Raw genomic sequence first — 106,672 nt, forward strand, 5'->3', positions numbered from 1 at the left:
CTGAGTATCACAGCCCAATCCCAGCCCTACATGAAAACTTCTGTATTTCCCCCTGGCTTGACATGAAGCTTTAAGATGTATAGACAGACACGCACTGGGATGTAAAGGCCTGGCTGGATTACTCAGGCTTTGAGCACCATCTCCTGTCCTGTTGGCTCAGCTCCATCCAGGTACCAGAGAAAACTGCCCACGGCTGAGAAGCAACACACTGTGCTGCAGCAGATACACTGGGGCTGTGGCTGCTGGCCTTGTTCCACAAACCTCCAAGCACAAACACGTCTTTCATGGGGTGGTATCATCATTTCCAGGTCTGGATAAATAGCCCTCTGGATTTCTTAGCGCCAATTTCTGAGCCTCTTAACACAGTGGTTATGTGAGACCAGGGAGGGTGCGGAGGCAGACTTAACTCCAGCATTTACAATGTATTGAGAGCCAGTTCACTTCTCCCAGCTTTGAAGTTTTATCTTGTCTTTACTTTAAAGGAGGTCTGTGCTGTTTTCCTTTGAGGACTTTGTAATTATTCAGTCTCCCAGGAGCTCCGGCATTTATCGCATTAGTAACAGCTTCAGCACGGAGGCATTTTCCCAAAGCTAAATGCTACTTGACTGTAACGGGACACTCGGCTTTGACGGGGGTCAGATTTGACGTCAATGACCCACGTTGGCTTCTATCCTGGGTGATATCGATGCACAAGCACTCTCCGGTCTTTGCTTTCCCCCTCATCCTCTGATCTCCAGGAAGGAGGAGGAACCTCCATTCAGGACCACGTGCCAGCTGCCACCACTGTGGATCATGCTTATTCTCCTCAGAGACAGCCAGTCCACCAGCTGGTGACTATGCCCAAGTTCACATCCCTTCCCTACTCCATACCAGTAGCAGCAGTTGCCCTGGACCTGTCTCCAAGGGGCTGTAGGTACTAACGAAAGTGTCCCGAGTGGCTCAGCTTCTGCCACTCTGACCAAACCCACACAGGGCTTGGAGACTCTTCCTCCCCCAACAAAAGCCCAACAAAAGCCCAAGCAGACTCTGTCCCTCTAGGTCCACCTCAATGCATCGCAGCAACCACAGCACTGGAACCACAAAGCTGCTGATCCCAACCAAAATGGGAGAGAGGACAGCTCTGGTGCAGCTGTAGCCCCCCTACCCCGTAAGAGACAGCAAGGCCCACCTGCATCACGTCAGCCCTTGTTTGGCGTGTTCCTCACATAAACATGTGCGTGCATGTGTATGGAAGCTCAGCACAGCCACCACTCACACCAGCAAACATGACGCCATCCAACGGGGCCTGCAAAGCTCATTCCTCCTTGGGGCCAGGATGAGAGAGCAGCTGTTGATGTTGGTATTTGGAGTTGGAAGGACACTTGGGAAGTGCTTGGGAACCCTGTCAGCTGGAGGAGAGTGGAGAAGCCAAAGTGACAAGCTGCTGGACCACAGGAGGAGGCCATGGTGTCTCAGATTGGACACACACTTGGTGAGCTGCTGAGCTCCTGGCTTGCAGAGGCACTGGTGCTATGGCCAGCTGCTGGGAGCTATGGTCCTGCAGAGCACGAGGGGCAGAGACCCAGAAAGCATCCCAAAAGCATCAACTGAAATTAAGATAACCCTGGGAGCTTTCTCAATTTTCTTTTAGGCATCTCCAAAACACCCACAAATTGTTCTCTGGCCAGCTCTCACTGTATAGGACTCATAGTGGGAATTTTTTATTTTCCATCATTCTCTGCAGCCAAGTGGGGAAAAGCAGTTAAAAGCCTGATTTGGGAGAAGGGCTGGAGCTGAAGCGGAGCATGGGCAGCGTGCTGTGATGCCCCTGCTTCCCACGGGGCGTCAGGGTGCCCCTGGGCAGCCCTGCAGGCAGGCATGGCTGCAGCCCAGCCCCGGCACCGAGCCCAGCCAGGCCACAGAGCCCACGCTGCTGAACGGGCATCTAAAGGGAAATGAAACAGTGGAGCTGGCAGCTGGTAGACAGGGCCACACACACACTCCCGGGCCATGTTTTACTCCTTTTTTAGGAGGACAGCTACTAATCTGGGTTCCAGCACTAGGAAGAACACTGAAATTGGCTGCAGTGTTCTGCATGGGGCTCCTGGCGCTTATACCCAAAGCTTGCTCCTGTCTCTGGGTCCCCAGAGTCCCGGAGGCACCGGAGTTCCCAGGAGGTGTTTCCCTTTACCTTGTGTCACATCTCCAGTCGAGTGTAAAGCCAAGTGACCCCCGCACACTTGTACCCACAGAATCCTGATGCAGCAAACTCCAGCTTGGCATAAATCAAAGCATGGCAGCTCATGGCAGCGCTTGCATGATCTTGCACCCCTTCTACCCTGAGAAGGTAGAGAAATAGGTGCTGCTTTGCAGAAAAGCAGGGTTGCGGCCTCCCACCCCGCAGGTGACACCTCATGTGATATTAAAGGGACAGAAGTGACCCAGCAAGTCCTCCTCTTCTGCCAGCACTGCCTGGATGGGCTCACTGCAGAGCTGATGAGAGCAGAGGCAGAGGGGAGCCTGTGCTGCACGGAAAAAGGCTGAATGTTAAAAACTGCAGAAAGAGAAATAGCACCAAAAAAGGTCTCACAGACTTCTTCTGTTAAAGAAACATGTGTTGCGAGCTGTCCAGATCCAGACTGTCTGTAGGTTAGAGGATTTGCAGAGAATAGCAGCTCTGCCAGTAAAAAAGACTTATTTAATCAAGTGCATTGCCTGAACAGTGCATTGCCTGAACTGGCAAGGAGAGGAAGAGATTAACCCAGATGGAGGGTTTGCTCTCCGAACATTGTAGGATGCCACATACTGTCACTTGTGCTGTTTTCATTTTATGCCTTTGCTAAGGGTGGGTGGATTGCACAAGCATGGGGTGAAGGTGGGAATCATTTGTACACTAATAGCGGCAAATTGTAGATTACGGCCAGAATCAGAGGAAGGGGACAAAAAGAGATCTGCAAGAAATAAATAACATCATAAAAAACAGAACTGGAAGAGACTGCAAGAGGCCAGCTAGGCTTTTCCCCTGCTCCAAGGCAGGTTCAGCTTTTCCTGAAAGAGTCCCAAGGGACTCTTGCTGCTCAGGCTCCCCAGTCACCCCTCCCAGCTCTTCACAGCCTTCCCCCAGAGCACCAGCATCCAAACAAAGCCACCCCCTTGTGAGCACAGAAGCACAATTAAAAATGCTGGATACAAGGCTGGCCCAGGATTGCTCCTCAGAGGGGGAGGCACAGAGGGGATAAAGGCATGAGGATGGCAAAGGGCCTCACCTGAAGCTCCTGATGGGCTTCGCTGCCTCACTCAAAGGGGGAAATGGGGTTTGCAGGGTGTCTTGCTCTTTTGTGTTCATTAGCCTTCATTTTGCTTCTCTCTGGGAAGTGCTGAGAGTGATCTCATTGGTCAGAGTATTTGGGACCTGCCAATCCTGGGACAAAAAGATTAATAATTTGTAACATTTCCTTTATTAATACTGAACACTTCAGTGCTTCCAGTGCATCTCTGATACTCTCATTCCCTCAGATAGAAAAAACTTGTCCCGTGGTGCTTTTACATGACCACAACTTACTAAGACAATGAAGTTACTTTGCTTCTGGTGATCTGTTTTCAACCCCCCCAGATTGGTAATAATGTTGTAATTGTGCCTACAGTTATAAATGGTCTTGTCCTCCTTTCCTATAAATACTTCTCCACCTCATACAAGAGTATGAAAGCTGGCACAGTTTGGTGATTTTCTTCAGGGAACACAGGCTGAAACACATGGATAGGAGTGATGTGTGTTGGGAAACATACAGTCCCTGGAGAAGCCCACTCTAATCCTAGGGCTTACCACTTAGCAGTCCTATAAATGAAGCCAAATTTGTTATTGTTTTTGATTAAGAAAACCAATTCACATAGCAAATGATTTAGAGTGGTAATGATTGCATAATCTGGTCCAAAATTTTATATTCTAAAGAGAAATGTGTAGGGTAATGCTGATCATTACTGGAAAAAATAGCAGCGCATGCTTGCGGAGCTAAAGCAAGGAAAAACACAGAGCCCCCCAAAATAGCATCTATGAACCAGGTTATATTTTTAGCTTTCTGCGAGTCAGAGTGGGGGGACAGGAGCCAGAGACACGCAGGATCTGCACTTGAGCAAGTCTGTGCTGCAGACCCTCGCTCACAACAGCACAAGACGAGCCCTTGAATGGCAGCAGAAGTTGTCCATACCACAGACGCTGAGCCAGCAAAAGCTCCCTCTTGTCAGTGTATCTCCGTTTACCGCCCGGCTTTACAGGCACAGCAAGCCAAGCCGGCTGGGTCAGCAGGACGGGACAAAGGACACCTGGCCTAAGACAGAGAAAAAAGGCAAGAAATATGATCCAGTGATTTTTCACCCCCTCTTGATTTGGAAACCCCACGTGATTCTTAGTGTTCTATATAATCACAAAGTGTTTCACTCAGAACATGAAACATCTTACAAAAGAAGCAATGATCTTGGCTAAGGTTTCCAGAATCCCTACGGCACAGTAATAATATGTATGCAGGGACGTAGGAGCCTGGCATGTAACTGCTGAATCTGGATGCCAAAGTGCAGATATCTTGATTGCCTTAGGGCAGGCAGGCAATGCCTGCGGTTTTGGTGTATGAGCAACCCTATAAAAACAAAGCAGCAGCAGTGTTGCCCTGAAAGCCAGACAATGTCAACACCAATGTAGAGAATGATCTTTAAAACTCTGTCAGTTCTAGTCAGAAGGTAGGACCTGCCCACACAAGTCTCCTGGGTGCCACAGATAAAAACATATCTATTGATCGCTGGAGGCACAAAGAAATACGGGGACCATTCTTGTTATCATTCTGCTTTAAAGGCAGCGAAAAGGCATTGCAGATCTGTAGCGCTGTGGAGCTGAGGCTAAGCGATTTAAAATACATCCATGAAATCTAACAACACTGCAAGGGAGGAACAGCATTAGAAACTCAGCTGTGCTGTTGGCAGACATTGGCGGAAATAAGTTTCAGTACATTTGGCATCACTGGCCACATAAACCCAGACCTTTACAATTGTGCCTGGTTTCTGGGATGGCTTGTTTGCTTCCGAAGCGTGTCAGCTCTGCCTCTTCAGTGCTGCCAGTGCTGTAGCCTCTCTCACACTGCCCTCTGTGTGCAGCACGGGTGGAGGGACCTTGTGCATCCCTTGTTTCTGGTTCCAGAGACTGCTCAAGGCAGCTCATCCACAGAATAAATATGGCCCTGAACTTATGGGTTTTCCCAAGCAGTTCATTTTGTGCAACGAATTAAGGATCAGGCTTTTTAGTTTGACTCACTAGTATCCATCTGTTTGATTAATTCAGAGAGGTGAACCTGCTCAGTGATGGACAAAGCCTGCATCCTAACAGACACCTTAAGGTGTTCTCAAGGTCCAAAATGTGTCTTAGCACACCTGTTCTGTAAAAGTCTTTTGCTTACTTAAAATTTTAGTCCACAGCTTGATTTCTGGAGCTCTGGATGAACTGAATGAACCAGAGCTGGACCACAAAATTGGGTGTACAGTGTATCCCAGCCTCCAAGCCTGAACTTGGACATCCCCCAGTCATGTTTGCTTCAGAGGCAGTCCTAAAAGCCAAACTCAGGTAAACCTTGACCAAAATGACCCATACTCTCCCAAGTCCCCAGTCACTTCCAGGGGGTTTCCAGAACTCTGCCAGCATCCACAACCTGCCTGTTTGTAGCTTTGCATCCTCTGACAACACTTTGTTCTTATTCACCTACTCAGAGTGAAGCATTTTCAGCTTGGGGATAGATGTGTCAGGTTGCTGATGACTAATGGAGTTTTACTCCCATTAAGCTGGCACGTTAATCTGCCGAGGGTCACCAGAGAGAGCAGGGACTCGCTTGCCTTCATAAGCTAAGTGCCTGCTAGCAGATGTCCCACTACCCGAGGCGTGCACACAGGCAATTGCCTCCAAGAAAGCCTCCAGCATGCAGGAAGACAGATGGCTCTGATAAGAAGTGGAGGGATGGATAAGCATGACGTAGTTGGTCAAAGAAGGCATCTCCTGGAGTGGGACTGCTGTTGGCATGAAGGACGGGCAGGGAAAGTGGCTGTCAGCAAAGACCAAGGTGCAAAAAGCCAGAAGCACCTCAGCTTGCCCTGCCTTTGTGTCATTGGGGCTGAGTCTCCCTGCACGGGGCACCAAGGAGCATGCCTGGGAGACCAGCCTTGCTGGAGGACTGGAATCGCTGATGTCTAATAAGACACGAGCTCCTACCAGCAACTCCACTGGTGGAGACTTTCCTACATCTCATGCCCATGCCCATCCTCCAAGACCTCAGAAACATTGTGCTGATGCTGCAACCTCTTCCTTAGAGAGGATATTGATAGATTTGCTTTCTGCTGCTCAGACATAATTTTTCACAACATTTTTTTGAATTTCATTCTTTTTGGCACCTGTGTCCCTCTGTTAAGTTTGGTGGAATTTAACCAACAAGTTCAAAGTTATTAGGGGGATGAGGAGAGACAGCAAAAAGCCAGGTAAGCCTTGTTCCCTTAAAACACCAGACAAGAAAAGCCCTTACTGTGTTGTTTATCCCCCAATCTGAAATTACTGGGTATAATTATTACAGCTGCATTCAGCTGACCATTACAAATAGCCCAAGGCCATGCTGAGTGTCACTCTGGCCCCTCCGAGCTGGGTCCTGAACCTCTCCTGGGTACCCAGAAAGGTGATGCCAGGCCCTTTCCAGGCACTCGCCTGACTGGTGAGATGTACCTGGCCACACACTCTCTCCTCTTGGCCATAAAATAAAAGTCTGACTATCTCCATGTGCGTCCTTCCTGGAAGGAAGCAAACTGCTCTCAGAGGAGGGCATTCAGACCAAAGCAGGACTGATGCCAGCACTAACCCTGGCAATGAAACAAGGAGTCCGTCCTGTGATGGATGGAAAAGCAGGAAGATCAATGTGCAACGAAAGAGTTTTCCAGTCCCTGGTCCTGGTGGCAAATGTCCAGCCCTGGTACACTGGGTGGTTTGTTCAATGCCCGGCGTGGAAAGCGGGAGTGTGAATAGCCACACAGTCAACCAGGAGCCTGGTTCCCAGGCTGCTTAGCATGGGTATTTGGGATATGAGAGTAAGAAACCCTGCCTGCCCACTGCCTGGCAAGACCTGGCCCTGCAGGAGGCAGGATTTGTTGTGATAATTGGATAATCACTGTGGCACAATAGGCTCTGCCCCAGCATCCATCACCGAGATAGCAGCTGGAGTAATGTCCCCTAATGAAAGGCCCTTGCTTAGACTCAGAGGTCAGCTCTGGATCACTCGCAAGTTGAATCCCTGTCTCATTTCACATTCAGGTGCTGTAATGAATTCATAACAGTAGTACATTAAATGCCATGCTCTTTTCTGTGGGTCCAGCCTGGCTTGCCCTCACCCTGCTTCTTACATTGACTGCAACATCTGGCATACAGCTCCAAACCCTGAAAGACAAAATACAGCCACAGTTAAGGTCTGTCTGTCCCATGCCCAGTGCTTGGTTAATGTGCTCGGCCCCAACAACAATTTTCCAAGCTCCTGTGCCTGTGATGCTCTTGGCTTCTTGTCCAATCCAAGAACACCATGTGGTCACCAAAAGGTAAGGGAGATGGCAAACAACTGGGTATTGCAGCACCCTTCAAATCCTGTGTCGTCATCCACTGAATTACAGACTATCATCTTCCATGTTTTCTGATAGGAGAGTGTCTGTCCCAGTTCTGCCTTTCCACTCTGCAGCACCTGATGAGGGCAGCTATCTCAGCAGCACTTGCTTAACAAGATTTATTTACCCCAGAGATACTTGTGTTGAAAGCACTTCACAAGCCTTTCTCTGTTACTGTTGATGGAGCTAATGGACAAAAAAAAAAGGCAACAAACAATTTGCCGAGGGTCCATACTTGGCTATCAGAATTGCACCAAGAAATCGGGCTTTCCTAGCTCTTAATCTGCGTTTATATTTCAATACCTCTGCCCACTGCTGTCAGTGTCAGAAAGACAGGAGAAAACAGTAGTTGATTGCACAGCTCTTAAAACACCTCAGCCCTGCCCACATCTTGTCTGTTCCAGCTGGCGTGTGGCTGGACATAACTCCAGCCCTGGGGGCAGAGGGAATCCATCCGCTTGCAGGCAACACACTCCAGTGTAGATAGCCGGTGTGCAGGCTGGGTTGCTGCCTTTGCCTTTTCTGCTTTGGAGCTGCCTGCCTGCTTAATGTCTCACCAAACATGAGCTTTGTATTTTTCAGCTGCTGAATGCTGCAGTCCCTTGGTTACAACAGCTTTGGGCAAAGTGGCGTGGGGCAATAAAGGATGCACGGAAATAGGATACTAATCCCAGGGCTGGCTTACGTATAGATGGAGGAGAGCATGGAGAAAGCCTTGCTGCGTCCCTGCTAACTGATCCTGCTCCATTGTGTTGCCTGCCCAGGGCATACCCTTCCCTGAAGGCAGTAAAACATTTCATGAGCTAGAAAAATGAGGAAAGTTTATGAAGAGCTGCTGGTGCTATATTCAGAAGCACACAGAGGGACCAGAGCAATTTTTATTTTCCACTATGCTTAGATTATTGTTATAAAGCTCCCTGAGATGCCTGACACGGGGGGATACAGCAGCAGGAAGGCTGGCTGGAGAATATCGTTACAGGGCAAGCAGCATCTTGTGAGGTCCGTGATAAATGGCTCGGGCAAGCAATTGGGAGCAATTCCCTGTGGAACAGGCTGGGTGAAAGGACACATTTTTTTCTCTGTACCAAAACTTTTGGAAGATTGTTGGGCCTCCTTCACTCAGCATTTGCATTTACCATAGCTGCACACTCAGGCTTGGAGTGGCACCACATCTTACCTCCCTGCCTCGCCTGGGGTGGTAGCTTTTCTTCTGAGGGGAAAAAGCTATTTTCCCCTTCACCCTCTGAAAAAGCTATTTTCCCCATTCACAGACTGCTTTGCCAAAGTGCAATCACCAGCCCTTTGCTCCGTGGCAAAAGGGTACTGATGGGTAAAGCAAAAGTCTCCATTTCCTATATGCTGCGCTGAAGAGCACATCTTTAGGATATGAAATCTAATGTCACAATACATGTTTCAAACATTATTGGAGAGACAAAATGCTTGGTCCAACCCAGAGCCTGCACTGCTTGTTCTAAATTAACAAACTTTGAAGTCAGATCCCTTATCTAGTTATTCCAGTAAACATTGGACGGAGTCCCAGCTGCCATACTGGGAGGGGAGCGTGGCCGGGCAGGACCTGGAGGGACTCCAACCCGCCGCGATGCTGCTGGTGTCCGACCTCCAGCTCTCTCCCGGGCAGCGCCTCGGGGCAGCACAAAGCATTGTGCCCCAGGCTGGGGCTTGAAGCAGAGACCTCCCAGTCCCTGAGCCTGCTAAAGAGCCACCCAGCACATCCCAGTGGCCCAGCTTGCTGGAAGAACATTTAAAAAATGATGAAGCTGTCCTATTTGATGTAGAGAAGGAGAGGGAGAACTGTGATGGTAAATCCTGCTTACCTGTGTTTGCCCGCACACCACGGTTTTTCACTATTACTGCCTGTCCTGCTGCTCTGGCCTCCCTACCAGCACAGGCTGCAACTGGGGAATTGAATCAGGAGCCAAAGCTGCAAACCTGGTGATTCCTTTCCCCTGCTGACATCCCTCAAGCCACCCGCCTGCTGTCTCCTCCAGTGGGCTGAACGGATTTGGCAGTACCTGGCTGAAAAGGGGGGTGTCATGGGTAGAGTGGTTTGCAGGGCAATGCTGAAGAACGTTTGGACCAGGGGATCTGCACCAGGTGCCCCCCGGTGAGCTCTGACACGGTGTTTCAGACACGGGAGCCCCAGGCTGCTTCTCCTGCAGCACCACGGGAGGCTTCCACCCGTGTCACGCGCCCTGCAGAACAGACCCCTTGCCGAGGCTTCCCCCAGCTCCGAGCCCGGCATCCCACCCAAAGTCACTGAAAGGTGTTGGATTGTGAAACGAAGCACCCAAGGTCCAGGCAAATCCTCTGTCTCTCTGCTGCGGCGCTCGCCCACGCACGGTGGGAAGGTAGCAGCGAGCTGCAGGAGGCAGCCACGTCTGCAGCACTAATGCAATGGCTCCACAAATGCACGTTTGTGCCCCCCCTCCTCCATCTGCCTAACGCTGCACAGCCAGCGAAACCCTGGGAGAGCAAGCAGGGCCAGCCTGCCCCGCGACACCACCGGCTAAACCCAGACCCTGGGACACATCTCATTGGGGTGGTCATTAAGAGGCAGGAATGAGCTATAAGGTTCCACATCCCGAGGCTGAGTCTGGGGTAAGAGTAAATAGGAAAATCAGCTTTTAATTTGTAGTTGGAGAAAAAGATTATCTGGCATTGCTTAGAGAATGAACAAAAAGCCCTGCAGTGTTAATTTATACAGTAACCCTCCTCCCCTCCTGGTGAGCTGTGATGATAGGAGCTTAATGATCCTTTTTTAAACCGTAGGAATTTATTTTACACAGTCCATGTAGCCTCCAGAGCAGAGGAATATGCACCATGGGGTCTCAAAGGGACTTTGAGACTAACTGGGTACGAGCAGCCCTTCCAATTTGTTGTTTCAAATGCTTTAAAAGAGACAGCTCTTGGTAATGTAGGATCTCCTCAGCCAAAATCAAGTCCAAACTGTCTGCATGCACAGTGGCTTTAAATGAGCAATCCTGCAACTGCAAATAATATATGGTGAGAAACAGCTGGTCGATTAGCAATCCTCCTCCTACCCATGTCCCGGAGGAAGCATGTGCAGGACAGAACGTTCATTTATTGGCACAACCACGCTGTTTTCCTTTCATTTCATCTCACTTTCATAAACAGTCCCGTTTGTGGGTCACTGAGGACTGAGGGTGCCATACGGCCTCCAGGTTGCCCCAACATGCCATCACACTTCATTAAAAAATGACTGGAAGGATAAGGAGCCAGTCTGCCAATTCCCTTGGTGTCACTGGGGTGAGAGGTCTCTCATTGTCACAGAAGCCAGTCTCTGCACCGAGTGAAAATTAAATATTGGGCTCTTGGGATCATTTATTTTGTAGCTTTGGCAATTGCCAGTTAAGTCTCCTGCTCCTGCTTTCTACAGGGCAGGTCATGTTCAGAGACTGATGAAGGGCTAAGGAGTCTGCTTTGATCCCTCTCTGTCTGTTCAAGGTATGTTTAAGGCACCATAAGACTCTCTGTGGAGATTACATTCTCCCTCTTACTGCCTTTGCCTCTGATATCCATTGAGAATATAGCTGGGTTCCAAAATTAAATACAAGTAGAGAAATAAAACTTAATTTTATAAAAGTAGATGCAGATAGGAAAATACTGAACTGTGCTATGCTGTGGTTAGATTCAGGCACTGCACGTCAAGACTCTTAAGTTTTAAGCTTAGCTCTATTACTAATTTGACACTAATATGCAGGCTTGCCCAGGTTTCCTGACTGCTCTCTATCCATTTTTCCATCAGTAACAGTAAAATAACAGCGTGGAACACTAAGGAGTTGGTTTTTAGTATTTGTAGACCATTTTGAGATCCATTTTAATTCCTTTTTATGGACTTAGAAGAGCTCCAGCAGTGATTTCAGAGCACACTGTGGATTTGAGGTGCCTCCTAAGAAATGGATTTGTCCTCTGTTCCTTTGTTCTGCTCTCTTGGTCAGCTCCTCTGTGCCAAGGAGAGCAGCAGTAGAAACAAAGGATGGAGGGTTTCATTCCTGGTGCATTTCCCAGTTCATAGGAAAGGACACAACCCCCAAGATGAGAGAACATAATTTCAGCTGATTAACTCGTATCTAGGCTCAATATACAAGCTGGGTGTGCAGTGAGCACTAGCTGCCTCTGGGATAAGGATGGAAAGGCAGTCAAAGGCAAACCTGCTAGATACCTCCAGGCTAGAAGAAGAGAAGACAAGGAGCATTGGAGTCAGCAGTAGCTCCATGTCAAGTCTGTCTTGGAGTGTGAAGTGCTGCAGACATGAAGATGTGAAGGGAGGGATTCCTCTCAGCTAGCGTTAGTTGTCTGGAAGTCAGGCATCAAGTTCCCTCCACCATCAGTGGAGGGTCGGGGGCATCTCCCAGAAGGCAGCTCAGCTCTGTCTCCAGGCTCCTCTCTTGGGAGAGGAAGGGTCTGGCTCTCAGGGATTCAGCAGGGAAAGGAGGGAACCCTGCTCTCAGAAATAGTAAAATGTCCCAAGCATCGTTATTTTGTTACCTGATGCCTTCAGATCAGGGCCATGAGAGCTAGAACAGCTGCCACATCTGTATTTTAGCTTAAGCATTCATCTGAAAAGCAGAAATGCTCACCAACACAGGCCCCAGAGCTCAGCCTTGAGAGAAGGAGCTTTGGGAGTTGCCCCTCTGCTTCGCTGTTGTGTTCAGATCACCCCAACCTGAGCAGGGTCTTTGGCATCTGAAGCATCAGCAGTGACCTTTAGACACGCTCGTTCTGCTGCCAGTTGCTTTCCCATCCATACACATCCTGCATACAGATGGCCAAACTAAGCATCCTGACTTTCTCCCCCACCAGTTCAGGTGATGAAAATAATTGTAGCAGGAAAGCTGTGATGAAAACTAACATTTGCACAGATGAAAGGAGAGGATCTGAGCAGGAAAAATGCGGTCTTGTACTCTGCATAGAGGTGGAGCCCATCGATACATTTACTTTGCAGATGTGTGATGGTGACGGTGTTAATGTGCACCTCCCGGAAGAAAGCAGTGCTTCGCAGCTGACAGCAGCAAGGCCAGTGAGGAATGATCTATTACAAAACAGCCTGTGTAGTTCACCATGTAATTGGGCTCTGCTGCTGAGCTCCATTCTGTGGAAGGGTGTTTCTAAAGCATTTCTTATCACAATTAATAGGAGTCTGCCAAAGCATGCCTCCCCTCCCTGTCCTGCAAACCACTCTGACAGGAGAGTTACCATTTTTGCCAGCCGATGCCGTTTGTAACCACCCCTGTGCTAACAAAAGTGTATTCATCCCATAAATTCCCTATAAAATAAATACAGCTGAGGGCAGAAATTGAAAGTCTTCTTACTGAACAGAGAGGGGTTTTTTTTTTACAGAAAAAGCTTTCTGCAAATGAAACCTGACATGATGCAGCCTCAAGAAGAGAAAGCAAATATTTATCACCAGTGGAGAACATGAAGAGAGGGAGGCAACTGGTAGTAACTCAGCCTGGGCTGTGCAGGGAGTCATTCATGTCACTAGAATCAACACAACCTGGCAAAGAGGGTTTTTCTCTTGTCCTCTTTCCTTGTGAGTCCCATTTCTTCAGGAGGATCCTTATGGCCTTTGAAATACTTTAAAAGGTCAAACTACACAGTGGGAAGAACCGCAGAGAGAGAGGGGGGAAAGCAGCAGAGAGAAAAGCCATCAGTGGAAACCCACTGAGAGGAGAAGATTGCCTAGATAAATAATATCATATGAAGCAGAATTCAAGAGCCAGACCTGCCATGCTCTGCTAACAGAGAGTGAATGATTATGGGAGGGGTTAGGAGGTGAAAGCCTCTCTCCTGTAGGGGATGAGGAGAGGATAAGCTTAGCACACTAATAAAGGCAGCCAAGGAAATCTGACCCCTTATCACACAGTTATCTGTAGAGCAGTAGATGAGATTAGGCCCATAATGGGATTGGTGCCACATGAAGCTTTGCATTTCTGACGTTGCAAGGAGGTTACTGACACCAATCCCTGCTAATTTATTGAATTGCTGCAATAAAAATGCCTTCCCTACTGAAAATAGCAGAGAGTAACTGAATAAACTTCTTGAGTAAAAGGGGATTCATTGCCTGAAGAGGCTTTGCAGGGCACCGCAGTTATTGAGTTAGCAGATTCAGAGGCAGCCAGCTGCCCTTGGGAGGGCTTGAACTGAACCATGATGCTTTCCCCGGCCATCCCGCTTCTCATCCTCAGCCCCGCAGGGAGCTGGGCTCAGACTCCCCATTTCAGAAGGAAGGGAAGCAACTTGTTCAACGTCACGCAGCAAGCGGAGGTTGAGGGATTGCCTTCATCTTTGTGCCAAGCTAGCGCAGGATTCAGGATAGGAGCAGGTCCCTGTGCTCCCCCGCTGTCTCCTGGGACCGGGGTGCCTGTAAGGCTAACCACGATGGCTGGGATTACCTTAACTTTTCCTTCTTCCTCCCCGTCTGCTCCTGGTGGAGCTGCCCCATGGCCCCTGCACCTTGGAGGGACCGTGGGCAGCGGAGGGTCCTCAAGGCTGGGAAGCAGGTTCTCTGACGGTGTGAAGGACCAACAGCAGCGTGGACTGCCCCTACTTCTTTGGTGACACTTCACCTCCTCTGACCTTTGAATCTTCTTTTCGGGGCCTTTTTTTCCCTTGGAAGGAACTTTTGGATGGTTGATTTTTCTCCAAACACTTTGTGAGCTTCTCATCATCTGCGTGGCCCAAACGCATTAGTATCCTGGGAACTCATGACAGCTATTGACAGAAAATACTGTTTAAGCCGTGGCTACTGATAAAGCACAGATGGAAATGGGTAGAAGTTGGCTGTAAACAATTATTGTGTGAAAACCATGTGATTACAGTAACATTTGAGAGTGAGTCAGCTAAGACTAGCTGAAGATTAAGAAACTTGGGGATAATGCTGTGGGAATTGTTTCTCAGGGAATGGGAGATTTTACAACCCTCTCCCCCAAAAAAGACTGAGTTCTTTGAATACTTCCAGACACAAAAGTTGAGGTGGAAGAAAAAAGCATTTTGGTGAAGTCAAAACACATTGTTGCAACATTTTAAAAATCAGATGGTCTGTTTAGGGGCCAAAACCACAGTGGTCAGATTTTAATTTTGAAATGTCCTTTGTTTTCAAAGTTGACCTGTTCTTTGAAAAATGTAAAGCACAATCAGAGGTTTGAAACTGTTAAACTACCCAAAAATGAAACAAAATGAAAGGTTTTGAGTTGAGCCAGAATAATATTTTTCTTCTTTTTTTCATTTCAGAAGGAAAAGAAAATGTTTTGATTCAGTGTGGGCTAACATTTTTATTAGATTTTTCTATTCAAGCATCAATCAGAAAAAGCCCTCTTTTTTCCTCTGTGCTAATTAAGTGCATTTTTGGTGGGAGGGAGAGCAGAGAGTGCTGCAGTGCAGCCCCAAGAACCAGCTTTTCATTTGTGCTTCATCATTTCATACCAAGAATAATCTTTCCACTTAACCAAACCGTAACTTGGCATGTTTAGCACATTCCTCCCAGAGGAAACTGGGATGGTGCAGGAGGGCCAAGAAAGAAGCTCTTTGACAGAGCGGTGTGGGCAAGCAAGGACCAGGACAGCGGAGCTGAGACATGCTGGTGAGGACACAGGGAATGCTGCATGCAGAGATCTCCTGCCCTGTACAGAGGCGAGCAGCAAATAGGGCTGTTTTCCCCTCTCTTATACTGCATTCGTTTTAACTCATTGGCATTTCTGTACTGATGTGGGGATATGTTTTCGGGGTACTTTCTATTAGGGTTCCCTTCAGCTCCATAATCCTCCAGCTAGGAAAAAGCCAGCAAGCATTGCAAACAAAGCCTTCCAGATGATAAATAGAGGTGGGCTCGTTCCTTGCAAAGGATTTTCTTGTTCACATTGCTGGGAAGATGAATGGACAAATGGATAAATGAAGCAGCCATTCCCACAGGGGTGATGCTGCAGGCACACAGACTTCAGCTCTTGGCTCCCATGGGAGCCTTCAGGTTAAATCTTTCTGTCTGTAGCATGAAACTTGTTTTAAGTGCCCCAAATATGATGCTGACACAGAATAATTTAAACATGGCAGTGTGAGCTGGAGTGAGGGAGGAGTACAAACACAGAGGGAGTGAGGACCTGAGTCATGTTACTCAGCCAAATGGCAAATCTGGAAAGCAGAAGGTGAAGTGTGTAGTACAGAATGAATCCTGCAGGACACAGACACTCTTTTTTTCTTGGAAACACTGGATATTTTACACTGATGATATCTCAGAAGAGTACTTGACCCCCACTGTCAGCTCATTAAAGAAGCAGTCTTCCCTGACACCAGTAACCATCGGCATGAACTGTTATGAAACTCTTATCCTTGCTCTTCTTAGTAACAGGATTTTCCAAAACAACCTCAAACACAAACATCTAGTCCGCAAAATAATCCTGCAACCAAGTGTAAACTTAACTCTCAGTCCAAAGCACCAGGTAGCCCTCCAACACCACAGGTTTAATAGCATATTCTCTCCTGCAAGAGGTAAGACCAAGGAGCAGGACTAGACTGAAGACGTGGCTTCCAAGGTGAAACCAGCCAGGCTGCCATCTCCTTGCTCCCAGAGTCAGCATCTCACTTGTTTGGAACGAGAGTGAAAGGTTACCATTTTGATGTACTTGCTTCTTGCAGTCATTTTCCACAGGTATAAAAGACGACACACAAGGAAAAAAGCAATGAGGAAGGCAGCCCTCCCTTCCCCCCTACCCTCCTCTTATGTAGTCCCCTCCATTTCTTTCTAGTCATTTAATTGGAAAGCATATTTGCTTGTGACGCACTCCAGATATCATGTTCCCTCCTGATTGTTTCCACTTTGTTTGCTTATATATTAATTCTTACAGCTCACTGCCCGTCTCTACAAAGAAGGTCTCTGCCCAAGAAGACAACCCCTCCGCCAGCCACCCATGTCACGTACCGTGTGAGGCCACCCGGCTTTCTCACCACACGGTGAAAGAACACCTTGTTTGGGGTGGCGGGTTGGGTTTCCATGCCAGGGTGGAGGCAGTCACAGGGCTTCACAGGAGGGATGACGGACATGTCCGTAACAGGAAAATAGGATGTCTGTTATTCCTGGTGGTAATAGATCCCTGCAGCCCCAGAAAGAAGGCTCCCAGTACCAGGACATCTTGTCCCTCTTCCTGGGCAGGCAGGTGACCTCCTTCATGGTGTGTCCGGTAAATGGGCTGGGGAACTCCTCAGCCCTGGAAAAATAGGGAGCGAACAGTAGCAGGGTTTCATCCTTCCTCTGCAGCAGGAGGGAGGGACCCAGGGTGCGGGGGAGGCAAATGGAGAGAGTGCCCCGTCCCTGCACTTGGGTAGCTCCTTCCCAGTCTGGGGAATTCTCCTTTAAGCATCAATACCCCCTGACCTGCTATAAACATGCTCTCAAAGCCCAGAGCTGGCTCTTGCAGTGACCGACAACCTTATCTGGATGAAGCATCGCTCAGAGATTCATCTCTTTGCTTTATTTAGAGTTTACTCTGCTCTGGCCCATCACTGCCTGTGTTTTCCTTTCATCCTATTCATCAGCCTTCCTGTGTTAGGCACACCCCGATGTTTCGCTTCCTTAGCCTCCTTGCTACACTGCGGGTTTCCAGGGCTGCTGCGCTGCTCCGTTCCCGGCAGCCCAGTGCCATGACACAGTGCAGGAGACATCTGACCGTTCCCTGACATCTCGCCCTTCCTCACGTGGGTTTTGGACAGGCCTCAATGTACCGGTGTTGTTCCTTTCACAGGACCCACCTCCAAAACAGGTGGCATCCTGTGTTAGCAGTTTTGTTTGGCTTCCTGGAAGGAAAAAGAGATTTTCCCGCCCCCACTAGTCTCCTCTCATGTTTTGAAAGGTTTCCTCTAGAGGGGATGCGCAATCCTGCCCTGCTTTGCAGGGCCAGCCCCACGGGGACTTTTGGCAGCGCCCATTCTTTGTTCCTCGGTGCGTGCCAGCAGCAGCCTCCATCCCTCACCAGGTCCGGAGGGCCTCGCACGGTGGTGGGACCGTCACAAGATCTTCCAGCTGTGCCTGCAAAGTCTGTTTCTTATTTAGGTGGCAAATTGCACAAAGTGAGGCTTGTCCCTCCCTGTGCTCTACAGACTTCTGGCACTCCGTTACTGTAGCACAAATATACTTCCTATCAGCTCTGCGAGCAGTAATAAAGCCTTGTAGCATAAAAGGCAGTCTGGTTTAGCAGTTTATCAGTCTAGGTGAGCAAGGGGAAGGAAGTGCAGGGAAAAATGCAGGAAGAGTTTAAGGCTAGAACCCATTTCCATTTATTTAGCTTCCCACTGCAGCCCAGCAATGCCAGTGCAAAGCAGTGCAAGCACTTAGGTCTGATAACATGACGCCGTGACGATAATTTCATGGAGCCCTTTTGGGGTATTACTTTTTCTCTATTGCTTTACCTACCTAAATTTTCATAAATTAAAACTGTGAGTTTGCTGAGGAAAACCAGGCAATAGCAAGATAGCAGAGCTATTTCCCAGATGAAAAGTTTGCCTGGGAGAGAATCACAGAATCGTTTAGGTTGGAAAAGACCTTTAAGATCATCAAGTCCAACTGTAAACCTAACACTGCCAAGTCCACCACTAAACCGTGTCCCTAAGTGCCACATCTACAGAGATGGTGACTCAACCACTTCCTTGGGGAGCCTGTTCCAATGCTTGACAACCCTTTTGGTGAAGAAATTTTTCCTAATCTCCAATCTAAACCTCCCCTGGCACAACTTGAGGCTGTTTCCTCTCGTCCTATCACTTGTTACTGGGGAGAAGAGACTGATACCCCCCTCGCTACAACCTCCTTTCAGGTAGTTGTAAAGAGTGATAAGGTCTCCCCTGAGAGCGGGGAGGGAAGGCACCATTCCTCCTCAGATTTAATTTCCTGCACCCCACCAAAATCTGAGAGAGAGAGTGAGCAAATGAGCCTTCAGCCTTTTACCAAGGTACTTGGTCAGCTCACGCCTGCGTGCGCACAGAGGCACTAACACGCCCACACATGGACACAGTCGTGGTGGTCCCACGCTGCCCTGGGCTCTGGGGTCCCAGGCTGCAATCCCGGCCATGCTTCGCCACACACCATCACTGGGGGGGTTTGACCAGCGCTCCTCCGCGATCCTTTGCAAGCTCGGCCAAAGGACACCAAACATGTGAGCCAGCACGTACAGAAGATGGACCGTTGCCCTGCAGCCTTCAGGGTCCTGCACACTGCTGCACACACGCAGAGCGCCGTCTGCATCTTCGGGCTGGCTTCCTTGTCTTGAAGGAGCTACTGGCCCTCTGCTCGACTCCAGCAGACTGCCTGGGCTGGAGTCATTCTGCAGCTCTCCAAAGGCTGGACAGAGAGCGGAGCTGAGTTATTCCCTCCTCATTTGCAGTGTCCAAAACCTGAAAAGCTAATACACATGTGGTGCGCTCTGCAGTTCCCTCCCTGCTCTCTCAGAAGGACCTCTGAGCTGCAGTGCCTGTGGATGGTGCAGTAGAAAGCCCACTCACTGCCCTGTGACTCTTGCACACATCATCCGAAGCAAACCCAAACTTTCCCACTGCTGCTACCCGAAGGATGCAGTGGTGCAGCGCTATCTGGAATAGCATGTGCATTTATACAGCAGCACCCTGCATGTCCATCTGTCCATCACAGAGCCTGGCGCTCCGGGAAAGCAGGGACAGCTCCAGACTGCTTGATTTCAGTGGGTGGTGGCCAGGTGCAGATTTGAGAGCTCAGCAGAGGAGGCTGTGGGCTCCCCACCAGCAGTGCCTGGCAGCCGGCGGGTACCAGGAGAGCACCCACGCAGCTGCACATCCCCATGATCACCTCCCAGCTGCGTCCGCCCTGGCTTTGCTGGAAAATGGGGAACATAGCATGTCAGAGAGGCAAGAAGGATGCGAATGCCAGACACGCACACCGTGTCCTTCTCCACTGGAAGGACCAGAGTGAACAGAAACACGGAGCATTTTGGAGCCAGAAAAAGATATCTCCTTTACTTTTTCTGGCTTTGGACTGGGGGGAAATTATTATTTTGCAGCTGGTGAGAGAAAAAACTTTTCCTGCCAACCCCCCACTGGGTGAACAGATGTGTGATGTGCAGCAGCGTAAGCGGTGCAAGGCTTTAGCCCTCCACTGAGGAGGTTTTTGTTCTGCTCGTTTCGGGCTGTTCGTACCAGGCCCTGAACAATTACAGAGATAGAGCACTTTGTCCAGGCATCATCTCAATGAGTTTGGGAGCACTTGAGAAACTCCTCCATGGCTTCTGGGAAAGGAACAGAATGAGCTGATTGACTATCAGATGTTTCTGCATTCAGAGAAAAGAAAGAGTGCATTGTTTTTAAATGCTTGAAATTACCACTCTGCTCTGCAAGGCTGCAGTTTCCACCCAGCTGGGGAGGGGGAATGACGGCCACCTGCTTTGTGGGAAGAAAAGAAGAGGAAAATTGCTGTGTGGAGGACTCTCTACTGCACTTGATCGCCCTTGCCATGTGGTTGGGGTCTGCGCTGTCCTGTCAGCTCATCCCTGATGGCCACGGGGGCGGCGGAGACTTTCGCAGCTCTCCCCATTTGTCTCTCTCGTGCAGCTCCCCGTCGTTGCAGGCTGGTCCTTCACCCCAGCATGTCCCTTTGCGTGTACATCAGGCTGCTCCTGCATCCCAGCCTGCTCTCACTGAGTAACACTGGCCCTTTTCTCAAGGGAGGGGATGGGGTGATACCTCACCCTGTGGTGTGAACAGAATAATTCACATCAATCAGCTTTGGGCTGCCATGAGAGTCATCTGACGTACCTGTGATCCAAGACAAATTTAGTGGTGTTTTCTCTTCCGAGGCAAAAAGCAGTGGATGAGGTCAACATTTCAAACCCACCTTCCCATGGGCAGCCCAGCAGTGCCCTTCGCTGCAAATTAGTGCAGTCACCCCTCCTGCAGCACGCAGGGCTTTGCTGACAGCCATAATCAGGCCAGTACAGTGATTTCCTCCTTCCCAGTACATCCCACCTCTTTCTGCAAGCTTTCATAAGGACAGTTTCTGGGTTGCTAGACCAAAACCACTCAGTGCTTCTCCAGGCTGTTCCAATACATAGATGTATACCCAAGTGGGTGCACAGATGCACACACAAATATAAAAATATACCTATGTATATCACTGGCCTTTAGACATGTGAGTTAAAACTCTCTTAGCTGCACAGGGTTATGGCTTGTATTTGGGCAGTTTCAGCTATACCAGGGAGAAGGTATGTGCTGCATGTACCCAGTGGTCATGGTGCTGCTCACAAATACACATTCAGACAAATCTAGCCATACAAATGCAAAAATGCACAGACACCTCCTTCCTTTATCTTTGGGTTCTTCCTGACTGTTTCTGTATACACTGCAGGAGCTTTTGGCCCAAATATCTCTCAAAGAGGGAAGACAATGAAGAGGATCCCATAGGATACTATTGCAGCTAGTCCAGGCCTCACGTTCATTAAGCCCTGAAAATGTTCTTCCCTTTTGTGTCTTTAATGCTGCGTTTAAAACATGTGCTGTTTAACACTATGATACCCAACAAAACATTTTTGCCTGAAGGAGTTAGTGGAACACAGAAGCAGTGCCCCGGAATGGGAACAGCCTGCCCAGCCACTGGGATTAGGAGGGCTTCTCTCTTCTGGATATTTCAGAGTTTACAATGGAAGCTACAAAGTTCGTAAACATTCCCACTTGGCAGCCTTTTCATGTTTGCTTAGACTGATTTATAAAGTGAATTGCAAACTCCCTTTCCAGGATGGCCTCTTTGCTGTATCGATAAGTATGCACATGGGGATCAGCTGTGGATACAGGGCTCTTAGCATAATTCTCCCAAGTGCAAGCTGCAGGGCTCTGTGTCATCTCATACCCTGTTTTGTATCAATTATCCCATGCATTTTCCCTCAGCCCACGTTATTAGGTAGACCTAGCCCCGGCGGGCTGCGGAGGTTTCTCAACACGGATTTCACTCCAGAACTACTTGGCAAACTCCCGCCAGCCTGCAGCACCAGCCCCGCTGTGCAGCGATGTCTCATGCTGGGTCCAGCTGGAATTGCTTGGATATTTCTCACTGGACACCCAGCAGTAGGTGGCTTGTCACCTGGTTTTTGAGGACCAGCAGCAGTCTGCCCACTAGAATTAAAACCGCCCAAGAGTCAGTCTTGGTCCTCATATCACTCGAAATAGCCTTTCTGTGGCCCAAGTGACTGCTTGTGACAATTCAGACCATGTGGGTATTTTGCGACACAGACACACCTGGACTGGAGTGGGCTCCTGTGAGCAATAGGTGGAGTTTACTCAGTGGGGTACACAAGTTGGGCTGCCTCGAGAGATGGGCTCACCACGGCCAGCGGACACAAGCCATGAGGATCACCATCTCGAGTACAGAGAAGCCCTCAGACAGGACTGTGATGGGGCCCACCTCGGGACCTGAATGCACATCTTTCCCCATCCCCCCCAACCAAAGCCAATGTATTCCTGCCCCAAGGGCAGGAATCTGCTCTTCTGGGGTTTTGGGGGTGCAGGGGGGGTGTTGCAATTGTTTTCACTGGCCAGGAAACAAGGCAAGGGAAATGCTCTGCATCCAGGGTTTTCCTCATGCAGCAGACAGAGAGACAAAGTCACTCCCTCCTGCTTTTAAACAGAATGTCTCCAGCTAATAAACAGGAAGAAATCTCTTCTGGTCCGCAGAGCCCTTCCCCAGTGAATGTCTGCCCTGGACCTGCTCTGTTAAGGCGTTGGGAGCTTGGAAACGCTTCAGGTGTAAAAATAGTGCCTGCAAAGTCAGCAGCCAAGCCCTGCTCCTGGACAAGTTGTATGGCTGGGGTTTTTTGGTATGCTTTATTTATTTTCCCAAACCTGTTCCAAACTCTACTGAAGGAAGCAGGGACTCTCCCTGGCATCTCAGCGTATGAAACACTGAACAATATTCCACCTGAGCCTGACCTCCCGCTGCAGGGAGGAAACCGCAAAAATAGATTTCCTGGTGAATTGAGCTCCGATCTGCATTGCCAAAATGCCTCTAACAGCAGAGGTGCTGAGGAAGCACCGAGTCCTCAGAAAAGCTCCTGCCCTCAAAGCCAGCCCCAGGATCTCCCCAAAAGCCCCCTCCCATCCCTGCTCTGCCTGGGGGGCTCCTTGGCGACCCCATTTTCTGTGCTGTTTTCAAGTCAAAGCCAGGTGGCCGTTCTCAGAAGTAGAGTGGGAGGGAGTTTTTTCCATTATGGAAAACAGTTCCAGGTTTCCCAGCGGTCCTTTTTGCTCGGTGTCAGGGCACTGCGGGAAAGGAGGAGGCTGGTGGGCAGCAGGGCACTCACCGGGGAAGGCTAAAATCCATGAGTGCCTATCTGGGTTGGATGTAATCAGCAAATCCCTTAGAGGATCCTCTCTCAACATTCCCAGCTCAAAACCTGAGGTTTAGCAATGCTTCTAGTATCCCCTTCAGAACCTTTCCCACAAAAAGTTCCCATTTGAGTAAATTGGCATTTTCTGGCCAAAAAAGCTATTTCTGAAGAAGAATTTCAGAAAATTCTCCGTTGTCTCAGCCGCTAATAGCCTGTACAAGTTGAAAGCCCTGAGGACATCTTACTGTGTTATGTTCCTGGCATCACTCGCAAATTGTTTGCCCAGCTCTGCCTCGAACAGATCAGGGGCAATTTTGGCTACTGCAGCGGAGAAAAACAATAGCGGAGTGTGTCCTCTTCTGCTACTTCAGAGTTGTTCAACCAGAAAATAATGAAGAGACAATTGTTTTTCTTTGGCTATGCAGTGTAAGTTATTGGTGAATAAATAAGCCCAAAGGCCAAAGGATGAAGTATTTATTGATTTTTGCAGTGTTTATTTCTAAGTTAATTTGCAACCCACATAAAGAGAGAAAGAAATCACTGAAAATACAACATATGTTTTATATTGTATGTATTATGAAAAGGGTTTCAGTAAAAAGATTATTGCGTCTTTCCATGGGGCGTTCACTGGGTTTGGTTGTTCTAAATTCTGACAATATGATTTGATCAAATCTTAGCAGTTGCAAGGCAGACCCACATGAATTTTATAATTTGCTTTAAAGCACACAGATGCCATTTTGCAGAATTGAAATTAAGGAGATGCAGAGATGTAACAAATGCATTATCTCAACTCCCTGAGACCACCTAATAGTCCCTTGTATCCATGTATAGATGTCTGGATGGGTTTTCTGTATGTACAACAAACTCACAATGCCATCTCCTTCTCAAATTTTCAGTAATGCAAAGATGACAAGACTTAATACAGGAGACTGCTGTGCTCTGACAACTCCATCTGACTGCACCGTCTGCCAGAGGTCCCCAGCTAATTAACTATTGATCTAAACGTTTGGGGTTTTTATTAGAATCTCGTAGGTGTCGCATTATTGTTAATAGGGCTTTAGCATATAGCGGAGAGAGAACTGGCTCTGCAGATGAAATGTTGAAGATGAAATGTCAAAAATGATCATTTCTCAAGAAGCATGACCGTGTTTGCAAGGCAGGCTGTGAGTGCAGGTGTGCTATTTCAGAGTGTGTTTGCAGTAAGCACCGACTGGTTCTGTGGCTTCACAGGATCCCCAAGACAGTGCAGGACCCTGCTTCCTGGGTTTTTGGACCCAATATGTTTTAAGACCTTTTATCGCCTCTAAGCTCTTCAGCAGCTCGCTGGATGGATCCCATGAGTACAAGCATCGGAGAGCAGCGGAGAGGAGTGGGGGGGAGCCCCAGGCTGGGTTTCCTGGAGCATACACAGAGGTTCAGCAGAAGATCTCAGCAAGCACCTACCCTGCTGAGGCTGCATGTGCCAGTCCCCCGTTCTTCTCTGGCACAGAGCAGGAATACAAATGGGGAAGAGAGACACCAAACACCAAGGGGAACAGACTGGCCTCAGCACAAGGCATTTTGAGCAGCTCCTTCAGCCTGTTTCCCAGCCTGAATAATTAAAGCTCCTTGCTGGTTTAAAAGAAGGAACATGCCGTATGGTGAGCTACCGTTCCCATGTCAACAGCCCAAAAGCATCAGAAAGGACACTTCCTCTCCTGTCCAGGTCACGCTTCTTAACACTTCTATGCTAAGCGCTCTTGTTGGGGGTGAAGACACGGGGTTGTGCGCTCCTGCTGAACAGAAATCAGCCAGCACTTCTGAAGCAGATTCCAAGTGAGAGATGCTGGAATCTATTAAATAAATACAGAAAGACAGGTTTAAACAAGCACAGCTGAAGTGGCACAGTCCATCTAGCTTCCTGTCAGGGCCTTATCTAAGTTAGCCTTCTATTTTTGTTTCTTTGCTGTAGCATATTTTCTCTACTTGTATTGTACTTTTTGGCAGTAGTTCTCTAGCTTCGACTCCAGCTCCCTTCCTGAAGGTGTTCTAACAGACCGAGAGATGACACCCCTCATCGCTGCAGCCTGAGCAGTTTGGATCTTCTTTAGATCCAAAAATAACATGCTGTGAGGATGAAATTCAAAGTCCTGTGCCCGGGACACTCACCCGCAGAAGGGGAGACAGTGGGGAGTTTTAATGCCTTAGTTCTTCTCTGACACAAGGGCTGGCACAGGCAGCACCGTGATGTGCCTCAGAGAATTAGACATGGTCTGTCCTTACAGGAGCTTTCCAAAGTGCCCCGCGAAGCTTTTTGTGCACTAAGCACTGCCATGCTGCGGTTTTGGGTCCAAGGCTGCTGGAGAGCTTCCTGATCTTTCTGCAACAAAAAAAGCCCATTATATGAAGAGCTGTGGGCCAGAGTGGAGGGAAATATATTTAATCCCTGCCATTATCTGCTGCTTCTCTCTTGGTTGTGCTCTGCCCTGGCTCCCTGCACTTAGGCTGGCAGCAGCACCAGGTTCACCTTGCGTCGGCACAGTGCCCTCCCGGAGGAGTCCCGGTCTCACGAGGGCTTCTTGGCAGTGTAATAACAACAACAACAATAATAGCTGGTTTTGTTACCCTGATATCTTAGTGTGCACAACGTGCTTCAAAAGTTCATAGTCCAGCAATGCCATTAAAACCCCAACCAGTCTAATCGTAGTATTAATTCTGAGCTGAAATAGAACACCATCTACATCACAGGGAAAGTATGCAGAAAAACGCTGCCTGTCTCTTGGACTCCTGGGGTGCTCTGGATATACAGAGGCCATTTATATTCAGGTAGGCAGAAGGCTGGTTTGTGAAATGTTATGCCTCCTTTTTACCTGGGCATGACAGCTGAGCCCCAGCATGTATCACTGTCTTGAATACCACAATGTGAACAGAGAGAATAGTAAATAAGAAGGTGCTAGCAGAGACTCAGTACTTAAAAGGGTCTTAATGATGAGCCTCTTGAGCCAGAAAGGTTGGAGGAACAGATTTACTTCAGAGGTTTAAACTGTGATATTTAAAGTCTTGGAGATGGAGACAACCATGTGTCCTCTCAGATCACTTCATGGTCTGAGCACAGGGTGAGTGTACAGTAACACGAATCTTCAAATCCCACCCCTGCACAGCTCGGCCCAGCCCCACTGCATGGGCTGCGAGGAAGGGAGGTGGGTGTTTAATTAGTCAGTTGAACTCAGAAAACCTAAATCAGTGTGGAGGTTGGGGAAGGACATGGAGTACCGCATCAGATGAGAGCCCCAGCCTCCTCCCAGCCCGGTGGCTCTGACCTGGAGCATCACTTGTGAAGTATTGCAAAACAAATGAAATGTGCAGGGCCCTCTCCCAGTGGGGAGTGGGGCTTGCCAGAGCAGAGCTCTTCAGTGGCCTTTCTCCAGGAGCTACACGAAGAGCCGCCATGGAATGTCGATGGTCAGCTCATGGCTTTCTCGCTCTCCACATCTGGGGAAGAAGAATCACGCTCTGATCAAAATCCACCTTCCCACCCTCACAGAAGGGTGATGGGTCAGAGGGCTGCAGGAAGCCGAGGTGGCTTTCTCCCTTTTCTGTGTTGGCCTTGTTGAGTCGGTTGCACTCATCGTTTATTTGCTGCATGTGGCTGGAAGGATGCTGTTGGCCTTGGCGAACTTATAGCGTGTTGCACTTTGATGGTGCTTTATGCTTGTTTTGCTACTCTGCAGCAGGAAAACGGTGGAAACTCATTCTGGCTTATTGCTCATATTGCAGCAAACGCAGCAGAATCCTTTGTCCAGACTGTCCCAGAAAAATCCCCTTCTACTTTAGCCCTATTCTTTAGGCCAAAAAAGAGTATGGTGTGGGTGGTTTTAACAGTGGTAAACACTGGGGTTGTCTTCATTATCTGCAAGGAGCATCTCCAAGGCCATGCTCACGTCCAGCCATGCTGCTATGGCTGGAGACGTCCTTCTCCAGCAGCAGAGGAGAAGCAGTGGAAATGGCAGGGGCATGACAGAGATCACACCACTCTTCAGGCCACTCAGCAAACCTCACTTTCAAAGTGGGATGAATGCAATTTGTGGGCTAAAGCAGTATTTTGCTGGGAGTGAACCACTGAAGCGACTGCATGGCTGAAGCCACATCCAGAGCGGCATTGCCACTTTCTCAGGACCATCCCCTTCACTAGTGAGATGGGTTTCGAGAGCTAACATATATACAGACATGAGGAGTGGATCTCTCCAGTCTGTGTTCATTATTCCTGTTTAAATCAACGTGTTTTATCATAGCAACTACCAAAGAAGGAATCAAGAGCTTTTGTGCAAACAAACACTTGTTAAAGCACCCTTCTGAAATATTTATGCTTTGTTCCCAAAAGCCCACTAAGTGCATTGACAGAGCGGTGCAGCACGGCTCTGCGTGGCACCAGGAGCATCAGGAGAGCCTTTTCTCCGCTGCCTGGCAAAGTGGAAAAAACATTCTTCAGCAGTCTGTTTATCAGCCTGGGAGTTTAACCATCTCTGCACAATGTGACTGAGAAACTGGGAGATGGAAGCGACTCCATCAGAGAGCAGGACAGCCTCAGTCCTTCCTTCAGTCTCAGGCCAGCCTTGAAAAGTGGCTCCAAATTATACATTGTCTGTTTCTTCAAACTCCCTGAAGAATTCACTCCAAAGTCTAATGAAACAGTTTTTGTCAAAATTATTTCTATGCTGATGTTTATAATGAATGGAAGGAGATGATAAGAAATGCAAGAGGAGTTTGTGGGGTGGGAACTGGAAGGTGTTCAAGAAAGGAAACACAGACTTACACAGAAAAATAGGAAAAAGTGACCTAAGGAGATCAAGGATGTCATTACCTAACGACTCCCTTCAGCAGTGAATGCAGGTATGGATATGCTTGTCCACCTCTCCTCTTGGTCCACTTTGCTGTCATGTCAGTGCTGCAGATGCAACATGGAGGCTGTTCCGAGAACACTGAAAGCATCTGAGATGGGGAGCACCCTGCTGCAAACAGGACGAAGGAATGGGAGTGTGGAGCATGGAGGGAAGGAAAGGCCTCTTAAATGGATTTTACTGCTGTGTAACAGCAATCTGAGAGAAGTGCACTACAGAGGGCAATTCGTATCTCTCACCTTTCATAATTCATCATTCAGGACCTGCAGAATGGCCCTGTGGCCTCTTGTTGTCCAAGAAAGCCAAACACTGATGATTTTATAGGTGTCTGCTGTTCTGGTGTGTGTTTCCCTCCCTCAGGAAGCAAATCAGATGGCTTGCTCTTGAAAATAGGCTCTCCAAAAGCTCAGTTACAAGCATGTGCTGGTATTTAATATGTCCCATGTTTATCATCTTGCGCCAAGTGTCGCTTCCTTGACAATGATGGAGCTGTTCAAAGCCACAGCCATAAAACAGAATGAAATGGCTCTGCTAAAGAAAAGTTGTTTATGATCATGCTTTCCTGGAGTTGTCAGCCAGTTCTTATGAGTAAATACTGTTTTGCAAGTGAAAAACTTGCATTGGCCTGCCATTATTGCTGTCTTTTTCCTGGGGTGAGTTTTCTGCATAAATCAAGTTAGCAAGAAAATTGTGTACAGTTACACTGACAGGAAGGTTTAAAACACTTGAGGTATTTAAACTGAACGGTGGGTCTTGTCAAAACTGCCAAAAACTATAACAAGAATAAAGTTGTACCAGGTGCCCTCCACTGAGGTTTATCCATTTGCAGCTTCCAGAACCACCACATGTGTGAAGCTGGACTTGGAGCTGGCCATGCAAGAAGATCAGTGCACATTTTTACTTTATCTCATTTGGTAGTTGGTGGATCTGTGGAGAGCTGGGTATGGAGGAAAAAGTCTCCATTTCCCCCACTATTTTCCTCTGAAAAGAAGTGACACAATTAAACAGTTAAGAAGCATGTGCCAGAGCATTCCAGCAGGAGGGGGCCGCTGAAAGCAGTGGTGGGCATTGTGCACAAACACAGTGACGGAGTGAGTACGAGCAAATATCTCAGAGGACGTCAGCCTCGCCGGTGGGATCTGCGTCAGTCCGGGCAGGCACTCTGGAAAGATACAGAGAAGGTGACTGTTCCCCCTGCGCAAAAATGATGTACATACGCATGGTCAAAATACTTCAAACATCCTCTACCATGGGAAGCAAGGGAATAGGAAGCAATATAAACAGAGGAATCAAAACCAGTCCATACTTTGATATACATTTAAATTGGCACTGCCATCAAAGTCCAGTGTCCCTCTTCCCAGATTCCCTCACTTGCAGGCACACCCCGGTGATGCCTCCTGTACTCTGCAGGCACAAATATCCATGTACCCACGGAAAGAATTGCAATGAGGTCTCCCTAAGCAGAGGTTTCCAGTCAATCGATCCAGCTGGCTGTTTGCCTTTCCTTCATGCTGGGTTACCTGGTCCTGTTCACGGACACAGAGCAGAGGGGGTGGCACGCTGGCTGTAGAGAATGTCCGGGCTGTGGGGAGGCAGTGACTGCTTTCCAAGCACCAGTGCCAGCTTAAATGCAAAACCAATCTGAAGAGCTCCTTTTGCTCCTAGGGCATATCTCCCTGCCGCCACACCGCAGCTCATTTGCTGTGCGTAGATACGTGAGCAAGATATATCTTCTCAGCAGGATGTCATGGGATATAGGAGTTAACTGTGGCCATATAAGTGTAGCTACATAGCCTCTTGGACAAGCAAATTTATTTAGAATGAGTTTGCTCTGAAGACACATGCAACACAGATGGAAAATGTGGCTATGAGGCAGGATTCCCTTAAGATTTATTTCAATGTGGTAGAGGGTCTCAGTCCTTTCACAACCCCCACTGTCACAAAATAGCAGAAAAGGGGTTGGAATCCCAACTCCTAAAATTGCTTGAAATTTCTCATTTTGCAAACCTGAAAGCTCCACTATTCAGCTATGAATTGGATGCTTACAGCGCAAGAGATGAGTCAAGCGGAGAAAATGTGCTGCAGCACACGGTCCACCAAGTACCTGCCGAAACCACAGGCTTCCAGTATTATTTCTCACCATAATGGGAGCCTGCACGGAAAGGAGTCTCCAAGCTCTGTTTGACTACAGCAAAGCAGAGATTTTTGAATCAAGCTTCCGGAAAGAAAGGCAATCATGGAACCAGTTCAGCCACCCGGGGTCTACACAAAAAAAACATTAACAAGGACATGCCACTGCCAGGGGAGATCTCCCAGAGGTGGACTACTGTCCCACAGTATCCATGGGCTCAACCTGCTCTGAGATAATAGGCCACATTTTTTGCAGTTTGTTCAGGGCAGTAAAACCCCCTAAAGGGCTATTCAGTGACTGACATCAATGAATGCGGGGGATAAATAATAGCAAACTGCAGCTTTGTTTTCTGGTGTTGGAAGAACATGAAGAGGGAGAATTATGTGACCGTTTAACCTAAATGATGCACAGCTGACTGTGCTAGCCTGTGGAGCCCTGTTTGTTTATCCAGCGATGCTACACACAAGTATTTGGCAGGCTTTTTTCAAACTACTTCAAGAAGTTTTTTCCTTAAATAAGAGAGCCCCACCATCCTTTGCAATGTTCTCTATTGCAAGCATTCGTAGATTTTCTCCAATGAAGGTTATTACAAATCACCTAGAGTTCCACCCAGCATGGAAAAATGAGGCACTGTTTTACTTCATATATTTTTTTTGCTTCGTATTTTTTGCTGCCACCTTTTCCCATGAAATCAGGCAGGCAGACATGTAAGGAGAGGTAGCTGTCTTTCAAAAGCACAAAGCCCCCAGCACTCATTGCCACAGTAAGTCGCGCACCCGTGCTGGGTCACAAAACAGGGGACAGCCCCCCGGGAGCACATGCTCACACCACGGACATATGTATCACATCACACAACGTAGGGGCCAGGAGGTGGCCAAGGGGGAGAACGTCTCTCATTTATACACACATACAGCCCACAAGGCTCTTTCCAGCAGCTCTGAAAGGTGTAGGGAGGACCCGTGGCCCTGCAGAGCAGCCGGGAATGCAGAGGTAGATGTGCACCACCCACCCTTTCTCTCCACTTGTCCTGCTAATTAAGTTAAACTTAGAGCCACTGATCTCAACCTGTATATAGCATTGTTTGCTCTTTCTTTTCCAGACTTCCACTGCGCATCCAAGAGTTCATCTCTTTCTCATGCCTTTCTTTCCCCATGATATCAATGTAATAAAAGTTATTATTTTTCTCTGCCAACTTTGTCTCACTTGTACCGTTAGATCATCAATGTTACTTATACAGACTTTACTACTAAGCATTCATGCCTTGACTTTTTTTAGCAAGACCAAGTTTCTCCATTTCTTTCCTGAACTTGATTTAGCACAGTTTATCCTGCCAGTGGACAAGACTGATTCTTTATTAGGGGACTGCCAGCCATGTGCTCATACTGGCCAAAAGACAGGCTATATACGTTCTGGCTCAGTGTCAACTCCACGCCATAACGTGAGTCCCAAATTGGAGCTGGCTTACAGCTGGGTGGCTCAGATCGCAGGCAAAGCAGATTCTTCAGACCACCCACAAAAACATGCCCTTACACAGGGCAGTTGACTCAAAATCTAAACTGAAATGTTCTTCATTTGCTCTTTACATTAACCCCTCTAGCACAGCGCTTCATATCTACCCCAGACTGAAGTGACACTTCAGTGGGTAGAATTTTTGCCCTTGCACAAGTTAGGCACATTAACTTTGCTTAGTTAAGAGCTGTGTTAAAACCTTTTAAAAGATTTTTTTTTTTTTTCTGGCACAGTTGCAGATGAGATTAGAGAGATCCCTGCACACGTAATGAAATTTAGCACCTTGAGAGCCCCAGGACAAGAAATGGGGGATGTTGGACAGCCAACGTGCCTTCTGCACAAAGAGGGCAGAATTTCCAACGCACTTGCAGGAACCATTTCAAGTGTTCGTCACAGATGGGGCCAGACTTTCAAGGGCGGCATGCTGCCCCTTGGCCCGTAAGGCAAGAGGAAAGGTGAAGTACCTTAGTCCTGAGATGATGGGCATGGGTTCTAATCACACATTTTGATTTATTTGTTGTGAATCTCATGATCTGATATGTCATTTCCATTTCACGCTACACAACAGTTGGCATTGGCTATAGTCTGGCTCACCCTAGTGGTCTGAAGCTTAATGAGATGTATGTAATGCTCTGTAATAGCTTTGGGTGATTTAAGTGTTAATGAAAAGTCATCCAGTCACTTTTGAGCAGTTAAATTAAAAGCAAACTGGATTTTGCTAACTATGGTGTGTTTCCAGGTGATAAATGCTTTTTAACAAATCTCATAAAACCTCCTCTTTCTGCTGCACTGAATGTAATTTGGATTTTTATGGTTCTTTTTAATAGTTCCTCACATAATTTCATCAGCATAAAGTCTCCTCCTGGATGGAAATTTAATAAAAAGCTGAATCGTTGTGAAAGGTATGAGCATGATCTAATCTTGCCCACTTTTATTCCCAGACCTTGTAAATGTATTCCTACCAATCTGAGAGTTAATAATTAATAAATGAAATAAACTACTTGGAAATTTCAAGCTTACACCGTGCTTTCCCCACCTGCCTGGCCAATGGTAATTAACACTTTCGTGTTTAAGTCAGATGCCCCGATGTCTCCATGGTCCAATGTAACCAGCTGCACCACCCAAATAAAGATGTGGAGTGCCCCATGCATTCATATCACGGTCACTGTGCCTGTGCCTTTGGCACCAGTGGGGTCTCTTGTATTTGTAAAGCTGCACTAGTGTGAGTTTGCTGGGTTCAGACCTGGGCAAAAATGCACCCAAATAAAGATGCAGAACATGCCTGTTCCTTCTTGCAGGTCATAACATGGCAAAACAACAGCCCAAGGACACGGGCTGTTATCTGGTCCATGACTGAATCAGCAAAAGTACCAAAGTCTCCAGTGCAGCAGATGGTCTGTGCTCTGATACTCCAATTCCTTTTCAAAGTTAGAGTTGCAAGTTCAAAACTGCCAGAAACCCTTGAATGCGTCTGCATCCTTCTCTGAGTCACAGATGTCCTCACAGACCAGTTTGGGTGTATAACCAACATTTTAGAGAGTTTCACGATCTGTCTTATAATTCAGTAGCCTTACAATAGTGTTCTGCAGCTCAGATGAGCAAACACATGATCAGGAAATAATCCCTGTTCGGTAGCATGAGTTTTAAAGATAATTGCTGCAAAACCACCGTCTTATTTTTTCTGCAGATCCGTGTGAGAGGCACCATTTATTGAAAGGAGCAGGTGTGGGTAAAGCAGCTCAGAGGTTCATTACAATCGGCCAGACCATGTCTGTGCTGTGGGGACCAGGACCTCCCAGTTCCCTGCCTGGGCACTGGCCTGTCTGCATCTGGACTCCGTTTCGGAGAGATGCTGCTTTGCTCCATCATTATGTCCTCCCTCACACAAAGCATCACCTGGTGCCTGGGCTAGAAAGGAGCTGCATATGCAGGCTAGAATAAGGGAAGAGCACGTGTGGAAATGTGTGGATGTCCTGAAGTCAGCAAAGCTAATGGAATTCATCCCGGAGCACTTGGGAACCAGCCAAGGAAATTTCTAAAGCATTAGCGATTATCTCTGAGAAGTGGTGGTGGCAGGCCCCAAGGGACAGGAGAAACGAACAGTGTCCTAGCTTTAAAGAGGAGAAGAGGCCCCAGGAGTTATCCACTAACCTGCCTAACTCTATTTCTTGGAAAGATACTGGAACAAATTGTTAAATAATCAATACAAACACCTAGAAGATAATAAAATGACAAGAAAAAGCCAGCATGGATTTCTCAAGAACAAATCACATCAAATCAATCTAATTTCCTCCTCCGACAGAACAACAGGCCTGGTGGACAAGGGAGAAGCTGATGTGATATATCCTGACTGTAAAAAGACTGTGTACTCAGTATTACATGACGGTCTCATGAGCAAAGTAGGGGCATATGAGCAAAATAAGAATATAAACAAAATCACCATAATTTGGGTGCATAAGCAGGAGAAAAAACCACTTCCCAAACAGGCCATTTCAAGTGGGGACAGAGGAGCCTGGTTTGTTCATCATGCCCATTAATAACTGATTTGTATGATAGCAAAGATAATACAATTTTATAACCTGGTAGGCCTTGTAAACAATACAGAGGACAGGATCTGAATTCAAATTGATCTAGATAATGGGACGAAATCTGTAAGCTGAAACTCAAGGAGGACAAATGCAAAATACCGTGCTTAGGCAGGAAAAATCGAATGTACAAATACAAAATGAGAAATAACTAACAAAGCATTGCTGAAAGGATGATGATACCAATTACTTTATCACTTCTGTCTGTGTGCAGAGTATTTATTTTCTGATTACAATGGTTAACCTAGAATTTACTGCTATGTACAGATAGTGTTGACGTTGACAGAGCTGGTGGAAGTTCACACTTTTTTATTTTTAGCAAAGAAAATTTCTCTTTCCAAGGTTTATTCATTAAAAAGTAACTTTTTGGAGGGGAGCTTAAGTGGAGAAAGAAGCTAGTGTTGCACAATAGAAGTGATCCCCTTCTCATTTAAGGCAGAGTTTTACTCTCAGCATAGCAGTACTGTGTGCAGTGTGCCGTTGTGTGCCCATGAGCCCTCCGAGCCCTGGACTGTCCATCCCTGAAGGACAGAGCTCACTGTACTCATCCAGTCCAGCCCCTGTACCTACCACTGCTTGCTGGTTAAGCCAAGAGACAGAGGAAACCTCAGAAACGGTCACTTAACAGTTACCATTCCCCAAAAGGTGTTTCTTTTTAGATCCGGCAGCAAGGGTCCTGAAGCACAAGTTTAAGAGGTCTTTCATGTTTCCATACCCAGTAATAAGATGCTCCCATTTACTAATACAAATATTTAAACCATTTTCCCATCTCTTCAGGTTTTTCCTATCGTGACTATCTTTGGTCAGCAGATTGTTGGTGTGACATGAGTTGACATGAATCCAGGCTGCAGTATTAGCCATAACACAATGGAGGAGGTTTCCTGGTAAAAATACTGGAGATCACTCCTTAGCACCACTTCTGCTGAACTGGCTTCCTTTGAGGTTTCCAACCCTGCCAGAGTCGCTCTAATCCCTGCATCCCTTCAGTTTAAATTGCTGGAAATGGTTCGCAGAAGAATGCAGAGTGCTGAAGTGAAAATTAAAGCAACACTTATCTGAACCCATGGTTTTTTAAACTTCGCTCTGTGTGGCCCTCACTGGGTTCCTCACATGCACTGGAGGCCACGTCTCCACCGGGACAGGCCAAGGAAGGTCACTTATACCGTGCTCTGTCTCACACAGACGTGTTATTTTCCTCGATTCATACAAAGCCTATCTAATGAGGCAGGAGAAGAAACTGCCTCTTTGTTTATTGGAGAGATAACAATAGGATCCTATTCTAAATCCTGAGGCAGTATACAGCATAGGGGACAAACAACAGTTGTCGTGAGCCAAGATCTCTTGTTGTCATTATTGGGTTTTTTTAATATCATCATCAAAAGTTCAAAACAGATTTTCAGCCAAGTTTATCACCCCTGATACAATTCCACCAACTCAATAGAGTTAAAGTCTATATGAAATAAACTTCTCCTAAGAGACAATAGTGATAAGAAGAGACAAGCTTTCGACATACATCCAGGCAAAGTCATCCCACAATTCAGTGTGAATATATCCTGCCATGCTGGGGATCATGTTCAGTTGGTTTTGGTTTTTTTCCCCTTTCCATGCAAAGCTCAGTCATACAAAAGAGAACAAAATATTTCACCTCTGAATCCTGCATGTCACTATTAGGAACTAAATGCTGGCAAGAATCTGTGGGAATGGAGAAGTTGTATATCATTCCTCCTCTTCTTGGCCAGTGGCCAAGTGATAGGTACCATTGTCACTGTCGTGATTTCTGGTTTTCTGCATGTAGAAATGAACAGGTCTGGGGCTTATGCTCATTCACCCCTTATCCTTTTCCTCTCCGCTGATGCAGGGACGGTGCACTGTGGCCCGCAGTGCCTCTCCTCCGGATGGCCTGCAAACCTGCAGAGCAGGGAGCGACTGGCGATGCCGGTGTCCCTGACCTGCCCCGCATGTGCAGTGAGCCCGTGTCCCCTTCTGTGCCTCCATTTCCCTTCTGGGTAAGCACCTGCCCAGACACACGCGCTGCTGTGACGTGCTCCCAGCACTGAGCAGGGAGAGCAAAGCAATAGCTTGGCCAGATGTTTCCTACCGCTGAGGAGAGCGGAGGAGGAACGAATATCCCACCGGAGTACGACTGCAGTCCAAGAGAACACTTCCTGAGCACACGCATCTTCTTCCAGCTCCACAGCCCATGAGAATGCTTAAGATACAAATCTCAAATATTTAGAATATTAACATCTATCAGTTTCACACATTCCTTAAAGTAGCATATTTCTTGCATGACTGATCCTGCCATATGGTAACATTAGCCTGTACCATTACCATCTGGCTCAGCTTTAACTGTATCAAAAGCATTTTGACAGGAGGTAGCATCTTTCCTTTTCCACCCCTCCTTCTCCTCCCGCCAAAACCTGTATGATTTCTCCTCAAATGAACCCAACTTTTGGTCCTGCCTGAGAAGGTTGTCTGTATATTCTGTCTAGGAACTAGTTCTTTTATTTCAAATGCTTTGCATTCAGGAAGCAGAACTAGAAGCCAGGAACAAGGGAACTCCCAAACTTCTTTCCCAAAGGAATTTTTAGTGTTAGTTAGGACAAAGCCAAGAGAGAAGCAGTGGGTACTGGGTGTTATGCATTTCTTCCATTCTCTACTCAATTACATGCTCCATGAAAAAAATTGTTCCTTAATCAGTCCTGACTTACCCTGTTACCATTGCTAGTATGTACCTTCATTCTTGCCTGACAAAAAAGAAATCAAAAAAGGAAATACAAATCTCTTGCCCTGTTTCTTCTCCCTTATTCATAACTACAGATATTTTTATCATGCCCCCTGCTATGTTCCTTTTCTAAAGTAAACCACATCCTACATCCCCACGTCTTCCCTTTGAAACTTCAGTGTCCTTTTGGGTGGAGATATGGGATCCTGAGTGAGCTCACCAGATACTAATACAATATTGATAACAGTGGCAAATGCAGAAATGGTAATAACATAACCTATTGTGTGTGGTCTGTCCTTTTGTGCTGGTTCAGTGACCCAGTAGCCCGTAAAACAGCCTCTGCTGCATCAGAGCAGTTTGCAGGTAGGCTCGGGGCCCTCATCCGTGCTTGCTCTCTTTGTCCCGCTGCCACTAATCCTCTTCATTATTTAGCACACGGATACATAACACTCCTGCACCCACCCAGGCAGGGAATCAATTCAAATGCAGCTGAGAGAGGAGAATTTGTCCACAAACAGCAGGTCGTAATGAGATAAGGTTCTCACAGCTTCTCTTGCGGCTGGTTAGCAAGAGCTGGTCCTTCGTGTGCTTCAACAGCACCGTTCAGCTTTGAAAAGAAAACTAAAATCCAGCACTGTAACAATAACAGCGGCACGTGAATGACTGCCTGGCTGCAGATTAGGGCGAAAGCGATACTCTTCAAATGTCATCAGAAGAATAATAATAATAAAAAATCACTTAAAATGTGCAATGTATTTTGTCTGTACAGTTTCAGTGTGCAATCAGGAAGGTCACCACAGGAGGGAAGCAGTGTTTCACTTTTGTTTCTTTAGTAGGCAAGGCTAATTTTTTTTTTTTAAAATGTATATTTTGACCATTAGAAAAACCTCCCTGATGTGACAAAGCAATAAATATCTCTTACACAGAGAATTTAAGTTGACAGGAGCTGGTTGGGACGGTGGGTTAAAAAAACCCTGCTTTCAGAACAGCTTGCAGAATTCAGAATTTATTAAAAATGAGAAGTATGTTTAAAGGGAGAAGCAGCAATAAAGCTGTCATGAAACAGAAAATGAAAGTGGACAGCTCACTTGGCAGCTGCCTTCATGCATGCCTGTCACAACGGTACCTCTGGCCAACAGCTAATAGTTTAAGATATATGGTCCCTCTACCCAGTTAAAAAAATTGGTTTGTATGTTCTTGATTTCCAGTGCAGACAAGAAATGGAACGTGTAGTGGAATTGCTTATATACCTATAGTTTGAAGTTAGAGCATCTCTTTTCCTGTATAAATTAAGTATTTGACAGATGTAACTTCACAAAGTTCTGGTTTTAAAGACATGAACAAAGAGAGAAATATCTGACTAAACCTGGGCTGATTCATTTATCCATTTTCAAGGTTTTCAGGCTAAAAAGCAGACTATTTCCATGGTCCCTGTAAAATAACATTGGTGCTGCAATGCTCAGTGAAGAATGAGCCTTCCCTCAGCAGACAGGCTGGAGGTAGAGGGTAGTGCCACTGGTGCATTCCAGGCAAAGCAAAACTGCCAGCAAGGAATATTTGGGGGAATTTTGTGGGTTTCTGCAGTAGAATCCACCACCCCTGGAGATTCCTACAATCACCTCTGATGCTGCACGTTAAATAGCGATTTTTAGCCTTTCCAGTGACCCCTTTTCTACAGCAATTGAGGATAGAAACCACAGAGCTTTGCAGAAATGTATAAAAGAAAGCTGAAATATCACCATTCCTTCATTATTAACGGAGAAGACATAAAGAGCCTGCAAAAGTAGTCCATAGGAGTAGGAGTTGGTCTTGGCAGAGGTCAGGAGAGAAATGTAACCTGCTCTTCACAGCAATATACTCTCCAGTCGACAGAAGTTCCCTCAGAAGCTCCAACTTCCCATCCCAGCATTTCCTGCAGCAGAGACACGTGCCGAGGCATTGGGAGCGGCGTGCGTGCTCCCGGAGATCCGCTGCAGGGGAGGCACAGGCAGGACTAGGCGGACATTCCCTCTGTCTGGTTGTAGTCGGCCAGCTCTGGATGTCCTGCTGTCTGATGGGGTTCCTCAGCCACAGGGACCCCCCTGTGCAGTAGATTTCTTTCCTTTGGTCATTCCAGGAATACAAACTCTGCCCGGTTTAACACCGTTTTGACACAGCTTTGCAGTCTCTAGGTGGTGGAGATTGATACCAGTCACTTTTCTATGGCTTTCTAAGGGATGGATTGTATTAGCTTGGAGTCAGCCTAAAAACTGCCGGTGGAATTTTGGAATGGGAGCCGGCGTTCCTCAAAATCGAATCTAAATGTAAGTACTGTGCATCATATGGCGGCACAGAAACCTCCATCACGTCACCTGTGAAAATGAGGCTGCAGCCTCATTAGCTTTCAGGAAGAGAGCCATGTGGAAGTAAATCTGAAAATAGCAACTTGCTAAATTTCTTCAGACTTTCTGAGGAGGAAGACAGACTCAGCATCACACAGCGGTTGGACTCCACGGTTCTTTCCTGCTTCTGCTTCCTGTGGGACCTTTGGCAAATAACCTCATCTCCCTTGTCTCCCTTTTCCATCTGTCAAAGGAGGATGAAAGAGATCTGGGTAGACTTTCACTTGCAGTGATAAGACTTTGATACTAGAGTCCCGGGTAGCACTGATACAAATCAAAATGTTGATGCCTGAGACAGAAGTTTCAGCACCGGTGCAATTTGTCAGCATCTCATACTTGTTCCCACGCAAAGATGAATCATCAGAGAACAGGGATTTGTCACACTGTATCATCATGTGATGGCAAAAACCACCACCATTGACTGCAAGCAAACAGTGAGATCCCAGTTGGAGAGAAAAACTGGTAAACTATACAAAATATTTTAACATACAGGAATATATAGGAAATAACCCTGACAATGCAAATGTAGATCCACTTAGTGCTTTTCCACCTGCTGCATTCCTTGGGCCATGAATCCCGTCACTCTGGCCCTCCTGGTACAACATGCAGTCCAGTAGCAGCTTGTGCCGAAAGAAAATCCTTTAGCTGTTGGCACTGTAGGGTTTATGACACACAAAGAATAATTTCCAGCCATATAGGGAAGTTGTACCTATATGGAATAGTCAATTCATTACACCATTTAATTTGTGAAATGACACTTCTGATCTTCAAAGTGTTTTACATCCCACACATTGCAGGCAGTTAACAAGTAATAAAGAGTAAGAATTAATTAATCCTAGCCATACCCCCAAGAAATATGTAGACAAACATTAATCTACTGATAGAAATAGAGCAACCGAGGTTATGTGACTTGTCCAAGGCCACAGTGGTATCTAGGGCAGAGCCAAGATTAGAGGGCAGAAACTCTGATTCCAAAGCTCAAAGCCTGCCTTTCATGATACTTATTTTGAGGAGGAATATAATCTTCAAAATAAATAATCTGTTCAGAATAAGTCTTGGTTTGTCTTCTGCACTTTATTAGTGCACTGCAAGTACATCCAGATACATGGGGTCAGGCAGTCAATATTGACTTTGGCCCATCCTGTGTGTTTATATACATGCAAATACATATATCTGTATTATATACAGTATGTGTGTGAGAACAACAAGGTATCTAATTAAAGAGTTTCATACCAAATATGCAGAATAACAAGTGTCAATGTGTTATTGCAAAGCTCCACAAGCAGACCGCTGTCTGAGTGTGGACATACTTTCCCACGCCAGCTCGCAGTCCTGCAGCCACCCCGTTATGGCACAGAGTCACATTGTATTTAACCCCCTTCAGCCTCACTGATGGGCATTTTTGGGATCTCACTGGGCAGGATGATATCCAGAGGTAGAAGCCCTCCCAGTACGCATCCCGCGAGCCTCACTGCAATCCATGCTTTCTCTGCAGAATTACCATACTCCGATGATGATATACCCACATCAACACCTACGCTCATGAAAATTTGCAAGCATCCTTAACTTTCGTCTGTATTCCTACAATTCTGAACAAATTATGTTCAATCAAAAAAAAAATATATATATACCTGGTACACCTTTGATTATACCTGTGTATGTTCAGGCAAACCCCCGTGTGGCCCTCAGATACAACCTGAGAAGAAAACTAGAACAACTGAGCTTTATGTGTTTCCTTTATCTGGTTTAAACTTCTGCACAGGCAAGGAATTTTTGCTTTTCTTGTAATAAGTGTGCATGTGTTCAGACTCTAATAATCTTTCCCTAGGTTTTCTTACCAGTCCTGACCTTCCTATTTGGATCCATAAAGGAGACCAGCTCTACATCTTTTTGTTCTCGGATGATAAAGTGCTCGGCATTTTGCACTCAGCTTATCTCATACATTTGGGATTTTAGTTATCGACACAAGTGCCTTCCCAAAGGCTGGTTGGTCTTTCAGTATGAAGATTATGTAGGAAAATTAATGGTGGAAAAATGGATTTGTCCATCTGTTCCTTTCACTGTGGTGACTATGAGCTCTACAAACAGCTATGCTATTTTAGTTCTAAAAAATACATTTGCAATGTCATCTTTAAGGAGGTAAAATATGCTCAGCTTTTGTTTTCTGCTATTTTGTGTATCAGAACATTATGCTGCCATGTACAGCAGAGCGTGCAGGGAACCCAGAGCACAGTCTGTTACCATGCTTTATTTTTTGCACTGTCTGCTTCCATTTTTCAATGTTCTGACTTACTGCTGGTTGTTTCAAAGAGCTACAGTGCATCTGATAGTGTATGAACCATAACTGCCCGAATCCACGGTGAGATTGCTACTGAAATAATATAACCCCTCCAGGCGTGAAGCGCACAAAAGTCAAACTTTTCTTCTCGGGATGGAATTCTGGTGCCGATTGACCAAGAGGTACTGATTTTGCTTAGTTTTCTTTTAATTTAAACTGGCAGTCTGTTAACACAGAGGTGGTTGGATGATCGGTGGGATACAGATTTATCTCCGAGTGCGCGTGTACCGTCTTTTCATGTGCAGACATAAATAACACAGGAAAGCACGGGAAAGCCCCGGACCGCACAGTGAGAAAAAATAACTGCATCTCGCCACCTCAGGCCCCGCCGACCCCGCCGGCCCGGCCAGGCGGGCCCTGCTCGCCCGACCCCTGCGCCCTCCCAGCCTGGAAGCCGCCCGGGGCCGCGCCGCAGCGCTGCCCGCAGCCGGGGGCGGTCGGCCCCGCACGCCCCGGAGAAAGCCCGCGGCTCTCGACCTCCTCCCCCGGCCGCGCTGCGCCCCGGCCCGCGGCCCGGCCCGACCCCTGCGGCGGGGCCGATCGCGGCGCCCCGGGGCCGCCCGCCAACTTCCACCGGGGCTTCGCCCTGCCCCGCGGGGCCGCCGCCCCTGGGGGGGGGGGGGGCTCGGGGCGGCCTCAGGCTCGGCGGCGCCGGGCCGCGGCCAGGCCCATCCCGGCCTAAGGGGCCGCCGTGGCGCAAGGCCAGGCGAGGCAAGGCGGCGGGCCGGGGCCGGGGCCGCGGCCGGGGCGAGCCCGGGGCCGGGGCGGGCCGCGGCGGGCCGGAGGCGGAGCCGGGCGGCGGGAGGAGGCCGCGCCTCGGGGGCGGCGTTGCAGAGCGAAGAGGCGGCTCCGGAGCCAACGCGCCTGCCCGGCCGGCGGCGGAGCTCGGCTACAGGGGGAGGGGGGTGGGGGGGCGGCTCGGCGGCGGGTCTGCGGGCCGGGCGGGCCCCATGGGCGGGTGTGTGGGCTCCCACCACGACTCCTCGGGCAGCCTCAACGAGAACTCGGACGGCACCGGAGGTGAGCGCCGGGTCCCGGGTGGCGTTGGGATGGGATGGGGGGGGGGGCGGCGGGTGGGCGGCCGGGCCGCCCCCGGCGTCGCGGGGCGGGGGGGGGGGGGGGGGGTGGACGACACGGACCCCGGGTCGGGCGCTGCGGGCCGGGGCCTGCGGCGGGGGACGCGCCCGGGGCCGGCGCTGGGCGAGGGAGCGGCGCTGCCCTCGCCGGCCTCGGGGCGCCGCGCCCGGCTTCCCTCCCTCCCTCCCTCCCCACACACACCCCCCGCGGCCGGCCCCGGCGCGGCCTCCCGGGCCGCAACTTTCCTGGGGCGGCGGAGGGTGTGCGGGGGGGGTGTGCTGGGCACCCCGGCCCGCTTGCAGCGCCCGGGGGCTCGGCGGGGTGGCCGGGTGGGCGCAGCCCCGGCGGGCGGAGCCCCCCGCCCTCGGACGCGGCCCCGCGGCTGGGGGCTCGGCGGCGCGGCCCCTCCGCCGGGCCGGCGCGGCCCGGGGGCAGGCGGCTGATGAAATAAAGACGGGCTGGGGAAAGGGCCTGCCTGGGGCTCCCAAACTTTGTTTTCCTTGGGCTCAGCTCCTTGTGGTGTGCGGAGAATAATTCTTCAGATAACTTAGATCCTGGCACTGCTGCGGGTTTGGGTTTTCTTTTTATTCTCTGCGAGAAAGATGGATGCTTTCCTCCAGCCTAAATCACCCGTGCTAAATGATCAATTTCCAGCGACTTCAGATGCTGGAGCAGCGCGTTCTCACTCGTGTGCAAGCGCACACCTACTCGGCGAGCGTAGCTGATGTGGAAACGCTGCTGCAGTGTAAGCGGCCTTTACCCGTAACGTTTTTCTCTACCTAAATGTCTGAATGATTGCTTTTTCAACGTTCTTAGGTTTGTGGACCCCTGATGTTCTCCAGCTGAGCTGTATATGCTTTATAGTCTTTTAAAGTCAGCCTGCCAACAGGACACTTGGCTTATAAGTAGTCCTCACACATACAGGGTCCACAGATCTCAGGTTGAAAATTGCTGACCTAGGTCTACATTTTCCCCTGTGCTTTACGGAATATTATTTGTCAGTCTGGTTTTATTTCGGATGCCCCAGCTGATAGATATTCTGTTGTATCAGTGACCTTGCTGTCATTCTGTAATGTAAAAAAAAAAAAATGCAGCACTTACAATTACATCTGAAGCAGCCACCTGCTGATTAATGCCAGATACATAGTTCATAGAAACACCAGAAAGTCCAGCTGCTAAGAACTGTGTAGGATTTAATCACATCATTATCATTAAAGGGAATTTTATAGCTTTGTCTAGTGTGAGTCTTCCTTACTCTTCCCCTCTATTAAAAAAAAAGGGGGGAAGAAGCGAGTTATCTAAAATGCATCTGTACTAAGCAGACTTACCAACCAGCAAAAAATGAAAGAGTGTCAGTGCAGAAGTGACCAGAGGATAGTAAAAGTCACAAAAAAAGAATGGCAGGAATTATTACATACCCAAAAAATCGTGACTGAAAAATAGCATTAAAAGCTACGTTGACATTTTTTCAGAAACCTGCTTCAGTAGCTAGGTGATATGAGGTGAGATCATGTCACAGAAATAGCCTCAGTTTAATTTCCTCACTCTTATCTTGCCTGTGATGTCGAATGAATGAGGTGGGAGGGAAAAAACTATCAGAGTTTGGCTGATAATGTAAAATAGTCTTATTACATGCCCAGTAGCAGCACATGAGGTGGGCAGTCTCCATCCAAGTTATCTGCAGATTGCTGTCCCGGATGGACTTACTGGGAGCATGTTCCTGCTTGGCGTTCACATGGCATGACACACTGCTGCTTTGGGGTTAAATAACCTATTGTGCTTGGTGCATTAGAACAGCAGCTGGGTTCTTCAAGATGTAAGAGATGCAAAATGCATGTCAGCTGGCTTGTGTTGATTCATGCTCTAAGGATAATGGTCCTTAAGGTTGTCTCGCTGAAGTGAGAAGTGATGAAATTTCAGTTGAATTATGGGCTGCTTAGGACTGTCTTAAACAATCAGCTACAGTGTGCAATAGCCTGTTTTGTAATGTTACATATCTGTTCCTGCCTCTCAATAAGAAAAAAAGGGGGTGTAGGTTAAGCTGAAAGAACCGCAGAATATCTTTTATAAATCTGACTCCTGAGATGTCAAAGTCCAGCCTGCAGGAATTCTTAGCTTTACAAATTCTGCAAACGTGCCCACGCCAAGTATGAAATCTGACTTGCTCTCTCAAGGGAGCTTATGTCTTGAGGCACCAGCAAGTGAACCAGCTGAAGCACAAGTGAACACAATTTGGAGACTAGAATTGCGCAGAAAGGCAACTTATTCCTGTTTCCCATATAAGGCTCATTTCCTCCAGCTTCTAGGCTGTGACCTACTCTGGTGTATTTGCTTTCAGGTTGCTGTCAATAAGCAGGGCCAGATCATTTATAAGTCTCAGGAAGGTATTTTGGAACAGAAACATCTCAATTCTAACCAGAGCGTTGCCAGTGATGGAGTTATTTTGGGGAGGCTTTGTCTTTTCCCCAGAATGGAAGAGTTTCTTGGAGAGTTATGAGTGGCCAAGAGATTGATTAGTCAGTAATAGCAGTGCTTGATGCTGTGTAAAAGTGGGAGCTGGATCTCAAGTCTAATTCATACTGGTCTCAATCCATTACAGTGCTGTGGGGAGCTGGCAAAATCCTGCTCGATTGAATCACTGGACTCGAGACGAGGATTTGCCACATGCCCATATTCTCCTCAGTCCTTTTGTCAATCACTGGCACTTCCCATTACTTCTCTGCTGCTCAGCAAAGCTGACAGCGTGCTCTGACCGCGTGCGGTTCCTTTGTCTTTTACTATTGGTATTTTTCAAGGTCAAGATGCTTGCATGTATCTGGAGAGTCATTTCATATACTCAGGTGTGTCTCTGTGTGTAAGATTGAGTTAATAAAAAATACCAGCTCTCCTATGTATGTGTACCAGCTTATTGCACGTTTCTGTTCGCATTGACCGAAGCAGGAGGAATCTGTTCCTTAACAAGAATTAAACAGATGCTACTCTGCCCATCCTGCTGGAAATGAAATGGTCTTTGCAGATTGGTACCAGCTGTTTCATTATCGCTGCTCTTTTTAGCAAGTTTTCATTTTAACAGAATATTGTTTGTTGTATTTGGGGAAAAGTTCCTGCCTCGACAATTGGTGCGTTGTAGTCCTGCAAAGCGGTATTGTGGTGGGTGGGTGCCATGGATGGTGAGATGGATTTATTGGTGACTCGTTAAAGGAGATACAAAGAAGAATAAAACATGATCACTAGGTGGTTTATAGACACAGGGTTTCCCCCCCTCATCCCTTTAGCTCAACTGTCTCCCATCCGGCATTCCAAGCTTTCAGGAGCTGAGCACCACATCTGTTCTTGCTGTGCCTTGTCAAAGGTGACTGAGTTTCTGCAGGATGGTGAGACTGGGGGAGAAATAGCTGTTCTCTAGCCACTTGCAGGTTATGTGACTTCTTCAGTTGTGTGGTCGGAAAAGCATTGGGTTTGGAGTTAACTGCTGGAAAACTCTGCGCTTGTGCCTGTGTGTAAGGTTTAATAGTTCATCAGGTATGTGCAGTTTAGCAAAAACAGGAGAACTTGCATTGCCAACTTACCATCCCCACAGGCAAGTCCTTTCTGGAGGGCTCTTAAATTTCTTTTCTTTCTTTGGAGGGGAGCAGTGGGATGGAAAAGGAGAAACACGAACCCGTTCATTTTCTTCTGGCAAACTCTTACCCTTGTTAGAAGTTGCATATTACTTTGTCTTACTTGGTAAAGTTCAGCGAGACAGTTATTTATGTGGAATAACGAAAGGGCAGGAAATCCAGTGTCTAGAAGTATGGGCATGACAAGTCATTACAGATTAAGCCTTTTGGCTGCAGCTGTCTGATTGCTGCTGCGCTCTCCTTGACACGATGTTTGCCTGCCTGCTGGAGTTCTTATCGCCCTTCTTTGTTATAAAAGATGCTGATTCTGTTTGAAATTTGTCTTCTTTACTGCTGCCCCTATCACCCAGCAGTGATAATAGGGACAAGTGGAAATAGGGCTGCACATTTGACTGACACGCTAGAATAGGGATTACTAAAAATATAAATTCCTCCTGCAGTATTTGATGCAGTGCTAGCGCTTTGTTAACTTCTGCAAAGCCAAATATTGTGCTCAACCTCTGCTTTCGGTAACTGGACAACAGTTTCTTAAATATTTTCCTTAGAGTACTGTGCAGTGCTGCATATCACATGTCTAATTTGAAGTTACAATAACTGCTTTCATGGTGCTTCTATGGAAGACTGACCAAGGGAATTTGCATATTAAGTAGTCAGATTTGTTGCTCACAATTGGACTAATACAGTAGGGCTATGCACGGCTTGCACGGGGCGGGGGGGTTAAACAAGCATCTTATGACTGAGCAGTTAATAGCATTTGGTGCCTACCCCCTGTATTGGAGCATACAAAGAATCTCCCACTTCCAGATTGCATTTTGGTTATTTTAGCTGTTGGTTGCAAGCTGTGATGGTGCATGCCTGCACACAGCACCTTTCTGGGGTTTCATTGACATCTAAAGGAGGTAGATCTAGACTTCAGGTAGCTCTTGCTGTTTTGTAATGCAACCCTGAAATATGGTGCTGGACATGTTTTTGCAAAAGTAATATTAAATCAGAGCTGGCATTAGCTGTTAGGTCTTACTGTGGCTTTTTTTTTGATGGAATAATAAGAAAAGCTTAGCATGGCTCTTACTACTTGCTCTAAATCTCTCATGATCTCCACAAGAGTACGTGTGGTTTTTATCAGGGCTTTGAATAAAAGTAGCCTTTAATGACTTGGTTTCCTAAGGGCTGGGCACCCACAGCCTCCTTGAGATTATTAGGATCTTGTGCTGAGAACACCTGATTTAGTCCCAAGTATTTTTCTACTGGAATATCACTTTGTTGGTATGACACTTTTCATTTGTAAACTAATAGACTTTGTTTTGTTTCTCAGGTGGTAATAAGTAACTCCTAGAAAATGAAATAAGGTGTTATTTTTACTGTTAATAAGGGCTGACAAACACAGCTGTTCAGTTTCCTTTTTGGCATTGTTCCTCCATGTAATTGTTTGTTTGGTTTCTAGATGAAGTGATTTGTTTTAATTTCTCTGTTTGGGATTTCAGTGTTGAAAGCAGCAACGTCCTCCTTCACTGAATATTAAATATGATAAATTGAACACCCATTGTGCTTTTGAGATTTTTGATAAATGGAAAATATTATTAGTTGCCTGTTTGAATAAACTCTAAAAAGCAGCGATCCACTCTTGTTGCAGCAGGTAATATGATAGCTATTATTTTTCATGTGAATGTTGAATAATATAATTCATGAGTCACAAATTATAGCTGAAGCCAGAAATAAAGATTTGCCTTATAGTTAAGTCTTGCCAATTCCTGCAAGTCTTCTTGCAGGTAAAAAGAAGGATGAAGTTGGCCATAGCTGATCTGGTTACCCAGCTCCTGAAAAAAAGAAAGAAAATAAATACCTGAAAAACTTCAGACCAGATGACCGTGTTTGAGAAATGAATACGACTGCTCCTTTGCTGTTTTATAAGCAAAAAAGGACTCTGATACTCATAGGGTTTGATGTAAAAAGCGCTTTCACCCTGTCTTGTAGAGAAACGCTGTGCATAAAAGTCAGTTATGTTTTTAGGCAGTTGTTTCCAATTTGCTACCTCTGCTTCACTGCCTTAAAATTCAGACTCCTTTGATGCAAACACTTCAGGGTTTGGGGTTTCTTTTTCCTTTTAGTCCTTAATTCTGCACACACACCCCCCCCCCCCCCAATTGCTTATGCCTGCTACAGGAAGGTACCTTGTGCTGGCCAGTAGGTGCTTCATGATCCTCCAAATTCTTTCTTGCCAGATTCAAAATGACTTTATTAGCATGGCTGGTGCAATATGTCCATCTTCCCCCGCAGAGAAGCCAGATCCCAGTGCATCTGCAGCTGTGCAGCATGGCTTTCCCAAGTAATGCATGCTCTGAAAGAAAATGCAGGAAGGGCTTGGTTTTCCTTCCCATGGGGTGTTCCCTGAGAAGAGGCGCAGCTGGGTGTACAGCTGCGAGCTTTCCCTTCCCGGAGCTGGTGCATCCCTGTCTCTGGAAGGGAAGAGTATTTCTATGGGGCAGTTCTGCCACCCAGCAGCCGGGACGAAGCAGGGAAGTCTGCGTGTGGCATCTCTTGGGCGCATAGTGCCTAAGTGGCAGCTTAAAGGCAGGAGCCATTTGTTCACCTTCATCTTTCCTACATGCAGGTGCTTCGGTTGAAGTTTGTGGAGGTTTGTGGCTTTTATTTTTCTTCCACCTGGAAGCTCTGTAGGACTCTTCTTACTTTTGCAAAAGTCACAATTTGAAATTGAGCCTTTCTAAATCTTCCTAATTCTAGTTTTAAAAGCTGCTCCATTTAGAGAGCTGTAGTCATCATGACTGTAGTAAAAATAGAGTAAGCAGGCGGATGAGGTGGTCCTCAGGGATGTCTTGCCAGTTTGGGATGCTGAATTTCAACATGCGGAAAGGTGCTGACCTTGGGTGGATGCCAGGGCGATGCAAGTGTTGCATGTGTACGGTGGGCTTTGAGAGGCATCTGCTTGCTTTGTTTACTGAAAGCCTATGGGCTCTGTTTGCTCACAGCGATGCTAAGCCTTTGCCGTTTGTATTGTGACTTGGCAGGGCTGGGGAATCTGCATGTCGGGAGCGAGCACGCAGGGCACATCGGATCTACTCGCTGGGGAAGCGCCTGTGCCATGGCTGCTGGCCCCACTGGTGGGGGGCTGGTGCCTGGCATCGCTCGCCACGGGAGGCTCAATTACCCGAAATCAGAAGGGAAAGGCTATGAAGTGACCTGTTCTGTGAAGCAGGTGGAGTACAAGGAAGAATAAAAAAGCTGAAGTCAGTAACCTGGTTTCTGGCTGTTGAATGAAACACTTTACTTGCACTCTTGAGGTTTTCAGTTACAGCTTAATCTGCTGCCTATATGTTGTCTGGCTGAAATCTAGGATTTGAAGAAAGAAGTGTTCCACTACTCGGGAAGTAAAAAAGTGCAGGTTTTGGTGTGGTTTGGTTTTTGTTTGTTTGTTGGGGGGGGGGGGGTGTTGGGTGTTTGTTTGTTTGTGGTTGGTTTTGGTTGTTTTTTTGTTTTGGAGAAAAAAAAACCCAAACCTTTTTGCTCATATTGTGATTGTGTTTCCAGTGTGAAAAGTGCAAAATCTAATTCAGTGTTTCCTACTGAGTTACCAATATCAGTTGAAGAGTGGCGCATCCAAAAGCAGCATCAGTGCTTGTTGCACTGTTTGTACAGTTCGTGGAAAACACCTATAGCATAGTGTGTAACTTGATATTTTACTGTCTTGAACTGTGTGCAGTAAAATATGCAGGACATGTAATGTGGTTTATTTAAGGTTCAGCTGGAACCTGAATTTTGCATTTGCTGCCTTCTGCTGACCCTGGGCTGATCTCGCAGCTGTTAGCCAGGTAGTAGCTTTGTCTCCTGGCACACTCAGATTAGGTTTGTGCAATGAGAGGAGGACAAAAGATGGGGCGGCGCAAACTGCATAAAGGTTTATGTTATGTTTCCCACCTTTGAAGTAAATGAAAAGCTGTGTCTTAAATGCTGAATGGGGCTGGAATTTCTTAGGCTACCTTAAATATTTAAAATGACATGAGTAGCCTGTCATCCTGAGACTTCACAGTACTGAGAGATGGAGGGGCACTGCAGGTTCTGCAGGTAATAGGTGCATGACCAATTAATACATGCTATCAATTTGCAGGAGCTGTTCTATATCCAGTTGACCTATTAGGGCCTAATGTAAAGCATTTGAAAATTGTACTTCATAAAGTAGAAATACTGGTGAGGATAGGGATCCTTGCTGCTGTGCTTGCGTATTAGATCACTTTAACAGCTCCTCCCTTCATCCTTTTCTCAATGTCCTTTTCTCTTCCCATCTCCCCCCCTCCATAGTGAACATGATTTAAAAGGAAAAATTCAAAGCCCTGCTTGAAAGCCATTTGTGGGAGGAGATGGGCACAGTTCTGAAGAAATGATTCTTCACTTCTGTAGAAACTCAGATGTGCTGAAGGATTTTTATATATATATATATATATGTATATATATAAAAAGACATCCTTGTGCTGAAGATTAGGTAGAAGGGAGGGGGTTTGGGGAGTTCTGATCTATCGTGTGGTTTTCCCATGTTCTCAAACATGAAAGAAAAGGCACTTTACAAATGGTAGTGAAGAGTGCTTCAGTAGTTTTCAGTGAGAACAGGTGCTGCCCGGGGGAAAAAGATTAGAGACTAAAATGTGAAAATGTATCATACAATGTTGTAGATTGCATGTTATCTTCGCACATGTTTAATAAGGAAGGATTAGCCGTAAAACATATATATAGTCAATCTACCATTATTGACACTTTTCTATAGATAAATAAAATATTTTTCATAAAATGAAACTATAAACATTTTATAGTTCATAACAACTTACAGTTTATAATAATTAATAATAAATGTAGCCACTATAAATAATTCTCTTAGTTCAGACAACATATTGTGTAGGAAGGCATTTTTTACCTTTCCCAGTTTGAGAATACTCTTAGGGCCTGAGGTGGCATTGGAAACAGAGTACAGTAGTTTGAGGTTGGAAGCTTGTTACCTTTGTATTTTTAAAATTCAGTCATGGAGCTCAATTTCTGCTCTCACGCTGTGATCAAGGGCACTCTGGATTCATGAGAAGGATCTCTCATGGCATTTACTTCGTCACTTTAGTTTTCCGTCACAGAACTATCATCTCCTGTGATTTCTTGTCTGTATGGGTAAATACAGTCTTTTTGTAAAAGAGTACCTTCAGAATAGCGGATAGTACCTGCAGCTGGCAAATGCCATTTTCTCCTGCCAATTTTTTTTGGCAACCTGCTGCTGCTTGAGCGCCTGAGCCTACTGTAGAGCATCAGCAATCACAGGATAATGGCTGGCTGCTGAAAAGGTAAATGGTTTAAGTAAAAATTGCTAATTCACACGCTTCATATGTACTGCATAAAGTATTTCTTGGCAAAGGTATAGGGAAATGTTGCATATGTCATATATGCTGGACTTAATGCCTTCGGAGTGTTTTCAGATGCATTTGTTTTAGCTTTGGTGCAAGTAAAAGCTGTGTACGTCAAAATAATTTCTTTAATGCAGGATGCTTAGCTTTCAGTTGGGCTCTCACCCGACAAACACTTCTGAACCTCTCTTGCGTGAGTCATTGCATTGCATATATGTACCCCATGGGGGACAGGAAGGACCTGCTGTATGTGCAGGGCCATGCTGGAAGTTGGGGGGGGACACTCGGATGTCTCTGAACATAGAAGCATGTTTTACATGCTTTTTTTGGTGCAGGACCGTACTGCAGGTAAAAGTCTCGGTTCTACTAATTGCAGGCTCTGGTTGCTGCAAGCTTGTTAACGCACAGGCTGAAGCGAGGGTGAGAAGACACGGGCAATAAGCAGTTTGGAAGTGTTAATGGGAAGCAAAGCATAGCATATGTGTTAAATAGTTTGGAAACCATAAACGTTATCTGAAGGTTGGACTAACAATTTCACTAACTCTTGCTGGATGTATTCGCAAGGAGGCTATATTTGGTGGCAGCAGTAGTTAAACATACGTTCAGATGAAGCTTAGCACTCGCAGTCCTTCACACCTCTAAGTAGCAGCATCCTTCGCTGTTCCCAGATTTGGTCTGGTTGCCTGTTCGGGATGTGATGCGAATGCCCTGCTTGCTGAGGGCGAGCAAATCTCTTCCTTTGCCTGTGCATTACGTACATTCAGTGCATGTAGTGAGCAAACCTGCTGAATGGGTGGTAGATTGCAGGTCCCAGCTGAGGGTTAGCACTTTGAGGGGCGAAGAAAGGGAAAGCTGTCAAATACCTATTTAAACTTTTTTTTTTTTTTTAAAGAGTTGGAACTCACTTGTGAATTGCATGTTGATGACTTGGCTCAGTAAAATACATAACAGACTGATTTTTTTGTTAAATTTTTTTTTGCTATGTGCCTACAGAAATACATTAAAAGAACAAGGATTGCTATAAATACAAGAAATTATGAAATAAAAATATGTTCTGTAAAATGCTTATCAATATCGGATATTATACTAAGACAAGTTTAAATGCTAATTTGAGATAAGTTCTCTTACTCATTTGTGTGTTGGTTTTTCACATCTATAGATCTCTGTTGTATCTTTATCCAAATCTAAAACTAGTTCTGGTGCCAAAACAGCTTGAATTGCAACAGAAAACCACATGCGTATTGAAATCACATTGCTTGATTAAAGTCACATGCTTTAAATCAGTCACATATTGTATAGCCTCATGCCGATGTTACTTAATGCAATGTCCCATCGCTGCCTTAACACAACCGAAACAAGCGCATTTGTTGTATGTATCCAGGACACTCCAGCTGCTGCACTGATATTGCAGCACAAAAATAGCTCCAAAAATACTACAAGCTCGGTTTTTGGCTTTAACTGAAACTCCTTCAAAATGGAACAAGAGGGAATACACAATTTTAGTCTCCCCTCTGGGAGAAAAAAGGAGCAGCAGCAGCATTGTCAGAACAAGCAAGCGTGGATATTGTGTTTTGGTATTGCAGGGCAATACCGGAATGAGTCCTTTAGGTGTAAACAATCTAGTTCTTGAACTCTGGCTCATGGTAGAGACTTTATAAACCAGTGTGCTTTCTCTCAAAATGAGAAAAAACAATCCAGCATACAGAAAGATTATTTTCCTGGAAATGTCTAAAATGAGTTTAACTGTATTTGGGGTATCTTTTTTCTTCTAAATGGCATGAACCCTTGGAAAACATACCAGGTTCTTCTCAACTGTGACAGAGCTGCCTGGGCTACCACTGCCTTGGAGAGATCATGATGTAAACAATGCTGTGTGTCCAGATACAGGTTTCCAAAAGCTTTTCTACCTTTTGTTTCTTACAGAGAGAAACACTACCAAAATATTCTTTTTAGAGTTAAAGGAAAATTCCAGCATTTTGTGACCTTGTGTATCTCTCATGGATTCTGTCGTGCTGCTCTGTTCTTAAAATCACGTTTCTTTGTGGGAGATGCACTTACAGCTGGAATTGTGCTATTCCTGAGTACAAGTTGTAGTCTGGGTCTCTGTTGGGTTAGCTCATGAATACTGAATAAATTGAACCAAAGGAACAATACTGGCCCCAAAGAGTTTACAGTTTGATAACTGGCCCTTACAGGTTTGCTGGAAGCAACTTCTGCATTTTCTGAACTGTCCTTACCCAGTTTTTTGGTCAAGTAAGCTTGACCAGAAGGGAATTCTTGACTCCTAACCCTACCGTCTTGCTGCTGGTTTTACCTTGCCTATTTAGCAGTAATTAATGCTCCGAGGTGCCCACATTTTATAAGGTACCATCTCACTTCTGCATTGATTGGCTTCATAGTCCTTCACCCACCAAAGTCCAGTAAGGTGTTAGTAGAGGTGAGTCTTGAGATGTGTGTGCTTTGTCTGCTTGGGAAGTTTCACGCCCTTTCTAGCAGAATGGCTGGTCTGTTGTGCACCTAATTCTCCTAAATACTATTCTTCTAGTAATTAGGTTTAAGTTGGGGAGGAGGAGAAGTCATGGCTTGTGATTAAATTACCACTCTAGCTTTTTAGGCAGCTTGAAAATTGAAATACTCCACTGGTTTTTGGAGTCAGTGCCCAGCAGCATGGAAAACATGGCAACCCCATTTGAAAAAAGAGGAATTTGGATTCTTTGTTTATCTTTAACATAGCGGGTGTCACTTAGTGCTGCCAGTGGAGATTTCTAATGGTTTCTGACACAAGTCAGTTATGTAGAGACTGCTTACTAAACCAACTGGGAGTAGAAATTTGGGGGTGTATTAGTTGGTGAACCCCAAATGTACCCATCCCGTTGATGGGGTCTAGCTAACTGCTTCACCTTGGAGTAGTGATTACACATGCAGAATGGGTGGGCTCTTTAACACTCCCCATTCCCAGCCTTCTTCCATCCCAGGACATGATCAGTCATGATCAGTTCCCAGGGAGCAACTTTTTCTCAAGAATTTGTAAGTAAACATATTTAAAGCAGTGCTTACCACAGCTTCCTCAAAATACTGCATTGGAAAATAAGCAAGTCTTTCTTTTGCATTCTATATAACTGTTCGCTTATGGAATTCCCTTTTTTTCTGGCTTTATCCATCCCAAAGACGACAGGTGTTTTATCTTAGGAATGCAAGTGCAGTTTTTTTACTCCAGTTGTGTTCTTTCTGATGATTACATTCAGGGAGAATGGTATGCTGCAGGACTATAGAAGAAACAACATTAGCATTTTATCTTATTGTGGTGGGAAACTTATTACCAAGAGTTAATAATTTGCATTGAGCTCCACGTTAGTTAGGAAAATATTATAGATACTTGGGGGTGGGGGAGGAAGCATTTCCGTTCCTGCCAGTGTCCTACTTTGTTAACATCTCTTGGCAGGCTACATCCAGAGAGATGCTGAGTGCGCTGCTATCTGATAAGCCTGTTAAAAAAACCCCTATTTTATTAAGTAGTGACAATTCAGCTTAAAACAAGGTCATGCAAAGTCCAAGATGGCAGTGCCAGCAAAGCCTTCTGTATTTCCTAGTTCAGTGCTGTGTCAAACAGAATATTCTGTCTTAGAAATTCTACCAGCTGATCTAATCTTGTCTTAAAACTCTTTCCAGGTTTGCCTACTCAAGTATGCTGTCGCTCTCTGATTGCTCTGCCTGCCAAATTTCCAAGCTGAATTCATCTTCCATTGATAAAGTGCACTTCTGGCTGTTCAGTGCAGTCACTCTTCCTTCTTTCACATGTCTCATTTCATTATTATAAATTAATATGAGGATTTTTTCCAGCTGAAGGAACTACTCTTGCCACGCAATTCAGATTTAGGTATCTGCACCATTTCTTCTCTTGTTCTTATTTCGAATCTTTTCAACTTTCACTTGTTTATGTTGAAGGTTAATAAATAAGGAACCCTTTTTCTCACAAAACAAGTATCAAGATATTTCGGTGCAGGTTATTATGTATTACAGTCAATTTTGGTGCTAAATAATGAGTCCCTATGAATGAGCTCTGTTCAGCTGGGGGAGCTGGGGTGAATGCTTTTGAGATGTGAACATTTTCTGGTGCATTTTTCTCATGCTCATCCTTAGCTTTTACACAGGTCAAAACATTAGGATTACACAGCTTTCTGTGCCCCCCCCCCATGTGGCTAATATTACAGCCTGCTCTTTCAGTGGAAATAACAGTTGAGGTTGATTAACTGAGTAACAGGTACTTTATTGAGCAGTCTTTAAATGTTCCTAGGACTAGCTTTTCCAAGCAGTGTGATTGCTGAAAATAGACATATTTCAGAGGCTTTCTTGGAGTGGCAGTTTGGATTGAGAGCTTGGGATGGTTTGGATCAGCTCTTGCTGTTGCAGGTGTAGGTATCTAACAAATTGGAAGACACAAGCTCTTCTGTGATAGCCAAGGGGAAAATGCTGTGCTTCAGGGAGGGGAAATTATAGCTCTATCATTAAGATAGGGGTTGGTTCAGAATACTAGAGGTCAAACTTCCAGGTTTAGTATGAAGAGAACATGCAAAGAGGATTATTCTTCCTACTTGATTTTTCCAACCCTCTCTAAGTAGTTGGTATTCATCTTGGACATACCCCAGCAAGGATTACTCTTCCCCCAGCAAAGGAGTCTCTTGTTTCTTATTGCCTTTCTGATTATTATTTTTAATAGCCTCTGTTGCTAGTAGTGCCTAAATATTGCTGTAATAGGAAGGGTCCTGAACACTGGCCGTAGTTTTATGAACCAAAGCTACAGCTTGAAAAGTAAACAGGAGAGAAACTACTGTTGGAAGAAATCACTGCCTGGGGCCTGGCCTGAGCTGAACAGAGCTGCTTGGTCTGCTCAAGTCCCAGCCGTATGCTTTCCATTCCGAGTTTTGATACAGGCTTTTAAAAGCAGGGGAACCTAAATACTTTCTTTGTGTATTTATTCTATTCACTGGGGGATCTGAATGGCTTTCTTTCATGTTGACAATTTGATTGCTACTGTGATGGAGTCTGAAACGCAGCCCCAGTTCTGCAGGGTCTGGGGTTTGAGGCACCCTCGATCAGAGCTGCAGAAGTAGCACTTCATGGGCATGGTTTGCTCATTAAAGCACAGTAATTAGTACAGCAGACTGGGTGAATCTGGAATGTACTTGCATCCAGCCATTTTTGTGAATTTTTCTTTTAACTGCTATAGCCAGCAATCAGCGTTTTGGGTTTGGGTTTTTTTTTTCCCTCAATGCTTTCAGAATTCCCTCCACCTAAACGAAATAGTTATACCTGGACTGAAAAACCAATTTGTTTTCAGATGGCTGAAATAAGAATCTCTTTTTGCTAATGCATTCTCACTCATTACCAGTCAAAGTTCTCACCCTTAAATTTGAAGCTAGGCTTATTTTCCCTTCAAGGGGAGAAGGGGTGAGAAGAGGGTCTGTCTAATACTGGGCAATTCTGCTTTAACTCAGAACCAAAGACTTTTCCTACAGAAACTTAACTCTCAAGTCCAGAATCAACATACTTATTTTAATCTGCTATTACAGCACTCAGGTCTTAAGTTATGTGAAAAAGAAGGAAAAGTACATGTGTCCTGATGAACGATACTACTTTTGGTTATGAGTAGATGATGACACTGGAGAATGTTCCTTTGAGCATTAGGGTGAGTACCTTTTTAGAAAAGACAAGCGTAGCCCATGGTCAAGACCTACTTCAGTTATTACTGGGTATGTAACAGCCGATATGGTTGCCGACATAATCATTGCACTGCCAGTTTTTAGCTTGCTGTGAGTTGTTGAGAATTAAATGTGTTTTCAATCAAATTACATTCCATAGTGATCCCTTCATTTGAAAGGAAGAGAAGTTACTTAAGGGATGTGCTGTTGTGTCCATTGCAAACGCTGCCCTTCGGTACAGCACAAGCATCGCTCAATCCATTAATAGAGCTAAAGACTTACGTGCTCAGGGACTTTTGAAAGAGATCAAATGAATTTGCTAAAGGTGGAAAGGCTCTGGCTACTTTAATCTATCTTCATTTGAGCAATTTAAATGAAGAGGGCCATTTCCCGTGCCTACTCCAAGGTCATTCCATCTCACGGAAAGTAGCAGGGCCCTGCAGAAGGAGGTTCACAGCAGAAGCTGACATCTACACTCAGCATTGCTCGGAGGAGGCTGCCTTGTTTATGCTTCTAATTTGGGCACCTTCGGTTAAATGCTTGAAGTTGGATTGCATCAACAATCCTTGACCATAGACTACAATACGTCTATTTTTTAATCTGAGTACATCCACAGGGGGGTAAAATGGCCTTGAAAGGATGTAGTTTTAAGGCTACTTTGTTCAAGTGCTCCCATTTAACAGCAGAGTTTTATTTTTGCCTGGATGTATGAGACATACAGATATATATATATACAGGTTGCAACAAAGGCTTGCCTATTTTTCATTTTAGGTTAGGAAGATGGATGATAGCTTTATAATTATCTAAGCAATGTACTAGTGTCCTTAGGTATTATTACTTGTCTCTAACTCTGGGATGAATATGGTTTTTTTAACAAAAGGTGTACTTGAAAGGTAGGAGGTCCTTGTGGCTAAGAGGTTGGTATGTATAAAATAGCTGGACATGTGTGGTTTTCAAAAGGCAGTTTGCTCTTCTGAAGTTACCTGGGCATTATTAGTAAATAGTACATAAAATATTGTAGATACGCTTTGTGCAATTTTAAAGAAATCCTGCTCGCAGATGGAAGTTAATAAAACTGAAGCATCACCTATTAGGAATAGTTCTAAAGGCTTTTTAATATCTAGCCTGTCCTGTAAACTATATCACTATTAATCTGAACAACACTGAGAAGTAACTAACTTGTAGAACATGCCCAACTTGTCCTCTGCTAAAAAAACCCCAAACAAACAAAAAACCACCCCAAACCCTTGAATGCAGAGTTCGTGTTTGCATCATCCCTGTATGCTGCTGGTTCTTGCCATCTCACATTGTACACAAGGAGTGCACAAAAGAGGAAATTCTCTGTGTTTGCCATCAAAAGAAGGATTACTCAAAGGTAATTGTGCTAATTAATGATGTAATTATTAAACTATTGTTACTTATTAAATTATTTAACACAACAGTGTAGAAAGTAAGTTCTTGGTCTGATTACAGAAGAATAGCAGAATTTTATTTTTTTTTTTTTAATGCTTGGGTATGATTTGTTTCCCTTCCTTTGTAACTGTTGGAAAATAAATGGGAGCTTTGTTCAACCTGTGTGATGAACCCTCTGATTCTGCGTGACACTCGTTCTCTCCCTAAAATGTTTTACCTTGGAGATTGCAGTTGAAAACAAGTTTCAACTATGAAAACTCAACTCATGGTGTGTTTTAGCCTTTCTTCCAAGATCTGCATAATTAAATGGAAACCAGAGGCAAGAGGATGGATGTCACCCTGTCAGTGTAGAATAGCAGTCTAGAGAAGAGATGTGGCACCTCGTGGCACGGGAAAGGAACTGCATACACCGTGAGATACGGACGGGGTGGAACGCATGGATGGGTGGTGGGGAAATTATCCAACTTTGCTTTTACTCAGAAGAAGGTAGTCTTTATCCTTTTTCCATGCTCTCAGGTGATCATAATATGGAGCTTGTCTCTCTCTGAACTGCTCTCCTTTCAGGGTTTAGTTTTTGTTTTCCTTCTATGTTTTGTAATCTCCAGCATCTTCAGCTGGAGAACAGAGCTGTCAGTCAATTGCTATAACCTGCTCCTGGGTCCCCATAGCTCCTGTAAGTAACTGGTTTCATTTTATCACTTAATGCAGTCACTTAAGCAGATTCCAGTGTCCGCTTTAGATTCTGTGGCTCTTTTACACATTGTTTTAAGGCAAATTCCTGTCCTTCACATGGGGTGAAAATCAAATGTAGGGTTGGACGCGCCAGAGTTTTTGGCAGGAGTTAATTTTCGAGCAGATAGTTCCGAATTCATTTTCAGTTGTTGTTTGCTGTATGTTCTAACCTGGTGGGGATGTCGGGAGCAGTAGACTTTCTCAGTATCCCAAGACACCTACTGATTGCTCCATATCACTCTTGTCTGAGAAATCCAAGTGTTGCACATTAGAGCCATTGATGCTGCTTGGTCTTTACACCCATTTGTAGACCTTCCAGCTGCTGAGCTTTATCCATTCGTGGGTGCTGGAGTTTCTTGGAGAATGATTGTCCACAAGAACAGATAGGAGTTTAGTTTCAAAATTGCTTATTTAAACATCTAACTTGCATCATCATTTTTCCTTAGCTGTTTTTTTACCCACTTGTTTTGGATGACATGCTGTTGAACTCAAGGCTGGAGTTTGCTTAGGCTGTGAGCATGTGTACTTCCATGAATAAATTTTCAAGCTTATTAACTGGATTGTGGATCCAGAAAGTATTGACTATAGAAGAGAAGTAAATGAATGTTTTTGGTTTTCACTGGGGTGTTAAGCCACCAGTCTATCAGACTTCTGCCCTGCAGAAGTTCAGTGTGCACAGTCAAATGTATGAACATTAAAATGGACCTAGTTCTTTTGGTACCTCGCTGTTTGGGAGCACCTGGAGGCTCAGTGATGTGATCATTTAGCTTCTGTGGTCATACTGATTTGTTACTGTTGCGACGAATTGCTTTTTACTGATGGGAAACAAGCGACAGTAGGGGAGGAGGATGAGTCCTGCTAGTTAAAATATTGTAGCATGTAGAAGCCTTCTCTGTGGATGAAGAGCCTTTTGTGCTAAGGGCAGCTGAAATGCAGAGGGGGGTTTGTTAGATTGGGGGTTTGGGGTTTTTTTTTGTTGTTGTTTTTAATCAACCTGCCACAGAAGCGAAGTCTCACCCTTGCAAGGCCTTGGGTATTTTTATGCTATGGCTGTAAACTTGCCAGGAAGGACAAATATTCCAAAAAGATGGGCTTGGTGGTAGATGGAAAACCAGGTCCACATTCTAGGGAAGTCTTGAATGATGCCGTAGTGTCATGACTTGTGCTGCATGAACATCAGCAAGTGGGGTACCTGATTTTCTGCTCCTAAATCAATGGTGTGCTGGTGCTGTGTATGGCAGGACTGACTTGACAGCTATTAAAGAAGACGTTACCACCTACTGTTAAGAGCTGGTTGAGAGATGACTTTGCAGAAACAAGCTTGACATCTGAGGAGCATCAAGAATGCATTATCCTACCGTTACACATCTGTCCGCAGGTGCTTAGCATGGCTGTGTGCCTGCAGGTCTGCCTTGTTTACCTTGCACTGGCAGATTCATGACTTGGAAATTACCGGGGTATAGTCCCTGGGAAAATGAATGGTAGGTTTTAGTTAGACACTAAGATAAAACACTTCCTAAATGGGAACCAAATTAAAAGCATCTAAAAATTGATACAGAAGTAATTTGTAATGAGTTTGAAATGGTCATTTTATAATGAAAAACTACCTTGTAAAATAGAGCTTAGCAAAGCAGCAAGTATCATTCTAAGAAATACAATTTCTTAGATTAATTTTTAAATGTTTGCTTATGCATCTTTTACCTGTTCCTTAAACTGAGCAATTGCCTTTCAGTTTTCCAGATGGTACCTGTGGAACGTAATATGGAAGTATAAAATTAAATCATTAAGATAATGTATGTTTGGTATGTGTGTCAGGTAAGATTCCTATTTTCAGCTTATACTGAGCTCTTAATTAACTGATGAGCTTAAGTAGCTGAGATACAGTAATAGTGCATTTAGTTAATTGGATAATGTGAAACTTTATCCCTGCCAATAACTGTGACACTGGAATAAATTCAAGACATGGTGTTAGTTCCTGTAACTAAGCTAATTTAATCGTTGGTCATTGTAAAAAGAGTTACCAAGTTGGAGGCTTTTTTGTTCACTCCCTTCTAGAATTTGTGACTGCCGTGCGTGGCAGAAGTGACATGGCAAGCAATGCCATGTTCACCTAAGTATTCATTAGGAACATTAAATTGGCCATCTGTCTTGTGCATTATACCTTTTATTATACAGACTGTGTTAAATTTCAAATTTTGGTGGAAGAATTTAATGCAACATAGCCCGGTGCAAATTAACACTGTGGTGAGATGGGATCTGAAAATTGTGCTGACTTCTGCAGCTCCTCCTAAGCAATTTTACTTTAGGGGAACCCTATGGATTTCTAGGATCTCTGTTGGTTTTAAAATTTTCCTACGTAGCACTGAGCTGTAGTGGTGACCTAAAAAGTTTTAAATTATGTTGAAACTAGTTCTGAATCTCTGTGGTGCTGGAAGAGCTTGTTTCTGTTGGGGCACTGAAGTGCCCCTGCTCTTCCTTTGCTGTCCTTCCCCCTGACCCAGTGAATGTGCTAGAGCTGCAGAATTCTAGGTTTACTTGTAATAAAGTAAATTCACTGGTGGCATCGTCCAGAAAGTCTTCAGAAGTTGCAGCATCATGTGTATATGCACTGCATGCGGGTCTGCTGAGGAGGGTGTGCTAGCTGGCTTTCAGCACGCTTGCACCTAATTAGGGTGGAGCCAGCTGCATTTTTTAAAGAAAAATTAGCAGGTTAATATTTTTTATAATTCTGGCAGGATGAGAGATAAGGCTGCCTTTGGTGTTCTTTTTTTTTTTTTTTTTTAATGAAAATTGTGCTCATGTTGGAAGTACTCGTGGTGTGTTAAATGCAGACCAGATGTACAGCAGATGTCCCTGTCTGTCACTTACCGAACTCAGAGAATTTGTGATGACCTTGTGTAGTCAGTCTGTGGCTGCGTGACAGAGGCTGGCGCTGGCCACGCTGGTCCCATGGCTTAGGCCAACATAAAAGCAAAGCTTTGGTTTAAACGCCGCTGAGCCAGACCCTGATTTGTGCCTTGCTCAAAGAACTTGGCTGTTAGCGTGTGGAGAAGTACTTGCAGCACTTCCAACTGTAAATTTTTTGATGGGAGGGATATCAGCCTCCAGTAAATATCTTTAAATCTTTCCTTAGCAGTTCATATAGATGCTTATTTTGCAGTGGTCAGAGGGAGAACATTATCAAGGAGGAAGGGGGCTTCTAAGCCAGGACAATGGTCATTTGCAGCTGGGAACACTAGATCTTTCCTTGTATTAAGTCTGTGCTAGCAGATGAGGTTGGTCCGTGCTGGTGGTGTGGAGCAGCAGGCAGGTGCCCGTGTCATGGCAACACACTGGCATGGAGTTGACCCGTTAGAGGAACTTGCCGCTTCACAGTTTTATCTGATGTGTCTAAAGTTTCCCTCTTAACTGAATTGAGGGGAAGATACAAAAAGGTTTTAGTACTTTAAAATTCAAGTTGCTGAGTTGCATTCGTCCTCATAACGGGAGACAGAAAGCACTGGGTTTTTGGTTGGGTTTTTTTTAGGTAAGCTCTGTGCAGCTTCCCACTGCATTCCCACAACTGTTTCCAGCTCTGCTGTGCTGTGTACCGTGCTTATTTTGTTTTGCATGTGAGAGGCTGTGTTGATGCCAAGCTTTCAGCTGCAATTGAGTTTTCACTTAAGCTATGCTCAGCAGAAGTCAAAAGAAGCATGTACTTTATGCAGCCTATCTCAAATAGAATATTTTTCATGTTGCTGACAGCTTCCTTAATGGTTCTTGTCACAGGTTTCCAGAAAGATAGTCTAGTTGTGCACTGTATATGGTACAGATTGAAGGTCTTGGTGCTTGCATGCCATGATTTGGGAAAGGGTAAATCTTTACCCTGTTCTGCATCCAGCTGAAAACCTGCATCTACCAGAGGTAGGAGCAATTTAAATTCTAGTGTAAACAGTGCTGACAGGTAATTGCGTTGATAACGTCTGTCACTCGAAGCTGTTCCACCATAGCGCTACTAGAACTTCACTGCAAGGCTGAAGCTAATGCTGAGCAGCCTGGATAACTACTGCTGTTCTTCCTACCAGCTGCAGAAGCAGAATTTGTGCCTCCAAGATTCCTCTGACAGGGTGCAACTGAAACAGATGGGCATCATCTGGCCTTTGCCCTGCCTGGCAGTGTTGCTGCTTCATCCGTGGTCACCCCTTGACTGAGGCACTAAGGATTTGAGGTGGTGGTGGTGACTCTACAGAGGTGTTCACTCCCTTAGATGTTTTTATCTGTCGGGAGGAGAGGTATTGCATCATGAGCTTAATCGAGATGATCAAGAAATATTCTGCTTGTGCTTACAGCATGCAGCTGGGTGGGCAGGCAGAGTTCAGGAGTAACCACAAAGCTTTTGTAAAGTAATAATAAAGCCATAGAATTAATGCTAGGAAATTGTGCTGAGCTTTTGGTGGGAGACCAATGAGAAAAACTTCCTTTGAAAAATACTGTTTGAAATGTTGAGGCAAATAACAGTAGAGAACTTCACAGTCACTTTGTTTGTGTTATTGCTCTATCTGACACCACTTATCCAGAGCATTTGTTACCGTCGGGCTTCACCGTACTGCTCTTGCAGCTCTGGGAGCAGAGGAATTGTCCTAATAAAACCTGCAGGAACAGACATGAGGCTGAGGTTCACGTCTTGCCAGCTGGCTCTTGGCTGTGAATCGCACCTCACGTTAGACAAAATACACTGATATGGTTTAAATTTCTGTGAAAGGCGACCTACGTTATCGCAGCATGTCCCAGCACAAAGCACACATCAAGGCTGTTGGTAATCTGAATAGATCCTGTGTGTGTTGGGATGAGGTGGGATGTTTGGATCTGGTATACCATCAAGGAGTGAATCTCAAAGTTTGAAGGTTTTATTTGTCGCTCCAATACTGCTGGCTTCTTTGAAATGTGAGGGGTGATGAGTGATGAGCGGCCTGGAAATACCAAGCTCTCTTGATTTCTTCTGCAGTTCCTGTTGAAAATTATGGGAGAAATGGAAAATACAGTATAATAGCTGGTAATTAGAGTCAATTTTCCTCTTTGTCCAGCACACTAATATGCCCTCATCCTCTCATGTGTTTTATATCTCATGCTATGAAGCCTCTGGATTGACTCAGCAAAGATTTAGTGCCTTGTGTATGCAGAGAGGTAGGGAGGCATTGTGCATGTATGACTTGTCCAAAGCTGCCTGTAATTACCACTGTAACTTGCATTTTATTCACTACAGTTTCTTCTGTGCAATTAACTCCATTTGGAGGAAGGTGTTGGGTAAGAGTTGAGGAGACATCTGGAGAAACAGGGAAGGTGCATTCCCTGCTCCTGCTCTGAGCAATGCTTCACGACATCCCTAGTGCCAGCACAGGTGAGCAGCGTCCGGGGGACACAGTGCTGTTTGCCTGGTTGGCTTTGAGCGTAGCGGTGGCATGAGTGATTGATGGCACCCCCTTTCCCCAGAGGGACCATGTGCATCATTTAGCACCAGCACGTCATGTCTGGCAGGCAGCTTACGTAGGAGTGCAAGCCTGGCTTTGAGTGATGGTGATCAGTCTGCTGTCCCCTGCTGGTTCTTCCCCTTCTCCATCTGATTTTTTTTCTTTTTTCTTCCTTCCTTCACCCCCTTTCAGGTAGGAGAAAGGTGAAATAAACCAACCGACCAGCCCCAGGGGCTGCTACTTGTGTGCAGATCCATCTTTACTAGGTTTGCTGCTCTAAAAAGCTTCACACCTCAAGTTTACTTCTTGTCTGGCTCAAAATTGACTGGTTTGCCTACACCTTTATAACATGGATTTGAGTCTGTAGCCTGGTGTTTTATTACACATCTGTTGAAAGACATAACTTGAATTTCTATCAGGAAATGTAGTTTTTCTTGTAGTGTTTGTTTTGCCCTCTTCAGTCTCCCTTCATGAAAAAGCCTAATACTTATTTCAAGCATTGTCTGTCTATCTCTCTCTCTCTCTCTCTCTCTCTCTGTCTACACACAGCATTTGGAAAGCTCATGTCTTTCTCAGTCCCACAGGGTCCCCAGAAATGTTACACTGCTCTGAATACTCTCAGGACTGTACTAATAGATATTTCCTTCAGTTTTCCTATGAAATCTTGGTGCTCCTTCATTTCCTTGTTAGGAAAATTTAATTGTTCAGTGAAATACTTCATTTGTAAGGCTGAAAGTCTTTTACTGCTGTCCAGGGACACCTCCTTTCCAAAACAGTGTTCTTGCCTTGCAAAAATGTAACCTTCGTAAGAAATAAAAATGCCAAAAACTAGCAATAAACAGATAAGATTCTGCCATTTTCCTGTTAGTGTGTAAGCCTGTGCTACTTAATGTACTTCAAATTGTCTACTTCTTAGATGCAGTACATTTCCCCCTGCCCCCTCCCCGGTTTTGCTGTTTTTCTGCACCTCTCCTTTGTACGGACTCTTCCTCCAAACACTATTGTAATTTGACTACTGAAAGGATTACACTAGGGAATGATGCAAAGATGATGATTAGGATGAACTGTATCTAGATATTGATACCAAATTACAAGATATGTTATGAGGAAATTGGAGCAAAATAGATTTAAAATGAGACTCATATGATAGAGTAGAGTACTGCTCACTGATTGCAGGGAGGGAAACCCTTGGGACTATTACTAAAAGAAACTTTATGGGTAATAAACTGTTACTTTGCATTTCATTTGTCTTAAAAAATACTTTGTTAGCAACTGATCCTCAACAGGGAAGCAATTTTGTAAAGAAAATATTTTTGATCATTAGTTCAATTTGTATAATATTTAGTTAGCTTCTCCTGACTGTCTTCAAATAATTACCCATTGCTGTTTCTCAAATTGCATATCCCTGGGAGGATATAGCTTCCCCTGTTGAAGCTGTGCATGTCTACAGTTTAAGAACACCGAACAGTAACTGCGTGCCACTTTCTCCTGGCTGGCCTCAGCCTCTGCAAGTCTTGGTCTGTGTCGTTTCCTTGACAGCTTATCATTTCTGTCCTCCTCCTGTGGAGCTTGACAGTCATCAAATCCCATCTTTTCCACTGAGATCCATTCCTGAACATCCATGTCATCTCTCCCATTCAGATAGACTGTTTTGGTGATTTTCTGTCCTTCCTTCAGCACTTCTGTTGGGCGCTCCTGCTCCTTTCCTTGCAGTTCATTCAAAACCTTTTTAATCTCTCAACGTTTAAGCAGTTGTTGTCATCTTTTAGGTATTTTCCTGAACAAAATGAAGGAAAAAAAAAAAAAAAAAACAACCACCAATGAAAATATTACCAGATCTTGCCAGATTCTCTTCACACAAGTGTCATTTCAACACTTTGATGTTACCTTCTAACAGTTCCCTGTATCTGCTCTTAACTCATGCTCCACAGGTTGAGGGTCCCTCCATGCCAGCCTTCCCCAGTGCTTGTTTCTTGTTGTGTGTCGGTCTTCATACCTGTCTGCAGAGATGTGGAAGCACAGAAAGGCCCTGTTCTTGCAGCTGCGGCACACAGCTGCTGGTGGATGCATGAAGATAAACAGCTTTGGGCCTCCAGTCATAAAATGGAGCATGTCCAGTCCAAATGTCTCCTTCTGGGAACTGCACTGCCAGGCTCTCCATGCCCTGGGTGGGTTGTGTGTGCCTGGAGACTTTTCCAACACATGTTTTCGGCAAATTGGGAGTTTCTCCTACCTCTTAGAAGAGCAGCAAAAGACTAATGCTACAAGCAACATATGCTTCTGTTCCAAAGGAAAAGGAAGAAATTCACTGTGGAGCACTTGCATGAATTTAACATGCCAAATTTTATTCCTGACATTATTTTAAGAAATAGGTGAAAGCTACTTGAAGAAATGGGGTGGGAGGGAAAAGCACACGTGAGGCTGGCTGACAGCAAAGGAGACATTTCCCCAAATGCTTAAGTTTTAGGTGAGTTGCTGGAGGTAACTCTGGGCTGTGACAGGGGACCAAATCCTGTGGCCTCTCTTACAGGGTTACCTGCATGGTCAATAACTGGGAAGAAGGAAAATCTAATTGACGATTGAAGCAAAGGTCTACCTGTCCTTCTCCAGAGGCTATAAGCTGTCTGATGTCTCATTCAGCTGTTGCATTTGTGTTATTTGGTTTGACAGTAAGCCCTTTGGGGCAGAAATATTATCCAATTTGATTATCGAGTGCTACAGTTCATGGGTGTATAAACTAGGAATTACGAATCCGTTAGCTGGATATTGGCTTTTAGTATGAGACTCTTCTGTTACCAGCTGCTCCTACTCATCTGGTCTGCTTTGGAAGAGGCAGCAATACTGTGATCCACAGTGATAGCAACGTAACAAACACAACAGCTGTTATAAAAAAAAAAAAAAGTTCTACATAGACATTTTTTGCCATTCTGTTAAGAAACTGATTTAAATATCTGGATTTATCTGCGTAAGCTTGCTCAAAAGAAGTGTAGATAACCTTACTGATTCCATTGCTTTGATGGGAAGCTGTGGGGAAGGGAAACAAACCTACATAATTCAGGTTATAAAATAGTCTGCAAGGACTGGAGAAATACTTCTTTCCTTGTGAAAAATAAGACTTTGTAGTTTGCTAGTAGCTGAGGTTAGTGGGATAGACAGTAGTAGCTACCTCGAGGATCCCCAGGTACTCCCCTACCTGTGAAGGGAAAACACATTATATGCTGCTAAATCGTGCTGATGGGATAGAAACAGCCAACTGCTTGTCTGCTACTGTTCTTAGGTCACTTTGAGGTATTAAACAATCTAACAAGGGATGCTTTAGTAGGGAAGGGGGCTTGAGCATTGCTTGGATTTTGCATGTGTAGGGACACCTGCGTGGCAGATGTGCTGGATGGGTGGATGCTGAGTTCAGACAAGAGTTGCCTCTCTCCTCGCCTGCTTCTCCAGCCTGCTGCACATCATTGCGATCCCCTCTCCTGCCCCAGCCTCGTGCTGTATCCTAGAGTGCTTAACTAGATAGGTTGGGGTTTCTTCTCTTACGCATGCCAATCCCTAGGAAGTTCTTTATGTAGCTAGTAATTATTAGGACTTCTTACCATCTTAGCTGTTGCTTCTGCTGTCATTAACCTGAATGGACCTTAGCAAGTCCTAAAAATGATGTTTGGAGTTTGTGCTCTGTGTAGGTGCAGTTCAGACAAGAGGGAAACAGAAATGGCACAGGAGGCATCTTTAAGGCAACTCTCTGGCTAGCACAAGTCCAGTATCCAGGAGGATAAAGACCATCTGTAATCTCCTCACAATAACCCCTCTGACCAGCCTAGGAAAATCCTTTTATAAGGCCACATAGTGGCCTGTATGGTTGCTCCTCCCTGAGAAAGGCAGCTCTTAAGCAAGGCCCTGCAGGTTGTCTGCAACTTTTTACCCCTCTTTGGGATCCACAGCACTACCTGAATATCTGAGCTATGGGAGCAAGAACAGTCTAAATTATTTTGAAGTGTCACTAACGTGTCAATGTTTTCTTTTTTGAAAAGTAGACTGTTAATGGTCTGAAGATTTAATTTTGAATAAATGTCTTGCCAAAAATATCAATCACTGCCATCTCTTGAGATGGGCAACTTTCAGTATTGCTTCAGAGAGAACATGTCTTTTTGGCATTTATAAAACTATTAATACTTTCAAGCAGGATATTAATAATTTCTTACTTATGTTGAAGTGATGCAAGATGAAAAATTAATGTGGATGTTACTTTCTCTTCCAGATCTTGCAAGCTGGTTGTGCCTCTGATGTGCATGGTCTTAAATGAAGTCAACATTTTCTTTTGAGCTCTAGTTTACTTCCAAAGTGAGGAATATAAAACTAACATTGTAAATACCTGACAAAGTGTTTCAGACTGCTGATGTTTCATTGCCTAGTCTGACTAGTCTTTATCGGCCTTATTGCAGAAAAGGGAAAGTCTTTTGATGTGGTCCAAAACTTTGACTGCAGAAATTAATGTAGTGATGTTTCTCTCTAGTGGCTAAAACATGAGGTGGAAAGCAAGAGATTTGGGCGTTTCCATACATTAAGTTTTTTACACATCTTAAGTTTCTTCTATCCCTTCTGCTCCATGTATCCACACAGCTAGAGAGAGATTAGTGTTTTTTCATGGGGGACATAAAGCTTTTAGGGGATTCTTGAAGCACTTCTAATAAATGGTAAACGTGCTAAAGACCTTTTTAAATACTGGCTTGTGAAGCCAAGTTGTGTTTAAAGGCTTAGTACTGGGATGGATGGCTTGTTAAGAGTGGATTTGGCTTTAGAGGCATTTGTAGAGTCACTTTCTTCCTCCATCCTTTTTTCCAACTTGAAAAAAAGAGTTTATCGCTGGGTTTATCATCACTGCTGTCTGCATAGGAAGGATTGTATCTCCAGGGAGAAGTTATTTGAGACTGTTAGGATCTCTGTCTCTTTAGTCTCTCCCCTGCTATTCTTGTCTAGTGAAGAGCAATATATTTGGATGCTGTCTTGGGCAATGGGGGAAGCGAAGGAGAGAAATGGCCTGTTGCAGTTTCTGCGGCCGTGCTGGATAACGGGCAGGCAGGGCTGTGTGCAGGAAACGCCGCCGTGCTCGGGGACTGCGGGGAGTGCCTTTAACCCGCTTTCATAATTAATGTTTGGGGAGAAGGAGAGCGCCCTGTGGGATAAATTAGCATTCATTGAATGTACATGCAAACAGATGTTAGCTGAAGTAGAATGGAAGAAAAGATGCCCACTGACCCAAATTTCTTACAGTGTCCTGTTCAGTCTGTCTGTCTCTGAAATTTTCATGCTGTGACTGCTAAGCCTTAATAAGGAAACAATTCCTTGTTTAAGTGTTTTACCACATATGTTTTACAATTTCATAATATACTGTTTAATGCATGCAGTCCATCTTGTCTGGGCTGCCTCATTCACTATTGTTCTAGACTGGACCGTCATCGGCTCCCAGCTTGCGTGTGCTCAGCTGAGACTTGGACTAGTAATGGCTGGGCTTTGCCAGGAAACTTGGTGTTTTGTAAACACTTGGGTTTGCTGTTCTGAAATCTGTTAAATGGTCAGCACTTCTTTGAAAAGCAAATGGAAGCAGTCTCATGGAAGCAATCCCATGGAAACAAAAAGCAATAAATGTTTGTGGTCACTTGAAAGGATTCAGAAGTTTATTATTGTTAGTTTCTACGTGGGATACAGAATAACAGCTGGAGTCATTGCATGTGTGCCATGCAATTGTCATTTGCTACTTTTAAGTATGATCTGACTTTGATTCCATGGACATACATCCTCTACTATGGTTTTTTTTTTTAATCTGAAGAAGGCTTATGCCTTCACATAGCTGGCAACGTCACCTTGCCATCAGGAGTTCTTTTAAATATCTTATTTTCAATGACTTAAGTCTTAGCTTATTAAGCGTGAATGTCATTCTGAGTTATAAATTGAAGTAGGTAGTTCTTTGGTGATATAAAGTCAGATTGTATAAGGGCACGAGATGTAACCTCATGTATGTGTTTTGGTCTCCTTAAAGCCTGTGTGAAGTTGAAATGCCTGGTGCAACACCAGGCACTGATGATCACCCCTGAGACCCAATGCTCGGTGTTGAGTGCTGTTCTGAAAACTGCTGAGTGCATCAGTGGCAGAAAAAAAAAATCAGGGAGGGAGAGGGAATATTTGAATTAAATACTATTTTTGCAAAGTGTTACAGCTTACCTGAAATGAGCATTTCTGATATATTGATGCTTAGTCTTCTCAGTCATGTCCCTCACCCCCACACACACTCTTTGGCATAAATATTGTTTGTAGTTAACTGTAGAGATACAGTTTAAGTCTAAATTAAGAACTATGAAGAATATTTAGGTATTACACTATTTTTCCATTGAAAACTGAATGCTGGAGTAAGATTGAGGAGAGATACAATGGTTTTTGTCAGCTATTGTCAACTTTCTGCCAGAAAAATAAGAGGGTCTGGAGAAAGGACATGTTTCTTATTATCTCTAAGGATGTACATGGGACACAGAATGCTAAATGTAAACTCTTGTGTTTGTGCTGGTGCTCTCCCATCCTTGAAGACTAGCCAGGACCATCTGATAAGCAGCAGCTTTGCTCCACAGGCTTTGATATCGCAGGAGATGTGGCGTCTTGTTCTTGTAAGAGATATTTCAGCCTTGGTAGTGTGGACGTGGGGTGACAGACTACATGTCTTCATGCTTCCCTGGCCTGACGGCAGCTGGGGTTCCTCTGCTCTCTTGGGATGGCAAGGGCTCTTCACGGAGAGCGTAGGAGAGGATGGCTCTCCAGTATCGTATGTGGTGGGATCCTTAATTGACTTCAGTCCTGCGTAGCTTACCTGTCTTTCAAGAGCCTTTAGTACTCATCACCCAGTTTATATGACCTGTCCCATGGAGGGGCTGCTTATCTTCAGTTGCAAATACACTTAAATTTAGTTTAACTGTTGAAGGACACTTTATATCCTCTGGAGACATTTAAACCACGTATTCAAGGTTTTGCAGTATTGAGCTGTAGTGAGAACTGTTTTTGTGGTTTGTCACTGCTCTCTTCCACAGGGTCCTGCTGCAGCGAGCTTCTCGCTGCCAGGAGGGGGCTGAAGGAAATGGGGTTTTAACTCTTGCAGGAAGAAATTCTTCCCGGTGTGCACTGAAGTTTGCTTCCTTCTTTTTCCTTTTCCTTTCAACAGAAGTTGAAATAACCCCTTATTCACACAAATGGAAGAGAAGGGGTTAGCACAGTCTTAGCAGTGCTGTAATTTAAACTGAGCAGGTAGTTTTAATCTGCCAACATTATACCTATGTGATTATCTTAACTGGCTATTACACAAAAATAGCTGTAGTTAAAATGAAACAAATGCTTTTGTATTTATTGTGAATGAGGTAACCACTTTTTAAAGCTTGATGGATTCCTGGATTATTCTTTAGGGATTTCTGTCTGACAATTCTACCTTTTTGCATCTTCTTTGCCTTTCTACATGTACTTACTCTAATTAAAAATGTTTAAAAGGAGGTGATGCAAAAAAAAAAAAAATTTTAGCCTCTTAAAACTCTTGTGTTAACAGAGCATCATGTTTGTTGAGCAGAGAGCATTGCTAGCAGCGTAGAGCGGAGGTCCAGATGCGGTGTGGTCTCACTGCACCCCGATGTTGGGGTAACGGGTGTCTCGCTGTACCGCTGCTACAGCCGCTGGAAGATGTCTGTGTCGGGTGCGAGTCTCCCAGCCAGGCATGCACAGCACGGGCGGAGGGATGCGGGGTTACCGTGGAGCCTGGGGAGAAGTTGAGGGGTGCTCAGGGGTGTGGGTGAAATCAGCAAGCAGGAGGTAGCCCCTCAATTTTTCTAAGAGGTAAAACCAGCTTGGAGCCCAGGGGAAGGGAGGTGATGCCTTGGAGGAGGTGGAAAAAAGGGATCAGGATTGCCCGAAAGTAAACTTTAGCTCCGTAGATCCTAAACAGAATAACCAAAGGGCACTTCAGTAATTTTGTGCTATTACCTTCTTTTAATTTCCCTTCCTCTTTCTCCTCCACAGTTGCTCTCGGTCGTAATCAGCCCTTGAAAAAAGAGAAACCGAAATGGAAAAGTGATTACCCCATGACAGACGGACAGTTGCGCAGTAAGAGAGATGAGTTTTGGGACACAGCACCAGCTTTTGAAGGTCGCAAGGAGATTTGGGATGCCCTCAAGGCTGCAGCACATGCTTTCGAGAGCAATGATCACGAACTGGCACAAGCAATCATTGACGGTGCAAACATAACACTACCACATGGTAGGTTCATCTAAGATGGATGTGGCCTGTGAGAAGTGTAACAGCAGGTTAAAGCAAATGTGTTTTTTAACCTGAAAAATCAATTGAGACATGTATGCAATAGTTTAAAATACCTGTATTTCAGTATGCATGTCTTCCTGTTTGGTGTTTCAAAGCAAAATCATGTTAGTGTGTAGAGGGACCAAGAAAAGCTACCTTTCTATAGTTAACCTAAACTTGAATGTATGATCTGGTACATTGTGTAATGCACAGTTTAAGTGTCTGATCTCTGTAGGCAATACTTGTGACTTTCTGTAATCTCTTGAAACACCTGGATGCTCGAAGGCACAATTTTCTTCAATTTTTTACAGCCTCCCTTTGTAAGGGAGTAAATTTTTTTCCCCCGATCTTATGGGTTTCTTTGGCATTTGAATTGCTGGGGTTTTTAAAGTTTCTTTTCTGAAGAATATGAAAAACTTTCCCAAAAACTTGGTGCTGGCAATCTGCTGTAAGATCTTGTATAAGATAAACTGTAAGCACTTATTTCAGGTGCTTCGCTCTGTTGTTCTGAATTCTGGCTGGTTTTGTGTTTGGTTTTGTTTTTTTTTTCCCCAAGCTCTGTTCTCCCTCACTCCACCCTTCTGAAACTAATCACTTCCCTTTATTCCCAATAGAAATACAGTTCAAATTCTCTATTTAAAAAAAAATAAAAAATAATTGAATGGATTTGTAGCTCCAGTAACCGGAAACAATCAGGATGAAATTAAAAACGAACAACCAAAAAAAAAAAAGAAACCAATCCACCAAAAAAAAAAAAAAAAAAAAAAATCACCCACCAACCCGTAACAAAACACACTAAACTGAAGCAGGCATGTGTTCTGGTTAGGCTCTGCTTGGTGTCCTCTCTTCCAGAAGGGGCGTGAAGAGGCTTGCACCAAATAATGAACTTGTTCCTGACACATATAAAAGACTTTATATATAGTGCTGATTAGGGTCTCCTGGGAAGGGAAAAGGGATGATTTGGAAGATCGTGTATCTTGCTTTCCAGGTTAGCTAGTCTTCATGAGATTGGCTACCCATATTGCCGCCTTTTTTCTTTTATTGGTTGTGTTTAGGTCCTCAGTTTCCTTAAGAAGTCACAGTTGATCGCATATTTAGTTTGGAAGGGATGGATTTAGGGATCTGTCTGTCTCTGGCCATACTGAAGTGTGAAACATTACTCGTGGTTGTGGCTTAACGTGTTGTTTTCCCCACTCCTGTTGAGCAGTCAGGATCTCTGAAATGTCACCGAGAGGTGGAAACTTCCAGTGCTGCAACACAACCTGGCTTTTCCATAATTCATGGGCAGTCTATTGTGGTCCTCCACATCGTTGTTTGTTTTCAAGGAGGTTTGTGTTTTGCTGGTTTGACTGATAATGAGGGTGTTTTTGTCAAGGGCGGTTATGCATACAGAAATAGTTTCTGTAGTAGCTGTAGTTTTAAAGAGGAATTTGTCAATTATTTCCAGAACCTGCTAATGCCAAGGTGATCTCGGGTCTCCTCTTTGACAGACCTGTTGGAGGTCTGTATACATTCTAGGCCCAATCCATTGGAGAGAGAAAAATAATTTCCCTGCTATAAGCTAATGTGGTTTTCAAAAGAGAGAGGAAGGAGTCAAGTTGTCTAGCATGGAACTGGTATCAGAAGACCTCTTTCTGCCTGTGTTTGTCATACCGTGTTTCTTTCTTTGCAGTAGTTCATAAAACTGGTCAGAATCTGGAAATCCTAAAGTACCTAAGAAGGTTTCTAGATTTTATATATCAATGCTGTATTTTAAATAGCATATTACATTTATTCTGTGTCCAGAAAACAACAGAATATTCTCCTTCTAAGTTGATAATGTTGCTGGATTTTTGTCCTTCCAAAACATCTACATTGCTGAGAATGGCCCAGAAGCAGCAGGGTGTTTAGGCAGCTCGTGAACTGGAGGGAATTGTGTAGGTGAGAGGTGTCTGGCAGAACGGATAACTGAATTTACTGGTAATTTTAAGTCATCATTCAAATAAATAGAAATAATATCTCAGAGATTGTATTTGCAGACCTAAGGTAGTTGCTGCATTGCTTTGCTTAGCTGCTAAAATAAAAATAGAGAGGTCAGGAAAACTCAGTGTTATATATGGGACAGGTTTAACAAAATATAGGTTACTTTCCACTATGGTCTCTTACTGCTTATGTGAGTTGCTCTCCAGATCAGCCTTTAGCTTAGCTTAAAGAATTGTCTCTTAGTGTGTGAATGTTCACTCTCTGCAGTGAGGGTCTGAGTCTGCTTGTGACCATATGCAGAAGACTGGTAGAAACATAATTCTTTTAGTAAATGAAAATTTGAATCGCGAGTATGCTTTTGCAGTGAGAGGGATATTATTTGTATAATGTGGTTATAGAATTTGATGAGGCCCTGGTAATGAGCTATTTTGACGGCATTAGATTATGTATTCAGTTTAAATGTTGCACAAGTGTACATATGAACAGCACTTCCAAGGGAAATGTTAAATACATGGCATCAAGTCATGCAAAGAAGCTGTTTGACATGTTAGGCCTCGGCTTCCTCTCGTTAGAGTGGCATAACAACTTGTAATTACAGAGGAGGATTTTATTCAAGTGGGAAAGTTTAAGCCTGCCTGGAAGTTTAAGTCTGTCTTCGGGTACTGAGATGGAGTCGCTTGTGTGTCCGTGTTCCTCGCTTACGAGAAGAGAGGATGTGTGATGCAGAGTTTCAACACTCCCAGATTTTGAAAACAGTGTTTTCTCAGTTTCTTGAATAACTGCTTATTAAGCTCAGACTTTATAGACATGTTTCAGGCTTTAAGTCCCAGCAGTTTCTGGTTGCAAGCAAAAAATCTGAAACTGGGCAGATAACTCGCATTTCTTCTCTTTGGGCAGCCGGAGGAATGTAGGATGGATGCCGTGCCCTGGAAATTAGCCTTTTAATGTCACTGAATGTAATGCTTCAGGGGGAAGAAGTATGTGAACTCTTAAATTCGGCTTTTCAGCAGACAATTTGCTTGGGGTCCTGCCTACTACTGGCAGACTGTAGTCTGCTTTCTAAGGCCTACGTGCAGAATATTCAGAATATTTCAGAAATAAGTTGGGAATCAAACTTCTGTCAGAGGCTCTGTTGCCCAAGCCAGACCTGGCCTGAGGCTGGATTCCAAATACAGAGAATATTTTGAATATTTATCCAGGATCTTGAGTTTAGTAGTGATTTTTGTACCCGCGAAATTGCGTTACTTGCTTTTTATTCAACTTTCCGCTGGTGACACTTGTCTTGTGCATCAGCTGCTTGCATAGGTCTCTGTGCAATGTGACCTTTGCACTACAGAGAAAGCTGCTACTTTTAGAAATTCGGGTATTTCTTAGTCATCGAGCATTGTTAGTGCCATGTATGAATAGATTATGAATAAAAGCCTCCCATTTGTGGGCTCAGTAATGCCTATTCTCAGCAAACTGAGCTTATCTCCAGCCAGGTAGAACAATCAAACTGTCCTTGTTCCAGGCGACACCAAAAACCTCCGTGTTTTTGTTTACAAAAAACTCACTTTCTGCAAAAGTTAAAAAGGAGGTAAAAAGAGTTGTTAATGCACATAGAGCAGCTAGATTTCTTAACTATCCAGTCCTCTGCTTACCTGACTTACACCACTGTCTAGATTTACCCATGTAACTGCTGAGCAGTGCTGTGCTCCGTGCAGGGTGGTCTGTCCTCCCGCCCTGCCCTGGGCTCTGCGCAGGGACCTGGAGCATGGCAGGGGATCTGTGTCACCTCTCAGATTCATCTTTTGTCCCCTTTTTTATTGTCTGTAGCTGTTTACCTGGCCAGGCAGCAAATACACATCCTGTTCAGGCTGTGTCTTCCGTACCAAAGTTAGGATGAGAACCAAAATGCTTGCAGAGCCTGTGAAATAACACCCAACTGCTTGCGTGCAGTCTTGTCTTCTGGTCCACCAGAAACCCTGGTAGAAACTGCTCGGGAGTGCCGGGGTGTGCCCTTGGAGCTAGGGTTAGTTTCTTCAAATGGGAGGAAAAGGGAAAATTTACTGCTGGGGCTGTGCATGAAAACACTCTGTATTTCCCCAAAGAAAGCAACCATTTAGGAAGAGGACATGTAGAAATCAAGTCAAGATTTTTTTTTTCCTCTGAGTAAATAATTTGACAGTGTAGCTCTGGCATATTTTTATGTGAAAACTGTTATTTGTGATGGGACATTCTTCCTTTGATTTCTTAGCTCACCAAAGAATCTTGGTTCCTAAGGAAAACCAATATCAACTAAGATAAATTCCTTTAACTCTGTTGAAAAAATGGAAAATTTTTAACTGATCTTTCCCTCTCCTGAAGGAAGAGGTCTTCTGCAAAATGATGCAATACTATGAGACTATGGCATTTCCTCTCATTTATTTTCTATGTGCACAACTGAGGCTTAAAAAAACCAAACCAAAGCCGTACATCTACATTTTAACTGTCTCTGTGTGGTAAGCATGTTGTGTATGTGTTCAAACTGTGTATTACTTACAAAATTAAACCTTGCGGGAAGTGGAAAAGTGGAAAGAGGGGGCTGGGGAGTGAGTAAGGACTGACAGAGGTTTGCAGCTACAGATTCTGGCCTAGCTGATGCTGCAAAAATAAAATTGCTTTTTTTATTCCAGAAACCTATAGGAAAGGGAGGAAAAAACACCTCTTTTCTTAACACTGCGTTCAGCCAGATATCTTACTTGTCTAACCTGTGTGAGGAAGACTCTAACCAATGTAATTTTTCTAATGGATGCCTCTTGCTGTCTTCTGCGGTTAAAAATAGCATGTAAGAAGTATTAAATAAATAAATAAGCTTATGGGATGGGCTTAGCACTTCTCATCTATCTTGGGTGCCTCTGTGGGATGTATTTAAAAATAGAAATAACGTTATTGCCAATTTATACTTTTTTCTTTTTCCGATGTCTTAAAGTAGCACATCCTCAATATTTTATTAATGAGTCCATTTAAATTTAATGAAGAACAGTTTTACATACTTCTCAGCTATCAAAAAAGAGATGTTGGAGTGTGTAGTATTTTATTAGGGTCTGCACCAAATGTTAGTGTTGAGCTGAACTTGTCCTGAAAGTAGTTAATATTAATTGGAATCTGTCTGGGGTTAAGTGGAGTTTTTAAATTTCAGGATGGACACTTAATCCACTGTAGCATAGTTACTAGTATATTGGATTTAACTCCTTTAATGCTGTGTGAACGATAAAAGGGCTTCTCTGTTAAGCAGCGGCTTTGTGCTTGGGAGCAGTCAACTTCTGTGTGCCTTAAAATACAGCTCCTGTAGCTCGCAGCATGCTTTTTCAGTGAGCAGTCTTGCAGCACTGGCTCTTTGTGTGCAAGCAGACCTGTCACATTTACTGTGTGTAACACTTGAGATCATGAAAAGTGGGGATGTGAGTATTTAACTTAAATGCTGGGGAAAAGTAGATGAAATTACTGAAATGTTCTTGCCATGAATAGAACATTTTCTTCCCCTTTGGGTGAAATACTCAACAGAAAAACATTTAAAAAAAAAAAAAAAAAAAAAGACCAAAAAACCTAAAGTCAGCAGCAGTGGTGTAAAGGAAGGCATGTTTCGCCTCTGCTGTTTACCCCACCCCAGTCCGAACACAAATTCCTAATTCCAGCAAAACTTTTTTTTCCCTATGGAGCGGTAACTACGGATCATACTGTGATATTTGCTGCCTTTGGGCCTGATGTTTCCCTGTACTAAAGAGCAGCTTTTAATGGCTGTGCCTGCAGCCCTGCATCCCACTGCACACTGCCTCCCCTTTGTGTGCACTGGGGTTTTGGAGACTGTTGCTGTCTGAGAGGACACGTTACATCACTTCATGTACCTGCCGTCCTTTAGTGCTCAGCTGCCTCTCGGTACAGCCCTGTGGTTCGATAGACCATCAGGATGCATGTGCTTACTGATCAGGTTGGGTAGTTTTATTGGGGTTTTTTTTTTTTTGTTGGTTGGTTGGTTGGTTGGGGGGGGCTTGTTAGTACTTAACTTTGTTAGTTAGAGCACTTACTAGTTGTCCTAGATGAAGAAAGTTACCCTCTGCTGTGTTGAAAACTCCATTTTTGTTTGTAAATGAAGGATTTCACGCTGTTGCTCAAGACCTTGGGAGTGGAGTGCAAGGTGGAGGGGAGAGAGGGTGATAGCTAAAGCTGATGGAATGGTATGATTTGGGGTAAACAGGAGAGCAGCCCATAGCACGGGTGTGTTTGGCAAGATGTCAGTGTTGCTTTTAACGTTGATTGCATTCATTGTGCGAGAAGTCCTGAGGAGGTTTTTGTACTGCTTAGGTAAATCACTGGGAGCGTTGGAAAACTTCTGCTCCCTGCTGCAGCTGGTATTTCACCTTCTCTCATTGGTCTCAAAGTAAATCAGAAGTATTATTGAAGCTTTTTTGGAAACAAAAGCTGTGCCTATGCTCAGAAGTGTTGGACGGGCACACGGGTTATTGATGGTGGGCATCAGTGTGCTGTATTGCTGCTTAGTGCTGATGGACTGTTCGTATGTTACCTTTATTAGGATGGTGTTTTATTAGCTTTGTTCGGTGGATGCTATTACTTGTTTTTATCCCTACTGAGATTATTCTAATGTTTGGGGAAATTTCAGGCTGACAGGTATTGCCTTGCTCTAACTTTTTTTCTGCAGTAGTTCTATGAAGAGTTTATATACCAAGATCATGCTGGTGTAAGAAATAGAAGATTTGCCTAAAGCAGTTGTCCCCAGTGTTTGGGACTGGATGGACAACACAGTGTGTACTGTCGGTAGAGGCAAACCATAAGCAAAATACCATTTTCTTCTTCCTTGCAGGGCTGAGGAACACAAATGATGGGAAAGCTGAGCAGTATATGCCATCAATGTAAGTTAGTCATCCCAACCAGCCTCATCCTTGCTTATAAGGAGAGGGTGTACAGACCTTCCTTTGCACAACAAAACTGCCTGAGGTTGTGTATGACTTGGAGTGAGGGACGGGAGGAGTGATCACAGTAGCTTATTTTTGTAGAAACAGTAACTAAGGATGAAAATAGCATTCAATGCTTTTATTGAAAAGGAACCAGACAGTTCTCTGTCCCAGAGAGGGAAAGTTAGCACCCAAGTGCCAGGAGTCCTTTTAAGGCTGTATCAGCCATTAGTGGCTGTGCCACTTCATATTAATTTAATAAAAGGTATTATATATCACAGGCATATAAACTGGTTTGTATTAAAGCCAGATTGTATATCAGAAGAGATTGTATATCAGATTTTCACTCCTTTATACCATCCAGGAGTGAAATCAGACTTGGTTTTTCTAAGTCAAGTTGAAGCATGGTCTCCGATTCAAATGATTAGAGATTTTATTCTGTTGCAGACTTTGTGCATCACCTTTTAGAAAATACATCTACTGCAGTGTTTTTACCTATTAAATCGGAATATCTGACAAAACCTGCTCCTTTGTGAATGTTAAGGCTCTTCACATCACATGCTTGATCTTTATTAACATCCAAGAAGTGCTGCATGCGAGTGTGCTGATGGTGGGATGCTACTGTAAATGGGCTTTCTGAAACAGGCCCTGTGTATCCAACTTGTATACTGATTTTCCAGGCTCCCAAAACAGTAATTGCTAAAAGTGGGCTGCCAGACATAGATGGGAAAGAAAGCAGTGGAAGGTAGTCAACAGGCTCTCAGGAGTTAGTCTTTAAATTTGTACAATAATTCGGAAATATCTACAACAAAATTATATAGTAGATGTTTAACACTGACCATTTAATGTATGTCTCCCATAAAATAAGTAGCTCCAGAAGTGGAACTCTGTAATTTTTGCGGTGTTTTTTGTGTGATGGCTATATTGGACTTAACTCTTGTATTGATGAATCTGTGGTTGAGAGAATCTGTACAGTAAATTTTGCCATGATATCTTTAGTGTTTAAATTGAATCTGTTTCTGCAAATTGCTGCCCGTTAAGCTACAAGATCCTAGTGTTTTTTCTCCCACCCTTGCCTGCAAGCTACTGTATCCATGGCTTAGCCTTTGCTAGGGGGTTAAGGCTGTAGGAATTGCTTTCTCAGTAGTTCATTTGTCTGAAGAGCCTTTTAAATTGTCATTGACAAAATATTTTTTCTGTAACGTATTACATTGTCTACACACACGTGAAATGTTGTTGAACAATGTGTTTTTGTATGTGGATACAGAATGCTTGGTCAGGTTTCTCTAATGTCTCTTTAAAAGAATAGTGAATGGTATTTTGGTGACTGTGGCTGTCTAATTTTAGATTTCAGCAGAGTTATGAAAGCTTTGGGAGGTCTGACTATCAAAGCTCATCTGTCAATATGATCAGCAGTAGTACTGAGATGAGCATATAGGCTGTAAAAGTTAAGGAAACTAAAATCTTTCTGTACTGAATAGCATAAAATTTACAGTTGAGGCTACTAGTTTTTTGCTTTTTGGTCTTGGTTGGGTTTTTTTGTGCTAAACTCTGCTTGGCAGAAGGCAGTTCTTAGTTTGAAGGGAGGTTTTTCTGTTTTGTTTTTAATTCAGTTAAAAAAAAATACCAAAAGTAAGGGATTAAAACCCACAAATTGCTGGTGTCTTGCAAGGAACCAGGCTAGCTGCTGTTAGCGCTGAGGACGTACATGAGTGTGCATTAGAAGAGTGCTTGTATTTTGGTTTTTATTCTACATATCAGTGTCTATTTTGAAAAGTTGTTGATGTCAAGTTCCCTCCTTAGGTTTATCTTTGCTAAAATGATTAGTGAATACATTGAGTCTAGCTTTTACAAGACTGCGCCCAGCCTGTTTTAATATCTTCTTGCCTCCGTGTGTGCACAGCACTGATAGATACTTTGGAAAAGGGTTGCCTGCCCAGGTGAGAGCTGCAGTCCCAGGTTCGGTGATGCCTTTCCAGTCTTGTGGTCGCATTACTCGGAAGCACGGGCACGGCGCGAGGACGCGACAAGCATGAAAAGAAATGCTACTGTCCCAACTGCTGGATGGGCACCTGCTCTGGGCTCCTGCAAAGCGGTGAGGGAGACCTACTCATCCTCAAAATCCATTTCATGGAGCCACTTTGTGCATGCTCCTTTTGCCCTCTTTGTCCTCAGAAAGTACATCCTGCTGGTGAGAAATCTCTGAAATGCTCTGGCTGTTTCACTTCTGCTCAGGCACAGTAATTGCCTTTTGTTAGAAGACTTCATCTAAATTAGAGATCTTCAGCCAGTGGCCTCCAGGCTGTGTGCTCCCTGCTCGGACACCAAATTCAACCTGGTCCAACCTGCTTCCTGATGGCTGCTCCTCCTTCACTGCCGTCTCTTGCCCCTGTGATTCTCTGCATTTTCTCTGTCCGTTGTTGAGCCAGCATGCCTGGAAAGATGGCTTATTGCTCTTGGGAAATGCCCTTTTCCAGAGAGGCACGCGTGCACGCAGCGTTGGGGAAAGGCAGATGAACTGCTGCCCTGCTGCATAATGAAAGTCCTTATAAATGTTACACTCAAATCAAGAAAGGTCCCTTTGCTCTGTAGTTGTCACAGTTGAAGACTGGCCAGATACTTAGAAGGTCTAGCAAGTTGTCTGGTAAAAGGAAGAGAATTGTTTCATTTTTGCTTTTGATCCATGCGAAATTGAAAAAGACAAAAGTCAATTATTACACCAATTAGTTCAACTTTTACTGTCCTTTGGAAAAGAAACTGAGGATTCAAAATGCAGATCCAAACTGCAAAATGTTTAAACCTTTTCTAAAGCCGTTTCTCATTCTCTTTTACCACTTTCTGTTGTCGTTTGGTTTAACAGCGCTGTCAAGTCCGTAAAGCCTCATCACATGACTGTTGCACAATTGGCAGCTTTAGCTGCATTTTTCTTTTTAAACTGGAACTTCAAGGAAGAGAGATTCAATTTTTAAATATGAGTGAGAAAACAGCTCTTCCCGGCTGAAAATACAGCACACTATTTCAGTTCCTGGATGCTTAAAGCAATCCATTTGTTTACCTTCACACTGAAAAAGGGCAAGTTTGCAGCATTAATTTATAGACTATAGTGCAGTAGAACCACCTTCTTTCATAGTAACCACTTCAGAGCTGGGAGCTGAGAGCTTTGGAGAAACCTCTGATTTGATTTTTATGTTTAAGTGGAGTTGTGAATGCTTAATGCTCCTGAGTACTTTCCCCATTTCCCCTTTGAAAGCCTTCTAGGGGAGAGAGGCAGGGAGTTAATGTGAATAACCCCATCCTGCACTGATGTGGAGTCTCACAGCTAGTTGGTTTTGCTCTTCAGCTATGTTTTGTCCTATCTTTTTACTCTAAAAGGACCTGTGGAAAGCAGCGTTACTGTGAAGGTGCCTATAAAGCACAAAGTAAACTGAGGAGGAGAAACGCTTGTTTTTATGTGAAGTGGTGTAGAAGCTTTCCTAAATAGCAAAGCTAGCTGTTGCTGGTTTCCTTCATTTGATATAATTCCTTGGATTATTTTTGCTTGAGTCAGAGGAGGGATGCAAGGGAGCAGGGCGGCGGTGCTGTACAGCAGGATGGGGCTCCTGCTTTGCCAAGTCCTTTCTTTAGAGCTGTTGGCACTTTGGAGGGGAGAGTGTGCATCCTAGCAGGGGAAGTGCAGAGAACTAGTGACTTTGGAGTGCGTGGGTGTGTTCAGTGTTTCTGTCGGGTATGAGGCATAGCATGGAAGAAAGCAGAATGAGTATTCTCAATTTGGTGAAGTGGAGTTGGCTTCCCGGTACTGACCAGGGCTGTGGACCCTGAATGCTTTAAGCAGTGGAGGAAGATGAGCAGGCTGCCTGCTTCCCTTCACACAACCTTCTTGTTCCCCCTGCCCATCTCTTCATGGGGCTGCAGGATGCTGAGCAGGGTCAGTGAACATCTCTAGGTTTAAAATATCCTTTGCCACAACGCTGGGTTGCTTTTGACATTCATCTGTTCCCTCATCCAGTTTATAAGACAGCTGCAAGCACCTATAGCAGGACAACTCGATGAGTATTGCAACAGCAGGAGCAAGCAGGAGCTGGGAGTCAGGCAACTGCTAGGATAGTTTTGCTGCTCAGAAAAACATCTGTGCACCCACAGCCTCAGAAGTGGTGGGAAGGGACCATTTATGAAGGGCCTTGATTTTCACAATCAGTGGCTTGCATGCATTTTTAGAAAGAGAAGGATGTAAACCAGCAGTGATTTTAAAATGCAATGCACTGCAGAGGAACCCTCATCTACCATGTAATAACGTCATTCTTAACAGCATCATTAAATGGGTTATTCATTTCCATCCCCTGGGCTGGGTGCAACTCCAGGTTTCTGAAGAGTGCTGGGGTGTAGCCCCTGTGTCCTGGGAGGACTGTGCACTGCTGGGATGTGGTTAGAAGAAGTGAGAGGTAGAGATGCTTGAAGAGATGCTTGGAGTATCATCCATCGCTAGGCTGTCACCATGCAGCTTGTGGCTGAATTGAAACTGTGTGTTTTGTATGGTATTTTTCATCAGAGAAATGCTTCTTGTAAAAGTGAGCTGTTCAAGTGATTTGCTGGCTGAAAATTAGAGAAATGCCAATAAATTCTTTTGTAACTGGCGAATTCCATGTGAGAAGGCTGTGTCTGCAGCGCCTACCAGGCAGTGCTCCACAGGGTTGGTGTTTCTCTTGTTCTCAAGGAAGCAAATAACAGCCAGGTTAATGTTTGGCCAATATTCGTGTTCTTTCTGCATTGCAACTGCTGTGCATAGCGTGTGGTGGAAAGCTGAGTACAGAGATTTGTGAGTAGAGAATGAGGGGAAATGACAATAGCTAATCAATGAGGCAATTAAAGATAATCATTGGAATTGGATTAGTGTATCACTACTGGAGGTGTTTTTATTCTAATGGTGCATCCCTTTCTGTTATTTTAATTTTGTTTTCTGTCCTCTTGAAAATTCCAGATCATTCTGTGGGATCTCTTACACTTTCCTCCCATTCGCTTAAAGCTAACATGCTTGGGCCAGTACCCAGACACTGAGGAGTTAAGTACCTGTATTCACAATGTAAAAAGCACCTTGTGCTGCTTTAAAGCAAAGGGCTACTGTGGAAGATGGTGAGAAGATCCATCTGTATTTGGGAACTGCGTTAATTTCTTTACCCCCTTGTAGCCTTTCGTTAGCGCTTGTGGCACTGGGACGTGTGTGATTCTGTGACTGCCGACTCATGTGTCAGATGTTTTCTGTAGGAACGATACAAGCTCTCTCTGCTGTCCTGGGTGCAACGTGTTGGTGCTAGCAAAGGACACGTTACGCTGTTGTGTTTCAGCAGATTCCTAACCTTGAAACAGAGTCTATTTTCTCAAAAGCCTCATCAGTCCAGAGCTACAATTAAGATGATGCTTTCCATCATTTCTGCTGTGATTAATATTTTTAAAATAGATGCACAACGTCATTTCTGAGGGACACTGGATTTCCATGTTTTCTTCAAATGGAGCATTGAATCAAATCATCAGGATGTAAAGCAGTTGTGGCTGGCTGAAATATATATCTAAGTGCAGGTTAGAAACTATCAACCCTTCAAATATAAACCCACTTATGGCTACATCCTACAGTTGTTTTCCTTAAATATTTTTAACTTCTGCTCTTGTTTTTTGAAAGGTATTTTGAGGAGCTTCGTCAACATAATTGCTTGGACTCTTCTCAAGTCTCTTCCCCTGGTAGCATATGCCCGTCTGTTTCCTGTCTTTGGTTTCAATTTGCCTTTTCTGGTGCAGTGAGGACAACTGTACAACACTTTTCAGAACTGCCTTTTTTTTTTTTTTTTTTTTTTTTTAAACCATTAATGTGGGACCAGGGAAGTGCAGCTAAGTCCTTTAAGGGGAAAAAAAAAAACCCAAAACAAACCAAGACTGACTCTACATGATGGCCATTAAATGCTTAAAATAAACATGGACTCATGACAAAAGAACGTCTCAAATTCTTCCTATAAGAAGCTGCAGACTGCTTGTTGATCTGCATGTTACAGATGTTCCAGACAGGGGTATGTCTGTTTTAAGTGAATAATATTCTTCTGGTATCTGGTAGTGGTCAGGACATGATGTCTAGTTTATTAGATACTTCACAGGGGTGCACATTTACTCCATCATTGGCCACTTACAGTGGTAAAAGTGGGTATCGGCTTCATCTGCCCTGCTTTCTACTAGTAAAATGAGAAAAAGAAATATGAAGTGTTTAAAATGTATTCCTCATTGAAAATTTCAGTGTAAGCCAATGAGAGCCCCCAAGGTGCTGCCTTCTTTGTGAAAAGGTGATCTTCAGAGGTGGTATTGCTTGCTTCTGTAATTGACATGGAGCCTTTTGCCCTAAAATTGGTGTTGCTGAAGGAATTGGTGTCCTTTGTAGTGCCTCAGTTTGGTAAATGAGGGGCTCAGCCAGACTTTGGGTGTCTCGCTTGCTCCTTGCCCATGGATGCGTCCTGCTCGTCCTCCACGATCTCCAGTTGACAGCAGCCATGACATTTGTCATCTTTCTCTGTTTTGGCTTCAGGTATTTAAATAATAGGAAGACAGTAACTTTTCTCCAAGACCAAGGCAAGGTAGCTATGGTCAGAAGTGTCTTGAGTTGCGGGAGAAGGCTTCTTCTCCCTAGCACAACTTTTTAGGGCCGGGTAATGGCTGAGGAAAGTCCTACCTGGGGTTTGTTATAGAGAGCCCAGGTGGTACTCGCTAGCCTGGTAGTGAGCCACAAGGAGGTATTTTAGTACTTTTAAATCTTCCACAACCTCTTTCAATAAATACCTTGGGATGGTAACTTCAAGTCATTACTGGCCTTCAGCGAGTGTGTTACAGAACAGGTTCACCTCTGGAAATGGAGGAGAAAACTGAATATCTTCAGCAGTTAGCAGGCTGATAGGGATGCACTAGAGCCTGATGAAAGCATGTGATAGACGCCAGCTTCATCTGGTGAAATCCAGATTTGCCAGTAAGGGGAAAAATACTAATTTCCAATAAATTTAGTTTTTTCCTTAGTGCTAACGTGCCCTGTGATAATATAGCTTGAAAAGATTAAAACAATAAGGGACTTCTAAATCATAACTTGAAAGAGGCTGAGTGAGTTTGGACCTAGAGCTGGAAGTTGCTTTTTGCTGACAGTTATCACTGAGAAGCGGAGTGGGCTTTGCTTTTTTGCTGATACATGTCTGAGCCCAACACAGAGCCTAGTACAGAGTAAGCGATGTTTGTTTTGTAGCATTATTGCAAAGAAAACTTGCAAAAAAATAAAGTGTGTTTCCATACATGTTTTGACTATTAGTCATTATACAAAAATAATGACATTTCAGAGCTGCATTTATTTGTTCCATAGCAATCAAGGAAGTTTTTTGTAGAAGGTCATAGCTGCAGCAAGGCCTTGAATGTTTAACCTGTCTGGGCTCTCGCTGTCTGTGCAGATCTCCAAAGTCTCTGCTAGGTGCACATTTAGGGTGTGATGCAGCTCTGACTAACATGCACTCTTCTACATTTATGCTTAATCAATACTTTTTTTTTTCTTTTTTATTATAAATAAGGTAACTGAAGGAACAGCATCTTGGAGGTGAAGAGCACATTACATGGGATAAAGCAATGCTGCAGCATTCTGTTGCTTCAAATTTTCCTGTAACCTTCTTTAATCCCCTCCGCCCCCACCTTTTCAAACAGCCTTGTGTTGTAGTTTTATTTTAGGATGTAGGTACTAATGTGCGATTGTGTCAGTTTGCTTGACCTCCCTGGAGCCTTTAACATTTTTGCTGATTATCCTTGAAGACTGGGCATGCAAATAAATGACTTCCATGCTCATTAATAGGCCTTTGAATGTCAGCACAGGGCTATAGGCAAGTTTGGGAGCAGTAAGAAAAAAATGGTACAGGGTAAACTTCTGTCTAGGTCATTCTGTGCTTTCTTTCTATCCCCTGTTCCATATAGGTAGCTCATGGGGAGAGTTGTTGTGTAGTCTTAGAAAGTAGTTTTCTACAGGCTCTTCTCATTGCAAACTGGTGTGGGACTTCACACTCTATAAAAGCCAACATTTGCTTTTGTGTTCAGTCTAAGGGGTTGTCACTGCTGCTCTGTTAGCTGAAGCTATAATAAGTGTTATCTCAAGCCAAATTTCCATCCATATCCACTTTGAGTTCAGATGAAACTGAGTGTTAAATATAATTTTGCTGCCCAGAGTGGGCATTGCGGTGGGCAGGGCGTTGTTTGAAGGTTAAGCGCACTGACAAGGGTCATGCAGTGGAGATGGAGCAGCTCAAGCTGCTGTGGTCACTAGTTGCTAATTGAACCTCCCTGCACAGGGCAGGGCTTCTTAGCATGGTCAGACTGTGTCTTCTCCACCTGAGAAGCAAAGGACGTGGGTTTTTTTGAGGTGGCTCCAAGAGTCGTTCCAAGGTAGAACATGCAGTTAAGGACAAGTGGATTGTACTTCATGAGATTAGTCTTAAGCAAAGGTAAAGTTATCTTTGCCTTTTGTCCTATTTGGAAAGGAATGCAGCAGGCTCCGGCATATTTGTTGGATGATGTAGTGGTCCACAGTGTTGATCACTAGTGTCCTGCTGATCTTAGCTAAAGGAGAATACTCTTAAAGTAAAATCCAAATAGCATAGCAGTTACTTCGCTCTTTCCAGTTACTTCTGGAAGACGAAGTAGTTTGTCATATTTGGAAAGTGAGACTGAATAGTTATGTTTTATATAGTTATTACGCAAAACGTCCTACTGTAATGGACAAAGACTTTTTTCTCCTCCAAAAACAGTGCTCACAAAGCATGTCGCTTTTTATAGGATGATGGAGCCTTCGTAAACATAGAGGTTTAGTTTAGGATTAACGGAACTTCTGCAGTCCAAATGGCATCTTCTCTTCTCCTGTTTTGTGAAAGAATAAAGCGTCTGTACCTCAAGAGCCAGTATGCTATGTTTTCTGGTGGCCTTTCTTCAGCATTGTAGTCAAATATCCATGACTTCTGCATCAGAGGGAGACTTTTACAAGCCTGTTTTAGGAGAGCAGAGGAAAAGCTTTGTAGACCTCCAAAGAAAGCAAAAACTGCTTAAGTCTTTGGTTGGCAAGAAGGAAAATATCAGTTGTGTAAAATGCTATTGTTAACCTCCCATTTGGTTTTCCCTGGTGTTACGCATAGGATTTTGGATGCTGAGTGCTAGGTATTCACTCTTGGTTTATGGGAACAACAGGCTAGTTAAATATTCAGTGGTAACAAAGGCAGCGACAGCTTCTGTAAATCTGAGTTCAGCTTCTGTGTATCCTCACACTGAACAGATAACCTCGTCGCTTTAAACATTGCCACATCAGCTGTCCATGGAGGGATATGATGCAGGCTCAGATGATTGTGATACTATGCTTTCTTTTTTTCTCCAAATCCCCCCACCCCCTTTAAGCAGATGGATAATGGAGAACAGCAAATGTAAGTGAAGAGGATATACAGAGAAGGTCTTTTACCAACCGTATTTTTTTTTTTTTTAATTTTTATCTAAGAAGCCTGTCTAGACAGGCATCTATTTTAATGGCATGCAAAGCAGAACAGTACATGAATACTTCATTAGTAAAAAGACTTGTCATCTTTGAACCCTGTTGTAATGTTTCTTGGAAGCTGTTACGTTCTTGCAATATTAGATCCACGTTCTACAGAGTGATACAGTAGTGGCAGTACATATGGTATTGCTAACATGACAACTACCAGGCATTAATACATAATTAACTTTCTCTATCAAACCTGATTTGGATAAAGAACAATTCACCGATGAGTCGGTCTGTTCTAGAGTTTGTATCATGGCAAAAGCCTGCAAGGAAAGGGATGGGGAGACTTATTGTAAAGGATGCCATGACTAGGTGACTGGTTAACCAGCCTCTGAACCCATTGGTTGTGGTTAAAATTCACTATCTTCTTGCATTGTTTAGTTCATAGTTGTTATTCATAGCCCTGGTCTAGTAACTGTCAGTCCTTAGCCACGTTGTGGATTACAGGTGTGTACTGGCCCCATGGGTGTCTTAGTTACTATCTGCCACAACCAGAGCAGATGAAAAGCCAATGAACTGCATAGACTGTAGGTATTTGTGCTCTAGTAAAACTGTTAAGGAAGAATTAGCTGTGTTCTGTAAGTTAGACCGCTGTCAAGTTTTGAGCTTTCTGGCGTAGGTCCCCTCTTTCTCTGGCAGATGAGCACAGTGGGGCTGCAGATCCCAGTTCTTCTGACAGGATTGCCACTGCTGTTGTTGGCATTAGTGAGGATTTTCAAGAGGAATTTTGAGGGAGTAGGTTCATGGCCCTGACCCCCCCACACCTTCCCTACAAGCATTCTTCCCAAACCATTCTCCATCCCCATCCGTCCCTCTTCCCACAGCAGCTAATCCTTCTCTCCTCCCTGCCCTGCCCTCCCCACTCCTGCACAGCAGGGACAGCAAGGGATGCACACCTGCGAACTGCAGCTAAAATTCAAAGAAAAGTGGCTTGCTTATCTAGTGCAGAAATTTTGGTCTTTTAGAAGACTGTGTTAATCTTAATTATTTTTCACCTTCAACCTAGTTAATTAGTGCTAATGAATTAACTGATGCTGGTGCTCTGCTATGATAAAGGGAGCGGATCAGTGTGCCCAGTGATGCACCTTGCAGACCTGCACCAGCTTTTTCCTGAAATAAACACCCCCTGCTCCTTCCCTGCCCCCCCCCCCCCCCCCCCCCAAAATCCAACCCAAAACAAAAGGTTTCTGACAACCATAGGTAGCAATGGCATGCAGGCAGATTGGCTTTCAGTTACAACACGTGGACAAGACATACCTCAGACTGGGTGACAATGGCACATCCCTCTTACCCAGCAGATTAGTGCGGAAGGAGCTGCACAAACCCCTTGTCTCGCTTCGCTGCTCAGATGCATCTCGGTTTCTTTGGCAGGTAAGTGCAGACAATGCCATCTTGGAGTGCAAGCTTTGCTCTCTGCAGTGCTGCTGCCCTCTGGTTTCTGTAGGTACCGGGCGCCGCTGATTCGGTGATAGTGGTTTGGGTTTTCCTGCCATGTGCCAGCGTGCAGGCGTGAGTTGCAAAACTGGTTTTAAGAGTGGTTTACTCATGAGATCGCCAGCTTGGTTCACAAACCTGCCCCGCACTAGGGCGAGGTGTGCTTAGTTTGAAGCGGGATGACTTAAGATACACAGGGGGGATCTTTGGCTAGATACTCCAACTGAGATTTGCTCTTTAAAGTGTTATTACAGCAAAAGCAGCTAGTTAGGATCATTCTGGTTGGAAGGGACCTCAAGAATCCGGGTAGTCCAACCCTCTGCTGCAAGCGTGTCTCAGGTTATTGCCTTGCAGAGCATTTTCAGACAGCTGAATGTACGTTATTTTATCAGTGATCTTGGAGGCTGGGTGAGCCAGGTTTTCTAAAGAACATCCAAGCACGGAGATGAGCATGAGCCGTGCAATAGCTGATTCAGTGAACCAGCTACAAGGTAGTTCTCCTGTCAAAGAACTGGGTGAGAGGATTACAAAGGCAGTAGCAGAGTATCTTAATTTTTTCTTCCTTTCCCTTGTTGTAGTGCACTAAGCACAATTCCAGTCTGTCTTGTGCCAATTGCCGCAAGCGGGAGTGAGCTGGTCCCTGCTCACCAAGCAGCTCCTGAAGCGCTGGGATCTCCTGCTGGCTCTGGGAGTTGTTCTCATCTGTGGAATTGAGCCAGACCAATAATGTTCCCATAATGGAAGAGCTGTTTTTCAGTGAATTTGAAATGAGAATTATTAAATGCTTAACACTTATTATCTACAAAACCCATTCTTGAAGGAGCTGGAGTAAGTTCTTTATTATAAAGGGAGGCTGAAGATGAGAGCAGAGCTGTGTTGCGTAAGCAGTTGTGCTGTGGCTTAGGAGGCAAGCTTGTACCTTTATAAGGGCTTTGTACAGTAGCTTTATGGTAGTTTAAATTTGCATAGCCCATGGAAGTTTAGTGTGGAAGAACCATGGGAGGGGGCTTACGTATGTGGTTTATTATGAAGTGCTTCATCCACACCATTAACGATCATAGCTGCTTTATTGTTCTCTGTACATGGTGCAAGGCACAGGCTTGCACAAGTACTCCCACACGTTGCCCTCCAGAAAACAGGAGAGCTACAGTTGTTAACTGCAGCATTAAGCTGTTTCAGTCATTATTAAGTTATATGGGGTTTAACGTGAAAGAGCTTTTTTTCTATTAACTCCTCCCAGTTTGTGATGGTTGTAGGTGAGCTGGAACAAACCACTGCGTGTTTTTACTTGTTTGTCTCAATCCTGTTCACGTACTGAGCAAAGTCACCGTTCACCAACTCTCGCATGCTGTTGACGTCAGTACATGTTGTTTTTTTTTCTTATAAGATCCTGTGTTTCCCAGCTGTGACCTGGAATCGGCAACTAATAAAGATGGAGAGATAGTTCAGCTTTTCTGCTTCGGTCATTGCTCTCTAGGAACTGCTGTACTGTAAGACCCAAAAGAAGATCCACTTGTTTTCTGATGCTCATAATGAGTTTCAGGCATGAGTGACCTGTATCAAATGCAAACCAATAGACTACAGGTGAAAGCTCTACCATTGCGAATTTATTCAGTGATCAGGCTCAGCTTGGGTTTGGAATGGAGTTTTTCCGTAAGAAAAACAAATGAACCAGCTGTTCCTTGGGCAAATGTGTTACACACAGACACTTAAGCTCCTTAAATTAGCTAGTCTCATTGCAATGCTAGATTGTGTTTTGTGTTGTCTTAATTTCTCTTTCTGCAGCAAGTCTGTCTGGGGAAAGGGAAGAAGAGATGGAAATCCGCTCAGTTCTTAAGTTTTGGGCGTTCCTGAGCAATCCTCCTCAAAACTGCTCAAAATCTTAAAGAAATAGAAGACATATCATGAACAGAAAACAAAAAATTTGCTGCTTTTTCTGAAGAGAGAATGGTATGCAGCTTTTGGCAGAAATGCCAAAATGCCATTAAAATACATTTAAACTTTTTATGTTTTTAGATGAGTGTGGTAATACATGCCTGATTTCAATAACTCTTGCAAAAGTTTACCTTCGTGTCATTTAGGTCTCTTTAAATTGCTAGTCCTTTCATGTGCAGAAGGACAAGTAAGTCCAAACTCTGAACTGCTTAGGGGTGGAAGCAGTATCTCAACCAGTCCTTTTTTAGTGTTTTCCCTTACTAATCCAGAGAAATATCTCCATCCTAATAATCTTAGTAAAACAAAGTTTTTACAGCCTGCAAGGCAATTAATTTCAAAATGTTCTAACTGTATGCTTGATGATCACATCTGCTTATTTTTCCGCCCGAAACTCTCAAGCTGTCTCCTACCTGGATAACGACCAACAAGAAGCTCTGCCTTGCAGCTCCTTCCAGAATTCCTCAGTCTCCAAGCCGGTATTACTTTTGAAGTACTAAAATAATCCCATCCACTGTGATTCTAGCATTGTACCTTCTGTTCTGTCTGACTTGAATCAAGCCTATAAAGTTGACTCCATAACTATGTTGCAGCATCCATACTTAATGACTCTAGAGCTTGCTTGACAGTGTAAATCTTTAACTGGGAAATTTTTGGAATAATGAATCAGTCAGTGAGATCCTCAAAGCATTCCTTAGATCACATGCCATGGTACCTTAATTCTGAATGATAAAAAATTGGAGAGGGTTAGGGTTTGGGTGGGTGGGTTGGTTTGTTGGTTGCTTCAGTCATTGGCTTTCCTCAAAGGCAGTTCTTCATGTTGCTACCAGGATGTTTTGTGTCCAAGTTTATTAAGGTCATGTCAATGTCTAGAGGAGTATTTAAATACACAAAGAATACTCAAGTACCTGAAGTATTGATCAGCTTCACTTGTCTCCTCAATATCGTTGTAAGATCTTTCTATAACAGCTTGATCTTTCATGTCCAGTACAGAATCCTCCGCCTAGACCTGCATGCCTGCCACTCATCCTCTCTGCTGCTTTCTTCCTGAAATCTGCCCCTTTTACATGGTTTCTTTGTATGCTCCAGCAGTGGAAATTCAAAGTACCGACTCACACTCTAGGCTTTGGCATCTGGCCTTGGTCTGGTTGCCTGATGCAATGTCCAGCTGCAGGATCTGGGGAAGGAAGGGGAAGCAGGGAAGGGGGAACCAGCGTAAGCGGGGCTGCGGGATGGCTGTCCTCCCGCGGCTCCGAGCACCCTGCCCGCCGGCAGAGCGTGGTGCTGCCAGGGGAGGGCACAGGGCCGCCCGCCTGAACTGTGAAACCTCTGTTGGCGTTGCTTTTTCCTTGTCTGGTTTAAGGGAGGCTGCATCCTTCCTATGCTGGTGAGGACCCCGGTTGCCTAGGTAACAGGGAAACAAAAAAAATATTTTTTTTTTTCTTTTTTCTCTGTGTTTTCTCATAAAAGCTTGACATTATTTTAGTGCCCCTTCCTGCTGAATAACTAGTCTGGCCCAAGCTGATTGTATCTTGCAAGAAGGATCAGAAACATGGTTTTCAATTATAACAGCAAAATTACGAAGGGTTTTGTAGTTTGGATGTTTCATTTCCTGCGTGCTTTGCGCTGCGTAAGGGACGCTGCAGCGAATGCCTCGGTGAAGAGCTGCCATCTGGCTGGTGAGATAGGCCTTGCCGTGGTGGCTGTGGGTAATTCAACCACTTTCTTCCTCTCCGATAAGTTGCATTTGCCTGCATCGCTTAAAATAGCTCTGCACTCACCACACCTTCTGGTTAACGCATTCAGCCATCGTTTCATTTTTGAACTCCAACCAACGTGACACCGCTTCATGTTCTGCCTTTGAGTTTGTTACCTGTTACAACATCTTGAAGGTTGTAGCAGAGCCTGACCCTCTCCCAAGATCACTTAACCGAAAGCCTCGTAAAGCCCAGTGGGAATTAGCTGGCTGAAGAGGACCGGGCTGTGTGTGCACGGCTCCATATCTCTTTGGAGGCGAGGACCAACATCTCCTCATCTCCTCCTTGGAGCTCCGGCTTGGCCTTCAGCAGCCACGGTGTGCCGGCAAGGAGGTGGTAGCGTTGTAAAGTCTCTTCTGCTCACAATAGTCATCTTCTGTGCTTTAATCAGTATATCCGGTCTTGAAAGCCATTAAGTGGTAGGTAATAGGACTTGAGAGTCTTAGGGACGTTTTTACCTGTGTGAGTGGAAGAATGGGATTACCAGTGAGGTTTATGGTAACCTGTTGTTACATTAACAATTTGTTTATAAACTGTTTCTCAATCTGGGATGGGACTGTGCGGTTTTTATTGGCAATAGGTTTCCTCTGCTGTGTCTATTTTTTTTTTTTTTTTTTTTTTTAAAGACAGACCTCCAAGTTAGCTGCTGTTTCAGAGGATTTTTTTAATATTGCTTATCTGATTATGATTAAGCAACCCGGTGTTTATAGCATATGCTTTGACCTTGATGTTAGTTCAGCTGGGCAAGGATATAAATGATGAAGAAATTCCTTAGCAAGCTTACCCCATGGTATTTAAAATTAACTCTTTGGTATGCTATTCTAAAGTAGGAGCATTCTTTTTAAGATACATGGCTTTTAAAGAAAGGTACAATTTTAGCTGCTCTGGCTAAATTTAAAGGCTGTTGAAGTTTGGATTTTTCTTTTTTTTTTTTTTTTTTTTTTTAGCAGCAAACTACATCTGCTTGTTTCTATGAACTGTGATCCAAAATTTAGTACTGTGACATTTACTAAATAGATCAGGCGTACAGAATGAAATGAACATTGTAAACCAAAACTGAAGTATGGAAGCTTCAGTCTGTAAATCACAAAGTACCACAAAAGGTATGGATCCAATACAGCTTTGATAAAAGCTGGTGTGCTCTGAGATTCATAAATGATACAAGACTGTAATGAGTGGTGTAACTCTATTTTTCTGGATTTCCTTTTCTTGTTTTGTTTTCTCAATAAATCTCAGGGCTTAGCTGCCTTGGTGCTACCTGTGCAAACAGAAAAGCCTCCAAAAGCAGTTGCACCTAAAATATTGATCTTTTAGCGAAAGATTTTCTCTGTGTGTTTTCATCAACACAAATTATCCTTAAAAAGGGGGACTTCTGTCTAAACGAAAGAAGATTTCCAGCACAAGATGCTGCTGTCGCAGTGGGATAAGTGACACAGTATATCCCCAAGTTATAATTTTATATTGTGGTAATTTTGCAGATCAAACAGCAAAGACAGCTCACCGTCAGCATGAAAAAACCTTCAACTAAAAAAACACCCTTAGTTTCTAACAAGGAGCTGCTGGGTGTTGTGTGCAGAACTGCCGAGTCAAAGAGTTTTTTAAATATTCTGGAGCTCAAGGACTTGGCTCCTCTTCAAATATTTCCAAGTACAAAAGGATGGGTAATCTTGCAAGTGAATGTGCCCCCTCTAGGGGCAAAAATGTGGAAATTTGTTATAGCAGGTAAATTCAAAACGAGGAGAAGCATTTGCTTGGCGTGAATATCTGGGGGTTTTTAACCACAATGAGAAGGGATTTTTGCTGTGATTTAGGATGCAGCTTCCTCAGCATCTCGGTTTCCTGGCTTGCTGCAGAGGTGACGTGTGCTGTATGCAGCAGGGCTCTGCTTTCAGCCTTCTCTTTCTTTAACCCTTAAAACGTTATGAAAAATGTGCTGCCATTTTTCCAGGGTAGTTCTTGAAATATCTTTATAAAGTGTGTCTCGTACTGTGAAAAAGTCAGCTTGTATTTATTTCAGTAAATGTTACAATTCTTGAGCTGTTCTGTGTGCATTGTACCATGTTGGTAGGAAGGAATGCCGTATGCAAGGCAGCACACCGCTGCTCAGTCATCTTTAACACAAACCCGGATTATACCAAGGAACCTCTCAGCAGTCTGGGGAAATAAAAATCACTCCTGAAACTTCAGGGCTTTGAATAGGGGAGTTACAGATGCTGTGCAAATATAAAGTATGCGCTGGGTGCTCTGGTGGTGACACCGGGCTCCGTACAGAGCCGCAGAGATGTCCGACTTGGGTGGTCGTGTTTTGTTTGTTCTGGCAGTGTTTGCTAAAACATGAGTCCTGTATGAAACCGTTTCAGCAATTTTTGAATGTTTGAGAAGTTACAAAATCTTTCTTTCACAGTGGTCTTTTGCCTTTGGTCTTTGCCATTTTGTCTTTTCACAGCTCGAGTTCAGGATCATGTAATTCATCCAAGTAGCATTTTCTGGGTGCACGTGTGCCCTGAACCTCGGGCTGTGCTGCCGGAGAAAGATTGCTCTTTTAAATGTCACATGGGGACAGCATCATATCATCCTCCCTCGTCTCTTCCTTCCTGCTGCTTTTGAAGTTTATCCTGGTTTATCTGGAGGGAGGGGTGTGTTTGTCTTTTAGGGGGTGCTTTTAACTCAACCCCAAGTTTCCATGTGAAAACAAGTTGAAGCAATTTTTAATGAAAGCTTGAGATTTTTGTATGAATCCTTTAAAGCCTGAATTCAGACCTCGTTGCTCGGATGGTTTAACAGTAGGGTAAATGCTTTTGAGCATGACCACTTCAACATTAACTGTGAAATGCATTCATTCTCATTTTTTCCCCTCTTATCTCCTAAAGGTGCTCTTACAGAGTGTTACGATGAACTGGGCAACCGGTACCAGCTTCCCGTCTACTGCCTCGCCCCACCTATCAACATGATAGAGGAGAAGGGCGACCTGGAGACTCTGGATATTCCTGATCCCCCACCCAATTCAGGGCACGAATGCCAGCTTCGTTTGCGCCTCTCCACAGGCAAAGACCTCAAACTCGTGGTCCGCAGCATGGACACGGTGTACCACATGAAGAGGCGGCTGCACGCGGTGGAGGGAGTGGAGCCAGGCAGCCAGCGCTGGTTCTTCTCGGGCAGGCCCCTGGCAGACAAAATGAAACTGGAGGAGCTGAAAATCCCAAAGGACTACGTGGTGCAAGTCATCGTGAGCCAGCCCTTAGCAAATCCCACCCCGGTGGAAAACTGATTTCTGCTTGTTTATTGATTCTTCTTTCCTCCGTCTCTGTCATGGGGTTTGTTTTTACTGCCCTCTCTTCTTTTGGTTTGTCCTGCTAATGGATTTGTTCCAAGAAATGACCAGCAAAAATTCCATCTGTGATGGAGATCTGCAAAAACAAAACATAAAAATGTAAACTGGCCTTTGGGGTTTGCCTGATCTCGTATTTAACACAACAGCAAGCAGCACAGGGCAAGGGCAAAGGAAGGAGCGGAAAGGGGAAGGGAAAAAGAGAGGAGTTACAAAGAGGGAGGGAAGAGGTTGTCATTCACTTAAACAATACAAATATGTAATGATTCTTAAAACTGTAGGTGGTGTCCTGATATGTGGAGCCAGAGCAAGAGAGCACTTTTATTTAAAAAAAAAATAAAATTAAAAACTAATCAATTTATAAAATTTCATATCAGCACCACATACAGTTCATGCAAGAATCAAGCTGCTCTGAATAGGTCCCACGCTGCCTGTTCACAGGGATACTTTCTAGTTTGACCTAACTCGCGTGCTTCGCCCAGGCACTGCCGAAGCACAGCCGGCCCCGGGCAGCCCCTGGGCTGGGGGCTCGGTCTCTGTCCCGCGCAGGCGGCTCCTGGTGATGCTCAGACCAAGCAATTGTACATTCCAAGATGGCAACGCAGTCCTGTGCCATTGCTGGCTCCCGAGCTGGGAACGTAGCCCGCCGGAGCCTTAGGCAATAACTTAGTCAATGTATACTCTCTCGTACTGTACTGTATACTTACTTGCTACAAGACTGACTTAGCCTGAAGTTTACTGGCTGACTGGCACCTGAGTACGTGCCTGCTGAATTACTGTATATCACTCAGACCATTAAAACAAGGTTTGATCAGGCTAGCCAAGGTGAGTGATGCACTGGTCTGTGCTTAAGGGTTGGGTGCATCACCGTCATCAAATGGCACCAGTGTAATAGGTCCAGGTTAAACTGCAATTACACCTACATGCAATGGATTGCAGCTTCCCCTCTGTTCCTAGAGGGCACAAAGCATGGAAGATGGTAAGAAGGACACGATAGCACACGGTTTTCAGCTTTTCCTGTGACTGTCATTTGAAACAGCAGCCAGTCTTCTAGCTCTGGCGACTCTCCAGCCGGGACAACTGGAGGTATCCTCACCGACACGCACCCGCGCCCAGAGCGTGACGGTGGTGTTTCACAGCCAGTGCTTTCCCTTCAGAATGTAAGAGGAACCCTTTTGGCAAACGACAAATCCTTTTGTAGTCTCAAAAATCTGAATCAGAGCATATTTGGGGGGCAGGGGAGCAGCCGAGTTGCTTGTTCCCTCAGTCAGAGATGCTCTCTGTGTTCCTTTGGCTGCTCTGCACCCCCGTCTGGGTAATGCCTTTGGTGGAGATCAAATGCCCTGTTCCTTTTACACAGTTTCTAGTTTGCTTGGGTTTTAAGCCATCATTGAAATGACTTGACTTCTTCCAAAACCATTGGTTTCTGTCTTCCCTCTCTGAATGATCGGTCTAAAGCTACAGTTGTCCCATCTCTTTCTTGTCTGCTAGTGAAACTGGTGGGTTACATTGACAGTTTTAGACTTGTTACTTTTGCTCCTTCATTAATTCCATAGAACTCAGTTTCTTGGACTCGAAGGGAGTTCTTGCTCCATGAGCATCAGCATCGAGCCAGAATGAGCAGGGGTCACTTGTACAACATCACAAGTCTTTCCCAGCACGTGGAAGCAGGCGCAGAATTTACATTGATGGTTGGAAAACGGATCCACATTTTGTATGCATTTCCCACCCTACTCCAAATAGATATAGCTTTCTTTTTAGTCCCTGTGTTGTATTAAGCCTATGGTTTTCTGACAGTTCCTTTTGCCCCAGTTTGGTACAGGATGACTGAAGTGCAGTGGCCGAGTAGTTCCCTGTTCTCATAAACACCAAAGTGACTTGGTTTGTTTTTTTTTTTTTTCCTTTTAAAGATGAAATCAAAGCTGATAAATACTAATCTATAACAAAAGTTTTCTATTGTGGAGGTTTTTTTAAGAAAAATATGATTTACTATACTGGGTTTTTGCAGCCAGATCTCTTGCATTCCAGAGGGGAAAAAAATATTTGATATATAAACAACTCAAAAATCCCTTGGATTTCGCAGGGCAAAGAATGATTTCATGCCAGGAAGACACTACTTGTCTTGTAAGGCATAACTTACATGTCTGTATAAATGGTCTTTACAATGTCATTTCCCTGCAGTCCCTTCTGGAACAGGGGGAATCATGATAGATTAAGGAGGAGCAAACCACAGTGACAGTTGTGTAGCTGTGAACACTAAAACACTACTTTTTTTTTTTTTTTTTTTGGTAGGATATATTTTGTTGATTTTTTTTTTTTTCCTTTTATTTTTCTATTTTTGTTCAGGCTATTGTCACTATGTACTGTTTTTGAGATTACAGCATGTAGGGTCTAGGAGAGCTCCTTCTTTTTCTCTCCCCTCTCTTAGTTGGAAAAGGAAAAGGTTCAGTTATATCATGCCGTAATAGATGACCATGCTTTATATTAATTGCTTTTATGTCAGGGAGCAAGGTGATGATCTGAAGGCCATGTCGTGAGTGGGCTTTGAGTAGAACAGAGAATTGGTTCATGAAAATACTCTTTTCTCTAACAGCCTCCCCCACCTCCTGTCCCTTAAGCACATATCTAAAACTGAAAAAATTCCATGGTAAAATGCTTTGATAGGTGAAAGTGAGACTTTTCAACCTCTTCTGTATAAAATGACAGATGTACTAAGCACATACCCTGCTGGAAACAAATTTTAAAAGATTTGTATTAGGAAAGAATTCTAAGTTTTGAAATATATATATATATATATATATATATATAAAAAAATCAGTAATGAAGGCATACAGCATGTTGACTAACATATCCCGTGTATATAACTAGAGGTTGCAATATACGTTGAGAGAACAGTCATTTCTGTCTCTGAAATGCCTTGTCTTCGTCCTACGAGATGGTCTTCGGTGCAAACGCCAGTGCAGGGGACTGGGCTGGGGCTCCCGTGGGACTCATGCGGGTGTCTGGGCAGAGCAGAGCTCCCCGCGTGCCTGGAGGAGGGAGGGAAGGCTGGTTTAATTGCAGAGCAGAGTAGGCATGGCTGAAGTGAGACTAACCAAGTACTAAACCGCTGTTTAGCTGGCAGCCCTGGTGGGAAGGACTGGTGCAGGTCTGCATGGTGGACACCAGTGGCTGCTCACGGGGAGGATGGATAGAAGCACACTGGTGTGTGCATCTTTATTTTGCAGCATGAGCGTGTGTTGAGCTTGCAGCTCAACGCTGCTGGCAGCATGGCCTAGGCTGGGTTTTGGCATGCTAATTGGTGTGCTGCCCCGCACCGTGTGGTGTCTTGGGTATAATTGAAGCAATGCAACAGGTTTTTTAACGCATGCAGCCGTGAACTGCAATGCCAAGTACAGACAAGTGAGGAGTAATAGGATTTTTTTTTTTTTATTTCTTAGACCCATCAGCCGTTTGTGTCATTCATAGCTCTGGCTATGAACTGATGCCAGTAGATAACATTTTTTTACCACGTTAGTGACAGGTCTGTTTGATGTGATTCAGATTTTTATACTCTTTATTGTTGCTTCTGTCTGACCCAGAAGTGATAACCTAGTGAAATTCCACACTCCTGAACAGCTTGAAGGGCAGAGAGGCATGAACACACACAGTCTGCTGGGGCGAGGGAGCTCCAGAGAAGCCACAGATGCTGTAGGTACATTGCTCGGTGCGCTACGGAAGGATGCTCAGGGTCGTCTTCCACAACCAAGTGACAGCTGCTCCTCCAGAGCATCCAGCTCCCAAAAGTTTCATTGACTACCTTGGCTCTTTGTGCATCACAGTTTATTGGTGTCCTCTGCAGAAGACACAGCTTGGAATAGCTGCATTGTGAGAACTTTTTTAGAGTTTTCTGAAAGCCTTTGCTTCTCTGGATCTGGAAAATATTTTGGAAAACTAAATGATGTGAGTCAGCAGTGTAATAAATTGGGTTTTTTAATAGACACCCCAATGCTAAAAGTAGTAACAACAACAACAACAACAAAAAAACTTACCCTAGGAGCAACCAAACAAAACTCAGCTCCTCTTTGCCTTTCACAGAAAGTTCCTAAGTTGCTTTGGGAGGAGAGGAAAGAGGGGTTCATTGGAGCAACAAGGCAACACATGGCAACGTGCATAACCTTTGGTAGAGCAGATGGCCAACTGATAAAATATTGCTGTAGTATGACATGCTTCTGCATATATATCCATTGCTAGTAAATAATGTAAAAACTTTTTAAAAACTATTAAAAAAAAAAAATCTTTGTTACAATGGTGGGATGCTTTTAGCCATGGAGTTTTGAAAGCATTTTCGCTGTGTTAAGTGTTGACAAAATGAATGCTGTACGTTTCTCCGTTTCTATCTTCAGAAGCCTAAGTGGTAGCTACATTTCTGACTCTTGATCTATATTTTACAAACTGTTTTCTATGTCACTGTACATACATCCAAGACCCTGCACCTTATGCAGAGAATGTTTACATTTAAAAAAAAAAAAAAGAAAAAAAAAGATTTTTGTTGGCTTTTTCACTGCGCTGCTCAGATCCTGTTCTGTTGAAATGAAAGTAGCCTCTGTTAGAAAAAGGGGCTTTTTTTCCTTTGCCCTTCACCACTTCCCCCGTAATTCTGACTCCCTCCTGGATGATGGCTGGCAGCTCTTGGACAGCTTGCGCTCTCCTGGAGTAGGATGTAGAGGTATTTGAGAAAGGCGTTTTTGAAAACTTGCTTTGGGTGGGGGGGATGAGCTTTGTATGCTCTGTAACTTTCTTGGAAAAAGAAAAAAAATCTGCTTCAAATCCACTAGATGTTGGTGGTCTGCCTTGCAAGTTAACTGATCTAGGAAGCCTTGGAGTTAAACTTTCCAGCAACCGTGCTTCTGTCTTCTCCCAAAGAAGATGAATGTCCTGCTATTATATCTGCAGCTACAAACACTTCTGTTGGTTAATGACTGTATATACAAGTCTGCCTGCTTTAAAACTTTCCTTTTCATAAAGTGTTTTTGATTGCTCTGTTCTGCAAATGGCTCTCCTCTTCCATATTTCATCTGCTTAGATACTCCGTAGCCGCGTGTGTGTTGCTCTTGTTCATAGGAAATGGAGCTATAGCTCTCCTTCCAAGGGAGATACATGCCACTGAGCCTACAAAAGTCAAATAGTTGAAAGATGAGATGTTTTAACCAGCGGGCTTCTTACCGTGGACTTTGAGACTTTTAATAAATGTGTCCACTGGACTCTCCGTGAAAAAGTATGTTCCTGCCCTCCAACCAGGACCACCTGTTGGGTATTTATCCGGTAGAACTCGGTATTTGTATACTTTACAGATGAAGACCATTCAATCGGAGCCATGGGGCAAATAGAGAACTTAAAATCCTGACTCCTGCCTTAAAACTTTTAGTTCATCTTGAGCTCCAAAAATTCTGCACCTGCTTGTTCCCAAGTCCCTTTTTTCTTTAGGAAATTTGAATCCAGTCAAAGGCTGGAGACAATTTAAGGAAATTTAAAACAAAATAAATTTTAGCTGGTGGCTTTATTAAAATAACTAACTGGTCTTGTATTAAAAACCCTATTTGTGCCTCTCAAGTCCAGGGAATGTTTAAAAAGTGGAGGTGGCTTTTGAGCAATGATTGAAATGACTGCATTAGCTGGCAATTTGTAAGACACTTGCTTTCATATGCTCTGAGCAAGAGACTTCAGTTTGTGTCCTCTCTGCCTCATGGTAATGGCTTTCAAAGATGGCTGGTACCATCAAATTTGTACTTCTTGAATAAATATCTTCATTTTTATGGTAAAACTTTTTGTATGCAGTTTGTTTGTGTGTGCCATGTAACGAACATTCATATTACGTTAGGATATGGTGCTAGACTTGGTACTGACACAGAAAATACGTAGCTCCAACATGCAGTGAAACAAGGATGAGGGGATTCCAGTGACGTGACCATTCCCCCCCCCCCCCCGCCCCGTAACTTTTATAAAGTCTTTTAGAATCAAATATACCAGTTGTGTAAAACATGCTTTTTAACTTTTTTCCCCTCCCTGGCTCCTTCAGTCAATGAAGGATTCCAGGTCAATATAAAGATGCTGTGAACATCAGGTAACTTTTAAAATGCATTATGTATTTTTCTGTTGTACCTCTGTTTCTTGGTGGACATATCACAGTCGTGTGTGCACGTATTTTTAACCAACTGCAAAGCACAAGCAGGTTGTCTTTAGATTGTTAAATTATGTGATTTTTTTTGTTTGTTTTTTTTAACCTAGGGAAGATCTTTTACCATTGAGAGCAAACCATCATGAACTTCTATTGGAATTGCTGTACAAAATTTCCTGTATTTAAAACAAAAAAGATTTTTCTTTTTTTTCCCCTGCATTTAAAAAATAAAAGTAATCCTGGAAATGCCATGCCTTAAGAAATAAATTCAGTGTTGTTTTTCTTTTTTAAATTTCTTCAGTAGGGCTTTTAATTCTGAGCTGGAGCTCTACAACTTTTTCATTACCTCTGTGATACCCTAGAGGCACGTTTTGGTAGTAATTTTGGTGTGTGACAACATTTTATCTTGCAAATAAGGTGTGCAGTCCGTGGAGAATGCAGGGCCTGGAGATGCACTTAGACATCCAGCGTGAACCTCCTCTGTGCCAGGCCCCTGCTGTCTGCAGATGTGCTTCTGGCTCCTTGGTGAACAATGCAAAATAATGGATCTGTGTAATTGTCCTATAATTACATTAACTGACATGTTGTCTTAATTCAGGTCACCACTTTTATAGTCTTGATTAACTACCTAAGGTATCAGAGGAGTAGGAATAAATTTTTGTGGGCCACTTTGGTCTAATGTTACCACAGCTAAATATCTCAATTTTTTTTTTTAATCAAGATTTTTTTTTTTTAATCTTAGAATAATTTCATGGTAGAATTTGTGATGCAAGTTACGAACAAGCAAGCATGTGATTTTCCTGGAACTTTTTCCCTTTTATACATATATATTTTTTTATTATTATTCCTTTTATATGTGTGTGTATATAATCTCTTTCATATATACATATTCCCTTTTTTAAGATATATATGTAAAATTACAGGTGCAAAGGCTTGTTTGTAGCCATTTGTTCTGACCCATGGGACAACCCTGCTTCCACCTCCCCCAGCACGGACAGAGAAGTTCTCGGAGCTGATCTCCTCAAACACCAGGATTATAAAACTACACGTGATCTTCCTTTACCCATCTCCTAGCTGAGCAAAGCGTGGTCGCTTGTCCAGCAGTAAGAGGGACGTCCGTCTGGTGGTGTTGCGCGCGTGCAGACATACCCGCACCACGCCGAGCTGTCCTTGGTGTGCAGCTGTAGCACATTTTGGTGTATGAAGTGGGCTGGGGCATTCCGGGCTGACCGCTGACTCGAGCAAAACCCCAAAAGGATGTGGACTCTAGGTCAAAAGTGCACAAGAGTTGAAATTTTCACTGTCACTGCTGCAAGCGGTGAAATCGAGTGCGGCTTCGCACCCTGCAGCGTACGAGCTTAGGGGAGAAGACTATGTATGAGTTATAGAGCTATGTTATATAGAGTACAGTGATTCTATTCCTAATTAACATATAATTAATGTTTGTATTGTGCCTATACTCGTATTTCATTGACCTGTTTCTGCTCCGTGGTGGATGTTGCACCCTCGCTCCTGGCCCCGTGCCAAACTCTTGATTGCTTTCTGCTGCCTAAAGCTGCATCCCAGTTTGACCAGCGCTCGGTCTGCGCTCCTGCGGAGCGGTGCTGCGTTAATACCTGGTGCTGGGCTCCAGAGACAGCGCTGAGGGAACTGTGGACCTGATTTTGCTGCTGCTTATGCTGGGGGAACTACCCTGGTCAGGGCAGAACTCCAGAGTCGCTCGGGATGCTGTAGGAAGCATCTGGCTGAAAGCTTGGGGTGGCTCGTCCCTCCACATCTGGGCTAAAAATATCAAGGTAACTTATGGAAAAGGCACTGAGCTCTCATCTCTGCTCTGCAAAGAGTGGTTCGTTGTGTTCTCTCTTCCTCTGAATAATCCGGGAAAGTTGGGATTTCAGCTGCATAGTTTATTTTCTCTGGACTCAGAGCAGTTGCAAAGGTCTGAGAGGTGGGATGCTGCCTTACAGGCATGCCGAAACCTTGTTTCGTGGGAGTTCAGTGGCGGCGCTTGGAGACTGGAATTTTCTGTTCTAATTGGTCCCTTATGCTGCAGTCATGCTGCTTCATTAGGGAAGCTCTCTAATGGCCGTGAGTTTGGAGGAGGCTCAATGGTGTGATGCCCTGTGTGTAAGGTGAGAGGGGGAAATAAATTCACCGGGTTGCTGTGCCCAGAGGGTAAACAGTCAATATTAGCAAGAGAAACTAAACTGCCTCTCTTGCTTTCTCTCCACATGGGCTTAATTAGGTGGTTTCGTTAACAAAGCAAACAGCGTTTCCTGTCGTTGGGCTGTTCCTCGCGAGGGCGGCAGCACGGATGCAGGGAGCTGCCCGAGCCTGGA

General features: G+C 44.5%; 1 protein-coding gene across 1 annotated transcript; it reads left to right on the forward strand.

Annotated features, from left to right (window-relative positions):
• The first annotated feature begins 42,447 nt into the window (after window positions 1-42,447).
• UBTD2 (ubiquitin domain containing 2) lies at window positions 42,448-103,979 on the forward strand. Its single transcript, XM_029998287.1, has 3 exons — window positions 42,448-42,581; window positions 72,983-73,219; window positions 97,719-103,979. Exons 1-3 carry the CDS (start codon window positions 42,512-42,514, stop codon window positions 98,114-98,116), a joined length of 705 nt encoding a protein of 234 aa, XP_029854147.1. The 5' UTR covers window positions 42,448-42,511; the 3' UTR covers window positions 98,117-103,979.
• The last annotated feature ends 2,693 nt before the right edge of the window (window positions 103,980-106,672 follow it).

This window comes from Aquila chrysaetos, chromosome 22 (assembly GCF_900496995.4).
Source record: "Aquila chrysaetos chrysaetos chromosome 22, bAquChr1.4, whole genome shotgun sequence".
NCBI lineage: Eukaryota > Metazoa > Chordata > Aves > Accipitriformes > Accipitridae > Aquila > Aquila chrysaetos.

Excerpts from the sequence above, each read along its gene's own strand:
- UBTD2 (XM_029998287.1), top strand. The coding sequence starts at position 42,512 with ATGGGCGGGTGTGTGGGCTCCCACCACGACTCCTCGGGCAGCCTCAAC. Across the intron at positions 42,582-72,982 it reads GAACTCGGACGGCACCGGAG|TTGCTCTCGGTCGTAATCAG; the intron begins GTGAGCGCCGGG and ends TCTCCTCCACAG. Across the intron at positions 73,220-97,718 it reads AAACATAACACTACCACATG|GTGCTCTTACAGAGTGTTAC; the intron begins GTAGGTTCATCT and ends TATCTCCTAAAG.